The sequence below is a fragment of the Palaemon carinicauda genome, unplaced genomic scaffold, assembly GCF_036898095.1.
Source record: "Palaemon carinicauda isolate YSFRI2023 unplaced genomic scaffold, ASM3689809v2 scaffold121, whole genome shotgun sequence".
In the NCBI taxonomy this organism is placed as follows: domain Eukaryota; kingdom Metazoa; phylum Arthropoda; class Malacostraca; order Decapoda; family Palaemonidae; genus Palaemon; species Palaemon carinicauda.
This window is the reverse complement of record NW_027168716.1, coordinates 1-115,000: the sequence shown is the minus strand read 5'-3', so window position 1 is coordinate 115,000 and position 115,000 is coordinate 1. Positions and strand designations below refer to the sequence as shown.

At 45.4% G+C, this 115,000-nt stretch overlaps 2 protein-coding genes and 1 long non-coding RNA gene across 3 annotated transcripts; all 3 read right to left on the bottom strand.

Annotated features, from left to right (window-relative positions):
• Positions 1–942: 942 nt before the first annotated feature.
• LOC137635411 (uncharacterized) lies at positions 943–69,210 on the bottom strand. Its single transcript, XR_011042670.1, has 3 exons — positions 69,073–69,210; positions 67,274–67,468; positions 943–1,335 (listed from the first exon to the last, which is right to left on the bottom strand). It is a non-coding gene; the product is annotated as an uncharacterized lncRNA (long non-coding RNA).
• On the bottom strand, positions 48,388–53,948 carry LOC137635410 (ADP/ATP translocase 3-like). Its single transcript, XM_068367886.1, has 3 exons — positions 53,876–53,948; positions 50,813–50,963; positions 48,388–49,344 (listed from the first exon to the last, which is right to left on the bottom strand). The coding sequence occupies exons 1-3, from the start codon at positions 53,946–53,948 to the stop codon at positions 48,861–48,863; spliced, it is 708 nt and encodes a 235-aa protein (XP_068223987.1). The 3' UTR covers positions 48,388–48,860.
• A 43,559-nt stretch (positions 69,211–112,769) lies between the features above and the next one.
• On the bottom strand, positions 112,770–113,216 carry LOC137635415 (uncharacterized). Its single transcript, XM_068367890.1, has one exon. The coding sequence runs from the start codon at positions 113,214–113,216 to the stop codon at positions 112,770–112,772; it is 447 nt and encodes a 148-aa protein (XP_068223991.1).
• Positions 113,217–115,000: the final 1,784 nt, after the last annotated feature.

Sequence of the window (115,000 nt, the reverse complement as noted above, 5' to 3'; positions counted from 1 at the left end):
CGACTGCTTAACGGCGGCCCCCAACTGGACAAGGTCAATCAGGGCAACCCTGGAGGGCAAGCCCTTAAGCCCCAGGGAAGCCCAAATCTGAAAAAGATCATCGTTAGACAAAGATTCATCAATAACCTCCCCCGGAGGAGGAGGAGGAACCGCCCCGCTATGGGAGGCGACGCCCTCTCCCCCCACCCAAGGTCGGGAAACAGAACTAGGGCCTGCGCTCCCACTCGGCCGATTCTCCTTAGGAGCCGAACGAGGGGGAGCTTCGGAGGAGGTTTGGGCGGCGAAAGAAGAGTCCCGAGAACCTTCCTCCTTCAAGGCAACCCCGGAAGGAGAACGGTCTCTCTTGGACTTCTTCTTACGCCGGCGGCCAAACCTCTCCCACTGGGAGACAGACCACTCCCTGCACTCACTACACTTATTTTCCTGATCACACCGTCGGCCTCGACACTGCGGGCAAAGGGTGTGAGGATCCGTATCCACCGCAGACATGAAAGTACCGCAAGGGCGACCGGCAATACCAGGGCACTTGCGCATGATGGATATCCAAGGGTGAGGCCAACTTCAAACGCACACAAGCTGAGGAAAAGCAAAAAAGATTAAGGCTGTCAAATGAAGACGATGGACAGACACGTCTGTTCATCGCCGGAGCCAAAAGTGAAGTGAAGCAAATCACCGGTGTGTGGGGGGGGAGGGGTAGCAAGCTACCCCTTCCCCTACCCCCGCTAACTAGCGCGAGGGTAGTTAACCCTCGTTAAAACTATTGGCTCGTCATTTCAGCTACGCCGAAAGTAAACCCAATGTAAATAGAGTGGTTTGTATTTCGGTTACGGAACAAAGAGAATTTCAAATATAGGACGAAAGCCATTTGAACAATTAGCAAAGAATAATATGGATGAAACTTAGAAATGCTAAAATTTAAGACTAGCACAAAGTACATTGGGACTATGAGGATGAATTTCACCAAACATCAAATTTTGTGTTAAAAAGAGATTTGAAAATTGAATACTTTAAAAAGTAGAACTTTTCGAATATATAATGTTCTAGTTAACCACTAACCTTTGTTATCCTGGTGGTCAATTGGAAACGACAATACCTGGTGATTGCCAGACTGGGGTTTGAGTCACAAACTCAATAGTTTCTTGTTATCTACCTACTGGGTAATCAGCAGCCATTGCCTGGCCCTCCCTGGTCTTAGCTTGGGTGGAGAGGGGCCTTGGGTGCTGATCATGTGTATATATGGTTAGTCTTTAAGGACAATGTCACTGTCCCTTTCATCTGCCATTCATGAGATGCCTTTAAACCTTTGGAGTGTCTTGTGGTCTCCAGGTTCAACATCTGAAAAAGGAAATAAATTAATATTCTAATAATTCTATCTATATTTACATTAAGTCATTCAATACAAAATCACAAATTTTAAGTCATTTGTATTTTTCCTAACAGTACTTTTACCTCAAACTACTTTCTTAGGAGAGTCTGGGATCACCTCCCATCCGACCAGAATTTTGTGTAGTTTACCCTATTCCCGTTTTCTATGGGGGTAGTCTCTGGCGGAGTGATACGCGCCCAGAGACGACCCGGGGTCAGAGAGCATGCTTTCTCAGGTCTCGCTCCTCAGTAAGTTTTGGTAGAAAGGATATCCTCTCTCTATTAAGTCCCGTAAGGCACTCGGGGAAGTTCGGGTGGGCCATAACCCGAAAGTAGTTCGAGGTAAGTACTGTTAGGAAAAATACAAATTACTTAAAATTTGTGATTTGTTCCAACACGGAGTACTTACCTCGAACTACTTTCTTAGGAGACTTATACCTTAGGAGGTGGGAGTGTACTGCAGGCCTCAGAGACCGGGATGATGGAAGCAACAAGGGGGAAAAACTAGATAAGGGACTAGGTTCCCCTGACCCACCGATAGAAAACACTTGAAAATAGGGAAGACTAGACTACCCAAAAAACTAACTTAGTGTCTAAGTGGCTTACCTCTGTAAAACAAACGCCTTGGAGACGTATTCTTTCACTGACGATGTATCCCATGGTAGTTAAAGGTATTCCGAGTCATTTTAGGGAAGGTAATTAGGTAACAGGGGGGGGTAAGGAAAAGGAACCTGTGTCTCTTGGACTTACTGCCCGTGGGTTCCCTGGGGTTATACCTTTAAATCTTCTGAAGCGCTGAAATGACGGGACCGAGGGAGAATCCGTCCAAGGACCTCCTCGAGCATTCCTTCAAGTAGTGAGCTGTGAAGGTTGACTGACTGGTCCAAGTACCAGCCCTCAGGATTTGGCCGACTGCCATATTCCTCTCAAAGGCCAGAGAGGTACTCAGACCCCTGATGTCGTGAGGTCTGGGTTTACCAGGAATAGGAATTCCTACACTACTGTAGGCTCTCCTGATCACTTGCCGTAACCAGAAGGAAATCGTGTTCTTGGATACCGGTTTCTTCACCAATCCTGAAGAAACTAACAGATTCTTGACTTCGGACCTCAACCTGGACGTCCTCTCCAAGTACTTCCGTACTGCTCTGACAGGGAACAGCCGCAAGTCCTTGGGGTTGTCTGAACGTGGGATTGCCGGCACCGAGAACTCTTCAAACTTGGGGTCCCAGACTGCTGGGTCCTGGGTCTTGGCCACGAAGGATGGTACGAACTTGAAGGTAGCTTCACGCCAGCCCTTCGAGTGTGACACCTGCTCGTTTTGCCAAAGCTAGTGTCTTGAGGGTGAGTTCTTTGTCTATGATGTCTTTTAGGGGTTCGAAGGGAGGTTCTGACAGCATCTTCAGGACCCTAGCCACATCCCACTGGGGCACTCTAACCGCGTGCGGAGGGCATGATTGCTCAAAGCTCTTGATGAGCATCGAGATGTGTGTGGAGGAACCTAGGTCGATGCCCTTCAGGAGAAAGACTTGACCTAGGGCTGCTCGAACTCCTTTAATGGCTGGGATGGACATGACTTCCTTGTTCCTGAGATAGACCAAGAAGTCGGCTATCTCCGGGATGGAGGCTCTCAACAGCTTGATATTCTTAGCGGCGCACCACTTCGTGAAGGTAGCCCATTTTGCCTAGTACACAGCGGCCGAAGACCATCTCAGGTAACCGGACATCCTCGTTGCCGTCTTCGCCGAATAGCCTTCCTTCCTCAGGAGACGCTCGATAACCTCCACGCGTGAAGGCAGAAGAACCGAGGGTTTTTGTGGAACCTTTGAAAGTGTGGTTGCCGGAGAAGGTCTGACCTGTCCGGAAGGGGCCAGGGTGGGAGGCGCGCCAGTTCCTTTAGGTCCGCGAACCACTCTCTCCGGCCACCAGGGCGCTACCAAAGTCATCCACAGGTTGCTCGCTCTCCTCACCCTGTTGAGGACTTGTCTGAGCATTCCGAAGAAAGGGAAGGCGTACACGTCGAGGTTGTCCCAGGGATGCTGGAAGGCGTCCTCGAACGCTGCTCCCTGGTCTGGCACAGGAGAATAGAACACGGGGAGCTGTGCGTTTAGTCTCGTGGCGAAGAGGTCTATTACCGGCGAGCCCCACTTCTGGATCAGAGTCTTGGCCACTTCTGGGTGAAGGGACCACTCGGACCCCACCACCTGACCCATTCAACTGAGGCCGTCGGCTAGGACGTTCCTTTTCCCTGGAATGAACCTGGCCGAGATCCTGATCTGTTTCCTTTCGGCTCATTCCAGAAATTTCAACGTGAGGCCGCACAACGCCTTTGATTTCAGTCCTCCTTGCTTTTTTATGTAGGCTACTACGGTGGCGTTGTCGCACATCAACGCCACGGTGTTTCCCCGGATCTTCTGGGCGAACTCCAGACATGCCCTTTCAACTGCCATCATTTCCAGCACATTGATGTGCAGGTTTTTCTCCTCGGGTCCCCACCTTCCTCTCGCTGTACTGTAGAGGAGGTGAGCACCCCAACCCTCCTTGGAGGCGTCCGTGAAGAGGAGCATCTCCGGGGGGTAGGGTGCGAAGGGCATCCCCTTGAGGGTGTTCGAAGTGTCGAGCCACCACTCGAGGACCTCCTTCGTTCCGAGGTCACCGGAACTACTTTGTGAGGGGAGTCTCTCTGGTTCCAGGCTTCTTTCAGGTTCCACTGAACTCCCCTGAGCTTGAGTCTCCCCTGAGGGACTAGCTTCTCCAATGACACGAGGTGACCTATCAGTCTCTGCCAGTCCTTGGCTCTCCTGGGGTGACCCGACAGAAAGGGCCGTAGGATCTGGCTCAGGTTTTCTAGCCTCTCCGCGGAAGGGAATGCTCTCGCCAACCGGGAGTCCAGGACCATCCCGAGGTAGGTCATCCTGGTGGAGGGTATCAATTGTGACTTCTCCAGGTTGATGGTGATACCCAGGACGTTGCAGAACTGCAAGAGCTTTGTGCCTTGCCCCCTCAGTACTTCCCTTGAGTCTGAAAGCAACAACCAGTCGTCCAGGTACCGAATCAGGTGGATGCCCTGTTCGTGTGCCCAGGCTGAAACTGTCGCGAAGATCCTCGTGAAGACCTGAGGGGCCGTGGATAGACCGAAGCAGAGGGTCTTGAACTGCAACGTTTGGGTACCCCATTTTACCCTTAGATACTTCCTGCTGGAGGGGTGGACAGGGATCTGGAAGTATGAGTCCTTGAGGTCTATCGATATCATGAAGTCTCCTTCCCTCAAGGCCGCTAGGACCGACTTCGGAGTCTCCATCTTGAAGTCGGTTTTGCACACTAACTTGTTGAGGGCTGAGAGGTCTATGACTGGTCTCCAGCCCCCTGTAGCTTTCTCCACCAGGAAGAGTCTGCTGTAGAACCCTGGGCCTGGGTTCTTGACTGGCTCCATTGCCCCTTTCGCTAGCATAGCAGAGACTTCTTCTTGTAGGGCTGTCCTTCTCAGGGGGTCTTTCGGTGCCAACCATTCCGCCTGTAGATCTGGTATCAGAGGTGGGGGTTCCGCCAGGAAGGGCAATCTGTATCCTTCCTTCAGGACCGTCACGGTCCACGGATCTGACCCGTGGTCCCGCCATGCTTGCCAAGAATTTCTGAGGCATCCCCCCACCTGAGGCTTCGGCAGGAGTAGGGGGCCTCCCTCCCTATCTCCTTCGGGAGGCACGGCCCGAACGCCCTCTTCTGGAGGCCGAATAGGAGGGCCTGAATGTTGACTGAGTGGCTGAAGATCTTCTACGGGAGGGCTGTGACGGCTGCTGCCAAGACGTAGTAGGAGCGTCTCTCCTGGGCTGGCTAGGTGAGGCGCGAGGAGGAAGAGGGACGTCCGAAGGAGGTTTCCTATGGATGGATCTTCTTGCTGGAGGAAGTCTCGGTTCGCCCCCATCCTTTAGCTTTCTCACCCTCTCCATCGCTTCCTCTACTTCCTTGAGGGGGAAGACAGTCTCGCCCCACAGTGGAAGACTCCTCAGGGACCTCGCCTCTCTGTCGGGGAGCCGCCTTACCAGTTTGCCGAGTACAGTGTCCCTTTTCCTCAGTATCCAGTTGGCGGTTTGTGTAATTGACTGATAGCACAGGAACTTCAAGGCCTTACCCCCCAAGATAATCAGCTCTTTCAGCAGGCCCTGATTTTCCTGGACCGCTAGGTTGTGCGAGGATTGGAACGCTACCAGAGTGGCGGCCCACCAATCCAGCCAGGATGACACATGCACCAGGTCCCTGGACAACTCCTCCATCATGGCGGTCTCCGCTGGCGAGAAACAAACCGGGGCTGTGGTGGCCCTCTCTTCTGCTGCGCCTTGTCCCAAGATGGCGACAGCTGGTTCTACTGCGCAGGGGCCTGCGCGGTGTCCTTCCGGGAGGTAAAACCGCGACAGAATCTTCAGGCTCTGGAGAAGTCTAAAGGTGGTCTGGTTCTTGGGGGCCTCCACATGGTTGGCCACTACCTTCCTCACGTGTGCCAGTCCCAGCTTCACGTCTCTAGCCACCTGGAGAGCTAGTGAGGGCTTCTGTTGAACGGGCGCATCCACCATCCTGTTGAGGCTCGAGAGCCAGAACTCGTCAGACGAGGGCTCCGGTTCATCCAGCCTATGGTGTCGTCGGATGAGGCCTATGACTCTACGGTATGCGGAAACCTCCGCTGGAGAGCCCTCTTCCCCATCCTCTCTCATGTCCGTGGGGGGTCCTGGTTCTCGTGACGAAGGACCTCCGACGGGGGGAGCCGTACCAGGAGGTGGCATCCTCTTGGAGTGGTCCGATTCCCTCGTTACAGGCCGTAGGACAGGCATCGCCGCTGGGACGGAGCTTGCCCGTCGAGGAAAAGAACCTCTCCCCTTCTGGACGTCTCCTTGGAGATCTTGACAGAGGGACGCGGCTGCCAGACCGAAGGGGCGACTCTCCCCGCTGGGCGGGTGGAGTCGGAACCTTCGCGGCCCTATGCCTGTCCCTCGACGTCTGATGGGACGAGCTCTCCGTCAGTCAAATCTGCTCTCGTCGATGAAACCTACTGGTGAGCGGTGTCTAGGGAGCCATCCCGAGGTGCCCGCAACGCCTACCGCCCCCAGGAGTTGGCTACGTGGGATGAAAACCCGCACCCATTCTTCCTCCGGCGAAAGACTTCTCCTGAACTTCCTCCTGGGGGACCTTGGACGTCTATCCACGTGGCAGGGTCTTGAACTCGAGCGTGAACGTCTCCTGCAAGACCTATCCCGCCGCCTTCTATGGTCTCTCGGGGCTCCTTCATCTGACGAGTAGGAGTAGGCCTCAACCGAAGAAGCTGAAGACCTGTATGGCCTCGTTGGAGGGTCCGAAAGTAGACGTGTCGTTGTTGGTTCTGCATGGGGCCCGGCCGACGACGCAGGCTCCATAAAATCCGCCGGGAACGACGCTGACGGTGTTGGAGGGGAACGGGGGGGCTCTTCGTTGGGGAACCAGGCCTCAAATTCCTCTTCCATTCTGTGGGGTGATCTGAAGGGCGTCTTGGGAGGCGCCAACACGTGGGCGTCCGATGGCGGCACCCTCAGCTGCTGACGCACCTGAAAAGCCCGCCCAAGAGGCGGGAGAAGAAACTGTTGCCGTTTTTCCCCACATAGGATCGTCCAAAGATACGGGGCCTGCTTTGTCCAGGGCCCCGTCCCCCGAAAACACACCCGCCCCTCCCTCAGGCCCCCCACTTGCCTGGACAGACGACACAATACCACTGTCTGGAAATTCCGACTCCTGGGGAAGGGCCACCGGCCACTTCCCCGCAACAGACTTACCTCGACCCCTACCCTGGGTAGGGGGAGAAGGCAGAGAATCTCTATCCAACGGAACGCCGGGCAAAGCGAGAGGCGAAGAGACGTTGGGCTTCCTAGGCAACCGTCGAGAGGATTTCTTCTTTTTCGTGCCGTAACGCACCCACTGCACTTCATTCCAGGACTCGCACTCCGGACATGTGGCCGTAGGGGAACACACACTGCCCCTACACGATGAACACAAGGAGTGCGGGTCAACTTCGGGTTTTGAGAGAAAACTGCCACACGATTTGCCAGCCATAGGCCCAGGGCAACGACGGGGCTGCTCCATAATGCACTAGCAATACACCGCGAGAAACAGGAACACAGAGGGAAAGGAAGGGAAGCACACAAAGGGACCACGTGGGACACAAAGGGTCGCACTGGGTTAAGAGAGAGTGTCGGTGTGTTAACGCTGACACGACCAGAAACTTACTGAGGAGCGAGACCTGAGAAAGATTGCTCTCTGACCCCGGGTCGTTTTTGGGTGCGTATCACTCCGCCAGAGACTACCCCCACAGAAAACGGGATAGGGTAAACTACACAAAATTCTGGTTGGATGGGAGGAGATCCCAGACTCTCCTAAGAAAGTAGTTTGAGGTAAGTACTCCGCGTTGGAACAAATAAAATTCATAGTGGAGAGAGAGAGAGAGAGAGAGAGAGAGAGAGAGAGAGAGAGAGAGAGAGAGAGAGAGAGAGAGAGAAATTACCAATCTAGAAAACTCATTTCCCCCAAAAAATATTCAAAAGTATTTTTCAATTTAACTCATATTTACAACTACAACAATAACCAAGTTCCTCGTTGCTCACTCCACTTCTTATTTCTCAACAGCCAAACAAATGCTCTATCCTTCTATCTGCTTCTCTACACGACACACAAATCCTATAATTAATTCCTATTGTTAAAAGGATCTTTTAATCAGTTCTGAAAATACCTCTTATTATTATTATTATTATTAAGCTACAACCCTAGTTGGAGAAGCAGGATGCTATAAGCCCAAGGGCTCCAACAGGGAAAATAGCCCAGTGAGGAAAGAAAGCAAAGAAAAATAAAATATTCTAATTAACAGCATTAAAACAAAACTTGCACAAGAATTGGCCAACTTGCACGAGAATTGACAAACTTACATGAAAATTGACAAACTTACACGAGGATTGGCCAACTTGCACAAGAATTGGCCAACTTGCACTAGAATTGACAAACTTACACGAGAATTGGCCAACTTGCACAAGAATTGGCCAACTTGCACTAGAATTGACAAACTTACACGAGAAATGACAAACTTACACGAGAATTAACAAACTTGCACAAGAATTGGCCAACTTGCACGAGAATTGACAAACTTACACGAGAATTGACAAACTTACACGAGAATTAAAAACTTACGCGAGAATTGGCCAATTTGCACGAGAATTGACAAACTTACACGAGAATTAAGAAACTTACGCGAGAATTAACAAACTTGCACAAGAATTGGCCAACTTGCACGAGAATTGACAAACTTACACGAGAATTAAAAACTTACGCGAGAATTAAAAACTTACGCGAGAATTGGCCAACTTGCACGAGAATTAACAAACTTACGCGAGAATTGGCCAACTTGCATGAGAATTGACAAACTTACACGAGAATTGACAAACTTACACGAGAATTAAAAACTTGCGCGAGAATTGGCCAACTTGCACAAGAATTGGCCAACTTGCACAAGAATTGGCCAACTTGCACGAGAATTGACAAACTTACATGAGAATTGACAAACTTATATGAGAATTGGCCAACTTGCACTAGAATTGACAAACTTACACGAGAAATGACAAACTTACATGAGAATTGGCCAACTTGCACGAGAATTGACAAACTTACATGAGAATTGACAAACTTACACGAGAATTGACAAACTTACGCGAGAATTGGCCAACTTGCACGAGAATTGACAAACTTACGCGAGAATTAACAAACTTACGCGAGAATTAACAAACTTGCACAAGAATTGGCCAACTTGCACGAGAATTGACAAACTTACACGAGAATTGACAAACTTACACGAGAATTAAAAACTTACGCGAGAATTGGCCAATTTGCACGAGAATTGACAAACTTACACGAGAATTAAGAAACTTACGCGAGAATTAACAAACTTGCACAAGAATTGGCCAACTTGCACGAGAATTGACAAACTTACACGAGAATTGACAAACTTACACAAGAATTGACTAACTTACACGAGAATTAAAAACTTACGCGAGAATTGGCCAACTTGCACGAGAATTGACAAACTTACACGAGAATTAACAAACTTACGCGAGAATTAACAAACTTGCACAAGAATTGACAAACTTACACGAGAATTGACAAACTTACACGAGATTTGACAAACTTGCACAAGAATTGACAAACTTACACGAGAATTGACAAACTTACACGAGAATTGACAAACTTACACGAGAATTAACAAACTTGCACAAGAATTGACAAACTTACACGAGAATTGACAAACTTACACGAGAATTGACAAACTTACACGAGAATTAACAAACTTGCACAAGAATTGACAAACTTACACGAGAATTGACAAACTTACACGAGAATTAAAAACTTACGCGAGAATTAAAAACTTACGCGAGAATTGGCCAACTTGCACGAGAATTAACAAACTTACGCGAGAATTGGCCAACTTGCATGAGAATTGACAAACTTACACGAGAATTGACAAACTTACACGAGAATTAAAAACTTGCGCGAGAATTGGCCAACTTGCACGAGAATTGACAAACTTGCATGAGAATTGGACAACTTGCATGAGAATTGGACAACTTGCATGAGAATTGGACAACTTGCACAATAATTGGACAACTTGCACAAGAACTGGCCAACTTGCACGAGAATTGACAAACTTGCACGAGAATTGGCCAACTTGCATGAGAATTGACAAACTTACACGAGAATTGGCCAACTTACACGAGAATTGACAAACTTACACGAGAATTGGCCAATTTGCATGAGAATTGGCCAACTTGCATGAGAATTGACAAACATACACGAGAATTGGCCAACTTACACGAGAATTCACAAACTTACACGAGAATTGGCCAATTTGCATGGGAATTGACAAACTTACACGAGAATTGGCCAACTTGCACGAGAATTGGCCAACTTGCATGAGAATTAACAAACTTACACGAGAATTGGCCAACTTGCATGGGAATTGACAAACTTACACGAGAATTGGCCAACTCGCATGAGAATTGACAAACTTACACGAGAATTGGCCAACTTGCATGAGAATTGACAAACTTACACGAGAATTGGCCAACTTACACGAGAATTGACAAAATTACACGAGAATTGACCAATTTGCATGAGAATTGGCCAACTTGCATGAGAATTGACAAACATACACGAGAATTGGCCAACTTGCACGAGAATTCACAAACTTACACGAGAATTGGCCAATTTGCACGAGAATTGGCCAACTTGCATGAGAATTGACAAACTTACACGAGAATTGGCCAATTTGCATGGGAATTGACAAACTTACACGAGAATTGGCCAACTCGCATGAGAATTGACAAACTTACACGAGAATTGGCCAACTTGCACGAGAATTGGCCAACTTGCATGAGAATTGACAAACTTACACGAGAATTGGCCAATTTGCACGAGAATTGGCCAACTTGCATGAGAATTGACAAACTTACACGAGAATTGGCCAATTTGCATGGGAATTGACAAACTTACACGAGAATTGGCCAACTTGCACGAGAATTGGCCAACTTGCATGAGAATTGACAAACTTACACGAGAATTGGCCAATTTGCATGGGAATTGACAAACTTACACGAGAATTGGCCAACTCGCATGAGAATTGACAAACTTACACGAGAATTGGCCAACTTGCACGAGAATTGGCCAACTTGCATGAGAATTGGCCAACTTGCATGAGAATTGACAAACTTACACGAGAATTGGCCAACTTGCACGAGAATTGGCCAACTTGCATGAGAATTGACAAACTTACACGAGAATTGGCCAATTTGCATGGGAATTGACAAACTTACACGAGAATTGGCCAACTCGCATGAGAATTGACAAACTTACACGAGAATTGGCCAATTTGCATGGGAATTGACAAACTTACACGAGAATTGGCCAACTTGCACGAGAATTGGCCAACTTGCATGAGAATTGACAAACTTACACGAGAATTGGCCAATTTGCATGGGAATTGACAAACTTACACGAGAATTGGCCAACTCGCATGAGAATTGACAAACTTACACGAGAATTGGCCAACTTGCATGAGAATTGACAAACTTACACGAGAATTGGCCAACTTACACGAGAATTGACAAACCTACACGAGAATTGGCCAATTTGCATGGGAATTGACAAACTTACACGAGAATTGGCCAACTCGCATGAGAATTGCCAAACTTACACGAGAATTGACAAACTTACACGAGAATTGGCCAATTTGCATGGGAATTGACAAACTTACACGAGAATTGGCCAACTCGCATGAGAATTGACAAACTTACACGAGAATTGGCCAATTTGCATGGGAATTGACAAACTTACACGAGAATTGGCCAACTTGCACGAGAATTGGCCAACTTGCATGAGAATTGACAAACTTACACGAGAATTGGCCAATTTGCATGGGAATTGACAAACTTACACGAGAATTGGCCTACTCGCATGAAAATTGACAAACTTACACGAGAATTGACAAACTTACACGAGAATTGGCCAATTTGCATGGGAATTGACAAACTTACACGAGAATTGGCCAACTTGCATGAGAATTGACAAACCTACACGAGAATTGGCCAATTTGCATGGGAATTGACAAACTTACACGAGAATTGGCCAACTCGCATGAGAATTGACAAACTTACACGAGAATTGGCCAATTTGCATGGGAATTGACAAACTTACACGAGAATTGGCCAACTCGCATGAGAATTGACAAACTTACACGAGAATTGGCCAATTTGCATGGGAATTGACAAACTTACACGAGAATTGGCCAACTTGCATGAGAATTGGCCAACTTGCATGAGAATTGACAAACTTACACGAGAATTGGCCAATTTGCATGAGAATTGACAAACTTACACAAGAATTGGCCAATTTGCATGGGAATTGACAAACTTACACGAGAATTGGCCAACTTGCATGAGAATTGACAAACCTACACGAGAATTGGCCAATTTGCATGGGAATTGACAAACTTACACGAGAATTGGCCAACTCGCATGAGAATTGACAAACTTACACGAGAATTGACAAACTTACACGAGAATTGGCCAATTTGCATGGGAATTGACAAACTTACACGAGAATTGGCCAACTCGCATGAGAATTGACTAACTTACACGAGAATTGGCCAATTTGCATGGGAATTGACAAACTTACACGAGAATTGGCCAACTTGCATGAGAATTGGCCAACTTGCATGAGAATTGACAAACTTACACGAGAATTGGCCAATTTGCATGAGAATTGACAAACTTACACGAGAATTGGCCAATTTGCATGGGAATTGACAAACTTACACGAGAATTGGCCAACTTGCATGAGAATTGGCCAACTTGCATGAGAATTGACAAACTTACATGAGAATTGGCCAATTTGCATGAGAATTGACAAACTTACACGAGAATTGGCCAATTTGCATGGGAATTGACAAACTTACACGAGAATTGGCCAACTTGCATGAGAATTGACAAACCTACACGAGAATTGGCCAATTTGCATGGGAATTGACAAACTTACACGAGAATTGGCCAACTCGCATGAGAATTGACAAACTTACACGAGAATTGACAAACTTACACGAGAATTGGCCAATTTGCATGGGAATTGACAAACTTACACGAGAATTGGCCAACTCGCATGAGAATTGACACTTACACGAGAATTGGCCAATTTGCATGGGAATTGACAAACTTACACGAGAATTGGCCAACTTGCATGAGAATTGGCCAACTTGCATGAGAATTGACAAACTTACACGAGAATTGGCCAATTTGCATGAGAATTGACAAACTTACACGAGAATTGGCCAATTTGCATGGGAATTGACAAACTTACACGAGAATTGGCCAACTTGCATGAGAATTGACAAACCTACACAAGAATTGGCCAATTTGCATGGGAATTGACAAACTTACACGAGAATTGGCCAACTCGCATGAGAATTGACAAACTTACACGAGAATTGGCCAATTTGCATGGGAATTGACAAACTTACACGAGAATTGGCCAACTTGCATGAGAATTGACAAACTTACACGAGAATTGGCCAATTTGCATGGGAATTGACAAACTTACACGAGAATTGGCCAACTCGCATGAGAATTGACAAACTTACACGAGAATTGGCCAATTTGCATGGGAATTGACAAACTTACACGAGAATTGGCCAACTTGCACGAGAATTGGCCAACTTGCATGAGAATTGACAAACTTACACGAGAATTGGCCAATTTGCATGGGAATTGACAAACTTACACGAGAATTGGCCAACTCGCATGAGAATTGACAAACTTACACGAGAATTGGCCAACTTGCATGAGAATTGACAAACTTACACGAGAATTGGCCAACTTACACGAGAATTGACAAACCTACACGAGAATTGGCCAATTTGCATGGGAATTGACAAACTTACACGAGAATTGGCCAACTCGCATGAGAATTGACAAACTTACACGAGAATTGACAAACTTGCACGAGAATTGGCCAATTTGCATGGGAATTGACAAACTTACACGAGAATTGGCCAACTCGCATGAGAATTGACAAACTTACATGAGAATTGGCCAAATTGCATGGGAATTGACAAACTTACACGAGAATTGGCCAACTTGCACGAGAATTGGCCAACTTGCATGAGAATTGACAAACTTACACGAGAATTGGCCAATTTGCATGGGAATTGACAAACTTACACGAGAATTGGCCAACTCGCATGAGAATTGACAAACTTACACGAGAATTGACAAACTTACACGAGAATTGGCCAATTTGCATGGGAATTGACAAACTTACACGAGAATTGGCCAACTTGCATGAGAATTGACAAACCTACACGAGAATTGGCCAATTTGCATGGGAATTGACAAACTTACACGAGAATTGGCCAACTCGCATGAGAATTGACAAACTTACACGAGAATTGACAAACTTACACGAGAATTGGCCAATTTGCATGGGAATTGACAAACTTACACGAGAATTGGCCAACTCGCATGAGAATTGACAAACTTACACGAGAATTGGCCAATTTGCATGGGAATTGACAAACTTACACGAGAATTGGCCAACTTGCATGAGAATTGGCCAACTTGCATGAGAATTGACAAACTTACACGAGAATTGGCCAATTTGCATGAGAATTGACAAACTTACACGAGAATTGGCCAATTTGCATGGGAATTGACAAACTTACACGAGAATTGGCCAACTTGCATGAGAATTGACAAACCTACACAAGAATTGGCCAATTTGCATGGGAATTGACAAACTTACACGAGAATTGGCCAACTCGCATGAGAATTGACAAACTTACACGAGAATTGACAAACTTACACGAGAATTGGCCAATTTGCATGGGAATTGACAAACTTACACGAGAATTGGCCAACTCGCATGAGAATTGACAAACTTACACGAGAATTGGCCAATTTGCATGGGAATTGACAAACTTACACGAGAATTGGCCAACTTGCATGAGAATTGGCCAACTTGCATGAGAATTGACAAACTTACACGAGAATTGGCCAATTTGCATGAGAATTGACAAACTTACACGAGAATTGGCCAATTTGCATGGGAATTGACAAACTTACACGAGAATTGGCCAACTTGCATGAGAATTGGCCAACTTGCATGAGAATTGACAAACTTACACGAGAATTGGCCAATTTGCATGAGAATTGACAAACTTACACGAGAATTGGCCAATTTGCATGGGAATTGACAAACTTACACGAGAATTGGCCAACTTGCATGAGAATTGACAAACCTACACGAGAATTGGCCAATTTGCATGGGAATTGACAAACTTACACGAGAATTGGCCAACTCGCATGAGAATTGACAAACTTACACGAGAATTGACAAACTTACACGAGAATTGGCCAATTTGCATGGGAATTGACAAACTTACACGAGAATTGGCCAACTCGCATGAGAATTGACAAACTTACACGAGAATTGGCCAATTTGCATGGGAATTGACAAACTTACACGAGAATTGGCCAACTTGCATGAGAATTGGCCAACTTGCATGAGAATTGACAAACTTACACGAGAATTGGCCAATTTGCATGAGAATTGACAAACTTACACGAGAATTGGCCAATTTGCATGGGAATTGACAAACTTACACGAGAATTGGCCAACTTGCATGAGAATTGACAAACCTACACGAGAATTGGCCAATTTGCATGGGAATTGACAAACTTAAACGAGAATTGGCCAACTCGCATGAGAATTGACAAACTTACACGAGAATTGGCCAATTTGCATGGGAATTGACAAACTTACACGAGAATTGGCCAACTTGCATGAGAATTGGCCAACTTGCATGAGAATTGACAAACTTACACGAGAATTGGCCAATTTGCATGAGAATTGACAAACTTACACGAGAATTGGCCAATTTGCATGGGAATTGACAAACTTACACGAGAATTGGCCAACTTGCATGAGAATTGACAAACCTACACGAGAATTGGCCAATTTGCATGGGAATTGACAAACTTACACGAGAATTGGCCAACTCGCATGAGAATTGACAAACTTACACGAGAATTGACAAACTTACACGAGAATTGGCCAATTTGCATGGGAATTGACAAACTTACACGAGAATTGGCCAACTCGCATGAGAATTGACAAACTTACACGAGAATTGGCCAATTTGCATGGGAATTGACAAACTTACACGAGAATTGGCCAACTTGCATGAGAATTGGCCAACTTGCATGAGAATTGGCCAACTTGCATGAGAATTGACAAACTTACACAAGAATTGGCCAATTTGCATGGGAATTGACAAACTTACACGAGAATTGGCCAACTCGCATGAGAATTGACAAACTTACACGAGAATTGGCCAACTTGCATGAGAATTGACAAACTTACACGAGAATTGGCCAACTTACACGAGAATTGACAAACCTACACGAGAATTGGCCAATTTGCATGAGAATTGGCCAACTTGCATGGGAATTGACAAACTTACACGAGAATTGGCCAACTTGCATGAGAATTGGCCAACTTGCATGAGAATTGACAAACTTACACGAGAATTGGCCAATTTGCATGGGAATTGACAAACTTACACGAGAATTGGCCAACTCGCATGAGAATTGACAAACATACACGAGAATTGGCCAACTTGCATGAGAATTGACAAACTTACACGAGAATTGGCCAACTTGCACGAGAATTGACAAACTTACACGAGAATTGGCCAATTTGCATGGGAATTGACAAACTTACACGAGAATTGGCCAACTTGCATGAGAATTGGCCAACTTGCACGAGAATTTACAAACTTGCATGAAAATTGGCCAACATGCCTGAGAATTGGCCAACTTGCATGAAAATTGGCCAACTTGCACGAGAATTTACAAACTTACACGAGAATTGGTCAACTTGCACAAGATTTGACAAACTCGCACGAGAATTGACAAACTTGCATGAGAATTGGCCAACTGGCTCAAGAATTGGCCAACTGGCATGAGAATTGACAAAATTGCAGGATTATTGGCCAACTGACACAAGAATTGACCAAAATGCACGAGAATTGGCCAACTGGCACAAGTATTGGCCAACTTGAAAGAGAATTAGTCAACTTGCACGAGAATTGAGAAACGATGCATTGCAATGCTGGCTTATAAAGGTTTTGGTCCTGAATAAACTTTTGATTTAGCCAAATTTGGCCAAATCATTCATAAAATCATTTAAACTCAGTCTCTATAACGTTTACTTAATTTAATTGGAGCAATATTCAATATATCAAAGTCGTTTTACAATATCACTAACGTCAAAATCACTAAGAATATTTAATGAATGAACCAGGTATTAAAAAAAATGACAATAAACTAATTACTTTAAAAAAAGACATTTTATATTAAAAGATACAATAAGTAAGGTGTGATCAATTAGTATAAGTAATTAAGTAATATAAGTAAGCACAAACTAGCAAATATCAACTATCTTATCTGTCACACCTGGATAGGTAGGTACTATTAAAGCCGGCTGATATTATCTTTCCAGTAATACCTACTACAATAGTTAAATGTATTAAAATGTATTTCATACAGTATATCTGACCTTATTAAAATAGATTAAGATGTATCAGTGACCTTAAGACACAAAATAAATGCTCCTATACCTTATAAATTTTTTGAGATTTCTTGCCATGGTGACCCCTTACCTCTATTAAAGGAGAATATTAATAAAATTCCTATGATATTTTGACTAATATATAAATGAATAACATTTCCTCTATATATATGATCATTTCGAAGTACAATCCTACCTATTATAATGAAATTTCACTCAAATTTCGAGGATTTTCCACTCAAAGACACCACTGACCTTCACTCCTTCAGGGTTCCTATGCTAATGGTCTGAGTTCTCTGAAAATCAGGGTGTTTTCCTTCAGCCAATCAGAGGCCTCCAACGGAAAGCATTTGTATAACCATCTCTCATTGGTTTAAACTTACCTCATGTGGCGAAGATGCTTAAAAGCTCTCTTCCTATTGGCTAGCATATTTTAGTCATTTTTGACACCAGGGGATACTTTACAAAGAACCATATGTAAAATTTCCCCTAAAATCAGAGCTAATTTACCCCTAGAATTCATCTTAACAACCTAAATTCAGTTTTATATATACTTCTGTGTCTTTTAGTTGTTATAATATATAATTTCTTTCATGTTGTATTTTTTATAACCTTAAATACAAAATATTTCCTTAAAGCATCAATATTTAAAAAATTGTCCCCAGAAATCACGTGATTTCCTCGATTTAGGGACAATTTCCCTAAAAGTAGACGCCATGAAAAATATATTAGAATCTTTTTGTCAAATCTAAATACAAAATATCTTACAAAAATTTTATATAAATATTAATTAAAATGCTATAACCATCTATTATCAGTTGAAATAACTAAAATTTCAAATCTTAACTTGCTTATGAAAAACTATTGTATAAACTTAAAAATTTTGCTTATCAAATATATTTATAAAATATGTAGTAAATGAGACTTAAAACTTAATAAGAATATAAATTTTATACCAATAATTCTCCCCTTATCCTTAAAATATGATATAATAAAGGTACATTGCAAATATTAGTTGGTAAAACCGAAAATATAATTGTATTTTTTACCAACAAATGATAAAAAATGAAAATTATGAGAAAAAATTAAATTTTCAATAATATTGCCGAAGATTTTAACAAAGTTTAATTTCGATCAAGAAAATTAGCTAAAAAATCTATTTTCAAAAATTTTGAATAATCTAATTATTTTGTTAGTTTTAAATTGGCGTAAAATTCACAAGTGAAAATAACCATTTTGACAAAAGCTATAGACTTAAAATAACTATCATTGCATAGTTCGAAATAATAATTATATAAAACTATTAAAATCACATTGAAAATAAATAACGTAGGTAGAAAAATCCGTTTTTTGGGCTCAAGCCATGGCGTCCTGATGGAAGAGTACCAGAGAATCAATGTATCGTGGTAGATTTTTCCCCCAGTGTTAAGTGCCTAGGCATTGACAAAACAGCAAAGTAATCTTAGGTAAAGAACCATAGGAACGGAGTATCCTGCCCCCCTTTGGTAGGAAGTTCCCATGGGCTATGCCGACGTCAAAGTGGTATTGAAGGGCTATTCATCCTGACAGAAGAACTTGAAGAACTTAGAGATGAAGCAGAATGTTTGATATTTGTATAGGAACATTCTGAATTAGACCAGTGGTGGTTGGGCACTGTATATAGAGTTCATCTCTTGGTTATCAGAAGTAAGTTTTCGTGTAGGAACCTTACTGAGACAGGGTGAATATAATTTAGGATTAGACATCTTAAATTCTTCATGACCATAAGAAAGGAGGAATAAATAAAACTATGACAGTATGTATTTCATAGTAGGTAGGAGCTGAAAGAGACGCATAAGTAATAAAATAGAAATTTTATTTCACAATGCAGAAATTAAATAATTTACAGCAAAAGTAAAGTTCATTTACAGTAATAATAATGTACATAGAAATAAAGGCTTGCTCTTGAATCTGAAAAGGAATTTCAGGATTAGTAGGTACTCGTTCTCGAGGAACGCAAGTCTTTAAACAACACATCATGCTCAAGGCATGCGGCACTTGTGTGACACTATGACATTTCACCTGGGATAAGAACAGTTATAAAAGCACTAAGTGTTTTTTGACATCACTATGAATCGCTCGAGGGTCAACATAGGCACCCGAAGAGTTAGAGTCCCAAGTAACTCACTGTTCTACGCAGAGTTAGGTGCAGGTTTCATAACACTACCTGCGGCTACCACAAAATGTTTGACTTCGTGCACTTGTTTCGCATAATGTTTAAAGAAAACTCGCGAGGACTTCCAGCCCGTAAAGTTCTTAAGGCTTTCAAAGTCCATGCTCTGAAAGAAGTTCAGAGAAGATGCCACTTTTCTAGGATCATGACCAGCGGGTGTACTGTTCGGATCCGCTCTGCGAATGAAGTAGGTGATTTTCGCTCTTAATTGTTTCAGTGACAAGTCGCTGCCCGATGTTTCTCCTTTGAAGAGTTGGCCTCCACCAAAGTTCGAAGTTCTGCGAAGATAGACCTTGAGACTCTCTACTGGACATAGAGAGACATCCTCCTTCAGGGGGCATATTCTCCAAGGGCCCCATCTTTTGGTGGGTAATTCGTTTTTAGCGAGAAACGTCGGATTAGGGGAGAGGGTCACTTCTCCTGAATCGGTAAACAGGATGTGTCCCTCTTCTCTTGATAATGCCACTATTTCGCTGACTCGAGCTCCCGAAGCAAGAGCAAATAAGAATATAACTTTCTGAGTCAGATCCTTGAGGGGGCATGAATCGTTGTCCAAGTTGGAGGCGAAATGGAGTACCTTGTCTAGTGACCAGGAGATCGGTTTCGGAGGGGGTGCTGGACGTAGGCGAGCACATGCTTTTGGTAATTTGTTAAAGATGTCGTTGGACAGATCAATTTGGAAAGCATATAGAATTGGTCTAGCCAAGGCCGATTTGCAGGTTGAAATCGTATTGGCTGCTAATCCTTGTCCATGAAGGTGAATGAAGAAGGACATACAGAAATCAATGGTGATTTCTTTAGGATTTTTTGCCTTGACAAAGGAGACCCATTTCCTCCAGGATGATTCATATTGCCGTCTCGTGGATTCGGTCTTGTATTCCTCTAGGAAGTCTAGACTTTTCTTCGAGATCCCAAACCTCTTCTTTGCGGCAAGGGAGAGAAAATCATGAGATGAAGGTCCTTGATTTTCGATGATGAAGCGAAGACAGTCGACTTCTGTACTTGTTGAGAGAGAACTGGGCCCAGGAGAGGGATCAGCTTGGGCTGCAGCTCCAGGACCAGGGGGGTACCAGTTGCTCCGGGGCCACTTGGGAGCCACTAGGGCCGCTGTCCCTTTGAAGGTTCTCAGTTTGGAGAGGACTTTCAACAGAAGGTTGGTGGGAGGGAACAGGTATATCTTGGACCACCTGTTCCAGTCCAGTGACATGGCGTCCACCGCTTCTGCTTTGGGGTCCTCGTACGGGGCTACGTACAGAGGAAGTTGATTGTTGTCGCTCGTTGCAAAGAGATCTATCTGAAGTTCTGGGACTTGGTGAGAGATGAAGGAGAACGATCTTGCGTCTAGAGACCATTCCGACTCTATCGGGTTTGTCCGAGATAGAGCATCCGCTGTCACATTGCGGAATCCTTGTAGGTGAACTGCAGACAGGTGCCACTTCTTCTTCTCCGCCAGACGGAAGATTGGGAGAAGCACCTGATTTATCTGGGGCGATCTTGAGCCTTGGCGATTGAGACAACGAACTACCACCGAGTTGTCTAGGGTTAGACGGATGTGGATCGAGGGCGGCGGGGATAACTTCTTCAGAGTTAGAAGGACCGCCATGGCCTCCAAGATGTTTATGTGGAACGTCTTGAATAGTGGAGACCAGGTACCTTGAGCCTGTTTCAGGTGGGAGTGACCTCCCCAGCCTTCCAGTGAGGCATCCGTGTGGATGTTGAGTGATGGAGGAGGGTGTTGGAGAGGAATGGACCTTTTCAGGGCCTTTGCTTCCGACCACGGCTTTAGGAGGCGTCGAAGTCTGTTTGGAAGCCGTCTCTTGAGGTCTCTTCGAGCGATGGATGCCGAGCGTCTCCAGACTCCCGCGGCATCCTTTAGCTGTGCACGAAGCACTGGGTTTGTCACTGAGGCGAATTGTAGAGAGCCTAGAACTCGTTCCTGCTGTCGTCTTGAAATGCGTTTGGATTTCAGTAGTCGCTTGACAGACCCTGCTATTTCCTTCCTTTTCTTCTGGGGGATGGAAAGGCGGTGTGACTGAAGATTCCAGTGGATTCCCAACCACTGAAACTTCTGAGCTGGAGAGAGGCGAGATTTCTTCTCGTTGATCTTGAATCCCAGGTGTTCTAGGTACTGGGTAACTTCGTTGCAAGACTTTGCACACTCTTCGGGCGATGGAGCCCAGACTAGCCAATCGTCGAGGTAGGCCATCACCTGGACGTTTCTTAGGCGGAGCTGTTGTACTATGGCATCCGCCAGTTTTGTGAAGATCCGAGGGGCCACATTGAGGCCGAATGGCATGGCCCGGAAGGCGTAGCTTTTCCTTTGGAGTCGAAATCCTAGGTAGGAGGAAGCGTGATGGTTCATTGGAATGTGCCAATAGGCATCCGCCAGGTCTATAGAGACCGTGTAGGAACCTTGAGGCAGAAGGGTCCTTATTTGTTGAAGCGTCAGCATCTTGAATTTGTTGTTCTCTATGAACTTGTTGAGGGGGGATAAGTCCAGAATGACTCTGAGTTTGTCTGAGTCCTTCTTGGGAACGCAAAACAGTCTCCCTTGGAACCTGGTGGACTTTACCTTCCTTATCACCTTCTTGTTCAAGAGGTCTAGAACATATTCTTCCAGAAGGGGGGTCGATTGCTGGAAGAACTGCTGGAAGATTGGGGGTGGTTGCGTCCAACTCCAGCCTAGACCGTTCTTGATGATGCTGTGTGCCCAGGGATCGAAGGTCCAACGATCCTGGAATTGGCGGAGTCTTCCTCCCACCGGAAGCACTTCATTGCTTCTGGTGTCCCGAGGACTTGTTGCCTCGGCCGCTAGCTCCCTTTCCTCCTCTACCTCTGGAGGGACGGCGAGATGCGTCTCTGCTTGCACCCCTGAACGAGCCTCTACCTTTGGCATGAAAGGTAGTGGATGGTTGCTCAAAGGCAGGGGTGAAGACCGGTGACTGTGACAACACCGGTTGGGGGACCAATTGAAAGGTCTGTTGTGGTTGGGCAACCACTTGGGAGGTAGCGGGTCCCGGAAACTGACGTCGTTGCTGACGTTGCTGGGGTTTTGGCTTTTGAGGTTTCCTCTTAGGCTGAGGTCCATCGTCCTGAGAGGGTTTCCTTTTTCTGGACATGCCCCACTTGTGGAGAAGGTTCCTATTCTCCATGGCGGCTCTGTCAGTTATTTCCTTGACAAGGTCAGAAGGAAACAGGTGCTTTCCCCAGATGTTGGAGGAAATCAGCCTCCGGGGTTCGTGTTTCACGGTGGCACCGGCAAACACGAATTCACGACAGGCTCTTCGAGCCTTTATGAAGTGGTACAAGTCCTTCATTACTGTCAGTAAGTGGGATTTGGAGAGTACCATGTAGTGATCTGGTACTCTAGTGTCACAGGCCATCACTTCCAGTTGGACTTGATGAGAAAGAGATGCCGCAAGCCTCTCCTTCGTGTCTTGTTCCCGGCGAAGGAGGTGATCGTTGAGCTTAGGGAGGTCTTCATTAAACTGACGTCCGGCGACGTCAGGATCGAGCCTTCCCACGACGAAAGTATGCTGAACATCTTTCCAGTGTCGAGCGTCAGGGGGAGTCACGATGGAGAAGGGTCTGCACTCCTCCAGTGCAGGGCAGGGTTTCCCTTCTTCCGCCGCTTTAAGGCATGCAGCTAAGGCCTTTTCCAAGAAAGGAAGAACCGCAGTGTCAGGTGCAACATACGTAGGATGCTTCTTGCTCAAAGCCGGAAGCTTAGAGCAGGTAAAGCCCCTACTCTTAAATGCGGAGGCTAGCATAGCCTGGGCCTTTGTGAGATCGAACACTATCTCTTCTTTAGGTTCGGTCTCTTCCTTCGAGGCAGGTTCGGAACGAAGCCGGACGTAACAGTCCGGGTAGGCCTCAAAGCTTGGGAAGAACTCCACATCTTCCAACGGGACCGTGCCGATCTTGTCACTAACAAAGATCCTGCCGGTCGCAATAACCATATGCTCTGCATACCTCCACGGGTTGGCATGAGAGCAAGCGGGGAGATCCTTGACCGAAATCTTCTTCGGTTCTCTGGATCCAATCATCGACCTGATGGACTCCTGGTTCTCCTTCAGCCTGTCGTCCATGACGGCTCTAATCAGCCGGATCAGTTCTTGGGTAGAAGAAGAAGGATCCGGAGTCGAGGAGGTAGACGGAATGGACATTTCCGTCGGTGTAGGAGTAGGAGGAGGGATGGACGAGGAAGCAGCTCCAAGCTCCGACTCGGTGTATTCCACCTTATCTTCGTCCTCTTCGGCTCCTTGAGCCATAAGCGTCTTCTCCGTGTCTTCCGAGACGTCTGAGATCTGTTCATCATCCTCGGAATCTAAACGACACTCGTGCATGGACTGAGCCATGACCACATCAGGTTCCACCGTAATTTGGACAGTGGGGATCGCATCTTTTGGTACCACTGAGTCAGGGGAGGCCTTAGGGAACAACAGGGACCTCAGTTCTTCGGTGGCCAGGTACGGTCCAGTAGCATTTTTCTGAAAGCCACGCACCCACTTGCGCAGCTTTTCACGAGAAATGTCTCTAACCTCCGCTGAGGGAGGGTTATGGAAGGCCTCAACTAGGTGGGCCTGGCAGACCGTACATTCCAGTGGATTCCAAAACTTCAAATCCCCTTTCTTGTCTGCACAAGGGGCGTGAGTCCTGCAAGCCGTATGCCCGTAAAACTGCGGGCGTTTCACAGCGCAGAAGGCGAAGTCACACTTCATCTGCTCCTCCTGTGGAAGAAAGAGAAAATTAGTATGGGGGAGTCATAAGAATGGCTCTTAAACTAAGTTAATATTAATCATTAATTTTAACTTAAAGAAGGTGTGATGCATAGAGAATGAAAACAGTAAAGGAGAACATGCTCCATGCATCCCGCCCGGCTGGTTACCATAAGCTTGGTCCTTGGATAATCCAAATGACCGAGATCATTGGATATAGTTTCCTAGAATTCCCAGTATTTTGGAACTCCATGGAAAACCAAGGACAAGATTGGGATCGAATTCATTCGGTTCCCAGTTAAGAGCCAGAAGGCCTCATTAAAGGGTAACTGCTTCTGGCAACCAGCCGTGCTAAGATGCACATAGCATGCTGGAATTAGAAGAATGCAAAGAGACAGCATGATCACTAATAGAGCAGTACTAGGTACTGATCTTAATAGCAGAAGCAGCTTATCTGTTTGCGATATAGGGCTATCCTAGTCTTAAGATAGCTACAGTAAGGGGGTGCAAGTATTCTTGACGCCTCCGGGGCATCCGGCAAGCCGCCGGCATGCCGGAGCTCGCTCCAGCATAGATTCTGGCATTAGAACAGACAATTTTCAAAAGTCAGTTAAATACCAGGATGGCGGCCGCCGGCACAACGGCGGCACGCCGGCAGGAAGCGGCGGCACGCCGGCAGGAAGCGGCGGCTCCGGCAGTCGGAGGATGCCAGGTTGGTGACTGGGATAAGGATGGTAAAGGCAGTATCGGGTTGCCGGCAGTATATGCCGGCACTCCGGTGATCGACCGGCAAGCGGACGATTAGATAGGAGTAGGAGAGCCGCCGGTAGTAGCCGGCGGCAGCCGGCAGTCCCTCGGTACACGGGGGGCTGGCGGCAAGGGTAGGGAAGTCACCAAGTAGGAGGCAGGTATTGCCGACAGTAGAGGCGGCAAGAGACCGGCACCCGGATAGATAGAGAGACAGGGGGAGGGGGGAAGGGATGCAGGAAGTACCGTCAGGGTTCCAGACATCCCTCCCCCTCCCTGAGGGGGTGTACCCATGATAGAGGCAGGCTCTAACATCCATGAGCAGGGGTCACTAGGGACCGGGAGCTAGGTAGCCCAAGGGAGGGCTAGGGAACACCCAAGAGGAGGGGGGGGGGAGACTCCCATATGCAGAGCTATACTAGCAACTAACCTTATAGGACACTATGAAGGTATATGTACCAGAGTGGACTGCACAAGGAAGCTCGGGTAGCCCTACTCTTCCACCCTAAGGAGGAGTTGTAGGACAGGGGACAGATGAGTATAAACTAACCTAAGCATAGGCTAGGCTATACAAGAGATAGGTGGGGAGGGAGAAGAGAGAAGTCTTCCCAGGAAGGGTTTCTGTACCAGAGCGGCCACTAAGGGAAGGGAGGACACTCCCTAACCTAAGATCAGGCTGATCGGCTAAAACGGTGCAAGAGTACAGTTTCAGCATGGAACAGAGAAACCTTCCTAACCCGACCTAGAACAGGGCTAAAAGTCCTGAACTAGGCAAGGAAGAAGACATATCGCTATCGCAGGAAAGTCATAGACTATCCTAGCCATAGATGTAGGCTAGCCTAACCTCACTCTCAGACGCAGCCCTAAAGGGGGTTCATTCCTTTAGGGAGGACAGAGAGGCGATATATACTCTATTAGACAATTAATCCCTTTACTCAGAAAAGGGATCAAGGCTAAATAGAGGGAATGCCAAGGCAGGGGATGAAGGAAGCATATAGGGGTCCTAATATTAGGTTAGGCTAGAAAGAATCACTGACTAGCCTATCCCCTATATGGTCCCTGAAGGCGAAAACATTTGCATCACTGTCAAAAGTATTGTAAAATAATAATGCCACTATCTTCATAACTTAGTCTAGGATCACTAATAAATCATGCATGAACACTTGTATGTAGGCTCCTGGCCTGGGGGCTATAGTAGCCGACTGGTAAGAGGTCAATCGATGACCGATAAAAAGCGTCTAAACACGATATAAAAGTTCCTAGCTATGAAGACTAAATAAACTAATGTATTCGATTAGTATATATAATGCCGGAAACGTTGTTGTGGCTAACTAAATAAGACATGCATAACAACAACGACGCCATAAAATGGCGGGTCCGGTAGAAGCACAGCTCTGCCACAAAACATCAATTATTTCGAAAAGTAATATTTACTTTACGGCCAGAGCTTAATTAAACAATACTGGAACCTTGTACTCAACTTTCCAGAAGAAGGCGAGGCTGAAGGTAACGACATAGCGAAGATGCAAAGCGATAAAGATAACACAGGGAAAATCCGTCTAAGTAGGGCAGCTACTAAACAAAGGATGAAGACGGGCGTGACGTCATCAGAGCAATGGCGTCCGTTTGTTTACGTCTCGAGTATCAGTAGTAGCCACGAGTGAGATTAGCTGTGGAACGGCTCCCAGCTATTCTCAGTCCTAACACACCGAAGCATTAACTCTGTTCGGGGTGAAGATAGCTATGTGGCACGTTCAGACATGCGTGTCCCCTGTTGTATTACGATGTCTTAAAGGGAAACCTTTGAGATACTCGCTCCAGAAGTTAGAATTCTGTGATAACCTGTGGTTAAATTCTCTGGGAATATCTTAGTAGTCTTATACCCAAGGAAGCTACCAAACAGGAACCTTCCATCAGGACGCCATGGCTTGAGCCCAAAAAGCTTAGCTAATATATATCTATACTTATAACTTGAAATTTTGATATATAAAATGTATTTTTAATATTCATGTCTGGGGTATGGCCAGTTTTTATCAACAAGCTGGCCAACTGCTGATTGGTGACGGTGGGAGACTTTTATCTGATCGCTCAAAGAAAACCAACCTAGTAATTGTGACCCAGAGAAATTTAATTAAAAATTAAACCTTCAAAATTTATATTTTAACAAGTAATTAGAGGGAATATAGTCATTTTCTCAGCAATGCAGTTTATTTCCTTTCCTCATTGGGCTTTTTTCCTTCTTGGAGACCTAATAGGACTTCTAGTAGACTAGTCCTGTGCTCGCAGACCCTAGGCTGAAGAATAGACATTCTTCTGCCGCCTAGCATGGCGCCGATACCGAAACAGAGTTTCTTAAAGGCGTGGATGGACTGGCAACCCTGTCGGCTCCTTCCACACCTCATACAGGACCCTTTCCCCCCACCCCCTCTGTCCTTTAGTGATGGCCTAACCATTGCAACCCTCTGGCCGTTGTCCTACAATCTCACCGCTTGCCGGCAGGTTGTGGGACCGGCCGGGGCTTCTGCTTGTAGTTGCTTATTCGCTCAGCTTTCCCTTATGGACGCAAGGCTCCGAGAAAGCTGTGCCGGCTGGAGATCCCTTTACTGTTGAGTGTTCTTCAGTCCTCTCTTGGACTGCCATTCACAGACCTGTGGCCGGCAGAGACCGGCAATGGTTTGTAGGTGGGTGGAAGCCTGAATGATACATTCTCCCCTTCCATTTGAACCCTCATTCTGGAGGAAGGTAGTAAGACTGAGCTCTTACATCACCCTTCACTACTTGCTTTCTCTCTCTCTTTCGGTTAGTGGCGCCGGGTACTAACCTAGCTGGCAAGCCGCCGGCAGCCGGTGAGTTGCCAGCACAACTGACTTGCCGGTCGCCGGCAGCCGTCCACCAACCCAGCTGGCAATGCGCTGGCTGAACTGTGTCCCAGGTGCTAGATTTGCCGGCAACATGCCGGCTAGACCTACAGCATATGATTATACAGTGGCCAGTATATTTGCAGTATAAATCATACTGCAAACAGAAAGCTATAGTATAAAGTATACAGTAATTAATTTTCCAACATAGCCTGTGTGTCCATGCACAGTCTATTGTTGAGACCATACTACATAAGGTAAGGAAGATTTCTTTCCATATACTGATAGAGGATCAGTTACAAATGACCCTCATTATTAAACCTTTGGGAAGTCAGTGTTAAGCTACACTTATCAATCCTAACAGGGTAGAACTCTTTCATCGGGCTTCCTGAATAGGATAACCCTAGGATTTAATTTTGAGGGAGGTCACAGCAATTGGCTGGACAGGAAACACATGTATGTGTCTTTCCTAATTCTCTTCTAGCTTGTCTATCCTAAGCTATATGCAAAAAAAAATGCAAAAATATTAATAATAATATTGATATAGTTTATCAGGTGAGATGAAGTACCATACACTCATTTAGTTTTCCTCTCTCTACAGGAGGACCACCCTAAGTGTGCGCTAGTCTTCTGCAACATTAGGAGCAGGGACTTCTGCGGCCACGAGGAGTGCAGGGCGCACTCTCTCTGTTCCATCACCAAGGGAACTCTAAAGTATTGGGACCCCCAGGTATGTAATGTATGCAAAGCCTTAGTTACTGGGGCCTTTGATGACCCCAAGACAACGGAGTCAGGGGATGCAGCACGGAGTAAGCTGCGCAGATGGGTTCGTGGCTTCCAGAAGGATGCCACGGGGCCTTACCTTCCGAATGAACGGATGCGGGCCTATCTGTTCCGTAAGGCAACTGCGGATGCCGTCATCCCACAGCCTCAACCTGAGATCCCTTGCGTCCAGGTTTCTGTGGATACGGATGTTTCGGACGCGATGAAGGACATCCATCTAGATGAGAGGATGTCAGAGGTGTCGGAAGACATCGAGATGGACCTTCTTGCAGAGGGTCAAGAAAAGGAGTCTACCTTGGCTCCTGAGACTGAAGAGGATGATGTCGAATCGGAGTCCGTTTCGTCGGTTCCGGCCCCAGAACCAGTGCCCTCTACGTCTTCTGCTCCTCCATCTGACGAAATGGGAAAAGCCCTGGCTAGTCTCATGACGATGATGGAGAGTCTTCATAAGAAAAACGAAGAAAGGGAAGCTGCATTGAGGAAGGAGATACACCATCTCGCAGCATCCCGTGGGTCTCACAAGAGACTCAATGTGAAGGATCTTCCTTCATGTTCTGAAGTAAACTCTTGGAGGCATGCAGAGTACATGCCAATTACAAACGGGATCTTTATTTCAGAGAAGCGGGGAGCCTTCCTCATTGAGGATGTCGACTTTTGGCCCAGCTTTGAGTCTTACCCAGACTGCTTCGTCCGTCTGAAGGCGAAACCTGTGTTCAAGGAGGAGACAGAGCCGAAAGAGGTCATAGTTCTTGACCATGGGAAAGCTCAAGCTTTGATGGCTAGCAGTCTGAAAGACAGGGGCTTCACTAATTCTAAAGTGCCAGTCCTGAGTAAGAAACACCCTTCTTTTCTTGCTCCAGCAAAACTGGCCTTTCCCTTTGTGGAAAAAGGGTTCAAGGCAGTAGAAGCAGGGAAACCCTGTCCTACACTTGAGGAATGTAGACCCTTACCCCTAGCTCTGCCTACAAACCATAAGGACAGGAAGGAAATACACCTTACCTTCTCAGTCGGGAAGTTGGAGGCGGATATTGCTGGACGCCAGTTCAGTGAGAACCTCACTAAGTTGTCAGATTTTCTCGTGTAGAGAGCAAGAGACAAAAGAAAGGCTTGCCGCATCTCTTTCCCTTCAGACCACCTTGGAGGCAATGGCAAGCGACCATAGAACCCCAGATATGTTTATGGTCGTGGCCAAGACAAACTTGGCAACACCAATCAAGGACCTGTATGGCTTCGTTAGGGCCAGAAGGGTTTGTAGGCAGTTCATGTTTGCTTCGGCTGCGGTGAAGCACGAACCCAGGAAGTTGATATCTTCCAATATATGGGGAAAGGACCTCTTCCCGAGCAAACTTGTCAAGGAAATAGTCGACAAGGCTGCCACGGAGAACAGGAATCCTCTCCAAAAGTGGGGCATGTCGTCTAAAAGGAAGTCTTCCCCGGATGAGGGTCCCCAACCAAAAAGGAAGACAAAGAGGCCAAGGCTGCCCTCTCGCCCTGCCAGACAGCAACAACAACAACAACTTCCCATGACCGCAGGGCCCCAGATGGTGGCACAACCCCAACCCACCTACCAGATGGTACCCCAGCAGGTGGTGACCCAGTCACCGGCCTTTACTCCTGCCTATGAAAGGCAGACCACTACCTTTCGCCCTAAAGGTAGAGGGTCATATAGAGGTTCCACTAGACGCCTCTCAAGAGGAAGAGGAGGTAGGGGAGGGCGCGGTCAAGGAGGCAAGTCCTCCAGTCAACCGAAGCAATGAGATGCTTCCGGTAGGAGGAAGACTCCATTCATTTCGGGATCGCTGGACCTTCGATCCCTGGGCCCACAGCCTGATCAAGAACGGACTAGGGTGGAGCTGGAAGATAGCTCCACCATCATTTCCTCAATTCTTCCAACACTCCACCCTCGTTTGGGAAGAATATACCCGAGAACTCTTGAGCAAAAGGGTAATAAGGAGGGCAAAGTCCATCAAATTCCTAGGAAGGCTGTTTTGTGTTCCCAAGAAGGACTCAGACAAACTCATAGTCATTCTGGACTTGCCACCACTCAACAAGTTCAGGATGCTGACCCTTCAACACATAAGGACCCTGCTGCCAAAAAGGGCGTACAGTCTTCATAGACATGGCAGATGCCTATGGACACATTCCAATCAATCGCCAACTTTCCTCCTAACTAGGATTCGGGCTACACAAGAAGAAGTACATCTTCAGAGCCATGCCCTTTGGGCTAAACATAGCCCCAAGGATCTTTACAAAGCTTGCAGATGCAGTCGTTCAACAACTACACCTAGAAGGTGTCCAGGTGGTAGCCTACCTGGACGATTGGTTGGTGTGGGCAGCATCCGAGAAGGAATGCATGCAAGCATCCAAGAAAGTGATCCAGTTCCTGGAACATTTGGGATTCAAGATCAACGTCAAAAAGTCTCTACTATCTCCAGCTCACACTGCCTCTCCATTCCATCAAAGTAGAGGAGAGAGATAGCGGGATCTGTCAAGAGACTTCTGAAATCCGATTGGATATCAAGACGCCAACAGGAGAGAGTGCTGGGCTCCCTTCAGTTTACATCAGTGACAGACCCAGTGCTAAGAGCACAGTTAATGGATGCATCAGAAGTCTGGAGAAGATACGCATCAAACGCTCGAAGAGATCTAAAAGACCAATACCGACTCAACTAAGATCACTTCTCAAGACATGGTCGAAGACCAAGAACCTGAAGAAGTTGGTAACTCTGCAACCACCTCCACCTTCAGTCATCATCCACATGGACGCATCAAAGGAAGGGTGGGGAGGTCACTCTCACCAACGGAAAGTCCAAGGGACTTGGTCCTCTCTATTCAAGACCTTCCACATCAACATTTTGGAAGCCATGGCAGTCTTTCTCACGCTGAAGAAATTGTCCCCTCACCATTCAGTCCACATAAGACTGATTCTGGACAGCGAGGTGATAGAGAGATGTTTGAATCGTCAAGGTTCGAGATCACCCCCAAATTAACCAGGTGATGTTGGCCATCTTCCGCTTGGCGGAAAAGAAGAGATGGCACTTATCAGCAGTTCACCTTTCAAGGGTTCCGCATTGTGACGGCAGACGCTCTATCCAGGCTCACGCTGATAGAGTCAGAATGGTCCCTAGACGCAGGATCATTCTCCTTCATCTTACGTCAAGTCCCAGAACTGCAAATCAACCTCTTAGCAACGAGCTACAACGAGAAGCTACCTCGTTATGTGGCCCCATACGAGGACCCTCCAGCGGAAGCAGTGGACGCCATGTCCCTCGACTGGAACAGATGGAACTGCGTTTACCTGTTCCCTCCAACCAACCTTCTGTTGAAGTTCCTCAACAAGCCGAGATCCTTTCAGGGAACGGCAGCTCTAGTGGCTCCCAAGTGGCCGAAGAGCAATTGGTTCCCTCTAGTATTGGAATTGAAGCTGAGGCTGGTCCCTCTGCCGGACCCAGCAATGTCTCAACAGGTCCAGAAGTCGACTATCTTTGCTTCATCTCAGAGAACCCAAAACCTTCATCTCATGATTTTCTCTCCTTAGCAGTTAAGAAAAGGTTTGGGATCTCGAGACAGTATAGACTTCTTAGAATATAAGTCTAAATCTACCAGAAGGCAATACGAGTCGTCTTGGAAGAAGTGGGTTACTTTTGTCAAGGCAAGAAGACCAAAAGAGATCAACAGATTTCTGTTTATCCTTCTTTATTCACCTTCATGGACAAGGTTTAGCAGCCAACACGATAACGTGTAAATCAGCCTTGACTAGACCTCTGCTTTAGGCTTTTCAAGTACTGTACACTTATCCAATGGAATCTTTAATAAGATCCCTAAAGCCTGTGCTAGACTTAGGCCTGCAGCACCTCCAAAGCCTATCTCATGGTCCTTGGATAAGGTCCTACACTTTGCCTCAATAGTGAACGATGAGGATTGATGAAAGACCTGACCGAAAATGTTATGTTCTTGTTTGCCTAAGCCTCGGGGGCCAGAGTTAGTGAAATAGTGGCCCTTTCCAGAGATGAGGGCCATATTCAGTTCACCGAAGCGGGAGAACTGAATCTCTTTCCTGACCCAACGTTTCTCACGAAGAACGAGCTACCTACCAAAAGGTGGGGTCCCTGGAGAATCTGCCCTCTGAGGGAAGATGCCTCGCTGTGTCCAGTAGTGTGTCTAAAGGTCTATCTTCGTAGAATTTCAGACTTCAGGGGAGGAGAGCTCTTTAAAGGAGAAAACTCAGGCTCAAACTTATCCCTAAAACAGCTAAGGGCGAAGATCACCTATTTCATTCGCAGAGTGGATCCTGACAGTACCCCAGCAGGTCAGGATCCCAGAAAAATTGCTTCGTCATTGAACTATTTCCAATACATGGATTTTGAGCGTCTTCCAGAGTATTCCTTAAACACTACGCGAAGCAAGTGCAAGAGCTGAAAATGTATGAGGTGACAGCAGGTAGTGTGCTGAAACCTATCGCTTAGCGCTGCGAGGAACAGTGAATTGATTGGGACTGTTAAGAATCGGGTGAAGGTGTTGACACCTCACAGCGCAACACCTGAAGTCAAGTGTCACCAAGGTGGCACTATGGACTGTTCCAGTTATTAAAGGTGAAGAAACAGAGAGATAACACTTGTGCCATGTGTTTCTTACAATGGGAAAAAACAGTTATTCATAGAAATGCATTTTAGAATATTTTTAAAATTTTCAGTTTTGTGGCATTAATTATTATTCCCTTTCAGGTGAAGTAAGCATTTCTGGTCTTGTCTGTATGATATGTTTCTTAAGTATTCACCAGCATTTTATGTTAATGCTATATGATGTTGAATTACTATTTATTGATTACCAATAAATATTTGATTGGTATCTGCGTCTTATTTCGCCCCAAATTTGAATGAATAAAGATATGTATGAGCTTCATCTGTGGTGGATAATGTGGGAGGTTGGGCTGTGGCACCCTAGCAGTACCAGCTGAACTCGGTTGAGTCCCTGGTTAGGCTGGGAGGAACGTAGAGAGTAGAGGTCCCTTTTTTGTTTTGTTTCATTTGTTGATGTCGGCTAACCCCCAAAATTGGGGGAAGTGCCTTTGGTATATGTATGTATGTATGATTATTTAACATCTGCATATGGACATGTGAACAAAACAGAGAACTTGTTCTAACATGGATACAACCTTTCTCTGCCTATGCATACTTTGTTCCTACACAGGTACAAACTTTGTCTGAATCGGCATACAGCTAATCCTGTATGCTCTGGATGCTATGGTGGCTCATATACTGTAAACCTTTATTTGTAGTGAGAATACAAACTTTGACTGGCTATGCATACAGTGAGACCCGTGTGCTCTTGTTGCTAGGTTTGTTCATATAGTATACAAGACCCCAACGGCGGAGCTTCCCAGCGCCGGCGGAAGAGGGCAATGCCTGTCGGGCAGGCAACAAGGCGGGCCTTGACATAAGAACCCGGCAGCCTGATGCAACCAACATCGGAGAAGCCGCCTGTCTCATATGTCTTGAGCCGCGGTGAAAACGGTGTGGGCCAAGTGTGTGTGCGTGGCCGTTGCAAAGCCACGACCACCCAAAACAATATACCCAGCTACTGGCATTCTGTTGTTTCCTCCACCCTTCTTCATCTCTTTCTCAGAGGCTGATGGCTAACGACAGAACCCAATACTCGGACACGAGTGGGCGCCGACGACAACGACGATATGCAAACCTCAAGACTTTTTTCCCCGAGTCTAGGATGACTCTTCCCTGCAGGGGGCAGGAAGCACTAACATAGTTCACGATTGGAAGTAATGACGTATATCAGTAACGTCATGTGTCTCTATGGTCTGAATGACCAAGGAAATATTGTCTCGAGGTTAAGGCACATTTGGAAAATCCACAGATACAGTACTTTCTATATAATGCTCTGGTAACCTTCCATCAGGACGACATGGCCCGGCCCAAATAACGGATTTTGAGCGAAACGAAAAATCTATTTTTGGGTGAGATAGCCCTGTCGTCCTGATGGACCCGCCCTCCTTTTTATAGAAAAGGCCTTGGCAGGATCCCTCCCAAAACTACTATCTCTGTAGCACCTTGCTCAACGCTAGAAGGAATAAACATGACGGCGACAATGGCGCCATCTAGATATTCAAGGTAGTAATGGAGGAAGGGTACCTTGATAACAGCCCCCCTTCTATTTTTGCCACTTTCCCCCTCGAAGCGAAAACGCTATTCGGGGTGAAGATTGCTGTGTCACATCAAGATATATGTCCCCTGATATTATGCGATATCCTTGAGAGAAGTTTTAAGGATATTCGCGCCAGGAGTTAGAATTCTGGAGACCTAAAGGTAAATTCTCTTGGAATATCACTGTAGTCAAATATACCCTAGGAAGCTACTTGAAGGAACCTTCCATCAGGACGACATGGTTATCTCACCCAAAAATAAATTTTTTGCTTTGCTCAAAATCAGTTTTATAACCTTTAACAATCATTGAAGCATCAAAATTGCATGAATTTATATCACGATCAAAGGCAACAAACAGCTAAAATAGATGTTTATGTGCTACGAAAATATATTCTCTGAAAAATAAATTTTTCTGCAGTAATAATTACTATTTTCTGGCAATTCCAAAAGTTTATTAAACATTACTATGAAAATCTGCAATGGAAATTTCAAAAGAACTAAAAAAAGGTGGGGTCATTTCATCAATGAGTACTACATACTGTACTGTATGTGAGAGAGAGAGAGAGAGAGAGAGAGAGAGAGAGAGAGAGAGAGAGAGAGAGAGAGAGAGAGAGAGAGAGAGAGAGAGAGAGAGAGAGAGACACACTGGTTATTCACTGTCTACCTCTTTATATTAACAAGTTTAAGCGAAACGGACTCCTTGCTCAAGGCTTAATAAATGAAATGAGAAAAATATTTTCTTCCTTTTTCTTTACATTTCACACTGTTCTCTGCAAAAATTATTTGCATAACCATTTTCAGTGTTAAATAAAAATTACTATTATGAAAATAACCTGTGGACATTAAGCAAACCTATTTTAGTATCCTGTTCCAAGTCTTTTCATAAATACGAGATTTATCTCTCCTCCTCCAACACCTTCTAACGTAAGGGGACTACAGTAATAGTTTTCGCCAGTCTTATCCTGAACTAATTCAGATCTCCAATAATATAGCCCGGTACTCAACCATGTAGGACTGTGCCTTCCAATATTTTCTAGTGCCTTCAGGAGCCCAGATGGAAGTTTGAACTAAACTCTTGTGGCGTGCGAAAAAGCATGCCCGAAATAATCTCCTCCTACCAATTATCACCATGATCTCATCCACATATGGCACCAAGTAATCTGTTGCTAGGCTAGTACCTGGCGGCACCGGTCTATAGGTTAGTACCTGGCGGCACCGGTCTATAGGTTAGTACCTGGCGGCACCGGTCTATAGGTTAGTACCTGGCGGCACCGGTCTATAGGTTAGTACCTGGCGGCACCGGTCTATAGGTTAGTACCTGGCGGCACCGGTCTATAGGTTAGTACCTGGCGGCACCAGCAGACAGAGAAAGAAATGTTAAGGGCTGTCTTATCAATATTGTTTAGTACAATAAATAATGGTGTAGGTGTTCTTATCCCTACTGCCTTCCTCAAGATCTGCTGCCGGCTATTGCCGGTTTCAGGGATGTGGATGGCAGTCCAAGGGAGAACTGAAGAACACTCAAAGACAAAGGGTCTCCCACCGGCACAACCATTCTTGGAGCCTTGCGTCCATATGGGGAAGGTTATAGTGGCTATCATGCCGCCTATGTAGGAGCCCGGCCGGCGCCACAGTCTATCCGGCAAGCAGGGAGATTGTAGGACACCGGCCAAAGACCTGCGATGGCTAGGCTATCGCTAAAGGACAGAGAGGGGCAGGGAAAGGGTCTTGTGTGTTGCGTCGGGAGAAGGCGGCAGGATTGTCGGCCATTTCCACTCTCAAAAATCAAAAATTTTAAGTAATTTTTATTTTTCCTAACATACTTACCGAGAACTACTTTCTTAGGAGTTACCTGTAATCTCCTCTCTACCGACCAGAGTTTTGTGTAGGGTACCCTCAATCCCGTTTTCTATGGAGGCCTACCCCGGCATTAAAGAATGTGCCCCGAGGGTAGGCTTTGCGCTAGGTCGATGTCCGCTTGGGTCGATATCGCCAGTAAGTTCTATTGATGTAGCACAATACTTGCAAGGGAAGAGAGGCACTCGGGGAAGGAAGGGAGGGCCATTACCCGAAAGTAGTTCTCGGTAAGTATGTTAGGAAAAATAAAAATTTTTGATTTGTTCCAACACGAATACTTACCTCGAACTACTTTCTTAGGAGACTTACACTTTAGGAGGCGGGAGTGCTATTCTGACCTACAGACCCAGTAAGCGGAGGCCAAGAGGCCTAGGTATAACGGTACATACTAGAAAACGGACGAGAGGGTAACTACACAAAGAGCTCACGTTAGTGTCTAAGTACTCACCCTTTGAAAAACTTCTTCTGATGTTGCATCCAGTAACGTAGTTGTGAAGAACGTGTTATCCAATGGTACAAGTTGGTAATCTCCGATGAGGATAGGGAACAACTGATAGGATGAAAGGAAACGCACCTGTGTCTCCCGGTTGCTATCCGCGATTGAGCCTGGGGCTTTTAGCGTTAAAACACTTGGAGGGCGGAGATGACTGTTCCAATGGAGAACCCGTCTAAGGACTTCCTCGAGTAGTCCTTGAGGTAATGGGCAGTAAAGGTCGACTGGTTAGACCAAGTACCTGCCCGAAGGATCTGACCCACTGCCATGTTTTTCTCAAAGGCTAAGGACGTGCTCAGACCTCTGATGTCATGAGGTCTGGGGGCGCCTGGCACGGCCAGACCTTCTTCCTTGTAGGCCCTGGCAATAACTTGTCTCAACCAGAAGGAAATGGTGTTCTTGGATACTTGTTTCTTAGTAATACCCGTGGATACGAAGAGGCTCTTGATGCCTGGGCGGAGATGAGCCGTTCTTTCAAGGTATTTTCTAATGGTCCGTACAGGGCATAATTTCAAATCCTCTGAATTACCCGTCCTAGGGATGGCAGGTGTTGAAAAACTTTCGAACCTCGGATCCCAGACTGCTGGGTTCTGGGTCTTAGCCACAAAAGAAGGGACGAACTTGAAGGATACTTCTTTCCACCCCTTCGAATGAGAAACGTCATATGACAGCCCATGGATCTCACCCACTCTCTTAGCGGACGCCAAGGCCAGCAAGAAGACGGCCTTGAGAGTGAGATCCCTGTCCATGATATCTTTTAAAGGTTCAAAGGGGGGGGCCAATCAACATCTTCAGGACCTTAGCTAAGTCCCACTGGGGCACCCTACCTGCTTGTGGGGGCAGGACTGCTCGAAGCTCTTGACAAGCATCGCGATGTGCCTAGAGGACCCCAGGTCGATGTCCTTCAGGAGGAAGACTTGGCCTAAGGCGGCCCGTACCCCTTTTATGGCTGGGATTGACATTCCCATTTTGTCTCTGAGATATACCAGAAAATCCGCTATGTCTGGGACAGAGGCATTGAGGGGCTTTATGTGCCTCGCAGCGCACCACTTCGTGAAGGAGGCCCACTTAGCTTGGTAGACCGCAGCTGAAGACCTTCTCAGGTACAGTGAACCCTCGCTACTTCGCGGTTCGACCATCGCGGATTCACCACTTCGCGGATTTTTTCCATAACCCATATATATACAGTAACACACACACACACACACACATATATATATATATATATATATATATATATATATATATGTATGCATGTATTTATGTATATATGTATGTATGTATATATATATATATATATATATATATATATATATATATATATATATATATATATATATATATATATATATATATATATATATATATATATATATATATACATATACATATACATATACATATACATATACATATATATATATATACATATACATATATATATATATATATATATATATATATATATATATATATATATATATATATATATATCTAAAGTAGGAGGATGTGATGTAGTTCTAAGGGAATAGTATGGGAAATATGTCTGGGTAATAAGCGAAGGTCTACCTCCAGTTTGTTTCTTCATTATGATCAGAGATAAATGTAAACAAAACATTGGTTGCCATTTTTTAACGTGCTTTTTAGCGTGTTTAGGAAACGCATGATATAAAATTGCCTTTAATATTTGTGCCTGTTTTAGTTTAGGGTACTGTAGTACATGCATTAAGTGTTCTGTACATTAAAGGGTAGTTTGTTAACAGTACTACGTACAAGGGAAGGTTTTAAAAGTCTGAATATACATGTTGAATAAATAGGTAAATATGGTGTCACTACTTCGCGGATTTTCACCTATCGCGGCCGCGTCTGGAACCTATCTACCGCGATAAACGAGGGTTCACTGTATAGCGACATTCTCTTAGCAGTGGCTGAAGAATACCCTTCCTTCTTCAGGAGTCGCTCGATAGTCTCCAGGCGTGAAGACGTAGGGACTGTGGGTTGTCGTGAAGTCTGAGAAAATGTGGTTGATGTAGGTCTGACCTGTCGGGTAGAGGCCACGGAAGTTGACTCGCCAGGTCTTTTAGGTCTGCGAACCACTCTCTCTCCGGCCACCAGGGCGCTACCAAAGTCATCTTTAAGTTTCGGGCCGTCCTTACTCTGTTGAGCACTTATCTTATCAACGTGAAGGGGGGAAAATCGTACACGTCTAGGTTGTCCCACCTGTGCTGAAAGGCGTCCTCCAAGGCTGCCTTCGGATCTGGTACAGGAGAACAATATACGGGGAGTTGGGCGTTCAGTATGGTTGCAAAGAGGTCCATCACCGGGGAACCCCAACGTTGGATGATGAGCTTGGCTACTTCTGGGAGGTGGGACCACCCTGTCCCTACTATTTGGCCCACCCTGCTGAGACCGTTGGCCAGCACGTTTTTCTTCCCGGGAATGAACCTTGCTAACAACACAACCTGGTTCTCTTCTGCCCAATCTAGAACCTTTATGGTGAGATCGCACAACTCCCTTGACTTCAAACCTCCTTGCTTCTTTATGTATGCTACTACCGTGGCGTTGTCGCACATCAACGCCACGGTGTTTCCCCTTAGTAGATCTGCGAAGTGTAGGCAAGCCTTCTGGACTGCCTTCAACTCTAGGACATTGATGTGGAGTTCCTTTTCCCCGTCTATCCAGGTTCCTCGTGCTGTCTCGTCAAGGAGATGGGCTCCCCATCCCTGGTTGGAGGCGTCTGTGAACAGTAGTAACTCGGGGGGTCGTTCGCGAAGGGCATCCCCTTGAGTGAGTTCGACCGGCAATGCCACCATTCCAGGGAGGGCCTCGTGTTTGGTAGAACTGGGATTATTACTTGTTGCGAGTCCAGTTGGCACCAGAGGTTCTTCAGGTTCCATTGAGTCTGATTCTCCCCTGGGGAACCAGTTTCTCCAACGACACCAGGTGCCCTATCAGTCTTTGCCAGTCCTTTGCTCTCCTGGGGCGCCCCGATAGGAACGGGCGAATGATTTCCATGAGATTGTTTATTCTGTCTTCTGAAGGGAAGGCTTTTCCCAGAATGGTATCTAGAGTCATTCCCAAGTAGGTCATTCTGGTGGCTGGGGATAGGTTTGATTTTTCCGGGTCGATCACGATGCCCAGATACTTGCAAAACTGGAGGAGTTTCATCCCTTGTTCCTTCAAGAGGTCCTTCGAGGAGGAAAGAAGCAACCAGTCGTCCAGGTACCGGATGAGGCGAATGCCTCGTTCGTGAGCCCACACTGAGACTGTCGTGAAGACTCTCGTGAATACCTGGGGCGCTGTTGACAATCCGAAGCAAAGGGTCTTGAATTGCAGGATCTGAGAACCCCATTTCACCAGGAGAAACTTCCGACTCGAGGGGTGGACCGGAATTTGGAAGTAAGCATCCTTGAGGTCTATGGTCATCATGTAATCTTTCTCCCTCAAGGACAGCAGGACTGACTTCGGAGTGTCCATTTTGAAGTCTGTCTTCCTTATGAATTTGTTGAGAGCCGACAGATCTATAACCGGCCTCCACCCCCCTGTCGCTTTTTCCACCAGGAACAGACGACTGTAGAAACCTGGACCTGGGTGTAGGATCTCCTCCATGGCGCCCTTCTCTAACATGGAGGACACCTCCTCTTGAAAGGCGGCCCTCTTCAACGGATCCTTGGGTACCAGCCACTCTGAGCGGATGGCCGGAATTAGAGGGGGGGGGGGTTCTGCTAGCCCTCCTTTAGTACGGACACTGTCCAGGGCTCTGCTCCGTGAGCTTTCCATGCTTGCCAATATAGTCTGAGGCATCCCCCAACCTGAGGCTTGGGCAGGGATAGGGGGCCTCCCACTCTATCTCCTCCTGGAGGAGCGGCCTAAACGGCCTCTCCTGGAGGCAGAATAACCTGTCCTAAAGGAGGGTGAAGCTGCTGGGTCTCCTCTACGGGGGGGGGGGGGGGGGGGGGGCTGAGGCCCAGGAGGAAGAAAGAGCTTCTCGCTTCGTCATGCTAGGAGAGGCCTGAGACTGACCTCTTGTAGGGCGGTCTCCTTACCGGCGTAGGCCTGGGCGTGTTCAATTCTTTCCTTTTAGACACTTTCTTCATGATCGCTTCCAAGTCCTTTAAGGGGAACAAGGAGTCACCCCACAAAGGAAGGCTCCTCATGGCCCGCGCTTCTCTGTTTGGGACCTTTCAGGATACCTTCGCCAAGATGGTGTCTCTCTTGCGAAGCACCCAATTCGCTGTCAGGGCGAGGGACTGGTAAGTCAGGAACTTAAGAGTCTTGCCCCCGGAGGTGATAAGCTCCCTCAGGAGGCTTTGCTGTTCCGGGTCTGTAGGGTCAAAAGTAGCTTGCACCCCTACTAATGTGGAAGCCCACCAGTCTAGCCAAGAGGAGACGTGTACCAGGTCCCTAGACATTTCCTCCATCATCGCAGCCTCCGATGGAGAAAAACAGACTGTGGCTGAAGAGGCTCTGTCCTCCGAGGCATCCTGCCCCAGAATGTCGAGAGAAGGTTCTACTTTGCAGGCTCCCGGCCGTCGTCCTTCTGGTACATAGACCTTGCTCTGCGTTTTGAGTCCCTGGAGCAACTTAGAAGAGCTCTGAGTCTTGGGGGCTTCGGCATTACCTGCCACCACTCTATCCACGTGCTCCTGTCCCAGGACGAGATCCCGGGCTACAGGAAGAGCCAGGGAGGTTTTTGGCTGGGCAGGGGCCTGCATCAATCGGATAAGGCTGGACCTCCAATAGTCCTCGTCGGTAGCTGCCGGTTCTTCGATCTTGTGATGCCTCCTGATTAGGCCAATTACTCTTCTATAGGCCGAGTCCTCCATCGGGGAACCCTCTCTACCGTCGGCCGAAGCCTCGGCTTGAGCCCGGGGAGCCGGGTCACCGGGCACTCCCACCGGGCGCCTTGGTCCTGGCACAACAGGCACTCCCCTGCAGAGGTACTGGTCCTCCCCGGCGGAGGTCTCCGCACCAGGGGCGGGGGTTAGGACAGGTATCGCCGAAGCGGCGAGGACTAGTGTCCGATCATGTTCCCTGGGGGACGAGGACGCGGATCCCGTGGGCTGACCCGACAGCGGGAACCGTTCCTTAAGGTCCGAGGGCCGCACCAGCTGGGCTGGTTCGGCCAGGCTGCCCATAAGGAAGTGCGGTTCCCCCCGCTGGGCGGGGTGAACCGGAGGCTTCGCGGTCTTACGCCTGCCTGCAGAGGCCTTCTCGCGTTTCTCCCTGCGAGGGTCATAACCATGCTTGGAGGATGGTCTCCTTGGCGAGAAATCCCTGGACCGCCGGTCCGGGGAACACTGTGTCTCCGACTTACGGGGTACGAAAACCCAATCGCCATCGGGTGACCTACTCCTCCTGTGTTTCCTTCGTGGAGAACGGGAGCGCCTCCTGCTGTACCTGGAACGTGATCTTGAGCGGGAACGCCTGCTCCTGGACCGCTCCCTCCGACGCCGATGTTTCCTCCTGGCTTCTTCTCCTGACGAGAAAGACTCCTCCGAAGAGCCCGACGTCACTGTACCTACCGTACGGCGGGCGGGAGCGGGGACCGCGGGGGACTTCGCGACTCGTTGTGTACCCGAGGTAGAGGGTTGCAGGAAGGCTTCAGGAACTTCCGTGAGAGGGGTTGGAAACGAGGGTTGGCGCCCAACACTAGGGAACCAGGAATCCAGGCCCTCTTCCATCCGCATAGGGGACCTACCTGGTGTCTTAGGAAGCTTCCATCCGAAGGCATCACTCCCTGCGGAACCTAACTTACCCTGGTTGTCGCCGCCTGCCGAAGAACCTGAAACACAGGCCCACGAAGGGGGCGAAGACACAGAAACAAAGTTGCTACACCACAAGGGGTCATCGGAAGAAACGTGCCCCCCAAGCACAAGGGCCGAGTCTCCAGAGCTCCCTGACACAGCACTACCGGGCTCCCCACTAGCCCGAGAAGGCCCCGCAACCCCCCCTTCACATTCACCAGACTCCTGGGGAAGAACGCTCGGTTCTTTCTCCACGATGGACTTACCTCGTTCCCTACTCTGGGTAGGGGAAGGCGAGACAGAAGCCCCGTCGGACCGTTCACTGGGCGACGGTAGCGGCGAAGAAACACTAGCTTTCCTGGGTGAACGCTTTGACGATTTCTTCTTCTTCTTGCCGTAACGCACCCACTGAATATCCCTCCAACCAACACACTCGAGGCACGTACCCGAAGACGAACAAACTTTGCCCCTACAGGAAGAGCAAAGGGAGTGAGGGTCCACTTCAGGTTTGGAGAGGAACGCTCCACACGATTTTCCGGCTCTAGGCCCAGGACAACGGCGGATCTGGTCCATAACGCACAAACGCAAGACACAGGAAAGCAGGGAATCAAAGGAATACACTGGGGAAGCACAAGGAAGGGAAGTGAACACACAGGAACACAAGGGATAAGCACAAGTTACCACGCAGTAAACACATGGGACACAGCGGCGCACACAAAGGGTCGAGAGAGAACGAGAGCGACGTGGTGACAAGTCGCGACCAGAGAACTTACTGGCGCTCACGACCCAGGCGGACCTCGACCTAGCGCAAAAGCTACCCTCGGGGCACGTTCTCTTACGCACGAGATAGCCCTCCATAGAAAACGGGTTTTAGGGTATACTACACAAAACTCTGGTCGGTAGAGAGGAGATTACAGGTAACTCCTAAGAAAGTAGTTCGAGGTAAGTATTCATGTTGGAACAAATTACTATTATGAAAATAACCTATGGACATTAAGCAAACCTATGTCAGTATCCTGTTCCAAGTCTACATCAATTTGAGATTTATCTCTCCTCCTCCAACACCTTCTGACGTAAATGGACTGATAGTTTTCGCCAGTCTTATCCTGAACTAATTTAGATCTCCAATAATATAGCCCAGTACTCAACCATGTAGGCCTGTGCCTTCCAATATTTTCTAGTGCCTTAAGCCCAGATGGAAGTTTGAACTAATCTCTTGTGGAGCGCGAAAAAGCATGCCCGAAATAATCTCCAATTATCACCATGATCTCATCCACATATGGCACTCAAGTAATCTGTTGCTAGGCTAGCACCTGGCAGCACCGGTCTATAGGTTAGTACCTGACGGCACCAGCCGACAGAAAGAATGTAAAGAAGGGCTGTCTTATTAATATTGTTTAGTACAATAAATAAGGGTGTATGTGTTCTTATCCTTACTGCCTTCCTCCCGAATAAGGGTTCAAATGGAAGGGGGGAATGTATCATTCTAGCTTCCACCCAGCCACAAGATCTGCTGCCGGCTATTGCCGGTTTCAGGGATGTGGATGGCAGTCCAAGGGAGGACTGAAGAACACTCAAAAGACAAAGGGTCTCCCACCGGCAGCAGTCACAACCTTTCCCGAAGCCTTACGTCCGTATGGGGAAGGTTATAGTGGCCCGGCCGGCGCCACAGTCTATCTGGCAAGCGGGGAGATTGTAGGACATCGGCCAAAGACATGCGATGGCTAGGCTATCGCTAAAGGACAGAGAGGGGCAGGGAAAGGGTCGGGAGAAGGCGGCAGGATTGCCGGCCATTTCCAGTCGCAAAAACATCGTTTCGGTATCGGCGCCGTCCAGGATTGCCGGCCATTTCCAGTCGCAAAAACATCGTTTCGGTATCGGCGCCGTCCAGGATTGCCGGCCATTTCCAGTCGCAAAAAACATCGTAGTAGGTTGGCCAGGGCACCAGCCACCCGTTGAGATACTACCGCTAGAGAGTTATGGGGTCTTTTGACTGGCCAGACAGTACTACATTGGACCCTCCTCTCTGGTTACGGTTCATTTTCCCTTTGCCTACATACACACTGAATAGTCTGGCATATTCTTTACATATTCTCCTCTATCCTCATACACCTGACAACACAGGTTACCAATCAATTCTTCATCACCCAAGGGGTTACTGCACTGTAATTGTTCAGTGCCACTTTCCTCTTGGTAAGGGTAGAAGAGACTCTTTAGCTATGGTAAGCAGCTCTTCTAGGAGAAGGACACTCCAAAATCAAACCACTGTTCTCTAGTCTTGGGTAGTGCCATAGCCTCTGTACCATGGCCTTTCACTGTCTTGGGTTAGAGTTCTCTTGCTTGAGGGTACACTCGAGCACACTCTCCTATCTTATTTCTCTTCCTCTTGTTTTGTTGAAGTTTTTATAGTTTATATAGGAGATATTTATTGTTGTTACTCTTCTTAGAATATTTTATTTTCCTTTTTTCCTTTCCGCACTGAGCTATTTTCCCTGTTGGAGCCCCTGGGCTTATAGCATACTGCTTTTCCAACTAGGGTTGTAGCTTAGTAAGTAATAATAATAATAATAATATCGGCGCCGTCCAGGATTGCCGGCCATTTCCAGTCGCAAAAAACATCGTTTCGGTATCGGCGCCGTCCAGGATTGCCGGCCATTTCCAGTCGCAAAAAAACATCGTTTCGGTATCGGCGCCGTCCAGGATTGCCGGCCATTTCCAGTCGCAAAAAAACATCGTTTCGGTATCGGCGCCGTCCAGGATTGCCGGCCATTTCCAGTCGCAAAAAAACATCGTTTCGGTATCGGCGCCGTCCAGGATTGCCGGCCATTTCCAGTCGCAAAAAAACATCGTTTCGGTATCGGCGCCGTCCAGGATTGCCGGCCATTTCCAGTCGCAAAAAAACATCGTTTCGGTATCGGCGCCGTCCAGGATTGCCGGCCATTTCCAGTCGCAAAAAAACATCGTTTCGGTATCGGCGCCGTCCAGGATTGCCGGCCATTTCCAGTCGCAAAAAAACATCGTTTCGGTATCGGCGCCGTCCAGGATTGCCGGCCATTTCCAGTCGCAAAAAAACATCGTTTCGGTATCGGCGCCGTCCAGGATTGCCGGCCATTTCCAGTCGCAAAAAAACATCGTTTCGGTATCGGCGCCGTCCAGGATTGCCGGCCATTTCCAGTCGCAAAAAAACATCGTTTCGGTATCGGCGCCGTCCAGGATTGCCGGCCATTTCCAGTCGCAAAAAAACATCGTTTCGGTATCGGCGCCGTCCAGGATTGCCGGCCATTTCCAGTCGCAAAAAAACATCGTTTCGGTATCGGCGCCGTCCAGGATTGCCGGCCATTTCCAGTCGCAAAAAAACATCGTTTCGGTATCGGCGCCGTCCAGGATTGCCGGCCATTTCCAGTCGCAAAAACATCGTTTCAGTATCGGCGCCGTCCTGGCCGGCAGGAGGACATAGATTCTTCAGCCCAGGACCTTGCCAAAACAAGACTTGTCTTCTAGACCACAAGGGAGAAGGTGGCGGCATCGTACTACCACCTCAGATGTGGGCTAGGGAAGCTAGGCTTCCTATGCCTGCAACTGTAAACCAGCAGGGGAGTGACTACTCCCGCAGCAGCCAAGTTGTCGGCATAAAGACTAAATACTCTTGAGTTACTGTCGTAAAACCAAGCCGGGATACGCGCCAGCAAGGGGGAAGACAGAAAAACACTAGCCTAGTCAAGCCAGAGTATACTACTCTATGGCAAGACCAAGATAGGGTTGTCGCCTAATGGCGGCACTGAGGGAAGGAGGTTTTACCCTTAAATCTCTAAGACTAGTGTCGAATTATAATTAATTTTAGGATACACTATCTCCTATTGAACGGATAAAACGATACGCAAGGGTAAACGGGATGTATGAAAGTATAATAAAGCGCGTAGGCTAGGTTAGCCTAGCACAGGGCGAGATCTTTGCTACGTTACATCACCGAGACTAACGTATACGATCGATACATTTAAGGAAGAGGAAAAATACGTGCATGATCTCATCTTCACTAGAATAATTCTGCCTGAATAGCTATAATTCATTAAAGCTAAATACCGGGAATGTCGTTCTGCTAAATAAGGCATGTATGATGAATGAAAGCATTCAAAATGGCGCCTCCGGTTACTGGCTAAAATTATGCTAATTCCACTGAGAAGGGAGCTTGAAAATATACACAGGAAAGATTTTATACGCAACTTTCCAAAGGCAGAAGATGCTGGAGAATGAATGTTAAACTCCTCAAAATAGCGGTCTAGAACACTAGATAAGCAGGGAGATACACTGTGCGAAAGCGCTACTGAATAAGGAATGAGCCGCCATTTTGGGCCCTGTAATAGTAGGGGAGGAAGGGTAACCTTGATAACGGCTCCCCTTTGATTTCGCCACTCTTCCCCCTCAAAGCGAAAACTATTCAGGGTGAAAATTGCCACGTGTCTTATCAAGATATACGTCCCCTGATATATGCAATATCCTTAAGGATAATGTTAAGGATACTCATGCCAGGAGTTAGAGATCTGGAGACCTATGGTCAATTCTCTGGGAGTATCACTGTAGACAATTATCACTCAGAAAGCTGTCTATAGGAAGCTTCCATCAGGACAACATGGCTATCTCACCCAAAAATAGATTTTTCGCTTTGCTTCAAAATCCGTTTCCTAATCCTGTCCTGCCATTTAACTCTTCTGAGGCCTTTGTTCTGAAATTTACTAAATCTGTTGGTGGTGATTTCATAGTTATACCCTGACTCATGTCCATACCTTAACACCAACCTCACTAAACCGATACATGACCCAATCTTTACATGCAATTTCAGTTGATAGTATTAATTGCTAAACTACAACCCTAGTTGGAAAAGCAGGATGCTATAAGGCCAGGGGCACCAACATGGAAAATAGCCCAGTGAGGAAAGGAAACTAGGAAAATTATTTTCAGAACATTAAATATCTCCTATATAAACTATGAAAACTTTAACCAAAGAGAAAGAAAACCAAGATAGAATAGTGTGCCTGAGTGTACCCTCAAGCAAGAGAACTCTAATCCAAGACAGTGGAATAGAAAGTAACATTAAAACATGATACATATATGAAGGAGTTACTCATCTGTGTCCACTTCTTTGAATGACCAAGTTTGTGACAACCTTAGAACAAGGCTTTAATACTATTAAAGGTCGAAACTTTGTACGTATAGGAACAAAAAATCCCTTTCCAAACCCACAACTTAAATCTAAGATGAAAAATGAAACTTTGACAAAATTTCATTTTTTTTCTCTTTTTATTAGACTTATGTTTAATTTAATACAGGAATGGAGTTGCCATTATTCATTTTTCTATTTCACAAACAGCTCTTTTTTTGATGCAGGCAATGATGGCATTAACGAGACTGTACACACGACGCATCCCATTTTTTTTTAAATTATATAGAAAATATAGACACTGAATTGAGGTCATTTTTTTTTTTTCCATAGTTATCTTATTATATCTCCAACAACACCAAGTAAATAAAAAGACTATACAACCCCTCTCCCCCCATTGCCGGGTTCGGAGAGGAAGCGAACAAGCTTCATAATTTGTACAGACTTTCTTACTACAGGGCAGGTCGCTCCCTCCCCTACCAGCCCGGAGGCTTGTATCGCGCACCCCCCCCCCTCCCTCATCACGACATTCCCTCTTTACACCCAGATGTCCCGGCGATGCGAAGCACCAGGGTCGGGAAAACCGGCCGGGCCTTACTCTCCGCCGCCGGACTTGGTGCCGAAGAGGAGGAGCTGGATCTTGTCGTACATGACGAGGACGAGGGCGCCGCCGGTACCTCTGAGGACGTTGGAGAAGGCGGAGCCGCCCTCCTGGGCTGCGATCTTCCTCCAGCAGTCGATGGTGTTCTTGTACATGATGTCGGCGCCCTTGCGGTCGGACTGCATCATCATGCGCCTACGCACGGTGTCGAAGGGATAGGAGATGATGCCGGAGATGGTGGTGACGGTCTGGGCGATGGCCCAGGAGATGAGGATGCCGACATTGCCTGGAATCATGCCCTTGGCGGTGTCGTAGAGACCGAAGAAGGCGGCGCGGTAGATGATGATGCCCTGGACGGACACTCCGAAGCCACGGTAGAGACCGCTGATGCCGTCGGCCTTGGCAATTCTGACGAGGCAGTCGCCAAGTCCCTTGAATTCTCTCTGTTCGGGGCCCTTGCCAATATCGGCAGCCAACCTACGGAGAGAAGTTTCGTTTAGTCACTAATAACCTGAAGACAATCTTCAAATATAGACAATAGAAAGTACCATGTCGTAAAACTAAAAAATATCTTGATAGCTTTACTAGGTTAATATAAAACTTTTAATGAGGCTAAGAAGAATAATAGGCTTTGGTATATGATACCATTTATGCTTTGGTATTAAAACTCAATATTTTTAATAGGTAAAAAAAAAAAAAAAAAAAAAAAACCTAGAAAATCGAACTGTTCTTGATTTGTTCGCGAAAAAAGAAAAACATGAAGCTCCGTACGAACTGGCAATGGGTAATGTTGAGCTGTGCATGCTAACATCAATGAATGATTATCATTTCTCAGATAATTATTCCTGGAAAATCTAATGGTTCTTGTTTAACCGTGAAGTGAAATCGCTATCTGGCGAGACCGTAAACCAAAGTAAAAAAACTACTTTGAAATCGCACACCAAAACAGCACCGAATAAAATCTTATTATAATCTTGCTTAATTTAACCTAGACTAAAGTACTCGAAGACTCTAAATATTTTCTAAAAAGGCAACCATGACCATTAAAATCTTTGGATACAAGCCGTAGTCTCTACTGAGAACATTTAAAAGCAATAGAATAAAACAGGGGTGGCCAAACATTAGTTTCCCATGCACCAATTTCTTCTCATGATTATTTTTCATCTGAACGAGGAAAAATAAGAAAAAATTCATTAAAAAAAAAGGAGAATCGACAATCTGGTCGACAGAATTATTCGGTTTCTAAAGGAATTTGATGGTATGAATTTCATTACAATTGGTGTCATTAGTGGAGAAAATTGTACCTCAATTTATTTTGAAAATCATGATTTTTGCTAATGAAAAAATTTGGATCAAGACTTGAAACTTGTATATGATGAAGGTATTATATATCTCTAAACTCTGAAACCTATATAGCAATGGTGTATTAAGAATAAAAATGTAGGACATAGCAGATCGTCCCCTTAAATTCTTTTGGGATTTTTTCTAGAAATCAGTATTATTTTTTTTGAGCCGGTATATTTTTTTTTTCTTTTATCATCTCTGGGGTATAGTGCGCCACTTGTAATCGTGCAATGCGTCACTGTTGGCGCATGCGCCATAGGTTGGCCACCTCTGGTATAAGTAACGGCATTATTATTATTTTAATTGCCAAGCTACAACCCTAGTTGGAAAAGCACAATGCTATAAGCCCAGGGGCTCCAACAGGGAAAATAGCATATCACTAACAAACTAGGACATTCCAATGTCTTAAGCGGAGTTTACACGGGCGAACGGTTCATAACAGACAAGTGCTTGCAGTGATGTTCGAATGTGTAAACGGGGTATTTGGTTACCGAACATTTTCACAAGCCCAACTCATCGAACCGTTTGACCAGTAGGTCCGACGAATCGTTCGACCGTGTAAAACCCGCCTCAACGCTGAACGGATTCCGCAAATTCTCACCTGGTTCGAGCGAAGTCAAGAGGATACACAAAGCAGAGGGAGGTTGCACCGGCAGCACCGCCAGAAGCGAGGTTACCTAAGAAGAAACGCCAGAACTGGGTCTTCTTGTCAACGCCGCCAAGGAAAATCTGCGGAGAACGAGGGAGTTTAAAAAAAAGGGTTTATAATAAAATCAATGGTATAATTATCAAAATGCTTAATATTTAGTAACTAGCATATGTGAATAAAGTTATCAAGCAAAAAAATGTTGTACAGAGAAGCGTAAACTTGTCGAAAATTGTCAACTTCTTCACCCCCCCCAAAAAAAAAACTCATTTCCCACTTAATGCTTAAAAAAAAAAACCTACAAACTGTTGTTTTTCCGACAACCACGTCCACACACGACCGATTGTCTCCCCAAAGCACCTGGCAAGAAGCTATAGAAGCATTTGCCTGACCTAATGCGATGGAAATCTCTCTCGATTCTGACAGATATGGGGTTCACCTGGCAGGTCAGTACAGCATGCGTTAATGGATCACAAACTTCCAAAGGAATCTTATTATCCTCGGTTTAGGCAAGATTCGGACCAGACCAAAGATATATAACATATCGAGGATGGAAAAATGACAGCTCAAATTACTAAAGGACATTATTAACAACAAATCTACCATAGTAACTAGTTCTAGCAGAGGTTGGACATTAAGGTGCAAGAAATGAAACTGTATTTGACGCAAGACTAAAAAATAAAAGCAAATAGGGGCCAATGGGTTCCTACAGACCCTTAATTATGCATACAGTACACCTCACAAGGTAAATTTACGCCACTATACCACCCCTAGGAGATGGAACTTTAAATAGATGAAATAGTCATAGAGTAATAATTTGGGGCCTTGAATCTCAACAGTTAAAAGAGAAGAAATGCATATAGTTCACAGCAAGAGGAACACTGAAAGCACCATGGTTAAGGCCTTTCAAGTCCCCCTCCTTGTTCCTTTTCTACTCTTCCGACAGCCTCATTCATACTCGTCCCTCTGTCTTCACAACGCACCTAGCAAGAAACTACTCAAGCAATTGCCTGACCTTAATGCGATGGAAATTTCTCTTGGACAGCTCTCGATTCTGACAGATCTGGGAGTCACCTGGCAGGTCAGTTAAGCATGCGTGGATAGATTAAAGATCTCCAAATGCGAGAATTTTGTTGCAATCTTTTATTAATTAAGTTTCGGAGTAGACCAAAGACATAACAGATCGGAGATGGAAAAATGAATGCTCAACATACTAAGGGACATTAAAATTGGGTTACCTGGCGGGTCAGTAAAGCATGCATGGGTAGATCGAGAATTTCAATGTCTAAAATGTTTCAAAAACAGAAATATTACACCGAGGGATATTAAAAATTTGATACTAAATTAGCGACTACTGTTCAAAATACCACTGTGACTAATTCCTTAAATTCAGATTCAAAACCTCTGGACATTCAGAATGAATATTTGTTCCAGGACTTTGAGAATGGCTAGGATAATGCTGTCGTATACCTAGACGAACATCATAGCTAAAGGCAATAGGACAAAGTTTGGTAACAAGCGACACTAATTGCTAGTGGGTTCCAATATGAAACTGACAAAGGTCTTCCCCCTAACATGTTCTGAAAAAATACAGTCCTTAAAACCTGATACCATTTAAAAAAAAAGATATTTAAATAAGGCTTCTTGTGAATTACTAATAGTACTTCCCAGGAATTTCTTTACTGGGACTTGAGAATGTTGTATAAAACTGTTTTTATTGCTCAAGGAGAGCGATGTACGTTACGAACCGACAAAAAAACCTAAGGCAAAATCAATATCGCATTCTTTTTAATATTGATTTAATGATTAATACTGGTTCTAAATTATTTTGGTAATATTTGCCCACAGTACCTCTATACTGACAAGTCATGACAATTTAAAACAAGTTGAAAGAATGATAAAACTAGCGACACTTTAACTAATTTCACAAAACCTTTCAAGAAATTTACTTGAGCCTGTTCAAGGTTATCAACATTAGTAGTACGTTTAAACTCTGCGTTTGGTGAAATTGAATTATAGTCATTGGGTTAACTAGATAATATTGAGAAGCCACATTGGGAAGCCATCTCAGGAGGAGATTTCATATAGGGATAAACACAAAACTGTCACTGAATCTGTAGTAACAGAATGCATATAATTTTTTATATCTTGCACATAATACCAATAGGAACTTTTTTGCAAAGAAATAGTCTAGAAGATAAGGAATTACTTTCGGAGCATTTTATTCACCTTCGGCCGCTTAACCCCAAATTTTATGAAAGGAATAAAGATTATGCAACTGGAATGATTTGAAAATGTTAAAATGCATATCTATATGAAATTAGGGCATTGGTGTTACTCCTGAAAGCACAGTCTGAAGGAACATTTGCGAGACTGAACAAGATGGAAGAAATGCCTTGTAATATTGCTAAAGGAAGACGAGGCAAAAACTCCCTTGCCCCTTTCTACTCCGACAATCGCATTCGTCCCACTGTCTCCACAACACACCTGGCGAGAAACTATAGAAGCAAATTGCCTGACCTTAATGCGATGGAAATCTCTCTCGCACAGCTCTCGATTCTGACAGATCTGGGGTTCACCTAGCAGGTCAGTTAAGCATGCGTGGGCAGATTACAGACTAAAAGATTCAAGTCATTTCATTAAAACTTACGACCAAAAAAATAGTACACCGAGAGACATTAAAAACTCTACTAATAAATTACTGCCTAACAATTATAATAACGGCAACCAATTTTACCTTTCTCAAATTCAGCATTGAAAAACTTATGCCATACCTCAAGGTAAGAGGAACCAGGTAAAACAACGCCAGCTGGACATTGCTAAATGGTGCCAAGTTTCTCGCATTATACAGTCAATTGACAATACTTCTCTATAACAACAATACTTTATGCTTCCATAAATTGCATGTTATCAACATTTTTTATTTTGAATATAGTACTCGAAATTACACGCGGTTATCATTAGAACGTCTAAAATCACAAATTTTAAGTCATTTGTATTTTTCCTAACAGTACTTACCTCGAACTACTTTCTTAGGAGTATCTGGGATCTCCTCCCTAAACGACCAAGAATTTTGTGCAGTTCCCCCCATCTCCGTTTTCCCTTGTCGGGTCCCTCCGTGGCGGATGGACACTCGCCCTGAGGCGACATGGGGTCAGCGCGCAAGAGTGCGCTACTAGGTCTGTGTCCCCAGTAAGCATATGTTAGGTACTACTTCGAACTCCTGTAAGGCACCCGGGGCAGGATGGGTGGGCAATAACCCGAAAGTAGTTCGAGGTAAGTACTGTTGGGAAAAATACAAATTACTTAAGATTTGTGATTTGTTCCAACACGGAGTACTTACCTCGAACTACTTCCTTAGGAGACTTACACTTTAGGAGGCGGGGTGGACTTACAGGCTGGAAGACCCACCACTACCATTCCAGGACACGGGACCTAGATAGGAGGCTAGGTCCAGACGACACAACGGACAGGGTAGGAGAGTCGGGGGAAGCACATTAAAGTCTACCTGTTTGTATAACTCACTTTTATGCATAATCCGGACATGGGCTTCCACAACATCCATCTCTCACATGGGAGGAGGAAAGGAAAGGGAAAAAGGGTAGCAAGGAAGGGGAGTAAGGAGGAAACTTGTGTCGCTTGCAATTACTTCCCTCGGGCTACCCGGGGCTTTTAGCTTTAAACTTGTTGCATGGCGGAAATCACTGGTCCAATGGAGAAGGAGTCCAGGGACTTCCTCGTGCAGTCTTTCAGGTAGTGGGCCGTAAAGGTGGACTGCCTGGACCATGTGCCTGCCCGCATGATTTGACCTACTGCCATGTTGCTGTCAAATGGCAAAGAAGTGCTAAGACCTCTAATATCATGGGGTCGCGGGGTACCAGGGACTGCAGACCCCTCACTGTCGTAAGCTCTCTTGATGACTTGCCGAACCCAGAAGGAGATCGTGTTCTTTGACACCACCCTCTTTACTTGGCCTGAGGAGACAAACAGACTTTTGATGGCCGGCCGGAGTCTGGCTGTCCTGCTAAGGTATTTCCTGACTGTTCTCACTGGGCACAGGAGCAAGTCTTCCAGGTTGTCTAAGTGAGGGATCGCCGGGACCGAGAACCCCTCGAACCTCGGGTCTGCAATGGCCGGGTTCTGAGTCTTGGCCACAAATTCAGGCAGAAACTTAAAGGACAGGTCCTTCCATCCTTTCGAGTGCGAGACCTCGAACAACAAGCCGTGGAGCTCACTCACACTCTTGGCTGAGGCTAGAGCTAGTAAGAACACTGTCTTGAGGGTGAGGTCTTTATCCAGGATATCCTTGAGGGGTACGAAGGGAGGCCTTGTCAAAACCTTGAGAACTTTGACCACATCCCACTGCGGGACCCGAGAGGCGCGGGGGGAAAAAGATTGCTTGAAACTTCTGATGAGCATGGAAATCTGGCGAGAGGCCCCCAGGTCGATGCCTCCGAGTTGAAATACCTGACCCAGAGCCGCTCGGACCCCCTTGATGGCAGGGATGGAGACCCCCAGGTCGTCCCTCAGGTGGACCAGGAAGTCTGCAATCTTGTGGACTGATGCATCCAGAGGTCTCAGATTCTGTGTGGCACACCAATTCACAAACGTGGCCCACTTGGCCAGGTACACCACGCTCGAGGACTTCCGAAGATACGCTGACATCCTCGAAGCTGTCTTCTCCGAGTATCCTTCTTTCCTTAATAGATGCTCGATGACCTCCACGCGTGTAGCTGAAGGCACTGAGGGTTTTCGTGAAACCTTCGAAAGTGGGGCTGGTGCAGCAGATCTTCGCTTATTGGCAGGGGCCACGGAGGAAGGGTGGCCAGGTCCTGTAGATCCACGAACCACTCCCTCTCTGGCCACCAGGGCGCTACCAAAGTCGTCCTTGTAGCCCTTGATTGGGGGAAAGGCATACACGTCGAGTTCATCCCACAAGTGCTGGAAGGCGTCCTCGAATGATGCTGCCGGGTCTGGCACAGGAGAACAGAACAGGGGGAGCTGAGTGTTGAGCCTCGTGGTGAACAGGTCTATCACCGGTGAGCCCCACAACTGGAGGACCTTCTGGGCCACTTGCGGGTGTAGGGACCACTCCGACCCCACTACTTGCCCTGCCCTGCTGAGGCCGTCGGCTAGAATGTTTCTCTTCCCCGGAATGAACCTGGCTGTGAGAATGATGTGATTCCTCTCGGCCCATTCCAGGATCTGAGACGTGAGATCGCACAGCTCCCTTGACTTCAATCTTCCTTGTTTCTTTATGTAGGCCATCACGGTGGCGTTGTCGCACATGAGGGCTTTTGTGTTTCCCTGAAGGCGATGGGCGAATATTGCGAGGGCCTTTTGAGCCGCCAGAAGCTCGAGCAGGTTTATGTGGAGGAGCTTCTCCTCCGGGGACCGCTTTCCCTCTGCTGTCTCTTCGAGCAGATGGGCTCCCCAACCCTCATTTGACGCGTCCGTGAAGAGCAACATCTCCGGAGGAGCGGACGCGAACGGCATCCCCCGTAGGGTGTTTGCCCTGTAGGACCATCAGAGGGGCATGTTCCTGGAGGCCGGAGTCATCCTGACTAAGTCCTGAGGCGGGTCTCCCGGTGACCAAAGGTCCTTCAGATTCCACTGGACCGGCCTCAGCTTGAGCCCCCCCTGAGGAACTAGCTTCTCCAGCAAGACCAGGTGGCTCACGAGTCTCTGCCAATCCTTGGCTCTCCTTGGTGCATTTGTTAGGAATGGTCGTATCACATGATCCAGATTGTCCAGCCTCTCTTGAGAGGGGAATACCCTCGCTAACTGGGAGTCCAGGACTATGCCTAGGTACGTCATCCAGGTGGTGGAGACTAACAGGGACTTCTCTAAATTGATGGTAACCCCAAGTTCTCTGCAAAACTGTAACAGCTTTGCCCCCTGCTCCTTTAAGGCTGCCTCTGAGGCTGAAAGCAGCAACCAGTCGTCGAGATACCTGATCAGCCTGATGTCCTGCTTGTGTGCCCAGGCTGAAACCACGGTAAACATCCTCGTGAACACCTGAGGAGCCGTAGACAGGCCGAAGCAGAGGGTCCTGACTGTAGAGACTGGGATCCCCACTTCACCCTGAGAAGCTTCCTGCTGGAGGGGTGTACGGGGATCTTCTTGATCCTCTGTGTCGGCTGTATCCTTGATCACGGATGAACCCGTGGGGGCGGCCGTATCCCTTACCTCCGGCTGGCTCGACGGAGCGGCTGCCTCCATCACGGATAGAGCCGCCGGGGCGGAGGTAGCCGTCATGGATCTACCCCCTCCCAGGGGAATCCGTGGAAAGTAACTGTCCTGTTGTGCTAGCGGCTGCATCCGATGCCTGGATGGAGCCGGTGAGACTTTGGACGTGGGCACCATGCTGCCAGGCCGAGCCAGCGGCTGCCTTCGCTGAACAGATGGAGCCGGTGACTTGCTGGGCAAGGGCAAGGTGAAAGTTAAAGTGTGCCAACGGGTGCATCCAACGCGTGAACGGAGCCGAAGAGACACTGGGCAAGGGCGCAGAAGCGGCTCCAGCGGCCACCAAGGCAGGCACTGGAGCGGCAAGAGCCCTGTTCGACCCGCAAGGGAGAAAAGCCACTTTAACCCACTTCTTCCTGGAAGAACTCCTCTTCTTGTTCTTCCTCCTCGTAACCTTGGCCTTCTTCCTCGAAGGGCCTGCGTTTGAGCTCGACTTCTTCCTCTTAGACCTCTTCCTCTTCTTTCTCATCTCCCGGCCGCTGGAATCCTCCGACGATGACGAGCTGGAGGACGAGAAAACATCCGAGGTAGATGAAGAGGAAGAGGAGTTATCGGAGTCCTCTGTGTCTTCTGCCACCAACCTAGGGGCTTGTAATTGTGCTACCGGGGTGATGGGCTGCATGAAGTCCGGCGGCAGAGAAGCCAAAGGCGCCGAGGGAGTGCGTAGTGCCCCACGTGTGGCAAACCAGCCAGAAAACTCCTCCTCTTGCCGCATGGGTGACCTGAAGGGCGTCCTTGGCACCGTCCACACAATGGAGTCGGGGTCCGAAGAGCACGTGGCTTGCCTTTCTCTGTCTAGCCCGCCCCTGGAAACCGCTGTTCTTGAAAAGCACTGCCACGATGGAGGGGATGGAGTTGTTCCTGACCTCCCCCACACCAGGTCTTCACTCGAGACTGGTCCTGCGGGCAACAGAACCTCATCTACGGAACACACTTCCGTCACGCTAGCAGACTCCCCACTCATCTGCGTAGGAACAATACAATTAGGATCAATGACATCAGACTCATGGGGAACGGCAATGGGCCGTTTCCCCGCAACGGACTTACCTCGTCCCCTACTCTGGGTAGGGGAAGGGGAAGGAGAACCTCTCTCCGAAGGAGCTGAAGGCGACGTCAACGGCGAGCTGATACCTGGCTTCCTTGGAGACCGCTTCGACGCCTTTTTCTTCTTTGTTGCATACAAGGTCCACTGCAGCTCCGGCCAGGACGCACACTCCAGACACGTGGAGGCAGGCGAGGACACCCTGCCTCTACACGAGGAGCTCAACGTGTGCGGGTCGACATCCGGCTTAGAAAGCCAAGCCCCGCATGACTTACCGGCCTTGGGCCCAGGATGACGACGTTGGGATTCCATACGAGAATACACAAGCAACACAAGTAACACAAGGAAAGGATGTAAAATGATATTTTCATAATAAAATGACAAATTCGTAGATATTTTGTATTTTTCCTAACTATACAAACCTTAGCTATTTAATAGGGGTTATTACTTTCGGCGTAGCTGAAATGTCGAGCCATTAGAATTTTAACGAGGGTTTACTACCCCGCCACTAGTTAGCGGGGAGGGGGGGGGAAAGGGAGGGTAGCTTGCTTCTTCCCCCCCCCCTCACACACACACCTGTGCTTGAGCTCACTTTGCTTGGAGGTAGGACTTCAAGGGGGATATGGCTGGCGGGCAAGTTTGATCAAATAGCTAAGGTTTGTATAGTGAGGAAAAATACAAATTATCTACGAATTTGTCATTTGTTCCGTAACTGACATACAAACCACGCTATTTAATAGGGGTGACTCACCCAATAGGAAGGGTGGAAAGTCCCAGCCGGTACTGGCTTTTGGCTTTGGCCGGGGACTCATTATTTGACACTCAACAATAAGGAGTCCCTGCACCTCGCTGGAACCTTGCTACGCAAGGTCTGAGGCCTACGCAAGTTGTGTGTGAAGGTATAACAAAGTGTGACTCATCCAAGGAACTTGACCTGTAGTCCTTTAAATGGAAACTTTAGGCTAGGACTCTCCCAATACCACCTCGTCAGGGTATGGGGACGTGACAGTATTAGCTTAATACTAGGAACACAAGGAAACATGGTTTACCTGCAATGGTTTGAGGTCAGCTGTGCAGAGAACCCAGGATGCTGCTTTCCCCAAGAGAAGGGAAGATGAAGAAAAGAATAAGGGCCAGACAAACCTTTTCATTCATGCACACTAAGACCGGGTAACAATGCCCTCAACCTTCTGCTACTTGTCCACTAAGGAGCCTGAGGTACTAAACCAGCTGTTGTGCAGCCACCACAGGGCCGATAGAGAATGTATTGAGCCTCCTGTGGGTAACGTCTTGCAGGTAGTGGGCTGTGAAGATCGTCTGACAATTCCACACCCCAGCCTGAAGAACCTGCGTCACTGAGAAATTCTTCTTGAAGGCCAGTGACATCATGTGCTCTAGGGCGACGTGACGGAGGGGGGTCTGGATTCAGGAACAGATGGATCACCCTACGAATCCATGCCGAAATGGTATTCTTGGTGACCCTCCTCTTAGTCCTCCCAGTGCTAACAAACAATGCTTGCACTTGAGGACGGACTGCAGCCGTTCTTTTGAGATATAGCCTCAGACTCCTTACTGGATACAGTAGGAGATGGTCTGGGTCATCTGTTACAGAACGATGACTCGAAATCTGGAAGGAGTCGAACCGAGGGTCCGGCACCCCCTGGATTCTGAGTATTAACAATAAACTCAGGGACGAATTTGAACGTTACCTCCCCCCATCCCCTTGAATGGGCGATGTCATACGAGAGACCATGAAGTTCACTGACTCGCTTGGCCGAAGCCAAAGCTAGTAGGAACAGAACACCGTCTTTCAAATTAGGTGGCGATCTGAAGTCTGGCATAATAGTTCGTAGAGAGGTCTCTTAGGAGACCTGAGAACTCGAACCACGTTCCATGGAGGAGGTCTCCCTTCCGACTGAGGGCAGGTAAGTTCATAACTACGTATGAGTAGTGAAAGTGTCCATTCCTTTGAGCCTGAAGGTTAGACTTAAGGCTGAGCGATAGCCTTTCACCGCCGAGACTGAAAGGCACATTTCTTCCCGCAAATACACGAGGAACTCCGCTATTGTTGGAATAGTTGCATCGAGTGGAGAGATACCACTTCCACGACACCAACCACAGAAGACTTTCCACTTTGCCTGGTAGAGATGAGGATGATTTTCGAAGATGTCCAGACAACCTAATCGCAACTTGTTGCAAAAATCCTCTCTCAGCGAGGAGATGCTGGATAGTCTCCAGGCGTGAAGTCGAAGCGAAGCTACGGCTTTGTGGAAGATGTTGGCATGTGGTTGTCTGAGTAGATTGTGTCGTGGAGGGAGTTCTCTCGGAGTTGCAGAAGGTCCGGAAACCATTCCGCGTGATGCCATAGCGGAGCTATGAGGGTCATTGAAAGACTGACCGATATTCTGGTCTTGTTGAGCAACCTTCCCATCAGACAGAACGGGGGAGAGGCGTACACGTCGATGTTGTCCCACCGTTGTTGGAAGGCATCTTGCCAGAACGCCTTGGGGTCCCGGACTGGGGAGCAGTATAGTGGAAGCTTGAAGTTCAACACTGTCGCGAACAGATCCACAGTCGGGGAACCCCACAAAGTCAGGACTTTGTTGGCTACTAGAGGATCCAAAGACCACTCGGTACTCCCTATCTGAGACGCTCTGCTCAGATTGTCGGCGAGCACATTCTCTTGCCTGGAATGGAGCGTGCCGATAGTGGAATGGAGCGTGCCGATAGTGGAATCGAGTGGACTTCGGTCCATCTCAGTATCTCTACTGCAAGAGGGGATAGCTGCTTCGAAAAGGTACCTCCTTGCTTGTTGATATAAGCCACTACTGAGGTGTTGTCGCTCATCACCACCACAGAGTGACCCGCCAGGTATTGTTGGAACTGCTGAAGGGCCAAGAAAACGGCCTTCATCTCTAGAAGATTTATATGGAGGCACTTTTCTGATTCTGACCACAGGCCTGAGGTCCTGTGGTGTAGAACGTGGGACACCCACCCTTTCTTTGAGGCGTCCGAAAACAGCATCAAATCCGGGGGAGGACGAGAAGGTCCACTCCTCTTCGTAGGTTCTCGTCTGTCACCCCCCACTGGAGGTCCGTCCGTTCCGCAGGTCCCAAAGGGATCATGACGTCCGGGGAATCGCAACCTTGATTCCACCGGGACATGAGTCGCCACTGGAGGGATCTCATCCTGAGGCGACCGTTGGGAACTAGACGAGCCAAAGATGAGAGGTGACCGAGGAGACGTAACCACGATTGGGCTGGAAGCTCTTCTCGTCTGAGAAAAGGGCTTGCGACCTTCCTCAGCCTTGCTATCCTGTCGTCTGATGGAAAGGCTTTATGGAGATTGGTGTCTATAATCATGCCTAGGTATACTGTACCAGTCTTTGAGTTGGAAGCAGAGAGGACTTCTTGAGATTTACCATGATCCCCAGATCTTGGCAAAGTCCCAGAAGTTTGTCTCGGTGTTGAAGAAGGGATGACTCCGAGTCTGCTAGAATCAGCCAGTCGTCCAGATAACGGAGGAGACGGATGCCGATCCTGTGTGCCCACGATGATATTAGGGTGAACACTCTGATGGAAACCTGTGGTGCTGTGGAGAGACCGAAACACAGCACCTTGAACTGGTACTCCTTGTTGTCTAGGCTGAATCTTAAGTACTTCCTTAAAGACGGATGGATTGGGATCTGGAAGTATGCGTCGTTCAGATCAGTCTTGAGGTCTCACTGCAAGTCTGACCGTGTCTGCAGTCTCCAAGCTGAACGGAGCAGGCCCTTCGGGCAGAAGTCCAGACCATATTGAAGAAGGGCGCTCTCCAGGAGGTCCTCGACGGGTCCATAGGCTTCTTCAGTCGACTTTCTTGTAAAGAAGGCGTCTGGAGGCTGGAGGCCAGTCATCGACCTCTCGGCTCTGAACAAGTTTGCTTGACAAACTTGTTCAGAGCCGAGAGGTCGATGACTGGCCTCCAGCCTCCAGACGCCTTCTTTACAAGAAAGTCGACTGAAGAAGCCTATGGACCCGTCGAGGACCTCCTGGAGAGCGCCCTTCTTCAACATGGTCTGGACTTCTGCCCGAAGGGCCTGCTCCCTTGCTGATCCCATGGCAAGGGAGCTCAATGACACTGGATTCATCGTCAGGGGAGGTAGAGATGTTGTGAACGGGACGTGATATCCCTGACTGATTACGGAAATCGTCCAGGAATTGGCCCCGAGTTGCTGCCACCTGTCTGCGCAACTTTGAAGGCATCCCCCCACTGGTGGACATGCAGGGGGACTGCCAATCCTAGCGTTTGCGGCCTCGGCTGCTCCCTCTAGGATTCTTCCCTCCCCTGGAGGGCTTCTTGCCTTTCCTGTCCTTGACAGGAAAGGGCTTAGACACCACTATCTTCGCTGCCGTTGTCGGTTTTGTGGTCTTGGTAGGACGGGGTTGCTGGGGTGCTGGAGGCTTATAGGTGTTGGATGTTAAAGCCCTATGTAGGAGGGAGTCTTGGTGGGACTTCCTACGCCTCTCAGCAGCATGCTCCACGTCCTTAGGCTCAAACAGGTTCGTTCCCATCACGGAAGAATGTCTGAGCCTGCTTATCTCGGTGCTAGAGACCTTCTGATGGAACCTCTCAGACACCGCATCCCGACGTTTCAGGATGGTGTTTGCCCACAAGTTTGAGACTTGGTGGGCCAGAAACTCGATCGTGCGAGTGCCTGAGAGTAAAAAGGTCTCCATAGCTTTCCTGGTACGTTCTTTGGATAAATCCTCCGAACGTATCAGGATACCTAAGGTCCCTAACCAGATATCCAGCCACGAAGCGGCCTGCATGGCACACTTCGCAACCTTTTCCTGATTAAGGATCTCAGTCACCGAGAATGAGACCTGCCGGTTGGAGAGTCTCTCAAGAGGGACTCCCCTGGTAAGCTCTTCCAAGGAATGGTGAAGAGGAAGAGCTAAACAAGGCTCCTCTAAGATCTAGAAGTACCTCCTCTGCTGTACACGAGGAGGTGGGAGAAGCTTGTTGCCAGCACTGGATCGGCTGGAGGAGGCTAGCTCAGAGAGCTGGACCGCGATCTTGTCCCTGGTACTCTTAACCCCCTGAGACCAGGGCAAAGCTGCACTGGCCTTAGAGGGTTTGTGAGTCCCAAATACTCGGTCCAAGACCGTGTCTTTGCCCTCTCGAGGAGGGATCTCTGGGTCCGCAAACCCATTGAGAGTCCTCATAAGGGTCAGAACCTGCCAAAATACATGTTCTGACTCCTGCAGCTCTCCTCCGGAAGGACTAGTAGCGAAGTCTCCTGTCCTCAAAGGCTCTTCTTGGGGAGACTCACGGACGTTCTCCGAGTGACTGGCTGGCTCTGGTCTAAGTCTTGATGAGGACTTCGGTACTGTCTTGGAGTCCTTCGACTCCCTCCTGGGAGGGATGCAGGACTCCAATAACGATGGAGGTAGGCTCTTCTCCGCCCCTACCCGAGAAGACTTTTCAGCGCGAGGTTGGGTTTCCCTCAATGGTGCGGTAGGGGAACGTCTCGCCTCTCATGACTCCCCTGAGGACGGGAAGTCCTCGTCCGAAGGGGAGGGAGAAAACTCTGGGGGGGAGGGGGCCTGCCTCGAAGACTTACGAGGAGACAGCTTCGTCCTTGGAGAAGTTACAGCGTCCGAAACTCCTCTTTTCCTCTTCAGGGGAGTAGATGCAGCCAAGGATTTGTGGCCCAACTCAGAGAGAACAGGCTTGAAAGCCTGTGCTACCGCTCTGATTAGAGCCCAAAACCAGGGCTGCCGGCTGACAGCTGCGCTGCCAGACACTCCCTCTGGAGGGACAGGAATCGACGGATCCCTGGGAGGAGTTTCCATAGGGGGGTTAGCCTGTAAGGAAAAAGAAGATAAGGAAGAAATGTCCCTGGACCTTTCTGGAACCTTCCCCCCTACCGGCGAGAGCGCTGTTTAGTGCTTGCGGGGGGGGGGGGGGGGGGGGGGGGGGGGGACCTTACCGCGAGTTGTCCTGCAGCCTCACGCGTGGGAAGGTATTGGCTATCGCGCGATGCGGAATATCCGGGGTCGCGCGCGGGAGACTGCTGGCACGCTCGATTGCGAGGGTGCACGCGGGTGAACGGACGAGAGATGGCGCGCGCGGGAGACTTCATAGAGTGCGCAGGAATAAGATTGCACGCTTGCGCGCGCGTGGGTGAATGTTCGCGCGCGCAGGATCAGGATGAAGAGCTCGTGCGGGCGAGAGATCTTGCGCTCTAGATGTCGATGGGCGGACGCGCGCAGGAGAGATATCTCTTGCGGGCGGGCGCGCAGCTGTAACATGCTTGCGTTGGCGCGCCTCTGGTGGGCGCACATCAAGAGGGGATGGGCGTGGGCGCGCGTACACATCCTCGTGGGCGCTTGTAGGTCGCGCGCTGGCAAGGGATGGTGCGCAGGTGAAGGTAGACGGCGCGTCGGCGAGCGCTGGCGCGTTGGAGAGCGTCGGCAAGTAGGGGAAGTTCTAAACTTCCCTACTGCGCCCAGATCCGAAGATCGTGGGCGCAAAAGGTTGAGGGCACGTAGTAGCGCGTTGGCGCGCGGGTGAATGCTGCCGCGCTTTATCAGGAACCTCAGTAGCAGGTGCACGCTGGCGCGCTATATCAGGAACAGTAGGAGAGCGCCTGAGCGCTAACACCGAAACCTTAGAGAGGTCAGCTGAACGTTGGCATGTTTTGCATGGCGCGTAAGGGACGTAAGCGCTAATTTGCACGTACGGCCTTGTTGCCCTTTAGGGACCGGTGCCTGTTTTATAAAAACAGGTTTAGTTGGTGCCCACAGCGCATCAGCAGCCAGGAACAGCGACAGCAGGTCAGCAGGTCTGACTGGTAGAAGGTCGGCGTGTCCTTTGTAAGGACGACCTTCCACCGAAGGGGATCGCGAACGATCTGCAGAGAGGTCCAGGGTTGTAGCAGGAACAATCGGAGATCGATGACGGGGCTCCTCTGCGGCGGACTGCGGCGATGACGACGAACCGAAGAGGCGCTTCCTCACACCCTTATAAGGTGAAGGAAGGCCTCTACGACGAAGAGGAAGGCGAGCCTTACGACGTATGCGCCCTCTGTGGGCCGTTGGGTCAGCAAGCTGACCATCGGCAGTCCTCCAAAGAGGAGTCTCTATGAGTGAACTCCCCCGAGGGGGAGAATCACCGGCAGGAGAGACTGTTGGACTTAGTTCCTCCCTCGAAGGTTGAGCAGAGGGAGAAACTAAGCCTTCAGCTACAGCAGGTTGAGCAGTTGCAGAGGTATTAGGAGATACCGCATCGAATACCTCTGCCACCACAACGTCGACGATAGACAGAGGATCAACCTCTGCCAACGTAGGCAATTGCTTGACAGCGGCACCCAACCGGATGATGTCAAACAAGGCTTCCTTGGAGGGCGAACCTTCGAGCCCCAAGGAAGGCCAAAGCTGAAATAAATCAGTTACATTAACATTTAAATTTAAATCCTCCCCCGGGGGAAGAGGTGGAGCTGCCTCGCTAGGGGAGGCAATGCCATCTCTCGAACCCCAAGATCGGGAAACAGAACCATGGTCTACGCTACCACTCGATGGTTTCTCGGAAGAAACCGATCGAGTGGGAGCTTCGGAATGGGCAACGGGAGAAGAGTCCTTGGGTTTTTCTCCTTTCAAAGAAATCTTCGAAGGAGAAATATCCCACCTGGACTTCTTCCGTCGCTGAGAAAACCTCTCCCACTGGGAGGTAGACCACTCCCAACACTCACCACACTTATTACTACTATCACACCGTTGGCCCCTACAGGAAGGACAAGGGAGTGAGAGTCCGTCTCGACCGCCGACATAAATGTACCACAAGGGCGGTCGGGTAATCCAGGACATTTGCGCATGATCGCAGAGGCCAACTTCACAAACAAACCTGTAGGAGAGAAATCAAAAAGACATTAATGGCTGTCAGAGAGGCGAGGGTGAGAGCGGACACGTCCGACTACCACCCGAGCCGAGAGCAAAGTGAGCTCAAGCACAGGTGTGTGTGAGAGGGGGGGGGGGGTTAGCAGGCTACTCTCCCTACCCCCCGCTAACTAGCGGTGGGTTAGTAAATCCTCGTTAAAATTCTAATGGCTCGTCATTTCAGCTACGCCGAAAGTAATAACCCCTATTAAACAGCGTGGTTTGTATGTCAGTTACGGAACAAACACCGGTACAGTATAGATCTTGTAAATGAACATCCAATGCTGTGTATCTTTTTGGTGGCTTCTAAAGCTTTTATTATTGTCACTAATCATGGGATTTGTATAGCCACAGTAGACAGATTCTACTCTATATCACTTTATTTCTCTATACCTTACCTCTGTCATTTCTTCATTTCACTCATGAAAAAGTCAAGCAATTCATTTCCTTGGCTTATGTGAGTATCCAGATCCTACCTTTAATCACCACAGTTGTAACAAACTGGCAACATCTCACTCATAAACTGTACTCTTGAGGAATTCTACATTCTATGACCATCGAAAGTTAATAGAACTCTTGATCTTCAGTGTCCAGACAACAATACTACAACAGACTACTGTAATTAGTTTCATCATGCCAGCAATAGCCATCTCACAGCTTGAACCGAGTGATACTCCTTCCTCGAGGGGCTTTTAACTATGGCTGAATTATGTTCAACACTTTTTACCTCAAGGTACAAATTACAAGGTACAGTACTGCCTTCCATCAAGACCTCTTCTCCTCCTCTCCATCAAACCAAGCAGAGATGCACTTAATCAATAGTCAATTTTCAAAAGGAGAAAGATGGAAATTAACAAGATTTAAGTTTCTAAAGAATTCTCCTTTGGAAGGGATGTTTGGCTCCTTGGTAAACTTTCAAGTATCATTCTTCTAAATATCAAAATAAAATGGCTCAAGTGATTTAAATTTTGGTATTTCTAAAACACAGTCTTAAAAATCAATGAAATTAGACAAAGTAAAAGCCGAATATAGAACATAGAAAATAATGCTTAAGTTGGAAGCATTTATTGCTCTTACATATTATGACAATGAATCAAAATCAAGTCTGGTACTTTATGATTAAATGCAGGCAAGAAGGTTCTACTGTACGATGAAAAACAAGATTTCCAAGTGTAGACATTTGAATGAAATACGAGGCACTAATCTTACCTAAAGTTGTAATGCATTTCAGCGTACGGAGCCCTTTCGACTTCTTCATTACTAAGGGTCGAAACTACCGCCAGCGAATCAGATCCTGTGCTGATCAACGTCTGTCCAGTTGAAGGGCTCGGCTGAATCCACCGCACTGAGGTAATCTCACCCTTGTGTCCTTTGGGTGGGTGATGCTCCAACAACATTGCTGTCCTGAAGTTGAAAGTCAAATCTTAGATCTACACCTGACTGAAATATATATAAACAGGGTCACTTTACTAACTCAATCTCTTAACCCTTTTAACCCCAGGCTCTTTGGAAATTTCCAACCCTTAACCCCCCCGGGAGTTATTTTATCCCCAGCACATTTTGCAGTATATTTTTTTTTTTTTTAAATGCTCTAACAGCCTTAATTTTTGTCATAGAGAGGTCAAGTTGGTCTCATTCCCTTGGAAAATGCCTGAATTTTCTCAAAAAATTACCAAAAATATGAAAAAAAAAAATTTATGGCATTTTTTGCAAGGACGTACCGGTACGTCCATGGCGGTAAAAGGGTTAATGAGAAAAAAAGATAAAGTTGTCCGTTGTCAAGAAGATGCTATCCAAAGAATCCAACTTGGGTGACTTGAAATAATGTAAGTAGAGTCAAGCTATATTTGTTTCTGTTAGTATTTATCATGGGAAGATTGTCATTCGTTGCGAGAAGAAGTGTAAACTTTCTTATTACTTGTAAAATATTTTTCCTTTACAAAATATGAGTGAAACGGGTACGAATCAAACACAGGATAGGCTAAGAATATGGCAGTCTAAGGGGGGGGGATTGCAGTGGCAATAGCACCCCAGTTAAGTAGGGTTGAGGTTTGTAGGTTAAGTTAGGTGAGGGCGTTTAGGTTAGGTGGTGGTATTACGTAATGGATTTGAGGCTCTTTTGTAGTACAGGGGTCATGTCTTACGAAATGCTAGAAAATGGGAAGAAATGTCCATTTTCTATGCACGCTGGAGGACCTGGCCGCTGATCTACATGGGCTCCAACAAATACCATAATGGAAGAAATCACACAAGAGCATCATCAAATTTTTGGTAATAGTTTACAACACCACGCTCTCCATTTACTCCGAAATAATGCAATCCTGCAGTTTTCATCTTCTTGCACAGTAATTAGGTGGTTATTTAAATTCTGGGAAAGCAATAATTAGCCAGATATGTTGAGGAAGGGGGAAGGGGTTAGAGAAAGAAAATAACTCGGTTTCCTCACTAAACGACATGGAACTGACATGTCAACAAAGTCAATGAAACAGAATTCGTGATGCCAGCATACATAAACAGAAGTTCGTGATGCCAGCGTACATTTGATATACTGTATATTCAAAATATACTTAATCAAAAATTGAGTGATTACTCAAAAGTGTCACTATTTGTAAATTGCATATTTTATGGACACTTTTGAGTAATTAATCCATTTATAACTAAGCATATATTGAATATACGTTATTTACTACAGGAAATCATATTTTTTCTGTGCGAAAATCGAACCCTGTAATACAATACAAATTTACCAAATACTGTTCACTGAACAGACATGTGATCAGCACTTGTCCAATATACACATTGTAAACACGGGATAGGAAATATCCCTTTGATTTCATAAAAAAGCCTGAAGGATCCTTTACAAGGGCAGACAGGGTCAGGAAATCAACCCAAAATGAGATGGAAATTACAATGATCTGGGCTACGAAGCCGTCAGCCAGTTTGCAATGGCTACAGCTTACAGCCTACGAATATCTATTATTACTTGATAGACCGTTCTCTAAACCTACCTTAGGATCAAACAGCAATATTCCCGTATCGGCGGCATAAGCAACTGTGTCCTCGGCCCAGGAAATACAGGAAATACACCTGGGTGTTTGATTAACAGATTTAACACAGGCCGCCATAATCACGCTACACTCTCCATGGTAACCCGTGACGTCACAAATGTCAACAACGCAGTCAGCTAATGTCGAACAAGTAACCAGCATACAAATAAAGTAAATTATAATTATCTGGCTTTTAAATTAGCTAGAACTATAAATTCTATCTCTAAATCATTATTAATTAATGTAGTTTATTTTTAAAATATTAAAATGCTTCTTGATTATATAATTATGAAGAATCTATCAATTCTATGATGACTTTTTTATACGCTTAAGACTAAAAGCTGACTTGGAATCCTCCTTTAGTAACATGTAAACAACTGATCTAATATCTACCTTAGATTGCTTCATCAATGTGTATTTTATTATTATTATTATTATTATTATTATTATTATTATTATTATTATTATTAGATAAGCTACAACCCTAGATGGAAAAGCAGGATGATATAAGCCCAAGGACTCCAACAGAGAGAAAATAGCTCAGTGAGGAAAGGTAAACTACAAGATAAGTAATGAACATATTATTATTATTATTATTATTATTATCATTATGTCATAAATGATGACTGCTATAGCAGAAGGAAGGCTAAGGTTCGTGAAAGAGATAGAAGAAGGAATACACTGGAACCTTGTTTCTGTTCTGTTGAAGATTGCCTGGACCTTTTGGCCAGACACGGGCTTTTGCAATCTTGCAGCCCGTAGGTGTTTGGATGGGATATGTTGGGATAGGTAGTTGGGTGGGGGATATTCTGCAACATTTATTTTAGGATGTTGGGATAGGTTTTGGGTGGTGATGGGATGTTTGAAAAGGAGTGATTGACTGTGGAATATCGTCCTATGAGCCCACTGGCTCCAGTCGGAGTTAGAGAGAAAGGGTTATAGTAGCAAGCCCCGATAAGTAGGAGAGCTCGGGAAGGAGTTGAAAGTTTGTAGTTATAGAAGTTGATATAGGTGAAGTGTAAAACTTCATAGTGGTTTAAGCTTAAGTGTGAGATGGAGGGATAGTGTGAGATTTCAGCTGAGTGGGAGAGAGCTGAAGAGGAGGAGTTATAGCGGTTTTAGTGGTAGAGATAGGGTGGAATATAAAATTCCTGTACCTGTAATAATAAAAAAAAAGGAGAAATAAAAAAAAAAACGTAAAAATAAAGATTATTTTTTAGACAACCAAAGGGAGATGAAGGCGTAGAAGGCAACACAGGCCGCAGTGCGACAACGGGTTGCCATCTGAAGAGAGAAAAATGTGTTGGAGGTCAAAAAGACCCCCCTGATCCCTGCCCCACCCCCTGACCGACAACACAGGCCACTGTGCGACAACCGGCTGCTAGCCAAGAGGAGGGGAAGATGTGCTGGAAGTCAAAAAAGACCGCAGACGACCCCAGCCACACCCCCAGACAGGCAACACAGGCCGCTTGTGCGACAACGGGCAGCCAGTCGAGAGGAGAGAAAGATAAGGCTGCAGCCGCCTGCAATCCCCCAGCTCCCAGCACAGAATTGTAGAGAGGATAAGGTTCTTCCTTTAATTGCCGCTTGGATTTTACGTTGACTTTGTTGCAACGTTATCTCGGTGGAGGGTAACTCCGGAGAAAGGCTGAGAGGGTATTGTGATTGTCAATGATATGCTTGACAATTTCTGTTGCAGTAGCAGGAGTATTGGGATTAAGATCCTGCCGAAGTATGCTTGTTTCCTGACATTGCTGTAGATAGTGCTGTAAAGGTTCTTCTGTGTCCTGATTACAGTACTTGCATGGTCTGATTGGTCTGTGCTGTGCTGCAGGGTCTTGGCCGTTATCTAAGATGATCTGCCAGTTGCATAGATATCCCAGTCGCAGTCTGCAAATAATTACTGCGTCCTGGCGAGGTGTTTGTCTTGCTTTTTGAGTGTCGGTCAATGCAGTAAGTGTGGGTGCTGCACAATCAATGTGGGATCGAATTGCTTGTAGGTAAAACAGCCTTAGGAGGTTGTTAGATACTCCTTGTCTGAGGGAGATCATTCGTTTCATGGCTGATAGACGGATTTTTGTCTTCTCTCTGAGGTAGGTTACTTCATTAGCTGCTGACAGGGTTTTGCTAATGATTACCCCGAGGTACATGAATTGACTCACCCATTCGATGTCCTCACCTCTCAGTGTGAAGTTTTGAGGGTTTTGCGAGCGTTTTATAGCCATTGCTTTCGTTTTGTTGGTATTGATCTTTAGGCCAAGATCATTGCATTTGGCTTGGATCATGTCCAGAGCTTTTTGAGTGATATTTCTGGCATGAGCTTTGTTTGGGCATACTATGCATATGTCATCTGCATATATGAATATCTCCACTCCTTTTGGGAGTTTTAGAGTGGCTATGTTCTCCATCAGTAGATTGAACAGGTAGGGGCTGAGTATGCCTCCTTGTGGTGTTCCGTTTTCTAAGGGGATGAACTCGGTGGTTTTTCCTTGGAAAGTGACTCTGGCCTCTCGATTTTGTGTGTAGTTTCGAGTCCAGGCCAGTAAGTGTCCTTTCACTCTTTTTTCAGCAAGTGTGAAGAGTATAGCTGGTGAGCTAGCTAGCTCAAAGGCTTTCTCAAGATCAAGGAATATGACAAAAGCTTTTTTGTCGTTAATTGTTGAGAGGACATCTGTGATGCATTCTTGAGTGCCTATGCCATTTCTGTAGGCATATAGGCGATGATGTAGTTGGCCTATTTTCCACTGCAGTCTGTTGAGTACCATTCTCTCAGCTACTTTCTCTATGCAGCTTATCAAAGCTATAGGTCGGTAGGTATTTGGCTCCTTAGGTTTTGGAATAGGTTTGGTGTCCTGCTGGTTCCATGTGGTTGGACGTAGTCTTTTTGTGTGTGTCCTATTTATCAGATGCAGGTAGACCAACTTAGCATGGCTTTCCATGTTCCTCAGCATGCTGTATGTGATGAGATCGGCTCCAGGGGCAGTGTCCTTCTTGCCTTTTGATAGGGCCGTATTTAGTTCTTCCATGGTATAGGGGTGATCAGTGTCATCTACCACGTTGCAGGCGGCTTCTATGATGTTCCTGATTGGGAGCAGAGTTCTCTGCCTGTTGATGGTTGGCAGAGGTAGATTGATGCTTTTTGCTCTGTCCGCAAAGTTGTTAGCAATCCTCTTGGCTTCAGCTAATGGGTCTGGGTGTATTATATTTCCCAGAGACTTTGTTAAACCAGCCCCATATTTTGGCTAGGGATGTGCTGAAGTTGACCTCGTTGCACCATGAGTATCATTTGTCTAGTTTTACTTCCAGTGATACTTGTACAGAATGCTTGATGATCTCTACAAGTAGATTATGTAGTTCATCAGTTCTGTGTCTCCTGAGGAGTTTCCTGGTCCTGTTTATTCTGGCATTCATTTCTTTGATGCGGCTGTTATAGTACCAGGCATCAGCATGTTTCTTCTCAGAGTACAATTTTTGTGGCATGGAAACACTGGCTGCTACCTCTAGTTGTTTGCTGAAGTCGGTAGGTAGGGTGGAGATATCATTGTGCGGATGTTTGATATATTCCAGAGCCCACTCTGTCATGGCTGTTTTGAATTTTCCCAGTTAGCAAACTCCGGGTTCCACCTTTTTGGGGGTGGAGGAGGAGGTGGGTATTTCTGCAATTCCAGTGTTACTTCAATGGCAAAGTGATCACTGATTAGTACAGGATGTGTTTGCCATTTGGCTCCTCTTTGTATGGCACTGGATAAGAAGGTAAGATCTAGACGACCTCCTTTTAGATGGGTGGCTTCTGTGACGTTGTTGAGCAGTGCTACATCAGGATATTCTTGCAGTAGGGCATGCAAGTGTCTGCCTGTTTGATTTGTTTCTGATATGGAGTTCAGGAACTGATGATGAGCATTAAAGTCGCCTGCAATAATTGAGTCTTCGTTGGAGGCTTCTGCAAAGAGTGCCTCGGCATCAATATGTTTTGCTGGGGATTTGTATATGTTGTGGACTGTTAGCGTCGTGGCTAGGAGAGATATCTGGACACTAAGAGTCTCTGCCTCTGTCCCACAGTCTATGCTTGGTAATAGTTTGGAGGGGATGCTGCTTTTAATGAGGGTAGTCAGTCCTCTTGTCGTTGGTGATTGATACGTTGTGTATACTTTGTATCATGAGAACGTGAATGGTATGTTCTCATTAAGCAGAGTTTCTTGCAGTATGATGATGTCAGGGTTTTGCACTGAAGTTTGCGATTGAAGAAATGCAAATTTGTTTCGAAGTCCACAAATATTCCATTGGAGCACTTTTACCCGAGTGTTTTGGTTGTTGCAAGTGGTTGTATGAGGTCCATTTGCAGTAGGAACTATGAAAGGAATTGAGCCCCTAGTTCCTTGGCGGCGTTGTCAAACACGAAGTCATCCAATGACTCCTGAGTGAATTTGATTTTGCGGGATCGCAAGAAGTTACGAAGGATGTTGCTGATGGCTGCCAGCAGAGTATCCATAGGACAAGCAGAGAGGTCGTACTCACTGCTGTCTATGTTTAAAGGATGTTTGGAGGGGCGTGAAGCGCTAGATTTGCTTGTGGCGGTGGAAGGTAGGCTAGGGAATTCTCTTAGGGAGTGGGAAATGTTGGGTGTGTGAGTGGTTGGTGCAGAGGAGGATGGGTTGGGTTCTGGTTGTTTTGGCTGGGTGAGAGTAGGAGAATTGGTTGGAGAGGTAAGTTTTAAAGGTGAGGGAGTGCGAGGAGTATGGGTTGGGGATCTTTTTTCTTTGGAAGGAGGTTTAGGAGGACGTTGAGGTTTAGGTGCTGGAGGGGGGGGAGGGTTGGTGGAGAGGAAGGTTCAGGAATGGCATGTCTGGAAGGGTTAGGATTTTGTTGGGAGGTGTGGTTGGAAGGTGTAGGGTTTTGTTTCGTTGGAGGTGGCTGCGTTTGACGCTGTTGACGTGGATGGAGGTTGTAGTGGCGGTCTGCAATTTTCTGAAGTCTGTGGGGGCATCTATCATGCCAAGCATGATGGGATCCTCCACAGTTAGGGCAGTGGGCGATGGTTTTGTGCCCTGCTTTGTGCCTGGCAATACAGTAGGCGGTGGGGTGCTGTCTGCTGCTGCAGACCCCACAGATCTCCGGACCTTCGTAGCGGGATTTGTGGTGTCCAAACTTCTGACACCGGAAGCATCGAAGTGGCTCCTTGATGTACTCTTCGGTGCGGAAGGTGCCCCAAAGGCCGAAGGATAGGTGAGGAGGGCGAGCTCCCTTGTGGACAGCCTCCAATTTGTGGGATCTACCTCCGGCTTTCCCCTCACATCTCTTGACAGTGATGATGGAGGGATGTTGGAGCACTGGTTCCAGTGGAAGGTCGAGGTCATAGACAACGATGATGGTGGTGGGTCTCTCGTTGATGTCCAGTTTTAGGAGGTTTTCCTGTTGCTCTAAGTAGGTCTTGGTCTGCTCATCTTTGGCTGTTATGACCAGTTGTCCCTTGGGATTGGGACGTATGGTCATGTTGAGGCCAGGATTGCTGGCTTCCATGGCAACTATGGCAGCGTAGGATGTTATGCTGGGTCCTGGAGTAAGCCTAAACTCGGAGTCTCCAGTTGTTGCTGTTTGCGAAGGTGGGTCTTGAGAGGGGGTATTCTCAGTCTCAGCTTCTTCTTGGGTCGCTGGTGGGTGGTCCCTTGAAGTTCCAGGGACTGGTTCCGTTGCAGGTGATTGAGGGCGCTTTGCATGGCTCCTCAAAGTAAGGCCTCTTGGTTTCTTGATCCTGCCCTTCTCCACTCTTGTTCGAGGGGAGGAGGTGGGGATGGGGGAGGAACCCCTTCCTGCCATTGCAGAACGCGATGGTGGTCTTCAGCTGTCGAACGATGTATACTGCAGGTGTCGTCTCAATGAAGAACATTAAAGAAAAGTAAAATCAAAACCAAGTTAAGTCTTGAAAAATCGAGAACACTGAAATAACTCTACGGGAAATGCAGTGAAAATTTCAGTTACTCGCTGGTTAAAGTCGATCCTTTCACTAGCTTGTAGGATCACCTACCAGGTACCTACTTCCAACTATTATCCTGAACTGCATTTCTGTCTCTCATTCTAACGTTAATATTTTCACTTTTTCCGTTAATTCTTGTATTCTCATTTATACTAATAAAAACAACGTTGACTTACCAATAGAAGACGCTGTTGTATCAATAGAAGACTCTGTTACACTTGATAGTCCTTGGCTCTCTTTGTTTAGAGTCCTTGTCTAGTGACGTCATCCAAAACAAATTGTCTGTGTGAACGTCCTTAAACTACTTCCTCAGACCTTTCGAAAGTTTTATTTATATTAAGTGTGCGATGATTTTAATCGGTTTAGTGAAGTGAATTTATCAATGAGACTTCATTCATTCATTGGTGAGTAGTTTTGGGATATATTTGAATAGGTAAAATGTGTTAAAACAATGTTTTGGACGTATATGTGATGTGGGCTTTCTTAGGATAGCCTACGATGTTACTGGAAATGGTTTAGGCCACAGAATAATTCCCTATATAAACTTAACCTTTGTTAACAAAGTATTATATCATGACCTCTTAATTAAATTGGTTTTGTTCATTGCTCTTCCATTTTAACTTTGTATTCTGAAATTAGTGAATTTTGAAATAAGAAAAAGGTGTTGTTAATGTTTGCCCAACTCCAGATGACCAACACATGATGCACTAGGTTAGGTTAGGAAGGAAAGGAGTTCTTTTGATGTTTGGTATTGCTAAGATTAAGGGTTTCATTGTAGTGAATTACATGGCATTGTAACCTAGGAAAAAAACTACTGTTTCTAATCGAAAAAATTACGCTCTTCGAAAATGACACTCGTTCCCGTCGCAAATTAATAGTTTCAGAAATATATATACATCTATATCCTCCAATAATGGGGGACCCCCAGTGGGAACTCGGGGTTTTGGGTGGGGAAAACATACTGGGGAATAGATATATAAACGTAAAACAAGCCTTTTCTTCTCTATACATTACCTTCTTGAAATTATAATAACCGGAGGAAAATACAAAACAGTATATCTGGATAAACTTTGGAGGCGCCGTTACAAAGATTGTGGCATGAAAAAATACAGTAACCAGTGCTGCCAACGTCCGATGTAGATCAAATGTTATTTTTGGGCTCAAGCCATGGCGTCCTGATGGAAGGTTCCTTTTTGGTAGCTTCCTTGGGTATATAACTAAGATATTCCCAGAGAATTTAACAACAGGTTATCACAGAATTCTAACTTCTGGAGCGAGTATCCTAAAGGTTTCCCTTTTAAGACATCGTATATCAACAGGGGACGCATGTATTAACGCGCCACATAGCTATCTACACCCCGAACAGAGTTAACACTTCGGTGTGTAAGGGCGGAGAATAGCTGGTTTGGTTTTGCTAGGATAAGTGTAAAGTGTTGAAAGGACAATGGCTGAATAAGTAATTTTAGTAATAATATCTCCTTGAAAAAGGATTCAATGAAAATGTATCCCCGTTTTTATTGTTTCGGTATTTGGGTAAACTTTTTAGTTAGGAATGTTTAATTTTAGGGCAAATTAATTGCTTTTTCCCAAATAATAATAATAATGATAATTATAATAATGAATGATGATGATAATAATGATAATGATTATTATGTGATATATAATGAATATGATTAATAATAATAATTGATAAATGGAATGATAATAATAGTAATGATAATTAATGATAAAGATAAATTATAATAATATTGAAAATAATAGAAATAAGTTAATAATTATTAATAATTTTTTGAATATTAGTAAATAACAACAATTAGTATTTAATAATAATAATAATAATCAATAATTAATAGCAATGATTAATAATGATAATTGATAATTAATAATAATTAGTAATTAATAAAGATTTGTAAATAATGATAATTAGTAACTTATAGTAATAATAAATGATAATTAGTAATACTAATAATTATTAATGATAATTAGTAATGATTAGTAATTAGTAATAATAATAATTAGTAATTTATAATAATAGTGTTTTCAATATTAAACTTACCCGATAATCATGTAGCTGTCAACTCCGTTGCCCGACAGAATTCTACGGGAGGGATACGCCAGCTATCACAATACTAGAAGGGGGTGTACTCACCAGCGCCACCTATGGCCAGGTACTATAGTACTTCTTGTTGACACCTCCTCAATTTTTCCTCTGTCGTGCTTCCGGCAAGACGTTCTGGGATACGCTTATGATCTTGGAGTATTTTCACGGCTATTTGGTGAAGTATTTCTCTCAGATTTCGGCTGTCGCTTTACTGGAAAACTTCTATATTAGCTTAGATAGCTATTATTTAGTTCTGATTTATGGTTAACGATCTTTTGCTTGATTTGGAATCCCCACTTGGCTAACTCTTTGAATTCAAGATGTCTGACATTTCACAAGCCCCACCCCATAGACGATGTAGGTCTTGTAATAGGCGTATTCCGAAGGCCTCGGTAGATCCTCACACCGCTTGTTCTGACTGTAGGGAAAGACCCTGTCAGTTGGAAGATCGATGTGAGGAATGCGCCGGACTTTCGGAACTTGATTTTGTCCGATTTCTTAAGTACTCAACCAAGTTAGAGAGAGAGAGAGTTAGGAGGAGTTCTTCTCGCTCTTCACTTTTTTCCTCATCTCATGATCCCCTACCTTTTCCTCCCCCTGTAGTGGCTACCCCTGAACCTACTATTGGCCCTCAACCTGATATGTCTGTTATTTTGAGTGCCATTCAGGCTTTAGGTAACAAAGTTGAATCGGTGGTTAGTGATCATAAGTCTCTTATGGCCGAAGTCAAGGAACTTAAGGTCAAGAGTGCAGTGGGAGGTAATAGTGCCAGTGCTGTGACGAGTGCTAGTGTCAGTGCCAGTGTGGTGCGTGAGGGTACTTCTGTGCGTGCCAGTCGTCCTCCCAGTCCGGGACCTCTTGCAAGCTCCCAAGCCCAGGGGAGAAGCAATGTCGAAGGGCAAAAGGGTTCGGCAGGCCTTGATCGGCGCACAGAAGTTTCCTCGGTGGTTGCGGGCGTGTTCCAGAGACCGTCACTCCCACCCGCAGACGATTGAGCCCGTCTTTTACTCGTCTGCTGTAGATATGTCAGGAAGGAAACGTTGGACTCAGGTCTCAAGACCACTCAAACGCAGAGTCCAGACCTCAAGATCTCAACCTGGCTGCAGTCATTGGATCAGCTCTGACTCGCCGCAGTCATCGGTTGAATGCACTCCTCCTAAAAGGAGTAAGGTGCTGCCGCAACAGATCTCTTCTGTTAAGGCTTCGCCTCAGCAGACCTTAGTGTCTGCCGACCCCAAGTTGACTCTACTGCAGTCCATGCAGTCACAACTTGCGGTCCTAATGCGTGAGTGTCAGGCGGAGAAGGTTACAACTTCTCCTGCGATCGCTCCGCCTGACCGCAGTCCTGTCTGCCAGGCGTACGATGTTGAGGCTCCTCAGGATACCTTACCACGTACTGAGTTGCCAGTTTCCAGCGGTGTGCAGCTACCTCCGCCTTCCTTAAGGCAACCTCAGCAATGGGAACAGGAAGCTTTTACCTTACTTCCTCCGCTTCCACTTGCGGTTCCACCAGTGAGGCAACACACTCTTGAGGTACAACAACCTCTCCCATCCATGAGGCAGGCTCCTCAGCTCTCGCTGCAGCGACCTCAACCCTCCTCAAGGCGAGAACCTCAACACCTTAGCCTTGCGCCTCAGGAACCTCAACTCGCGAGACAATTACTGCGTTCTGCGCAGCCACTACCTGAACGCTCGCAGCTCACACCTCAGGAACCTCAACTCGTTCCTCAGGAACCTGCTACTGCGCATCCATCAACCTTACAGCAAGCGCAACTGTTGAGTCAAGACACTCATGCCAGGAGTCAGCCTCCTCCACCCATGCGCCTACCTTCTGCTACTACTTTTGACCAGCCTTTGCAGCCTGAGCCTCAGGTGTTGCCTCAACAGAGACTTGAGGATGTAACCACAAGCGTTTTTGCTCCCGCTCGTGTAGACTCTGCTGTTCAGCATACCTTACCTCTCACTGCGCTACACTCTGGTGATGAGGTTTCTGATGATGAGGCTGCACACCTGGATCCCTCATCAGACGTGGATGAATCCAAGTCTTCTCCGCCTCCTATTGACTTTCGTAAGGTCTTGGCTCTGTTCAGAGAGGTATATCCAGACCACTTTTTCTCTGCTACTCCCCGCTCTCCGCCATCTGAGTTTTCGCTGGGCATGCAGCCAGCCAAGTCAACTTATACTAAGCTCGTATTTGCAAGGTCCTCTAAGAGAGCGTTAAGGATTTTAGGAGAGTGGCTGCAGTCTAAGCAGCAACTGGGAAAGACTTCCTTCATGTTTCCTCCGACTAAGCTCACTTCTAAAGCGGGCGTTTGGTATGCCACAGGAGAGGAACCAGGCTTGGGAGTTCCTGCCTCTGCCCAGGCTGACTTCTCAAGTTTGGTAGACTCTCCTCGTAGAACAGCAATGAGGCGCTCTAAGGTTTGCTGGACCTTCTCAGATCTAGATCACTTCCTTAAGGGTGTATTTAGAGCCTTTGAGATGTTCAATTTCCTAGACTGGTGCCTGGGAGCCCTTAGCAAGAAGACCTCCCCTGCGGACAAGGACTCAGCCATGCTCTTAATGTCCTGCATGGATAAGGCTATTAGGGATGGATCTGGCGAGCTTGCTTCGATGTTTGTATCAGGAGTGCTTAAGAAAAGGGAGCAGCTTTGTTCTTTCCTTTCCTCCAGCATCACACCTTGTCAAAGGTCTCAACTCCTTTTCGCTCCGCTCTCTAAGTTCTTGTTCCCTGAAGAGCTTGTTAAGGACTTGTCTGCGGCCATGATACAAAAGGACACCCACGATCTTGTGGCCTCATCTGCTCGTAAGACTAAGGTTGCTACCTCAGTCCCCAGGACTTATCGCACCCCAGTGGCTGATACTCCTGCTACGAGGTTTATTCCGCCCTTTCGTGGTAGAGCCCCCAGCCGAGGAAGCTCCCGTCCAGACTCTTCCAGGAGCAAGTCTAGGAAAGGTTCCAAGACTTCTAGAGGCAAAAACTGACTCTCCTCCTCTCCAGACAGCAGTAGGAGCCAGACTCAAGATCTTCTGGCAAGCTTGGGAAAAGAGAGGTGCAGACACCCAGTCTGTCAGTTGGCTGAGGGAGGGTTACAGGATACCATTCTGCCGCAAACCCCCTCTGACCACATCTCCCATCAACCTCTCTCCCAACTACAAAGAGAAGGACAAGAGGCTAGCGTTGCACCAGGAGGTGTCTCTCCTGTTACAGAAGAAGGCAGTGGTTATAGTCCGGGACCATCAATCCCCGGGCTTCTACAACCGTCTCTTTCTGGTGGCCAAGAAGACAGGAGGTTGGAGACCGGTGCTGGACGTCAGCGCGCTCAATGCTTTTGTCATCAAGCAGACGTTCACGATGGAGACGACGAAGTCGGTCCTAGCAGCGGTCAGGCAGGAGGACTGGATGGTCTCGTTGGACCTGAAAGATGCATACTTTCACGTTCCTATTCATCCAGACTCCCAACCTTTCCTGAGATTCGTTTTCGGAAAGGTTGTCTACCAATTCCAAGCCCTGTGTTTTGGCCCAAGCACAGCTCCTATGGTGTTTACGCATCTGATGAGGAATATAGCAAAGTTCCTCCACTTATCGGACATCAGAGCCTCCCTTTATTTAGACGACTGGCTGTTGAGAGCTTCCACGAGTCGTCGCTGTCTGGAGAGTCTCAACTGGACTTTGGACTTGATCAAAGAACTGGGTCTGTTAGTCAATCTAGAAAAGTCCCAGCTCATTCCCTCCCAATCCATTGTGTACCTGGGAATGGAGATTCGGAGTCAGGATTTTCGGGCTTTTCCATCGGCCCCAAGGATAAGTCAAGCACTAGTTTGCATCATGAGCATGCTGAAGAGGAGCAGTTGCTCGGTGAGACAGTGGATGAGTCTCACAGGGACCCTTTCATCGTTGGCCCTGTTCGTCGAGCTAGGGAGACTCCACCTCCGCCCTCTTCAGTTCCATCTAGCAGCTCATTGGGACAAGGGTTTGACGCTCGAAGCAGTCTCTATCCCAGTCACCAAAGAGATGAAGACCACACTCTTGTGGTGGAAGACCAATCTCCTTCTCAGGGAGGGCCTATCGTTGGCGATTCAGACCCCCAATCTTCATCTCTTCTCGGATGCATCGGACTCGGGCTGGGGCGCGACCTTGAACGGACGGGAGTGCTCGGGGACGTGGAACGAGGAACAGGAAACGCTCCACATCAACTGCAAGGAGCTACTAGCAGTTCATTTAGCCCTGTTGAACTTCAAGTCCCTCCTGCTAGGCAAGGTGGTGGAGGTGAACTCCGACAACACCACAGCCTTGGCTTACATCTCCAAGCAAGGAGGGACCCATTCGAGGAGCCTATACGAGATAGCAAGGGACCTCCTCATTTGGTCAAGAGGTCTAAACCTCACCCTAGTTACGAGGTTCATTCAGGGAAACATGAACGTCTCAGCAGATCGCCTAAGCAGAAGGGATCAGGTCATCCCCACGGAGTGGACCCTCCACAAGAGCGTGTGCAACAGACTTTGGACCTTGTGGGGTCAGCCGACAATAGATCTGTTTGCCACCTCCATGACCAAGAGACTTCCCTTGTACTGTTCCCCAGTTCCAGACCCAGCAGCAGTTCATGTGGATGCTTTCCTGCTGAACTGGTCCCATCTCGACCTTTACGCATTCCCACCGTTCAAGATCATAAACAAAGTCCTTCAGAAGTTCATCTCGCACGAAGGGACACGGCTGACGCTGGTTGCTCCCCTTTGGCCTGCAAGAGAATGGTTCACAGAGGTACTTCAATGGCTGGTCGACGTCCCCAGGACTCTCCCTCTAAGAGTGGACCTTCTACGTCAACCTCACGTAGACAGGTTGCACCCAAACCTCCACGCTCTTCGACTGACTGCCTTCAGACTGTCGAAAGATTCGCTAGAGCTAGAGGCTTATGGAAGGAGGCAGCCAGTGCGATTGCCAGAGCAAGGAGGATATCCACTCGTAGAGTCTACCAGTCCAAGTGGGAAGTCTTCCGAAGCTGGTGTAGAGCCAATGCAGTTTCCTCTACCAATACCTCTGTGACCCAAATAGCTGACTTCCTATTACATCTTAGGAATGACAGATCCCTTTCGACTCCTACGATTAAAGGGTACAGGAGTATGTTGGCTTCAGTTCTCCGCCACAGAGGTTTGGACCTTTCTTCCAACAAGGACCTTCAAGACATCCTTAAGTCTTTTGAGACTTCTAAAGGACGTTGTCTACCCACTCCAGGCTGGAATTTAGACGTAGTCTTAAGGTTCCTTATGTCACCTAGGTTCGAACCTCTCCAGTCAGCTTCCTTCAAGGACCTTACCCTCAAGACTCTTTTTCTCGTCTGCCTTGCAACAGCTAAAAGAGTCAGTGAGGTTCATGCCTTCAGCAAGAACATTGGGTTTACATCCGAATCTGCAACATGTTCTTTACAGCTTGGATTCTTAGCTAAGAATGAACTTCCTTCACGTCCTTGGCCTAGATCGTTTGAAATACCTAGCCTCTCCAACATGGTAGGTAACGAGCTAGAGAGAGTTCTTTGCCCTGTCAGAGCTCTGAAATTTTATCTTAATAGGTCAAAACCTATTCGAGGACAGTCAGAAGCCTTATGGTGTGCAATCAAGAAACCTTCGAGACCCATGTCCAAAAACGGGGTTTCGTATTATATAAGGCTTCTGATTAGAGAAGCCCATTCTCACTTAAAGGAGGAAGACCTTGCTTTGCTGAAGGTAAGGACCCACGAAGTGAGAGCCGTAGCTACTTCGATGGCCTTTAATAAAAACCGTTCTCTGCAGAGCATAATGGATGCAACCTATTGGAAGAGCAAGTCAGTGTTTGCATCATTTTATCTTAAAGATGTCCAGTCTCTTTACGAGAACTGCTACACCCTGGGACCATTCGTAGCAGCGAGTGCAGTAGTAGGTGAGGGCTCAGCCACTACATTCCCTTAATCCCATAACCTTTTTTAACCTTTCTCTTGAATGCTTTTATTGTTGTTTTTATGGTTGTTACGGTAGGCTAAGAAGCCTTCCGCATCCTTTTGATTTGGCGGGTGGTCAATTCATTCTTGAGAAGCGCCTGGGTTAGAGGTTGTGTAGAGGTCCTTTAGTAGGGGTTGCAGCCCTATATACTTTAGCACCTTAGAGTTGATTCAGCCTCCTAAGAGGAACGCTGCGCTCAGTAAGGAAGACGAACTTTTAAAAAAAGGCAGAGTAACGGTTCAAGTCGACTTCCTTACCAGGTACTTATTATTTCATTGTTATTTTGAGATAACTGATTATATGAAATACGGGATACTTGGCTATCCTTTAATCTTGTACACTGGTTTTCACCCACCCCCCTGGGTGTGAATCAGCTACATGATTATCGGGTAAGTTTAATATTGAAAAATGTTATTTTTATTAGTAAAATAAATTTTTGAATATACTTACCCGATAATCATGATTTAATTGACCCTCCCTTCCTCCCCATAGAGAACCAGTGGACCGAGGAAAAATTGAGGAGGTGTCAACAAGAAGTACTATAGTACCTGGCCATAGGTGGCGCTGGTGAGTACACCCCCTTCTAGTATTGTGATAGCTGGCGTATCCCTCCCGTAGAATTCTGTCGGGCAACGGAGTTGACAGCTACATGATTATCGGGTAAGTATATTCAAAAATTTATTTTACTAATAAAAATAACATATTAATAATAATTTATAATTAATAATAATTAGTACAGTAATAATAATAATAATAATTAATAATTAGTAATTAAAAACAATAAATAGTTATTAATAATGATAATTAATAATAATAATTAGTAGATGATAGTAATAACTAATTAACAATAATAAGTTTACAATACAACAGACGCTTATCTTTCTACCTAACGATAGCTAAGGTTGATAAAGTCAACTAAATAGGGTAAATAGTCTCTAAACCTAATCTTTCTTGGCTCTGCTGGGAAAAAGGGAGGTACAGTAGGTGCAGCACAATAGTCTCTTTGGCTTTTGTCATGATAATGTGACGTAGTTTCTAAATGTAATTCCTTATTAAGAAAGTCTGATGCCTAAACCTCATTGTTTGTACGTAAACACAAATCCTCGTCCTTTGATGTGAGCTTGTTTTTTGGCTAGGTTGGAACTCAGCTGTTGGAATTTCTAGAGATATGTTGGTAGTTACTGACTGACGATGATGATGGGGAAGCAACTGAGTAGCCATTTTGTTTTCAGCCACCAGAGAGTACAGACTAATTCCAGGCATTTTTATCTAGCTCTTATAATATTTGGTTTTCTTTTATATGAGAGTTTTTGTCAAGATGTATGTAAATGTTTGTGTGGAAGATGTAATATATGCGGATTCCTTCTCAATTATGATAGCTGTGTGATAGTTATCTGCTGATAATCTGCTTCTATCCTGTTGGATGGCTTTACTTATGCTGTCCCTTCCCTCGCTATGGTGGTAACGATGTCAATTCAACTGAGGAAAATGGATTTTCCTTATGCACTGTGTTGGAGGATGGAGTTCCTACATCTGTCTTCCTGTGCCAGGATGACACTTACAAGGGGAAATTCAAGTTTGTCCTTTTCCCTTGTGACTTCTTCACTTCTGAACGATAGAAATGGCATTGCAGCACTCTTACTGTTTCTCTCCCCGTACCATAATTTTTAGTGTTTTTTGTGGACCATACTCCACTCTCTGCCCTTCCTTCCCTCTTCCTGAGTCTGCTAATACTTTAAGCATTAGAATAGAGAGATGTGGTTAAGCCTAAGAGAACAGTTTGTTTGTTCCTCGTCCTTTGATTGGAGAGATTGATTCAGCCTGAGCTGGAGTCAGTCATTAAAGTTGGATAGCAGAGCATCATCCAGTCATAAAGCCTTCACTTTTGATTTTGCTGCTATTGTGTGCACAAGTACAGACAGTGCTTGTCTAATGTATTCATTTTTTTCTCTTTTCATAGAATGGAAGCAAGAAGTTCATGTTTGCTTGAGGGAGGATAGACTTTGCAACTGGTTTATGGTTAAACCAGCTGTAATGGTTAAACCAGCTGTAGATCCACACTCCCTCTGTGCTTCTTGTAGGAGGCATGACTGTTTGCAGGCATCCCCATGTGCTGAGTGTAGGTCATTTCCTCCAGTGCAGTGGCAGGTGTACTTCCTGAAGGGGAAGAAGTGAGCGAAGTGTTTGACGGGGTCGGACTGGCAACGCCCAAGAAGACACTGGGGAATTCTATAACTTCTGCTCTCTCCTTGAGGGGTTCGACCACTGCTGCTGGCAGTGTGCATTCGCCCCTGGAACTATCCTTTAGGAATATGTTACAGGGGCTTGGAGTCATCAGAGCTACATCATTTAGCTTCTCTGGTTTCGCTGGTGCGTGGGGAATTCATAGCATTTGTCGCACTCCTCCTTAAAAGCTCTTTGCTCTTGACTGTGCAGCTGTTGACAACGAGTTTAACCGAAGGAAGTCTTTGGCTTTTTGGCTTCCTTAAGTTTTTCAGGTTGGTCCTCCATGACTTTGTTGAGGGAGTTGGTAGCTAAGGCTGAGGCTTCCCTGGTACCTCCTGGGCAGTTGCAAGTGTGTCAGATATCCCCTACAACTGGTGGCTCCTGGGCAGTTGCAAGTGTGTCAGATACCCCCAACAACTGGTGGCTCCCCAACTTTAAGCCTAAGAAGGTGGGTACGTTGAGTAAGGTAGCTCCCTTCCAGGCAGGTAGAGTTCCGGCCTCGGGAGCCATGGTCCCCAGCTCATGACTGCGCCCCAGTCCGTGACTCCTCTCCAACCCGACGCTACGTTTCACGAAAATGACATTCCAGCAGTGAGACACTGTCTTCGTGCTCTCGGCATCCCGAACGAGATCACTCTCCGTATGATCGCCCACCTACTTGTAGAACTCTTCTCGAAGTTCTACCTCAACTCACAAACTAGTTCCTGCTCGCAATTGCCCATCTTCTCGCTACCGTCCAGTTGCACATGGCGATGCAGATTTTAGAAACCATACATCAGTGCACAAGTAGCTCGCAATTACCCAGCACCACACAACAGACCCGCAGCTTGCGATCACCCAGCAACTTCTGACCATCCCGCAGCAAGATCTCACTCAATAGCACGCTCTCACCCAGTAGCGAACACTCGCCGAGTAAAAATATTGCTCGCCTAGTAGTGAGCTCTCACCCAGTAGCAAGCACTCTTCTATTGGTGAACACTTGCCTAGTAAGAAGCACTCTCCCAATATCGAGCATTTGCCCAGTAACAAGCGCTCTCCAGCAGCAAGCACTTGCCCGGTGATGAACGACTTCGCAGCACCATGTGTCCGCACAATGCATAGAAAAGCAATAGAATGCAATTCAGTCAAGCGCACTCCCAGAGCTCCGTTCACGTACTCGCTCTAGTAAGATAGAGCGAGACGGCATGGCCATTTTTATACATACAGGTAAGAGAACACAAACTCCCCAACAGATTATGAGACCACTGACACGGCATAGGCAATCTCCAGCCCACAGACATTCCAATGAACCACTATACTCTATCCCAGCCTTTGTTAAGGATGCTCCATGGTTTGGAAATTTGGTAAGAGCATTTGCCTGGGAGTTACTGGTTTGCTTTAGTGTCCCGTAAGTAAGCTTGGACCAGCAGCCTTGACCATCACACCTTGCATCCTGTTGCAGACTTCTGTTCCTTCAAAGTTTTCCTCTCCTCCTTCCGACCCAAGGCGGAGGATTTCGGTTCCGGTCCCACCTCAGGAACATCAATCCCTGATGATTGTGTCACCTATCAGATCAAGGTGCGCAACCTTATTGTATATTCAGAGACGTGGCAACATGAGTTCTCCCAGTTGGAGATTACACCTATGACCTATGATGCCAACCAAGAATAGGAGAAGGCAGAGGAATCCTACTCCTCCTCCAGGAGACACACTGCACCCCCACACAAACTGTGTTGGAGATTTTTCAGGGAGATCTTTTTCACTGAATCCTACCGACTGTCTCCCATCAATGTCGTCACCCTAGAACAGCGCATTTCATCAAAGGGAGAACAGCAGCCTTCACACGTCTCTTCCGAACCCTTTAGACGCAAGGAAAATGCAAGACCTTCCCTGTTGGCGGAGTTCCTTCCCCCTCTTAGGGAGAGTAAGGATTTGAAGACCGTGCCAAAGAACCATTCTGCTAGAACGTCGATTCAACCTCAGGAGAGGGTAAGCAACCCCTCTGCTTCAAAAGTATTTACGATGGTAAGGGAGGCTCCCTCAACATTTAGGTAATCCTCCCAGCACTATGAAGACAACTGCGGCCTTCCCGGAGCTCCTATGAGTAAGAGCTAGTGGGTGGATGATGACCAGGAATTGGGATATGATGACACTTTCCCAAGGCAGCAAGTCCTAGATATAAGGAGGCTGAGCAGAAGGATTCCGACCATGCATTCTGGCAGGTGCTAGACTGCGTGAGGGCCATCAATGGCCTCGATGACCCTTCTACTGCTTTGCTGGAAGGGAGGGACGCGGTGCTAGAACATCTATACGGCACCCAGAGACCAGCTCAGCTTTGTCCTGGTCGAGAGGGTTGAAAGGGGCCAGGAAGAGGGCCTTCTCACAAATCCCCGGGACTTTGATTTCACTCTGTGCCAACCACTCCTATAAGTTTCTACCTCCCCTTTTCATACAGCAGAGGTGGTACTGTGAGGTGATTGAAGAAAATCGACTTCCCTTACTTCTGCCTTAACAAGAGGGTTTTCATACCAGAAGCTTTCTAGCCTGCCTGTCTTCTTCTCATCATCCGATGCCCTAAATTTGGAGAGGTCACAAAGTTTGCTATGCCAGTAACTTTGTGACTTGATCTGTGGCTAGGATCAGTTGGCCACCTGATCAGGACGGAGGACTGGTCTCAAGAACATACCAGAGAGTCCATGGCAATGTTACGATTGTGGGGAACCAGAACCGTGGAGTTCCTTGCCCACCAAGTCATCAACTTGTGGGCAAATTTGATCCTCAGTTGACCGGACTCGATAGTTCAAAAGTTCCATAGACAATTTCCTAAACCAGAAGTTGTGAGGATTAGGAACTCGACGATGGAGGGACCATCATTGTTGAGCATTTAAGATGTTAAGAGAGCTGGAGGAGGTTAAGCCAGGACTCTCCTTCAGAGGGCAATGACCTCCAGTTCCTATGGATCGGCTCCTCTACCAAAGAAACCACAGACATGTAGACTCCAGGGGAACAGCAGTAGTTCTAGAGTTTCCAAGGGATCTTCCAAGAAGCCCTTTTCTGCCTGAGAACAGCCAAAGGGAAGTGGGTACAACCAAGGAGGAGGAGATAGTGGTCAAGGACGCTCCCACTAGGTAGGCCAATCCTCTCATTTTTCCACGAGTGGGGGGATGCCTGCAACGTTGGTTGCAGAGGTGGCTGCAGCACGTGTCAGAGTCTAGGACTGCTTCCGTGATTCATTCAGGAAATTGCGTCCTTTTCACGCAATCTCTGCCTCTGTTGACTCTGCTTCCAGGTCCGTCGAGCTCCTTCACGAAGTGATTTGTGATGAAGAGGGCCCTCTGGGCCAAGAAGTCCTGACCATGTTGAAGAAGGGCCCTCTCCATGAGTCCCCAGGCTTTTACAGTTGACTCTTTCTTGTGGAAAGGAGTCTGGAGGCTGGAGATCTGTCATCAGCCTTTCCTCCCTGAACAAGTTTGTACAACAGACTCTATCAGAATGGAGACAGACGGTCAGACAAGCAGTAAAACCACAGAACTTCACGTGTAAATTAGACCTAAAAGACGCATATTTCCAAATCCCAGTAGGTGTGTCATCCATGAAGTATCTGAGGATCATCTACAAAGGCAGACAATACCTGTTCAAGGTGCTGTGCATCGGCCTGTGAACAACACCTCAGGTTTTCAGAAAGAGTTTTCTCCCTAGTGTCAACCTGGGCCCACAGGATTGGCATCTATCTAAGATGCCTGAATGACTGGCTGATCCTAGCAGACTCTGTGGCTACTTTTCTTCAACACCGAGATAGATTCTTAAGTCTTTTTTACGACCTAGGGATTGTGGTAAACCTCGAAGTGGTCCCTGCTACCATCACAGAGACTAGTATATTTTAAAATGATCAGCAACACCAACCTGCAGAAAGTGTTCCCATCAAATGATAGGATCCTGAGGCTGAAGAAGTTCAAGTCCCTTCCTACAGTGAAACGCACTCCCTGCTCGGGTGGTTACGTCTCATAGGTCGCCTATAATCCCTGGAATATCTAGTGCTCAATGGCCATCTACTTCAGAGGCGGCTGAGATCCAGGGTGCTCAACACAAGGGCTCTCCAGATTTGTTGGTCCTCATGGTGTCAGAGCAGAGGATAGACCTAGAAGGGGGGGGGGGGGGTTTGGACAGACGAGAATCTCCACCGAGAGTCAACCTCCTTGTACTCCCATCGGAATTGATGATCAGATGCGTCAAAAGAAGGGTTAGGGCCCATCTGCTTCATCACTCAAACTCCGGGCTCTGGTCCAAATTCGAAAGATCCCAGCATATATTTGCAGCACCATTGCAGTGGAGATTCTGAGATGAGCAGAAGACAACTCGGTGTCCCTATCGGCTGGCTTCATCCCAGGCAAAAGGAATGTGCTTGCACGACAACCTCAGCAGAGCAACGAGTGGTCCGTGAATTATGGGGTTCCCTGACAGTGGACCTGTTCGCAATGTCCCTAAACAACAGACTCACGCTTTACTATTCCCCTGTCTCTGATCCCCAGGCTCTGTGGTAAGATGCATTCCAACAACAATGGGACGACATCGACGTTGACGCCTTTCCCCCATTTTGCTTGATGAGAAGGAGGCTCAACAAGGCAAGATCCTCAAATCTAGCTATGGCATTATGCGGAATGGTTTCCAGACCTTCTTCAGCTGCTGACAGAAGTCCTGAGAGAATTCCCTCCATGGCACGACCTGCTCAAATGACCATACGTGAACATCTACCACATAGCTTTGGCGTTCGTACTTCTTAACACCTGGAGGTTATCCAACATCTCCTCATGCATAGAGGATTTTTGCAATATGTTGCGATGATGATGTCCGGATTCCTTCGGGAATCTTCAGCTATAGTCTACCAGGCCAAGTGGAATATCTTCTGTGGTTGGTGTCGTAGAAGGGATTGAAAGTCTCCGTAATATAACAGATGACCCGGATCAACTGCTACTTTGTCCAGTGAGGGCCTTGAGATGCTACCTCAAAAGAACTGCAGCAGCTCGCCCCCGAGTGGAAGCAATTTTTGCCAGCATGGAGAAAATCAAGGGAAGAATCACCAAGAACACTATTTCAGCATGGGTTCATAAGGTCATACACTGGGCCTCGAATCCTGATCCTTCTCCTCAGACAAAAAACCTAGAGCTTAATACATTAGGGGCATTGCCACGTCCCTAGCGTTGAAGAACTCTTTTGTGACGCAGGTCCTGCAAGCATGTGTGTGGAAGCATCAAATGACGTTCACCGACCACTTCCTGCAAGACGTGACCCTCAGGAACATGGAGACATTCTCCATTGGACCTTTGGTGGCTGCTCAACGAGTGGTTTAAACACCTCTAGCTCCTTGATGGACAGGTAGTGTATAGTGGAGGGCAGAGGTTACCTTGGATGAAGTCTGGGATGAATGATAAGAATGACTGGCTCTTCCTTTCTTTCATCTTCCCCTCTCGGGGCACAGCACCTACGGTGCTCTGCACGCTGGCCTCCTCTGTCTGCAGGTAATAACCATTTCCCTTGCGTAACCTGGTATAAAGATATATAGTTCTTGGGTCCCCATACTCCCTGGTTAGAGAGGATTGGGTATGTCTATGGTTGGTTCAAAGATTTATTTCTAACAATTCTTACCTAGACTAGTCACACTGCTGATATCACACAATCACACAGATTGCTCAGGCCGCTAAAGCATGCTATGGCACAGATTTTAGCGAGTAGTCAGGGTATTCCTCCTTATGCGTGCAAAGCACGGGTGGGAACCCCAGGTCAAAAGCCAGGCAGTTGGTTAAGACTTCCACCCACCTAAAGGGTGAGTCTTCCCTAATAAAGAGCAGAAGGTTTGTATTTTGGTGACGGAGCACAGCAGGAGAGCGCATAATTGTGGGCGAGGCCAGTTAGGGCAGTTGAAGAATTATTGAGGGTCTGGAAGCAGCTTGGTATGGCTGCCTCACCTTCACTCGTACTGCATAGGTTTGTATGATGTTCCTCAACGCATTGTACGTCAGTTACTGGACTCCAGTATTTCTTCCTTGCTTAATTGGTTTCTCTTTTGTGTTAAAGAATGAGTGTGAAACAAGTGAGTGTTGTGTGTACGTGTCCTGGTACCGAAAGACATCCTTGTGTAACCTTCATGAGCTGCCTTAATATAGATCCTCAGCTTTTGTCTTACGTGTCGTAGATATAGGTGCTTATTGGAGTCCCCTTGTGTTGCGTGTAAGGACCGCCTTCCCAGTGGGAGAAGTTCCGTGGTCTATGGAAGAAAAAGGCTAAACGTGATCACTCGCCATCAGTTGCTTCAGCTTTGAAGTACAGTAAGAGGTTGAGATGTCTTTCAAGCCCAGATCTTCCTCTGCCCAGTCCTTCGTTATCAAGTCTTACCCAAGACTTGATAAGTATTGGAGGATGGTGACAGTGTTTTTATCTCGTGAGGCTGAGGATTCTACTTTGATTCCAGTCAGTCGGCTGAGATATATCATCCTCATTCGCCATTACCACCTACAAGCATTTTTAGTTTGCATGAGTACAGTAGCTCTTAATTCCTGACATAGATCCTTGGTGCAATTTTTCAGAGTATGTCCCAGAAATCTCTCCTCCTGCACACTGTGCACTCGGCCTGAATATACCGCAACGTGCACACCCCGCCATCTTGCCACTGTACGCCAACCATCCTGGCTCTCGCTCGAACTTCCTCCATCTCCGTTATTGGGAACCTACTAACCTCATGCCTCTGGGAAGTCGGGTATGCCTCTTACCCCTCAAGGACCATTGGGTCTCTCTTACCCAGATAGAGATATTGCATCGGCTTTTTCTCCTAAAAGGTCGTCATCTCAGACACATGGAGAGCAACTTTTTGTGTCACGTTTAGAGCTTCCACTGAGACTCGGCTCGAGCTCGGCAGAGCGTCCACAGTCCTACAATCCATCCCTACATTTGCTCTTAAAAATCTGCCGAGACGTGTCCGCTATTCTACAATCCATTGAAATGTGGTACACGTCCTAATATTTGCGTTCTGGATGAATACGCCGCTTCCAGTGTGCGTCCCAAGCTCTATGCCACAAAGGACTCTTGTCTTCCCCTCCAGCCTTTAGTTTAGAGGGTGATACTCACTGTTCTGCCTATTCTCGACAGTATCCAACCATTTGTAGGCTAAACATGATGCTTCATTAATGGCAAGTTTTCCCTTGCATCAATCTTCGTATAGGAAATTATGAGTGGATCCTTATCCTACATTTCCTCGAGTTGCTCCTCCTGCCCAGCAGTTATAGAATTGGCTTTTTGCTAAAATCCAGTGTTCAAGACCTTGGTTGCCTCAGGAACTTTTCCAAGTTTATCAACATCTCCCCAAACTACGAGCCTCCACTTCAGAAAAGGCAGAACACTTTCAACGAGAGTATAAGTTGACCAAAATTTGATGTTTGTTGTACTCGGTTGAGGAGGATGATAGTCTTTTTTCTCTTCTGATTGGACAGTTTACTTCTACTCTACTTCTCCGGAACATGTAGCCAGGATTAGACGTTCACATTCCTATTCCATCTCTTTGACCCACACCCCAGAGGTGCGTCTGAAATAAAAGAATGTTCCGGAGAAGTGAAAGACCTCCTGAAAGGTCCGTAAGGAGTAGCCTTCTTATGCTTCACCTCTACCAGTTAGACCTGGGATCGCTTCACATTGTGCCTCTTCCCCCATCACCATTGACGAGACTCCAGAGTTCCCTCTTGAGGTAGAATCTTCCGAACAAGCAGAAGTTGTTTCCTTGGAGGTTTTTACTTCCGGTCCTGGAGAAAAGTCGTCTTTTATAAAGGTCATGAGCCTCATTTGACCAACCAGTGCCCTTGGGGAGGCTCGTTGTGAACCTGTAGTTAGGTGATATACCCTTATAGGTAGGTTTTTCCTGGAGATTCAAAGTTCCAGGCAGAACCTGAATCTTTCTTGGTGACATCAGGCTCTTTAAATCTTAAATCAAGTATTAAAACAGATTTCTGACTCTGATCACTTGCTGAAGGTAGTGAGATCATTGAAATTGCTGCCATCTTCTCTTTTGCGTCAACATAAGTTCTACATGACCTTAAGTGCACATCCTAACCCATCGATCTGTAGATTGCGACGTGGACACCCTCTCAGGTCAGTGTAACTAAGCAATCAGTTACTTTTTATGCTTCCGAGATATCCAATTTTGAGAAAATGGTCTCAATGTCATCTTCCCAGGCTTGTTCCTGGCTAGATTACTGGTTAGGGGCAGCGTCCTTTTTTTGCCTTTTCTGAGAATCTCAGATTCTACTTTTTGCTCTAGAGCTGTAATTTTTTTCACCATTATGCTTTTCTCTGGGTCAACTGTATTCTCCAGCATAGAGATGCAGTCATGAGTAAGTTCGTGCGCCAGATGGCTAGTTGAGACACTCTAGTCCTATGCATTACAGTATGTCTACTCGACAACCGACCTTGTTCCCACCCTTGGAAGTAGCTACAGCAGCTAAGAAATGGGAGAAGGATAGCTTAGGTACCTTCTTCAGAAGGGCAGTGTCATCACTTTTCTGCTCCTCCTCCATCTAAGGCTTAAGCTTCCCCACCAGAGCCCTCTTAATGAGAGAATGCCTTGATGAAGTCATTGAGCTTCAGCACGGCATTTCACTCCCGTGCTGAAACTTGGTGACGGGCAAGAGGGCTCTCGAACTTGGGGAAATTACTCCCCCAGTTTGAATCTAAATTTCTCTCTTTCACCTTTTTCTTTTTCTCAATATTACTTCGACCTTATCCTAATTTCATAAACTTTCTTTCGTCTTGCTTTCCAAACTCAATGAGGAAAATTTCCCTCATTATATATGTGTATATATTATGTACATATATATTTATTATTATTTTTTTTTCTTTCTTTCCTATGGCTTGGATGTTTCTCATCCATTGTAGCCCCGGCGTGGATGTTCATACATCCTATATTGCTGCCTGCTTTGATGAGTGGGAGGAGGTATCACAGTTGGGAGGTGTTTGCATTCAAAGCTATATGTGAGAGTATTGGATGATTTCAGCCATCCCGAAGATGGTTTGGACCTTTTTGGCGGAACTATTCTCAAGTGTTGGGTCTTCGGAATCCAGGGGGATCCAATGCTTGGGGTAGGACTCTCGGCTTTTGGCCGGAAGCCCGTCATTATAGATATGGGGAGGATGATTCCATAATTTCTTGGTCTCGGTCCTAACAGGCGGGTTCAGCTTACACCTGTGCCTCTATATCTGTTTTGATGCTATCCTTCGGGTAGGGTATGGAGTGGACCATCTGGGAAGTATACTCTCATTGTGCCGATAGTGGAAAGTGCAAATTTCCTTTCTGGCGTGTGATGGCCTAACATTCTCTAGCAGGTACATCTAAGTAACCCTTTTCTCTCTCTCTCTCATCTAATGGATTCTTTAAGCAATGAACCCCCATCCCCTGGATACGCTGACTCTCCCCCGGCACTGTTGACGACCTCTGCTAATTCAATTAAGGAAAATTCTGTTGACGACTTAGGAACAAAAAAGGACCCCTCTACTAATGTTTCAAAACCAATTAAGTCGGGTAACAAAGGGAAACTCCGAATCCTTCATGTTACCCAAATTCCAATAAATACTGATTATGATATGATATATAAGGCATTTAGATGCTATGGAGTGATAAAAGAAATTAGAATGAAACTTGAAAATGAAAAATGGCATTCATGGATAACTTATAATAATCATGAAGAAGCATTCAATGCAATATGTAACATCAATGATATCAAAATTAATAACTTAAATGTCATGGGTGCCCTATGTGATAAGATACCAAACAGTTTGGATGTATATAGACCTGCTGACTGGTTTGAGAAGATATCGATTTAACTATGCTCCCCCAAAGAAAGCCAAAACCACCAATGTGGCTTGTTGCCGAGCCTAAAGGGAGTAATGGGAATTATTTTAAAATGAGCAAACTAATTCAGAAAAAGGTAGGAACCATTGCACCAAGTGATATATCTCGCTTTGGGAAAAATAGCTTCCTAATCCATGCTAAATCATTCACGCAATCAGTAATACTGTCTAACCTTACGACAAACAGTGATGAGGATATGTTAGATGTCAAACCCCACCTAAACTTTAGTTACGGAAGGGGAGTAGTCTTCAATAAAGATCTGTATGAATTTACAGAAGAGGAAATACTAGCCATGTGCCCATTAACAGTGTGGAAAGTGCTTAAGATTCCTGGGACGTCAATGATTATCCTTACTTTCCAGGATGCTGATGTGCCTTTCCACATCGATATTGAAAATGAAAGAATAAAAGTTCGACCTTTTAAACAAAAGCCCTTACAATGCTTCAAATGTTTCAAATTTGGACATCCTTCTAAAGTTTGTAAAAATGAAAAAATGTGTAGCATCTGTGCCAGTCCTTATCATGGAGAGTGTACACTTGAGCCCAGCTGTTTGAATTGCAATTCAAACCATAAGTCAACTGACAGGAGCTGTGAGATTTATAAGTTTGAAGAAGCAGCCCTCAACAAATCCAGTGTAGAACACATAAGTGTAGGACATGCCAAAAGACTACTGAAAAAACCAAACAGCTATGCAAAGGCACTGAAATCAAGAGAAAATATACCACAGGAGTCATCGAACCCACATAGTGCTGCCAGTAATTCCAAGAAAAGAAATACATCATCTAATGATAGTAAAGTTTTACGTGACAAGGTAAGCATATTGCCTTCCAAGGCTTTGCCACTGTGTATTAAAACTGCGACACTGCCCACTTCTATGCAAACTTCATCCCCCATTACCAGCAATACTACTAACCTCTCTCAGGCCATGTCCTTGCCTGATTTGATGGAGGTTCCACCCGAAACAAAGTTACCAGGTGCACCTGTGGTAGGGAAGGTGCAAAAACCTGGTAGATCCTCATCACCTACAAGTAGGAAAAGAGAGAGACCTCCATCTCTCTCACCCCCTTCCATAAGAAATATTAGAGTTATGACATCAAATAAATATGATGTTTTGTCTGTTGATGTTTCTGATAACCCAGAAGACAATTTGAATAAATCAGAAATTCAAGTTGAGGTCCACCATCCACCTCAACAATTGGATCAGAAGGACAACAAGAAAAGCACAAACAAAAAACCATATTTATCAAGACCCTCTCTAATAAAACCACCGGGAAATAGCATTAGATCAAAAATTGCTAATGGGAAGACTTCATCTAAAAGCTCTTCCAAAAAATAAACCATTGTTTTTTCCTCCATTTTGCAATGGAACTGTCAGGGTTTGAGGGCGAAATATGAAGAACTTAACCTCCTAATTCACGAGCAATCCCCCATAATTGTATGTCTACAGGAAAGTATGCTTGATTCTAACACTCCTAGTCCTCGAGAGTATGTTAGCTATAGAACACCATATAATCAACAAGCAGGGAGCCATGGCGGAAGTCTCATGTACATCCGTCGAGATGTTCCCCAAATACCCATGTCTATACGTACAACCCTGCAGGCAGTTGTTGTACAAATTGATATAGGGAGAAAATATACAATATGCTCTCTGTACTTCCCTCCAAATGATAATATTTTATATGATGATTTAGCAGAGGTCATTCAACAACTCCCTCAACCTTTTCTCTTACTGGGAGATATGAATGGTAGACATCCTTTATGGGGTGATGTTTTGGCCAACACAAAGGGCAATATTATCTCATCAATTGTGGAGAATGAGGATGTGGGACTCCTTAATACAGGAGAGCCCACACACTTCCATGTTCAGACAGGTACTTTGTCATGCATTGACCTTTCAATTGCAAGCTCTAACTGCCTTCTTGATTTTGATTGGAGGACATTAGATGATTGGCATACTAGTGATCATGCACCAATCATTATAAACACCAACAAGGGTCCGCCTTTGCAAAGATTGCCACGTTGGAATCTAAACAAGGCAGACTGGGTTAAATTTTGTGAGCTAAGTGAAATCGAAGGGAGAGCAGAACAGTTTGAAAGTGTTGATGATGCCATAGACCTACTGAATGGAACTCTTCATACAGCAGGAATCAATTCAATTCCCAAAACAACAGGGTTATTCAAACGACGACCAGTCCCATGGTGGTCTTCAGAACTAACTGCACTCCACAGAGCCACAAGAAGATCTCTAACACGATTGCGTAGAAGCAGAACTGATGAAAATTTAATTATGTACAAGAAATGTAGAGCACAGTTCCGTCGTGCCATGAAAGAAGCAAGACGCCAGTCATGGATGTCTTTTGTTTCCTCCATTAACAGTAGAACACCACCATCTTCTGTGTGGAGGAAAGTAAAAAAGATAGCTGGCAAATTCACCCCCAACCCACCACCAGTGTTGAAGGTGAATGGCCAGTATGTAACTGAAGCAAATGAAGTTAGCAATGCCCTGGCTAATCATTTTTCAAATGTATCCAGCAAGTGTGAAGGAGCCCCTGGTCACCAGTATAGGAGCACTGAAGAAAAGAAAATTTTAAATTTTGCAACAAGGGAAGAGTCGTATAATTCTCCTTTCACTGAAAGAGAATTTGATTCCGCACTTGCTCATTGCAATGATACAGCCCCTGGACCCGATGGAATTCCATATGCAATGATTAAACATGTACATTTTAATACAAAGATATTTATTTTAAGTATTATTAATAGAATATGGCATGATCATAGTTACCCAAGTGTTTGGGAACTAGCCATTATTTTAGCCTTTTTAAAACCCGGTAAAGACAAGTTTTTAGCAGCAAACTATCGTCCTATTGCATTGACATCTTGTTTATGTAAAATCATGGAGAAGATGGTCAATGCAAGGCTGATATGGTACCTTGAAAAGAAAGGTATTTTATCACCGATCCAATGTGGATTCAGAAAAATGCACTCAACGACTGATGTGTTGATACGACTAGAGTCTTCTATTTGTGAAGCCTTTGCTTCCAAACAGCACCATGTTACAGTATTTTTTGACCTTGAAAAGGCATATGATACCACATGGAGATATGGTATTCTTAAAACCATTCATGAATTGGGATTGAGAGGAGAGCTGCCACTATTTATTCAGGCATTTCTTTCACGTAGAGTTTTTCAAGTGAAAGTGGGGGAAACTCTATCAGAGAGTAAGTGCCAGGAAGAAGGAGTTCCTCAGGGTAGTGTGCTGAGTGTAACCCTTTTTGCACTAGCAATTAATGGGATATCCTCAGCCATTCCCCAGGATGTTCTCTCAACATTATTTGTGGATGATCTCTCAATATCATTTGCTGGAGCCAGAATGGCAACGGTTGAGAGAAAACTACAGCTCTCAATTGACAAAATTATCCAGTGGGCCGATATGAATGGATTTAAGTTCTCAACAAGTAAAACTACTATTGTACATTTCTGTCGTATACGGGGAGCACATCCAGACCCGGATATATACATTAAAGGTCAACGGATCCCATGTGTATCGGAAACCAAATTTTTAGGTTTGATATTTGACTGTAGACTTACATGGGTTTCTCACTTAAAAGCGCTAAAAGCAAAATGTGTTGAAGCTCTGAATATTTTAAAAGTATTGTCCCATACATCATGGGGGGCAGACCGCAATACTATTTTAAAATTATACAAGGCCTTGATTTTTTCCAAAATTAGTTATGGTTGGGAAATATACTCTTCAGCCACCCCAAGCCAGTTGAAAATATTAGATTCAATACATCATGCAGGTATTAGATTGTCCACGGGAGCATTCAGAACATCACCTATCCCAAGTCTCCTTGTTGATGCTGGAGAGTTACCACTAGACCTTTACCGGATGTCTTCTATTCTTCGGTATTGGTTTAGATTGCAAAGACTCCCTAATTCTTTAGCCTTCCAGACTGCAAGCCTTGTAAGGCACCCAACATACTTTGAAATGCACCCAAAATCTCCTCAACCCTATGGCTTTCGGGTGAAACAATTATTAAACAGTCTGGATATAATTAGATGTAAGGTACTTCCATTCAAGGTATCATCAAGGCCTCCATGGAAGTTACCAGAGATATCTTTTTGTAAATATTTTATAGGAGATAAGAAGAATATGTCAGACCTAGAAGCCAGGTCTCTTTTTAATGAACATGTTAAAGAACATAGAGGATCAACTTTTATCTATACTGATGGCTCCAAATCTGATGCTGGCGTTGGTTTTGGAGTACATAGTAATGGTTTTAATCGTAGAGGTGCACTTCCTCTGACTGCTTCCATATTTACTGCCGAACTGTATGGTATATTAACCGCTATTGAGAAAATAGCGTTGGAGAAGGAGGGTAATTTTACAATTTTTAGTGATGCAAGGAGTGTCCTTCAAGCTATGGAAGTTTTTAATTCTAATAACCCTCTAGTTTTAAGATTTTAGAATGGCTTTTCCTTATTGGACGGAGAGGTATAACAGTTCAATTTTGTTGGGTTCCAGCACATGTAGGTGTGTGTGGGAATGAGAAGGCAGATTCACTGGCTAAGAATGCTGCATCCGAGTTGCTGTCAAGAAGGTATCCCATTCCCTGTAATGATTTCTTACCTGACATCAAGAAATTGGTTTGCAATAAATGGCAACAGCAATGGGATAGTCAAGATGGCAATAAAATGCGAAAGATAACAAATGACATATCTCCTTGGAGGTATAATATGATGCCCCGAAAATGGGAGACGTCTCTTTGTCGTCTCCGTATTGGTCACACTCGGTTTACACACGAGTTTTTGCTGAAGGGCCAACACCAACCATATTGTGACGACTGTGTAGTACCTCTAACAGTAAGGCATTTGTTGACCGAATGTCCCAATTATAACAACTTGCGGAATAGATATTTGTTTGAGGCTCGAGGTGAGGGTGGCAGGTTCATCCTTGCCAAGATTCTTGGAAATGATGTGTCCTACCATGCAAGTGGCATTTTTAGATTTATTTCAGAAGCAGGTCTTCTGAAAAATATTTAACTTTTATTACATTCAACTTTTATGATTTTAATTGAATACTCTTTTATTTTTTATTTTATTTTATCTTTTATTTTTGTATACATAAATTAAATGTTACCGGCGTCAATGACCTCAGATGTCAGGATGCCTGAAAACTTTAAATCAATCAATCAATCACGACAGACAGAGGCCCCGCTTTCCTGTCGGAGATATGGCTCGCTCTGGCAAACCTGATGGGAACGACTCTCCACAGCACCACGGCATACAACCCCGCAGCAAATGGCATGGTCGAACAAACTCATCGTGCCCTCAAGGCGTCCCTGATGGCGGGCTGCACCAACAGGGATTGGAAATCATGACTTCCTTGGGTACTTCTCGGCCTTCGCACCGCCCCTCGCGCAGATGGCGAGCCATCACCCGCTGAAAAGGTTTACGGAGAGGCGCTCGCAGTTCCCGGCGAATTCTTTCCCACATCATCCGACGACATGCAGCTGGATCATCTTAGGGACATCGCCAGGAAGTTCAGGCTAGTCTTAAAATTTACCAGGACAGAATTAAGCACTTCAAGCCGAGGAACCTGGATGACGGCAGGTATGTCTTCGTCCGTGTCGACGCTCATTGACAGCCGCTAACCAGACCTTATCAAGGCCCCTACCAAGTAATCAAGAAAATAACGAAAGCCTTCCTTCTCGACGTGCATGGCCAAGAAGACCGAGTCTCAATAGAACGCGTGAAACCGGCGTTTCTCGAAGGGAGCAACACTGCCTCCGCGGGACTTGGCAGATCCAGAGTGCCACCTCAAAACAAGGCGCCCAATGAGAAGAAAAGCAACAAACGACGACAAGAGGTAGCGATCCATATGCCGACCGCCGACGCACCCCTTCGTTCAAGAACAAGAGGAACCCTTCGACGCCCGAAACGATACGAAGAATATTCTCATCAGCCCTCTACGCCGCCTGATGTCTTGGGGGGGGGAGTACTTTCAAGGACATCGCTCCCTCCGTCGTCCAGCAATTTCATCGAATTCTCCATTTTATTTAAATTCTCCTTTCGCCATACTGTGGCTGACTGTATATATTTGTTTCGCTCCCTCAGAGCTACAATTTCATGTATTTATTATTTCACTACCTATTTCTATTGACTTGTATTTCAAGAATGTGTACGTGTGAAAAACACATATTTTGGCGGTTAGTTCAAGCTGGATTTGCGATTATGCGCATGCTACTTTTCCGTCCGCACCTTGTATTATATTCCCACGCATGTTTGAATAAACTCTCAGTTGTCGTTGGTGATAGTTCGTCTCACTGTCCTTACAATATACTTGAATGTCATGAATAAAAAGATACTTATGTCAGTTTTATTATAGTTACGGACGGGAAAAGCTTTCCTACTCAAAAGATACTTTTCCCAATAGAAAATAACACTTATTTTCACCATATATATATATATATATATATATATATATATATATATATATATATATATATATATATATATATATATATATATATATATATATATATGGTGAAAATAAGTGTTATTTTCTATTGGGAAAAGTATCTTTTGAGTAGGAAAGCTTTTCCCGTCCGTAACTATAATAAAACTGACATAATTAGGCAGTTGCATAGAACTTTAATGTTGAATAATTAGTCTCAATTTTATATGTGAAAATTTTGTCATCTTTTTGAAGAACAAATTTGTTTTTATCTATTTATGTACAGTATATTTATTCATGAAAGGAAAATCAAATTTAGTATATACATGTCTACGAGTGAAATGGCGTTTCAAACAAATGGACCGGACATTGTCATAGCCGAATGGAGGTGCAGAGATGGAAAGTATTGTGGATTCTCAAGAAGAAAGAGCCTGTGTTTTGCCAAACCTTAAAATGAATCAAATTTTAAAAATAATATTTAAAAAAAGTAACTCATCAATTATTTGAAAATTGCAGTATTTTGAAGACTTTTTACATAGAAGTTTTGTCCTTTATGGAAACTCACCAGTAAACATGATGTCCTTTTTTTATCCCTGGCCAGACAAACTTTTCAGACAGAAGGCGAGCGGTGGTGCGTCCTGAGGGGTGCGAAAGTCCATGGATGATATCGAATATTTTCCTTTTGCAGGAGGCTGGTATCCAGGGACGTGGGCGGCCGGTGCTGGTGTCGCAAAGAATAGTTACTCCTGCTGGTCCGAGGGGAATCGCACTTATCTTGAGCGCGGATGGCCCCGTCAGGTGATCCTGTGCCTCTTGGTCGGTGCACTGCTCGGATGCGAGGTTGGTTAGCGTAATCGATTCCCAGGTGGATTGCGTCGATTTCAATCCTTGAAAGGGCGTCCGCGACTGGATTTTTCTTTCCGGGAACGTAGCTTATGGTGCACCCGAATTCGGCGATTGCTGCGAAATGACGTTGTTGTCGGTAGGACCATGCGTCTGTCGATTTTGTGAAGGCGTGTACGAGGTTGATGGTCCGTCGCGATTGTGAAGGGTGTGCCCTCTAGGATGTGCCTGAAATGGCGGACGGCGAGGTAGATGGCGAGGAGTTCCCTGTCAAAGGTGCTGTATCTTGTTTCGGCAGGTTTCAATTTCCTGCTGAAGAATGCCAGCGGTCGAGGAGAACCATCGACGAGCTGTTCCAGCACAGCCCCACAGGCGACGTTGCTGGCGTCGGTCGTCAGTCGCAGGGGTGCGTTATTGTCGAAATAAGCCAGGGTGGTGGCTTTTGCGAGGGCGTCCTTTGTCCGGGTGAATGCGTTTTGTTGGGGAAGACACCACTCAAGTTTCTTCGCCTTTCCCTTCAGGACGTCGTCGAGGGGTGTCAGGGTCTGTGCGACGTTGGGGAGGAAGCGCCTGTAGTAATTGACCATCCCCAGGAACTCTTGAAGTTGGTGGGTGGTCGTAGGTACCGGGAACTTTCTGATGGCGTTCACCTTGGTTGTTTTAATCTGAAAATGGGAAGCCTTAGTTAGTAATTAATACCAACGGTCTTTGTTCAGTATCAAGGTAAAAAGTTGAATTAATATTGTTACTAAGTGATGATTATCTTTATGGGGGAAATACAGGCGACATTATCATTTTGATATTAAAACCTTTTCATTAGTGGTCCACATGATTGCATGAATCTTCGACACTGAAGGACATACTTTGTGGATTAGGCAATTTGAATCGAAGGTGTTCCTTTAACTCTGTAATAATTAGCAGAAAAAAATGCAGAACTGTATTTTATTATGTTAAATGATAAGTGCTTCTGTTTTTTTAACAACTATAAAATGAATGGAGATGCTACTACAATTATAATTTTAATTTAACAGCGTATATATTCTTAACTTAATTGTTCATATATGAAATTGTGTTAAAGAAAGACTCAAAATGGTTGAGCATTGGTTTCACAATCTTGTAATGTAGACTATAACATCATATAGCAGTGGGAATCTTTATTTAAAGTTACAATTTAGTTTAATGACCACTTTTTGTTTTTTCAAGATGTGTGACAGCTCGATAGTGTATATGTTAAACAAGATAGGGCCCAGAACACTACCCTGTGGTACACCCTTCATAAGAATTCTCTCACTGGATCGGTTTCCAGAAACTTCTACAACAGTCCTCCTGTTCAGTAAGTAACTTCGCTAAACTTAACCTGCTCTAGTGTAGTAATACAACCAACTATTTTGAGTGTACATCTCCATTCTATACATATTTATGCAAAATTCGATGTATTATGTGAGTATATATTTACTTACATACAAAAAAAAATCTATAAAACAATAAACTAAACAACAATATCAATAAGAAATTTACAAAAATAGTCCACGAGGGAATTGGTCAATATGTGAACATTTAATGTTTTCGTTTTGAAATCGAGGTACGATTTAGATTTTGAATTTATTTCAGTTTTATTTTCTTTGAGATATTGACTGGTTATCCTGCAATGTTTCAGACTTTTCAAATGACTAATTAATAGTTCAAAAGTGACATATTCTAGCCCTTTTGCCGTGAAGGATAGATTCTAAATAGGTTTGTGTGTACATAAGTCCTAATAATCAGGAGCACTTTTAAGAATGGGTGTGACTGTAACCACTGTCTCAGATTGTGGATATTCACACTCATCAATGGTAGTATTTTATTATTCCCAAAATAATAGACTAAAGAATCTAAAGGTTTTCTACTTCAGTTACTTTGGATATTACCATCAGATCAGTCACTTGTTCGTGAGTGCGTTCGCTTTAGATTGCCTTGCCTTATTCAAGACAGGGTCACACAACAACAACAATAATAAGAAGAATAGGGATGTGGGGAATATGGGGAAAGGAAGAGTACCCCTGGATACAATCCAGTTTATAGCTCAAAGGCAGGTACTCGGGATGGGAAAGATTAAGGAAAAATGGAGAAAGAGAAGTACAGGAGAAGAATAAGAGAGAGTGGCAGACCCTCTTGCGATATTAGGGAACTGGTATGCATTGCCCTACCTATAAGTGCAGCCAGATCCCTGCTAAGGTTTTTCAGCGAACCTAAACTTATGTCTACATTCATTAGCTGTCCTAATTTTGAGCATAGAAAATAAATGTTGGGTAGTATCTTCTTCATCTTTGCACAAGTCGCACAAATTATCTTCATATTTTCCCCTGAAAACTGCTGTTAAGTTGAGCATGTATATTTAATCTTGTTTTCGTTACAACAACAAGAGTGAATATTTTGACTCTGTGCCATTCATAATTCAACATTTTTTTTGGTGCAAAGATTTTCCCTGATTGCACATCAACCTTTTGAGTTAAAACAGCAGTATTGTATTTAAATTGAATCAAGAATATATGAAAAATCCTAACTATTATATGCATTTAAAATCATATTTAATGAAAATTACAAAATATATTGCATAATTGTTTTTTTCTCATGTATTTCAATATATCAAAGTAATTAGGTCTTTTCAATGGGTTATCACGTTCCCCACTTCCCTGTCCTCATCGTACTCGGTACTCACGTCATTTCAGTACAAGCATAAACTAAAACTTACTTTTGAAGAGTACAGATTAAGTTCTGCTCCTAAATTCATCATCCAGTTGCTACTTCAGTTAACCTACCTCCACCAGTAACGATATATGACAGTAGTCTCCTTACCTACAAAGTTTTTATACAGCAAGTTTCATCAAATTGTACTGTTCTTACTGCAAAGACAATTTATTTGTACTGCTTATACCACAAAGGAGTATGTGTGTTGATTATACCACAAGACATTACTTTATTCAGAACTTATTTACTAACCTAAATCTCTCCCTCAATCAATAATGTTAATAAAAAGAGATTGTAAAGTATTTAATAACACCGGCCGAAGTCAACGGCAGGAGCTTGTTTTCGGATGAATGCTCCATAATCTTGCAACTTTTCACATTTCTTAAAATCTTATTGTGATAAATTACACAATGCAATATGAAAAACCTATAAACTTTCTTTGAATACCAGAATCTACTAAAATTATGGAATTAATAAGACATCGCTATCGTTGAGAGCTTGCAAGGAGGTAAAAGGAACAGCCTACTGTCAAATACTGAGGTGCGGACGGATGGGCATTGCTGTTGTAGCTCGGAGGTGAAATTAGGAATTCGTTTACTTGTGATTTTTATGCAGAATATGGAACACTTAGAGTATCCTCAAACATCCCCCCCTAAAAAAAATTGCTATTAAAAGAACTTAAACCTTTACGGAATTAATAGCAAACCCTCCTAGCTCCCATTCGTCAGGCTTTACCTCTTCATGCCACATTCTACAAAATAATCTTGTAAGTAATCTAGGAGTCACTTCCTTTTCGGCCAATATCATCGTATCCAGGGGCTTTCTATCTCTTGATTTAACTAATGATACCTTCGACTTCAAACACACTGAGCTCATTCATGGGCACACATCAAGGTCTTCAGCTCCAGGTCTATCAATCAAACTATTCCCTGCATATCTCCTATTCATGTCCTTACTAAAGTGATCCATCCAACACTGTTTTTCTTCATCTTCAGTTGTGATGACAAATCCATCTCTCTTTGTGATGAACATGAGCTTATTCTTCTTCGCCCCAGTTGAGGTTTCATTAATAATTCTATGAGTGATTCTGACACCATAGCCTTCATCTGATTTCCTGTTTCGATATTCTCTCTCCAGAAATTCCTGGCTTTTCTTTTGACCTCGCTATAAATGTAGATGCCATTCAGTTTTCATTTGCGATTCTGCAAGGGGAGGTTCCCCTTCTGTTTTATGCATATTTTTACTCTAATTTTTTTTTTACTATCTGATACGTAATCTGATTTTTATGTATAATTTCAGGCAGTTTTATCTAAAATTTTTACTTAACATAGCCATTGTGTGATTTGCTTTCCTCAATTTTTCCAATAAACTCTATCTTTTCATAAACTCCTCATGACAGTATTACATAAATATCTAATTTTAAATAAATGTATATAAGAAATACTGTCTACTATTTGTAGTTTAATCAAATTTTGATTGGAAATTTTAAATATATTGCATTGGTTTTCTTTCCCTAGTATTTAAATATATTAAAGTAATTGGGCTCTTTTCGATGAGATTTTTGTATTTTCTAAAGTTTTCTGTCGACAGTCGTTTAGAGTTCTGAATAAGTTCTGCTTTTTCTGTCGACAGTCGTTTAGAGGAGTTCAGAACAAGTTCTTCTCTTAACTATATATACAATTACATCACTATTTTATGCAAGGGATGTTTTTGCCAAAACATGTAACATTGATTCAAGCGTGAATTTGGGCCGTGGCCTTGATGGTAGTGATCAATAGCACGTTTTCCGTCACTGGGTTGTTTTGTATGGCTTAGAATCCTGGCCACGTAGTTGTCTGAGAACACCGCAGCGGCCGTTGCCGGGATGTTCCGATCCACCGACCCATCTGTGAAATAATTGTTAACGGCATTAGTCTTATTGATTGCATGTGTGGCTGCTTGCAGCATTTCCTGAGGGGAGCACAGGGCTTTGGTTGTGGGGAGGATAGTGAAATTTGTAATAATTGGGTCAGGGATCCATGGGGCTGGGGGGTTAAACAGAACATGGTCTTTATCTGGATGTATAGCCAAGATTTCCTGTTGCATGTTTATTCTCCTGATGGTCTGGAGTAGGCGTCCCCCGTAAGTGGGGGGAGGGTCTAGGTCTTCATGGAGGTTGATCAGACCTCGGATTTTATTGCTAAGGGGGCCGACCCTGCTGGCCTTCAGGGTTTTGCTTACAATCATGCAGAGTCTAAGGTCAATTCTATCTGCCAAGGGCAGGAGGCTAGTCTCGGCCCGCAGCAGCTGAAGTCTCGTCCACATAGGGGCTCCTGTTATGAGCCTCATGCTGTTGTTCTGTATGACCTCCAAGGAGGTCAACAGTCTGGAGGAGAGGCTCAGAAGTGTGGGGGCCGCGTATTCCACCTGCGCAACAATGGCCTGCACGTGGAATTTCCTTAGTAAATGGTGCAAGGCACCCCTGCTCAGGGTGGCAAGCCTTTTCATAGCTACGTAACGAGACGTGACCGCATGTCGGAGATGCTTGACTTGACTGCCCGGGTTCAAAAACTTATTTATGATGACTCCTAAGTATTTGTAGTTATTGACCCATCCAATAGGGGTGTTTTCTAGGATTAGGTTAGGGGGGTCATTGTCATGTTTGATGGCCATCGCTTTTGTTTTGTTTGAGTTGACTTTGAGACCTAGTTCCCTGCACCCTCCACTTACGGAATGGGGGCATACGATGTAGATGTCGTCTGCATATATAAACATCTCTATGCCCTCAGGGAGATCTAGTGCCAGCAGGTTTTCCATCAGGATGTTGTACAGGAAGGGACTCAGGATGCCTCCTTGAGGCGTGCCGTTTTCCAGGGGAAAAAAGGGGGAGGTGGCCCCTTGGAAGTTCACTCTGGCTTCTCTATTGGCTTCTCTATTTTTTGTGTACTTCTCGACCCAGGATAAGAGGTGCCCCCGGACTCTCTCTTCAAGCAGAGAGAAAAGTATAGCTTGTGCACTGGCCAGTTCATATGCTTTTTCGAGGTCCATGAACACTATCAGCGATAAAAAAAATAAATTGGTAATCTACTCATTAACTTATATATTGAAAATAAAGTGACTTTTCCTCAGGAAATATCTAATAGAGTTTTGTGGTTACATATGAAAGTCTTTTATAAGTTCTTAGCCCTTTTCTTTCTGTTTAGTTCCTTTATTCCTTTCCATATTTCATCATTCATCCAGGGTTTTCGTGTCTCTTTTATTCAATAATTCATTTATTTGTACACTTTACAGTATATTCCCTTAAGCGAGTTGCCTAACCTTCACGTCTCGTCATTCAGGAAATAAAGAAAACCACAAAAGCCTACAATAAGATAATTCTACTGAGGAGAATTTATATTTAGATTGAATCTGAGTAGACTCATTATTATTCCAGGAATTTCTCCCTAAAAAGAGAATTAATCGAGGGGGATAGGAGCACTATATAAATACTGAAGGGCAATAATTTTGGCGACGAAGTTCACAAACCTTAAGGCTAGAAAAAAAAAACTTCATTATCTGTGCAGAGACTTATAAAACTCCAAAAGTGACTAATTAATTTTTCCCCTTACTAGAGTCATCTCACTCTCAAGAACTATTTTAGGGATCCCAATGAAATACTGAACAGGAATTTGCGTTAAATCAAGAGAATTTTTGCTGAAAGCGATGGATGGGAACAGGAATGTATCGCGAGGAAATCATGATATAAATCTTCACCTTCAAAGCAAAAGCAAAAAAAATCTTTTGCTGTATATTACCAACACAGAAACACTCAAAGAAAAGGAGGTTTGAATTTTGAGAATTCAATCTTTAAGTTATCAAATGTTCGTTTATCAAAGTAACCCAATGAAGACCAAAGCTAGAACCGGGCGACTTGACCAATCATGAGGACCAGGAGTTAGAGAGATAATTAAGATTACGGACAACCTCGAAAAAGAAATTAAGATAAATGAAGATTGAAGACTGAACCTGTAAGATAGGTTAGTTGGTGAAGATTGCCATGCCTGTAGCATGACACGGGCTCTTGTCTTGGACAGCCCGTAAGAGGATAGCAATCTGGAATGAGAACTCCTAAAGGAGCAAAAATTGGTGTATTAAAAGGAGAGGTTGGATTTGAAAGGGTCTGGAACAGGAAAAAGGATGCAGGATGAGGGATTAGACAAGACATGGAAAGGGATAGAAAGTAACCCGAAAAAAGGGACTCCTTTTTAGGTCCATGAAAGAAAGGTTTTAGTTAGAGAAAAAAAGTATTGATAGTAGCAAGTCTCAGTAAGTAGGAGAGACTGGGAGAGAAGAGAAAAGGAGTAGGTTTAAGCAAAGAGGCTTATCCCTGCACTGTGGCTGGAAACTGGAATTGTTGCAGGAGCTGCAGGAAGGTGGGGGTCGAGGATAAGGAGAGGACTCTGGTGAGGATCTGGAAGGCGATGGGTATGAGGTCTTGTAAGGTGAGAGACTCAATTTCTTGAGCCAAGGTTTGGGATGGGAATGAGGATGATGGTCGTTGCTGGTCCTTATGAGGAGCAGTTGCAGGTCAGTGCTGATCCTTGAGGAACAGTTGCAGGTCGGTGCTGGTCCTTATGAGGAGCAGTTGCAGGTCGGTGCTGATCCTTATGAGGAACAGTTGCAGGTCGGTGCTAGTCCTTATGAGGAGCAGTTGCAGGTGCAGACGCAGGAGCAGTAGCTGGCTGACGGGGTTTTCTCTGGCGAGGAGTTCTCTGTTCTTTAGGTGGTTGGGTTGGAGCTGGTTTCTTTTGGTTTGGAGAGGATGTACTCTTCATAGCTGCTATCCTCTCGAGACGTTCTGGGCAGCGCTTATTCCAGGCATGGTGTGGCCTGGAACAATTGGGGCACTTGTATGTAGTGTGTCGTCCTTCTTTGTGGGCCTTTATGCACACTTCTGTGCAATGTCGCTGGCTGCAGACACTGCAGATGATGGGGCCTCTGCATTCTTCTTTATGATGTCCAAAGCATTGGCATCTGTAGCATCAAAGTGGCTCAGGTGTATATTCTTCGATGGGGAAAGTTCCCCAGACTCCTAGATCCAGTTTGGAGGGAACTGGACCGATGAAGGTGGCAATGAGACATCAAATTGGAACGTCATCTTTGCTCATGCAGCGAACAGCACAGTCAATGTTGCTGCATGACGTTGCAATGGAGATAGGCATCGAACGGGATACCTGGTAATGACTGCCTTCTTCCTGATAACAGCAGGATCCAGCAGCGTTAAAGTGGGGTCTTCCTGAAGGAATCTGGCTGTCTCAACGTCCTTGGGGTAGATGATAAAATCACCTTTCCTGTTGGGTCTTGCAGTGAGTTGCATGCCTGACTTAGCAGCCATGGCAGCAACAGAGGCATAAGAGAGTTTGTTGTTCATATGTGAGAGCGGAAACTTCGGCAGAGGCTTCTAGAGCTGTGTAGCTGGGATGTTCTCTAAAATGGCAGTGGCTTCTTGCAGGATTGTCGTAAGGTAATCTGTGCAGTTGCAGTCTGTGGGCTAGAACCCCGTGATACCTGACGGTAAATCTCTTATAATATCAATTGCAGAAATATTATACTGTAGTAAGCTGCCGGAGGGAACTTCCATCAGGATGACATGGCTATCTCGCCCAAAAATAGTTTTCCTACGTCAAAATCCCCTTTTAAATAGAAAATTGAATTCAAATTCAAAAAAGTTTATTGACATATAGATACATCAAATAGGATGTATTAGCATGCTAATGCATCCCCAACAAAACTTATTACAATGCGCCTTTATCTATTCCAGTAAAACCTAGGAAACTTGTTAACATTTTTTTTGTGATATTATTATTTAAGACAAAGCAAACTTGCTCAGTAACACTATTAATAGAAACATTTCTAAATTCCCTAAGTTTATCACATTCTAACATATAATGATGTAGAGTATGCGAGTATGCTTCACCACACAATCTACAGGGTATACCATCACCATCAATATATTGCCAACAATAATTATACCCCAACCTCATTCTCATAACAAAAGTATCAACTTTAGAAAGGACCTTGCCGTATGTAACATTAGTATTTTCAGTAACAAGCAAATAATGCCTCATACTGACGCTGCCCTCTTCCAAGATCTTTAAAGCCTTTTCTGTTCCCCCAAACCTCTCGTTTTATTCTATTAAGGCTCATAGAGGTTTCTATGTCAATGTCAGGCTTTCTTGTGGCCTCCTTGGCCAGATTGTCGGCAACTTCATTTAATGAAATACCTATATGAGACGGAACCCAATAGAACTTTACAGTTATTCCTTTCTCCTGAAGCCGACAAACCAACCCTTTACAAAGAACAACCACCTCGCTAGTAGTGGGGGTTTTGCTATTTAAGGCTAACAAAGCACTCTGGGAATCAACGAATACAAATATATCCTTTGTTTTATTAACTACCATTTTGAGACCCTCATGTATAGCATGTAACTCTGCTACCGTAGACGATGTTTCATCTTCAATCCTCTTAGACATCATTTCATCCACACTAATATCATTTTCATAATATTCACGAACCACCACACCACAACCAGCTTTATTACCATTCACAGAGCCATCACAATATATATGAATGGTGTTACACTTGGGTAACATGTTAAATTTACTAAGAAAGTATTGTCTTAACACATATTATTACATTCGCTCTTTTTATAGTTCAACTTGCTTATACATATATTTAACCTACAACATAACCATGGTTTTGGACACATTACTCTTTCCAATTGAACACAAAATTTAACCGTCATATTTTAACAATATTCTATATAGTTTTCTCAAATGAACATTAGGTTTATTCAAGATTCTACGGTTACCAGACATCATATCAATAGCCACTTTTAAAAACTCTTCACCCCTCCTTATACTTCGGACAACCGCTGCACAGACTATTTCTTGAACTCTTTCAGAGATACTTGGAAGGTTCAACTCCATTCTCATGATCTCTGTGCGCGTGCTCATGGTACAACCTAGTATTAGGCGCATTGCTTGATTTTGTATTATTTCTAACTTCTTTAATTCTCTCTCCGGATAGCAGATTAGCACTGGGGCTGCATAATCAATAACCGAACGAACTGTGCTTATGTACATCATTCACAGTACAGGTATACCGGCACCATTGCCTCTGTTAGCCAATACCTGCAAAGGTTTTAATCTTGCCAGACAAATATTTCTAACATAATTTACTTCATCCATACTTTTGTGAAAGCTAATATACATACCAAGATATTTATAAGTTCCTACCTTTTCCAGCTGCCACCCATTAAATGATATCTCGTTTTCAATTGGAGAACGTGACTGAATTTTACTTTTATTCTCATTAACAACTAATCCCATGTGCAAGCATAAATTATGTAGTTCAGCTAAAGCCTCTTTCAAAACTAACTCATTTGTGCACTGGATCATTATGTCATCAGCGTAAATTACAACCTCTGTGCCATTAAGAAAAGAATGCCTTGCAATACGATCCATTAATACATTAAACAGAGTGTGGTGTACCCAATTCCATATCCATTTCTTCAGATTCATGCCCTTGAATCCAAACCTTAGCCCTTCTTTCACTTAAGTAGCTTTCAATCCACCTTAGCAATGATCCCTTAATACCCTTATTTACAAGCTCTTCGAGTATTACATCTTTATTTGCCCTGTCAAATGCTCCTTTGAGGTCAATGAATGCCTTGCATTCTACACTGCTATTGCACAGCACTCTTAAAACACAATCTGTTGTACATTTTCCTTTAATAAAACCATATAGATTTTGAGAGAATTGATCACCAATAACAAATAGTAATCTATTAAGAATAGGTCGATATTCTCCTTTACTCTTAGGTACAGGTACAAGCAATGCCAGTTTCCATTTAATGGGTAATTTGCCATTTTCAAAACAAAGATTGATCAAATCCAGTAGTGGGCTATCTTCTATCATTATAAGACAATTAATTATATCGTACGTTACCCCATCTTCCCCAGGAGCAGTCGACCCACCTTTTTTTAATTCCCAACAACAATGCATCTTTCGTAAAGGGCAAACTAGTCTCATCCACCATATCTATTTGCATTTTTACTAACTGTCGTCTCTTTGAACGACGGATACATAAACTAGCCTGAACATTGTTTGGTAAATTACTAAAGCTGGAGGCAGCTGCACATTTCTTCATTAGCTCATTTGCCATTCCTCTTGGGTCATGATGTGCATTATTTTTCCTTCTGACCCCTCTTTCTTTATTTACAGCATTCCATACACCACTTAGGGACTTCATAAAAGATACCTCCTCTAAAAACCGGTCCCAGTATTTTCCTCTTACTTTTTTTCGTATTTCAGAAGTACCTTCTGCAATTTGTATCACCGTCTCTCTACTATTTACATCATTAGGATTCATATTCCATTTCCTTTGTGCTTTCCTTAAAAGATTGTTCCAACCCTTTATTATTTTGTCATTAGAATACTTTGCTTTTTTAAAATTTATGATGGGACAGTTCTCCTTGTTCGCCTTCTCGTGCAATATAGAGTCTATTACTTTAAGCAAATCGTCCAAAAACACATTCTCATCATTTCCATGTCCATTCTCATATTTGTAGTCCTTATACCACTCGGCAACCTTAGTCATAAATATAACCTTCTCATCATTCTTGATACTTAATCTTTTCCTTTTGTGACTGTAAGTTGTCTTTTGTATATCTAGACTCACCTCTAATGCAAAATGATCACTTACTAAGTTGGCAACAACTGAAGCCAAAGCTTTATACTCGGACATATTAAATAGCAGGGCATAGTCAATTCTCCCACCTCTCACATGAGTGGGGTCTTTATTCCCCAAAACACAAATGTGATCAAAAGAATTAACCATACTGTTCATGACAAACCCATTTTTATTTGAACCCCTATTATTTTCAAAATTTTTATGCCGAGCATTAAAATCTTCTAATTTTCTTAAAATATCGTGTTTATGCGGCGGAGCTGTGCCGATACCGGACGCGCCATGACGGCGTCGCTGTTCACGTTGCATGCCTTATTTAGTTAGCCAGAACAGCCTTCTCCGGTCCTTTAACTAATTAATTTTATTAGTTATTTAGTCTTCATAGCTAGGAATCATTATATCGTGTTTTAGCGCTCATTAGACTACGGTCGCTGTTCGACCCCATACTAGATCGCTAGCTTAGCCCCTAGGCTTGACAGCCTAGTGCTCTTTTCATGCATGATATATATTAGTGTTCCTAAGTTAAGTTATGAAGATTTTGGCATTGTTAAACATACTAGTTATTGTGATGTAAGTGTTTTCGCCTTCAGGGACCATACAAGGGACTGAGTTGGTTGTGTACCAACCCCCTCCTAACCTAATGTAGGAACCCTTGTATGCTCCCTATTCCCCTTGCCTGCGGGTAATTCCCTCTGGGTAGACTTGCTTTCCCTTCTCTATAGGGAGATCTTGTCTACACCCAGAGTATTTATCGCTTCTCTGCCTACCCTAATGGAATGAACCCCCCTTAGGGTCGCGCCTGAGACTTTAAGAAGGGCTCTGCCCTTCCCCAGTTGCACTTGGTTGGGTTACCCTTTCATCCCTGCAACTAGCGATGTGTCTTTCAGACTTTCCTAGCCTAGGAGTTAATCCCCCTACTCTAGGTTAAGCTCTGGGGGCAGACTGTCTTATTATAGTTTGGGGCAGTACATTAGTACTGTGCTTGCTCTGGGCTACCTATCCTAGGTTAGGG

Excerpts from the sequence above, each read along its gene's own strand:
- LOC137635415 (XM_068367890.1), bottom strand. The coding sequence starts at position 113,216 with ATGATAGAAGATAGCCCACTACTGGATTTGATCAATCTTTGTTTTGAA.
- LOC137635410 (XM_068367886.1), bottom strand. The coding sequence starts at position 53,948 with ATGGGGGGAACTGCACAAAATTCTTGGTCGTTTAGGGAGGAGATCCCA. Across the intron at positions 50,964-53,875 it reads TCCTAAGAAAGTAGTTCGAG|TTAAACTCCCTCGTTCTCCG; the intron begins GTAAGTACTGTT and ends AAACCCTTTTTT. Across the intron at positions 49,345-50,812 it reads CTTGACTTCGCTCGAACCAG|GTTGGCTGCCGATATTGGCA; the intron begins GTGAGAATTTGC and ends TTCTCTCCGTAG.